We start from the raw sequence: 114,961 nt of genomic DNA on the forward strand, positions 1-114,961 counted from the left end.
AATCCAAAGTCAGAGAAAGCTCTGAGCCTGCTTTCTTCTTTTTAAAAAGTACCTCATAGACATAACGGCATCTTTCATTGTATTTTCCTGTGTGGAGTTGAAAAATTGAGTTATGCCAGGAAGCAGCAGCTGCTCCTGGTTCTCTGATAATCAGTTTCAGGAAGGGTCACCTAATGGTGCCCTTGAAGGGTTTGAGCTCTGCTGGGCGTCAGCGGGGCACGAAAGGCACGGCTGTCACCCGCGTTTGGTGACAAATGCTCCGTGACGGTAACGGGGCGCCAATGGCTGTGGGCCGGGCAGGGCCCCGGGAGCTCAGAGCCGGCCCCAGGCGGGGCTGGGCGAGCGGTAGGGCTGCCCTGGAGCAGCGCTCAGGGCCCGGCGCACTCCAATGCCGCGGCTCCTGCCCGTGCCACAGCTCAGCGCACACCCGGACGCGCTGGCCAGGCACGGGGCACACGGCACGGCTCCGTGTGGGCACCGCTCCGTGCGGGCACCGCGCGCGGCTCTCCCGCCGTAGCTCAGCCCCGGGCACGGCAGGGCGGGGCCGCGCCGCAGGTCACCTTGCCGAGCACCCCAACGCGCCTGCGCGGCGCACGCCTGCCCTCAGTAAAGATGGCTGCCCCCGCCTCCCTCACACGTGAGGCATCGGCGAGAGCCTCTTCCGCCCGCCTCCAGTCACGTGACGCGTGGCCCTTACGGACACCCGATGGGGACATGCAAGCCGCGTTTGGCGGCTGACGCGCGGAGCGCGGTGCGGTTCCGCGGTGCCTGACGCGCTCCCGGCCGGGCCGGGCTGGCAGCGCTCCCCGGCCTCCTTCCGCCGCACGGGTGAGTACGGACCGCCGGGGCCTGGCGGCAGCGGCCCCAGTTCCGCCCGGAGGGCTCGGCCTGCCCGCGGGGCCGCAGCCGGCCCTTCGCCGCGCTCGCAGCCGGAGCCCCTTTAGCCCGTGTGTCCCCCGCTCCCCGCGGCCGCGTGTCGCTCAGCCCCGGCTCCCTCAGGGCTCGTCCCGCCTGCCAGCACCCACTCCGGGCTGCCAGCACTGCCCCCGGCCCGGCCTGGCCCGGCCCCTCGGGCTGTGTCCCGCGGCCCGGTGCCGGGGTCGCGGCCGGGTCGTGTGGGAGCGTTCGGTAGCGGGACTGGAGCCTGTGCCGGGGCTCCGCCCGCCCGGGACGCCCGGGGGCGAAGCGCCGAGGTCGCGAACACCCCATTTCCCCCGAACGTTATCGGCTGAGCCGCCGTGACCACCCCCCATAAAGGGAAGGAAGCACCTACACCCCCTCTATTTCCGAATGCTTTCAATGCCGCCACAGCGCAGTGAATAGTTGGGTGTTCCAGAAAAATGGTTGTCAGAATGATGTTTTTCTTCTAAGGCTCTCCAGCATTTTTTTCTTATTAAAAAAAAAAAAAAAATATTAAAAGTATTTTGTGTTAAAGCATTCTGCTGGAGTAAAACAAACTTGAAAGAACACAGTCTTTAGTGGTTTGTGGTCATATAGCCTTGCTCGTGTGTCACAGGTGCATTTTGTTGGTGTCATGCCAGTGCTGAGGAGAGGGGCCAGTGCATTGTTTAAGTTCAGCACCTGTAACTGTGCTCTGCAGAGCAGCTTTGAGCGTTTAGCCTGGCCCTGGTGCTCCTCTCCCTCAGATTGTTCCATTCGTGCTTTGTTAGCTCACGACTCTCTGATCTGTATTCAGTTACAGGGGCCCAGAATAAGGTCTTTTGGGTCCTTAATTCGCATCGTCAGCTTTGCTCTGCGTCTTCCTCTTCCCCCTTTTCCTTGTCCAAGGGTAACTGGATGCTTGCCAAGGGAACACTTTGTAGCTTATGTGCACGTGAACAGAGAATCTGTGAAGTAGCCACATCAGGAACAAACAGTAATGGAGCTGGAGAAGCTACAGTTTGGTGTGGGTTGTAAAACCTCTCTGAGCTCAGTGCTGACAGAGCTATACTGTTACCAGAGCTCATCTTCTTGTATCTGCGGCTCCACACTGTACAGAACAGTTGCAGCACAGATATGGCCAATGTGTGATTATGGCCAAAACGCTGCCAAACAGTTGTCCCTCACATTTGTATGCATTGCTTCATCCTCATCTCTTCTTGTTTAGGAGAGGGAGGTACTCCTGTGTCTTTCTGAACATTCACTTTCTATAACCTTTTCTTTTTTCTCTCTTGCCTTATCATCCTCTGGATTTATCTTTTCTTTCTCTCTCTCTTTCTCTCTCTCTCTCTCTTTCTCTCTCTCTCTCTCTTTCTCTCTCTCTCTCTCTTTCTCTCTCTTTCTCTCTCTCTCTCTCTCTTTCTCTCTCTCTTTCTTTCTTTCTCTCTTTCTTTCTTTCTCTCTTTCTTTCCTGTTGATGCTCATTTGCACTTCAGCCATTTTCTATTTATCCTGTATTTGTGATTGGCTTTTTATTGTCTTATCATTCTCAGACTTCTATTATCATGCCTTTTTAAGAGGTACTTAGTTCTGTAAATATCAATTTTAAAATCCTCAGTCACCTGATTTATTATTAATGCTTTCTGTAAAATGCTTTGTATAACAAGGACATTGCAGAAAACAGAACTTTGTTTTGTTCAGAAGCTTCATTAAAATGTTTCATCTGTTGCTGAGATCTCACTGTTTTTTGTTTTGCTGTTCTCTTGTAAAAAGGAATGAAATTTGAAATCACTTTGACAGCAAATCCAGTTCTCAGTGACACAAAGTAGACAAGAGTAGGGAGATACTGAGGCTTTGCATCTGTAGGACCTTGACAAGCACTGCTAAACCTACACAGTGCTATTTAGCTTATAAATACTTTCTACTGCTGTCTGGCTTTGTGTAGGTTTTGCCTTGCAGCTGGAAAGCAGTTGTTGTGCAAACAGACTTGTGTCCAAAAGCCTCACCAAGCTGTGGTGGAAACACTGCTGCAGGGCAGGGATACTTGATCACTAAACTTGGAGCCAGCCAAGTGTTTCCAAATGAGAGTGAAGCAGGGAAACACCTTTTGTCACATGTGAGCAATAAGTATGCTTAAAGCTGCTGCCAGTCAATACTCTGGGTACTGTAAGTTCTTAAAATTTGGTCTCCCTGTTGACATAATTTTTATGGGATTGGGAAATGCTTTACTGATCACAGACAATGTTTGAAATGAAAGGCACCTTTTGGAATGTAGAACTTTCAGATGGCCGTGTATTTTGTTCATGTCACTGGCTGATCAAGCCAATGTCTTGCAAGAGGGGCAGATCTAGTCTGTAAAATCAGAGGGCAGGGCTGAAAAAAACTCCATGTGAAAAGGTTAACATTTTTGAAGTGACAGATGCTTAAGCACCTCTTGAACTCCTATGAAGTGTTTATGCATAATTAAATGGGTTACTTCACTTTCTTTCACTTGATACAAACAGTGATAATTAATACAGGTGGATTAAATGTGCAGCACTTCAAGTATTTCCTTTAGAAGTAATTTTTTTAAAGTTTACATAGACCTTTTTTAAGGTTACACAGTGATCTTTTAGCCTGCTCCTTGATCACCTGTTCTCCTACTGTGCTACAGTGACACTTGGAGATTATTGAGATGCTTTATTTGATCTTTGGTGATAGGGAGCCTTGCAGATAACACCAAGGCTGGATGGACCACCAGGTAATCACACTCAGTGTGTGTGCAGTCGTGTGTTACACAGTCCAGATCCTTCTCTGTACTTCTGTGCTTTGCCTGAGGGTTATTCAAGGTTTATTGGTAAATGTGGAAGTATTGCTTGTGTGGGATGGTGGGAGGGTTTGGGCTGGTTCACCTGCCTTGGGCTGCTCTGCACTGAGGCCTCTCTGCATTCTGCACGTTCAGCTCAGCAGAGTGCACACGCAGCGACAGACATGGCCTTGCTGCCAAAAATAGTAAAGGAATGTAGTTGCAATTTTAGTGGCAAACCCTGCCTTTTTGCCAGGATGGGTTACTTCGTTTAGGGACCTACTTAAGCAACACTAGTCATAGATTTTGTGCTGGACTAAGCCATGCTTTGCATAGGCAGGTTTGCCAGTGTAAGCTATATTTACATGCTGTGTAAATATATATGTGTCTAGAAACTTTGTTTTCCTATTCTGACCCTAAAAAAGCATCATTGCAGTCTGAGCTGTTGACAAGGCCCCCAGCTGTGGCCTGGATGACATTTCCCACAGCCAGTTCTTGCAGCTCAGTGTTTCATCTGGGAGCCCCTTTCCAGCCCCTCTCCAAATGCAGCTTCAGGGTGTCTCTTAACTGAGCCCATAGCCATTATCTGGGTCTGAGCCATCAGCAAGGTGGACTGGTCACTGCCCAGGTAATCAGCTCCTCCCAGCTGTCTGAGGTCTCTTTCCAGCACCCCCAGGCACAGCTCTAGGATTTCTTTTTCTCTTGACCCTAAATCTAACTTCAGACTCCCAGTTACCTTGGTCTTTAACACAACTCCCAGCAATTACAGTAGTAAGTTTCTAACAGCCCAGTTTCTAGGGCACTCGTCCCCTGCTTGATTTGAAATTCCACTGCTTTTCTAGGAAAACGTATATATAAAGCATTGGCAAATGATTTTAAGTTTAAATGAAGTCTTGTTCTCTCTCCTCCTCATCTTGTATCAGTTCCACAAAAGTAAGATGTTAATTTGCAGAAAAATATAGAAGTGACAAGTTTAAAGAATTGCTGCACTTGGGAAGGGTTATGAATATTCTCAGTTTTCAAGCTGATTTGACAGGCTGTTGAGAAGGAACTTTGTCCTTGTAAGATCTGGGTGACTGACAGTGAGCAGGAGCCTCCTGCCCAGCCTGTGTCTTTTCTTTCTTCCCATGCCTCAACATGCAGTTTCGTGAGACTTCAGCCATTTTCTCAACCATAAGTATACTGGATTTCTGTAAATGCAAATCAGTAATTTGGATTTCTCACCAATCCTGAATAGATTTCCTACCAATGCTGCTGATTCTTTGATGTGTTTGTTTATGTTTCTATTTCTGTCAGCCAGTGCAGGAATAGTACCTTACCTGCAGAAGGTTTTGATTTTTTTTTAACTTGTTGTGGCTCAGTTGGAGAACCCTCAATTTGAACATTGTCTACAACGGTTTGTTCTTCTTTCATTGCCTGCACCTCCCAGCACTTTGTGACTACACTTCCAATGAATTTTACTGTGCAGTTTGTTCCTTTAAATAAGACTCTTCAGTTATTATCTCCCACTTCCCTGGGAATCTGAGCAAAGCATCTCCTGTCCGTTCTTCTGCTGTGTCCCTGTCCCTGTCTGAGTGTTGGGTTGCCTTGGCAGGATGGGCGGGGCGGCGTTCCCGTCGCCGGCTGCCGAGATGGCTGAGATGAACCGGCTGCAGTACGAGATGGAATACACCGAGGGCATCAGCCAGCGCATGAGGGTCCCCGAGAAGCTCAAGGTGGCTCCTCACAACTCTGACCTGGACAAGAACAGCCAGGAAGGATTTCCAAATGCCAGTGTAACTATGCAGGTTCCAGAGCGGATTGTAGTGGCAGGTATGTCTGCATCGCAGTGCAGGTGAAAACTTAAATTAGTTACCCAGATTTCTGGATGGAAAAAATATATACTGATGTGTCATTTTTGAAAGAATAACCTGTAAAATGCTTTCTGGTGTTTAAATAGTTAAAGCTCTTTAACTTGGAAAGTTTTTAAAGGTCTGAAAATATTTCACGAATAGTTTTGGTATAGCTTATAATGGAGACAGATGATGAATTAATTATGAACAGAAGGTTTAATTGCTGATGTTTCATCTTACTATGCTATTTTTGGAGAAAAAATTACTGTTTATTGATTTACACCCGATTTTTAGTAATTAACTGTAAGCTAAAGTAGCTGTAACAAATGTTGGGGTTGGACTTTATATTTGTCATGAAAAACATGTTTGATTTTACTTAGAGTGCTGCTTTTGTTGATAATCTGTCTATTATGAGTTGACTCTATCAATATTAGTTTAGTATTTGTGGTCATGGGCTTTACAGTGACATATCCAGAACAGCTGAAAGTCTAACAAGTTTGCAAAATGTGTGACACGCATGTATTTTATGCTTTGATGTCCCCAGTCAAAGACACTGATAGGACTGTGTCTTGAGTGCTCTCACTTGCATTTACAGTTTATGTGGTTCAGGGTTACTCAGGATCATTGTCCTCAGAGGAACTGCTCAAATAAGTGTCAATGTGGTCCTTATGAGCCCTTCAACAGTAGTTTTTAACATACAAGAAGGTTATACTTCATCATTTGGCATAGGCAGGAGAAGTTACTGCTGCAATGTCCTTTTGAACTTTTAAGCACTGGCCTTCAGGCCTCAAAACAATTTGCTTTCTATTGACAATTGATGTTCTTGCAGGTAATAGTGAAGACATTCCATTTTCCAGACCAGCAGACCTTGACATTCTTCAGTCTACTCCATTCAAACCACTGGCATTGAAAACTCCTCCCCGTGTTATTTCTCTTAGTGAGCGACCGCTAGATTTTTTGGACCTAGAAAAACCTCCACAGCAGACACCTCAAAGTGAAGAGGCCAGTACTTATTTTACTTTTTCCTTAGATGAGAAGCATTCTGCTAAAGAAAGTGAAATGACCAAGGATTTCTCTATGTGGTGCAGATCAGCTTGGTGCTGACATATGTTGGGAAAATACAAAAATATTTTTATTAGCACTATAGTAGTTCTGTTTAGACTTTGAAGTGGCAGATGGCCTGGAATTGCCATGCTCAGCAAGCTTACTCACTACTTACAAAAATAAAGTCATAATTAGTACTACTGAAAATATTTCTAACAAAAAAGTCCTTGTGATGAAGAGAAAGCTGCAAATTTGTTTTTTTTTTTTTATTTACAGATTACCAGCAAAATATTAGATTCTTGTGCTGTCTATAGTTATACATTATAATGTATGTGGTTAACTTATGGAATTCATAGCCAGATGATATAACACCACACAGAATTAATGAGTTTTAATGAAACTCTGAAAAAAACAACTTCAAATAATGGTATAACATTGGCATCCAGGTGAATAATGGCAACTGACACTTTAAAAATGGAAAATTATTTATGAAACTGCGTATTCTATAGGCTTATAAAATATAATAGGAGTATATTTATCTCTGGTGGTGGGAAGTAATCCCAGAATGGGTAAGAGTGGAAGGGACCACTGGAGTTGATCTAGTCCAGCCTCCCTCGGCAGGGTCATCCTAGAGCATGTTACTCAGGATTGTGTCCAGAGAGCTTTGAGTATCTCCAGAGAATATTGAAAATTCTCTTGGTTCGTAATTTTGACATCAGGTCACATGAATTGCAACAGGGTAGCAGCAGGATAGCAGTAAGTTTGGAGCTTGTTTCCACACCTGCCAGCATCACATCTGTCATCAGCTGTTTTCCTCCTAACCACTGTGAAACCCCTGGAAATGTGCCTTTGTATCTGAGGGCAGGTCTGAGTGACAGTCCTGCAGAGCACAGAGCTGTGTCCTGGGACCCTCTGGCTTTGATGTCTCCTTTACTCCGTGCTGCAGGTGCGCGCGGTGGGAAGGCTGAAGAGAGAGCGCTCCATGAGCGAGAACGCCACGCGGCAGAACGGGCAGCTGGCCCGCAACGATTCCATGTGAGTGCAGCCCCTGCAGGGCCACTGCTGCACCTTTGGGACACCCTTCCTTCCTTCTTTCCTTCCTTACCTCTTCCTCGTTTGCTTTTCCCAGCTAATGTTTTGTATGTTGTGGCAAGAACATAATTTTAACTATTATAACACCAGCCTTTTTCTTCTTTTCTATGGGTTTTGTTTAGGGAGGTGACTTCTTGCAGGGGATAGGTGGAAGTGTTTGTGGGCTCACAATTGGTTTCACCAGTTACCAGGAATTGTTATTTCAGGAGATTTTTTCAGTTTCTGAGTCGGTACAATATTTTTCCCCCTGAATTTTCAGGAAATGGAATTCTTCGTGCATCAAAATGTTCCCAGTTCTTTCACTATTAATATTATAATTATTTTCATTCATTGGAGAAGAAATATTTTTATTTCCTCATAAATATTAGAATAAGTAATTTTTCTCTGGTGTCACTGTACTACATGTATTGGAATCTGTGAGTATATACATCTTAATCTTTTCTGACCAAAATGGCAAGGAGCACTTAGAACTGGAAACTTCATCTATTGTTACCATCCAAGGTTGCAGTTCTTAGGGTGCCTTCTGAAGACATACATGTCTGTAAATTTTTATTAGATATGATAGTCTTGGATTAATCATGGCTTATTCTGAGTGACAGCATCCTTCCACCTGGAAATAACTGGTTTTGCAATATAACACTTAGGAATCTTTGATGTATGAATTTTAATAGAGCTGCCATAAGGAATACTTGCCTGAGAAAAGGCTTTAAATTTAAGATTTGAAAGATGGGATTCATCTGTCCCAATGTAGACTGTATAACAATATTGCTAGATCACCATCAAACTTAATTTTCAGTAACTAGAGGGAAATAAGTGCATAGCCTACTTAAGGTCTACCTATTTTTAGTCTAAAGTAGATCAAATGAAGTATGCCCTAGAAATGCCTGTTTTCTTCTATTGACATCAGGGGCACCAGGAGGTACTGTGTGTACCACCTATCTGTCCACCTATTAATTTGGCTAAAATGAAATGTACTCTGTTGCATTCTCACACTTCAGACATGTTACACTTTTTCTCTTCCAGATATTTATGGAAATATTGTTTCATATCTTCCCCTTCTTATTTGATCAGACTTTGGGTTCATACAAGTTTATAGATTGCTCATGTCTAGGTGCTCAGGTCTGCAGAGTCACACACATTTACTGAGCTGGCAAAACTCAGATTCCCATCTTTAAGTGCCTGATCAGCTCAGTCTCTGGGTGTTCTATCAGCCTCCTCAGTGTCCAAGTTCCCTGTGGTGTCACTTACCCAATAATATCCTATGTGACTGGACACACTATAATGTCACTTCAGAGTGGCTTTCTCTTGCCCATCTGGCAGTTTGGACATGGTACATGCTGGAGTACCATGGTCTTCATGTGATGGGAGCTTGCTGTAGAAATATTTCTCCCTTTGATGCTGCCAGCTCTGCTTTGCCAGTCTTTGATGTATTGCACTTAAAAGGAAAAAACAATTGGTAAAGAAATTCTTGCAATTTCTTGAAATTGCTTTACTTGATCCCCATGTTAGTTTAGTCTTCCAAAAATCATGGGCCATGCCCATCTGAGAAAGCAGTAAGATCCGCTCTGCCTGTACTTGCTGTCAGAGTTCTCACATGTCTGGGCTTCTTGAATCTGAAAATCCTAAATCTATAAAATTCACCTGTGTGTTTTGCTGTCACTCAGTAGTTATATATAGAACTACTGGGTTTACATGGTCTGAATGTTATTTGCTGTCACAGTATTTTAATCTTCTATCAATCCTTCGGAGACTTAGCAATACAATAAGCACCTGGAATCTTGTAAATTTAAAAAGCCTGTGATGAAGGAACATGTGACTGACAGCTGGCATGACTCAGTTTATCATTTACAAAAGCCAGAAAATTATTACACACCAGAGATTAGTTTTCCTCTCTTGATACCCACGCTAGTGCTTGATAAAGTCTGTCAAATAAATCATATTTCCAATGCCAAGCACCCTCTATTGTATCTTTTTGATTGATCCAGGATCTCTTCTCTTGCTTGTAAGATAAGTAACGGCTAGATGATATTGAGCCTTCAAATCTGTATTCTCTATTGCCCATGTGGAAGACATCCTTCTTCATTGCAGTATTCTGCACTTCTGACCTGCAGATAATGTATTTTTGTAGAACTTCATTTTTCTCTTGTCCTCCCAGGTGCCTGTTTTCTTATGACAGAAGTTATGCTGTGTCTAGTGTTAGATCATCTGCTTTGAAATCATGCAGGTTCCTAGAAATGGCTTCTTTCTCTGTCATAATTGCTTCTTCTGATTCAATATGATCCAAAGAAAAAAATCACTTTGAACATGCTCTGGCACTCTGATGTTTAGTCTGACATTTCTCCCTCATCCAGGTTTTGTCACTCTCCAAGTGGAGAATGTGACTTTGTACCTGGCTTCCTCTCAGCAGAATGTTCTAGGAATTCAGATTGTAAAAACACCACAGTCACAGTGGAACCCGTGTAGCTCCCACAAATGCAGGAAGGCCAGGCCTTCTGTACTTAGTGGAAAAGCAACCTCTTGGCTTTTGTTTCCTCACAGTTTAAGCTCAGGACATACAGTGTAAACTGCAAAAAAAAATCACAAGTTTCATTCTTTGCACTACAGAAAATGTTATTGTGCAGCTGTTGCCTCATTTATATCACCTTGGAATTCCTTTACCATCTGGAAATACTAGTTTTCAGTTAATTAGAAGAATACAAGAAACTAGCTGCTGCTGAAGTTCTTATATCCAGTGTTGTTGGCTGAAAAAAGAGTTTTCTTCTGCACTAACAAATGATGTGGTGCTCTACCTTGACAAAAATCAGCTCTTTGTTTTTGTGCTTTGTTTGGTTCACATCTTCAAATAGAAAAGGAAGTCCACATGGGCTGCTCAGAGCTGTGATAAGGATTGAAGAGGTGCTTGGAGCACTGCCTTTTAAAACCTTTGCTTTCAAAATATGATTACAGTTCTCAAGTTTTAGTCTAGGACACTGTTGTGCTCCTTGGACAAAATAGTCAGATGTACTGTGTGAAATTCCAAGGCTTGACTTAAAAAGTGACAAAATCAAACATTCTGGAATAGATGGTGCAAGTGAGAGTTGGCTGGGCTCCCTATCACAGTGTTCTTGACATGCACAAATAGTGGTTTCTCTTCCATTGCCTTTCTCTTCTTGTCATCCAGATGCATGCAGAGACAGTTCTGAGGATTTTTTTGGCAGCTGAGCTTCATTAAAGTCAGTAATTCTCTAATGCTCTTAGAAATCCTGGGACTAACAAGTACCTGCTGGTACAATAACTGTCTGTGTAGCAATAATGACAACTCTAAATTACAATCCCTCTTTTTCTAAGGATGCTTACTTAAGAGATTACAATTATTATTCAAGGTGGCACAGATCAGATACTGTCCCAAGAAATAAAATGCCACGGGTCCAGTCACCTCTTTCGACTAAGGATTGCACGTAAGCCTGAACCTTCCCTGGTATATGAAAAGCAAGAGTGTGTATAATTCTGTAGCTCTCTGCAATACTAATATTCTGACTAAGTACCTCTAGCTTAGAATATAAAATTTGAAACAGCTACACTGAATGTGTTGTTTCTAATTTTGCTTCAGGGTTTCTCAAACTTGGCCAAATTGTTTCCCTCTGTAAAGAGCACAGGGAAAAACACCTGACAGCCAATGAAAGGGAAATTAAATTTCAAATTAGCTTTAATTTGTTTGACATTCTGTTCTTTGGCTAGTTTTGTATAGCTGGAGAAACAAAGCTTTTTGTTGGTCATTGCCAGCCAATGCTGAATGCAAGGATTCCACTTCTCTGCTGGAAATCACCAAACCACCAAGAGTGCATGGAAAAGTGGGCAGCACTTAATTTTCTTTTTGCTCCAGCCTTTTCCTTAGCATAACACATCTTTCTAGAGAGTTCAGTTTCACAGTTTGAGAAATTCTGTTCTTCTTGCAAGTCATGGAGGAAAAGGTGATGGTGTGCACATCTGTCTATGTGCTTGAATTCAAAGTAACCTTAATTAGTTAAGTCTGTTTACCTCTCATTTAATACTACCAGAACTGCAAGTCAGAGAAATACCTGAAATAAAGCCTGTGTACACCACAAATGCTTTGAGATGGTTTAGGGGAGATTGCTGCTAAGCTAAAAACTGCATATAGCAAAATGCTACTGTACTCTTTCATAGTAATGTCTGTAATTTCATCCTGTCTGTTTTGGTTCCAAGCTCTAGAATTGACTGGTGTCTGTAACCAGGGAAGTTACAGTGGCTGGAGCTGTTATATAAGTATTCTTTTCAGAGATGAGAAACAAAATTACACCTACAACTTGGACCATTTCACTGGAAGTGGAGGGGGGAAGGGGGGATAGCCACAATGTCTAATGATAAATGCTCATACTACATATTAGAGAACTGCCTTATGGCAGAGACTTTTTTCTTTTACGTTATCTGGGCTGATTTGTGTATCAGGTAATTGCTTCATAATATTTCTTCTCCATGGTCTCTGATATAGTCCAAAGGACTGCCAGATGCTTACAGGACAGCAATTTCAAATCCTGGAAAAGGAAAAAAATTTTGCTTCTCTCTCCACCTGACAGTCAAGGCCTTTGTGTCCTTCATAGAATTATTCTTGTTTTTTGATTTTGATTTTTTCCTTATTGTATAAATTTGACTTTAATCAGCACATGTACCTTAATTCTAGAGAATTCTGTACAGTTCTAGTTTAAACTGGGGTTTTTTTTTCCTGCTTTTTAATTTTTTAGAATCTTTTTAATATACAGAAATCTTTGCATTAAAAAATCATTACTGTAGTATTTATACTAATACCATTCTGGACAACAGGAATTTTTTTCTGTTTTGCAATATGTTTAAATATTATTTGCTACCTTTTTTCTTTTTTTTTTTTACTTGTCTTTTACCCTATTCTGCACGTCCCTGAAGAGATGCACAGGAGAAATTAGTTTTAATGTAAAATATACTGTGATTTCAGGCCTTAACTCTACCTTCATTTGCCTCAATCCAGCAAATTCATTTTAATGACAATATTTTGAACTTGCCCCTGCTGCTTGATATTTTTCTGTTGAACATGGGCATTTCTAGTGCAATTCCATAGTAAAATGTGTGACCACTACTATTGACTACAAAATAGAAGTCATCATAAATATAGAAGAAAGGTGAATTCTACAAGTGTGGGAGAACAATAAAAGCTGTAAGAAAGCAACCAGATATTTACTGCAGTGTAGTCTGTGGCAGCCTGAAAAGATCCCTGTCCTTGAGGTAACAATGACCAGTGTCAGCCAAGCCCCAGTTGCTGCAGTCTGTGGGTGTCCCTTGAAGCCCATGATGGCTGAGCTCTGCTGTGGGAGAGGTGACATTTGTGTAACATTGTTTGATTCAGTCTGCTCAGTGGAACTTTCTGTCCTACTCAGTTTTGTGATTTTACTGCCAGCCATGTGCAGAGCAGCTCTGTTCAAATTAAGAGTTGCCACAGAATTCTGACCCAGCTAGAGATTAGCCAGATATCAAACCAACTTCCAAGTACTCAGCATTAATGTTTTATTAAAATGCCAAGGTCAAAAAGATTGACATTTTAAATCCAAAGCTGTTGTAGCAAAGCACAAGTGGCAAGGAAATGTGTTGAATTATGGGTGCTAATCACAGAATAAAAAGTAACCCAAGATTTAAAGGGTGCAGTGGCTTGCACTTAGTTTGCATGTGTGTTAATATTTACATTAAGTTAACACTCATTAATTCTTACTAAAAAAGCGTCTTATCTCTAATAAAGTTTCTAGATTTAAAAAATAAAAGTCTTGCTGTGTGCAGGAAAAGTCACTTTGAATGTAAAGAAACATGAGCAAATTGTAGGCAGCTTACCAAAGCTATTTTCTCCCTGATAGACAAGTTTGGTATAATCCAAATGGCCATGTTTGAAGTACAGTCCTGCATATTTTAAATAATATTTTTTGCATCATAGTCAACATGTTAGATCATGTAATTCATTGTCACTGGGATGTGAATTTTGTACTATTTTTTGAATTTGTTGCATTTTGCTTTCAGACTTGGTCATGTGCAAATCAAAATACTGTCTTGATCACAGCTTCCAAAAATTTTGTTGAAGGGGTTCTGTGTGAGATTCTCCTTACTGAAAAAGGCTTGTGTTTGAAAAGAGATTGTGTAGGATTTTCTTAAAATGCCAGTGCTTGTAAAAATACTCCTCTCACTGATGTCAAGTGAGGACTTGAACACTGGCTTCAACAGGTACAGATTTAGCTGTAAAAGCACTTTCTAGGACTAACTTGTATAACAGATCAAAACTGTGTCCTTATTACTACCTGTGTGTGTTTCTGATGGACATATGTAAATGCAGCTCATAATCCCACACTACTGGAATTTGGGAGTGTTACCTTACAGTGGTGGGAGAAGGGTAAACCAAAAGCAAGCAATAAGCATTTTGGAATGGGGTGTATCTGAAAAGCTTTTATTCATTTAAAATCTGACTCTAGTGTTTCTCTCTTCATTTACTATGCTTGTACAAACAGTGTGACCCCATCACTGCAACAGGCTCGTGTCTGTCCTCCCAATATGTTACCTGAAGATGGAATTAATCTTTACTCTGCTCGTGGCATTTTGTCGTTTATCCAGTCTTCCACTCGTAGGGCTTACCAGCAGGTCTTGGATGTGCTGGATGAAAACCGCAGGTGATTGGTTGTCACTGGTTCTGCCGCCTTCTGCTGCTTTGTTTTTCTTTTCTCCTTTTCAGTGGAGTTTGGTTTCTGTTCACACAACAATGAGATGAAATTATTTGCTTTTGCTTTCCTTTGCTTTCACTATTCATAAGCAATTTAAATGTCCAAAATTCACATTTCAAAATGCTTCTGTTTCAAATATAGCATTATTTTGGTTTCCTTCCAAATAAAAATCTTTATAGGAAGGGTTAGCCTGTGGCTGCAAGGGGTTTTGCTGGTTCGAGATTATCAGTATATTCTGCAATTAATACTTGACCCTGAGCCTACAAATTTACAAGCCTTGTCTTCTGCTTTTCTGGTGGTGAGCAGTGGTGCAAATCAATAAGATTGGGTTGATGATGTCATGAAGCATTAAAAAAATGTGCAGAAACAGCGTAGAATATTAAAAGGCATTGTAGACTACTTTGATAATGTGTCAAGACTTGAAACTGTCATGGTTTATTTTGGGAATAATTCTCTCTGGTGGCCATGTGACTAATGGTGGCCACCCTGGATGCTGAGAGCAGGAAAGGCAGGGGACACTGGGGAGCTGGTTGTTCCTCTGGTTATTGCTGTCTCTGGTTTTATGGATAACCTGACACTTGGAGAGTAATGAGCCAGAACAAGCTTCATGGCAATTCCTGTGTAGTTATTTCCATTCTCTTCAGTGGAGTTTTACTCACTTGGTGTATCCTTAGACTGTCTGGATTGGAAGCATTCCAAGAACAGCCTGTTTAATACTACAGAAACATTCCTAAAGACTAATAATGGCAATATTCATTTACTAAAAGCGATTTCCAGGTTAGTTGTATGCCAGCACAGAAGTTCAGGTAACAATTGCACACAGTCTCCAGTGTAGGGCTAGCTCAGACCCCCAGGGCTTGCCAGGAGGTCGAATTAGTGGAAATAATTGGTAAGAACACTGGGAGGAACTGCTCATTTCTCCTGCAGCCCTTCAGTGTGGCCTGTGCTGGCAAGGTCTTTGAAATTTGCCGTGTGCCTCTGCTATCTTATCTTAGCACACTTACTGTCTGTAGTGTGAAGTTTAAATTATTTGCTTTCTATTTGTTTTGGTAATGAAATGTGACTATCAAGCCAATCTTACTGTGAATGTCTTTGTGTTTGCAGTCACTTTCCAAACTGGCACCTCCTGTAGCTCACCATGTTTGCTGACCTGACAATATATAAATGCCCATATTAACATTCCTGAATTGTAAAGAATTCCAGTATTTTTGGCCTTTGTGTTCTTAAACTGGGACTCAGAAAAACAAACAAAATCAGCTGCATAGAGTCCTTTGAAATACTATGGGTTGGGTGCTTAACTAATGAATTATTTAATCCTGTGAAATGCCAGGCTGTAGCTGTTAAAATTTTGATGCCTATCTATCAACAGTTGGGCATCGGTACTTTTTTTTTACCTTATCAATATTAAAATTAAACAATTAAAAATTTGTTTTGCCAAATTAAAGCTCCCAGATAAGAACAAATTGTACTGTCTATGAACAGTAGCACTTAAGGATCTTGTGCCATGAGTCCTTGTTAAAATATAGATTGGAACTGTTGCCCTTTTCCCTGTCTGCTGTGAAGCTAACAGGTTTTATTCCTGGCTTCTCTTATGCATGCTCTTGCTTGTGTTTTCTTGGATTCTGGAAAACAAATCCATATATATACACTTTCAACTTAGTTCAGTTATCAGAAAAAATCTAGGATTCTGAATACTTCAAAAGCTGCATTACTCATCCTGGTTTGAGATAATTTTCGAAGTGTTCTTACTTACCTTCCTAGAAGGAATGGGAAACCTTTTTCTAGTCACCTATGAATAAATAGGTGCTAAAATAATGAACTTTTCAATAAGGTGAAAGTGTATTCTTTGTGGCTGGGTGTTTAGACACCCACCATTACAGCTGGCGTGGGAATGTGAAATTTGGATGATCCACTTGCATGGTTGCAAAATATGATTCATTTTAAATTGCTCTAAACCTGCACTCTGTTCTTTTGCTCTGTGTAATGTGTTTTCTTTCTCAAAGCCTTACCTATTTTAACATTTTATGCTTAATACTTGAAGAGATCTTTTAAAACTAACAAGATCTGGCTGTGTGTTACTCACTGGAAATATTTTTAACTTGTTTTATAGCTTGTCTTTTTTTTTCCCCCACACATTTTCCAATCTACTAAAACTGCTAACGGTAGGTGCTGATGGTACTGCTGCAGATAATGAATTATGCCTAGCTCAGCCAGCACTGCTCACATAAAGGATTATTTAAATGAGCAACAGTTTAATGATCACTGTTTACTCTTGCATTTCCTTCAGCTTGGACAAGGACAGTAGGTCAGTTTTGGTTTCTAGTTCTAACCATTTTTCTGTTTCGATTTCTGTGGAATGACTATAGGACCTACCTCTAGTGTCCTTTAAAGACTGATCTCTTATGCTCTAGGCAGCAGAAGAAAATCTGAAAACAAACCAGCCAAACAAACATGCCCCCAAAAAACTCCATGCATTTAATGAGATCTTAGTGATGTCTTAAAAATGCAGGAAAAAGAGACAATTTCATATCTGCATAGACTTGTTTTGAAATCTGTATTTTATCTAAACTGACTTATCTCTTGAGTCCTTTTTAAAAAAACACTGTCCTTTTAAAATGCCAAACTTTACCCACATAGTCATATCCTGAGATTTTATAAGATCATTTTTTATATTGAGAAAGTTAATGATATTTTTCATTGTAGAAATAAAATGGGAAGGGAGTTAAGACCATCAAAGAGGGCTAAACTTGACTCTGGCCTGGGTCAGAAGGAAGTGAGATGGGTGTGCAGGTGTGGGAGAGGCTGGAAAAGGCAGCAGCTTTGCTGTGCTGGAGGAACTGCTGGCAGCACTGAGACAGGCAAGGGGAACAGCTGGAGCCAGCCAGTCCTGTTTGTACCTCAGGAGCTCACCCAGCTCATGTCTGGAGCACATCCCTTTATCCTACTGCCCATTCGTAGGGCCTTGCTGACCCTTGCAGAGGTTTTTTAAAGGACAGCCAGAGCTGAACACAGCTGCTGCCACTGCTGAGCAAGGAGTGTGTGCTGGCCACAGCCTCCTGTTCACAGGCACAGCAATGATGGAAACTGGACCCAGGTCCTTGAATTGTCCACCCCTTGTTGTGTTTAGGGTTGCATCCTCACTGTGGAAGCAGCAGGAGACAGACCAGGTTCAATTGCTCCTTGCCTTACTGCCTGTTTTCCCACTGGTATTAGACTGTTTTCCTGAGCATTCCTTCAAGTTTGAGGTTGCTGCTGTGTTTGCAGGGAGTACACATGACCTTGGTGTTATGGCTTCTTCTGATCATGCACTAATGTTTAGGATAGAATTGACAGAAGTAGCCAGAAAATTCAAAGTTCTAATGTACACTTATTTTTTTCAAGAAGGCCATGCATTTAAGGTCTTGCCTATATTATCCTTGTACATTCTGTATTTGCCAAAAAACTTACTGCTAATTTTGGAGTAAGGTTCTCAACTCAATTACGAGGCCACTGTGACCAAGGTAATCAGTTCTCTGTTGATATAAAAAAGCCAAGCAAGTAGAAGAGATGGGGCAATATTGTGGTATTCCTTTTGGGTCCATATGTAATGAATTAAAAAGTGAACTGTTAAGAAAAGGAAGAAATCACCTGCAGCATCTTAACAGCCTGGCTGTGTTGGGAAGCAGGATCAAAGACTTCAGTTTGAGTTCCTGCCTTGCACAGATCTCAGAGTGCTCTGGCTTTGTGCCTTGCTGTAGCCCTCAGCTGTCTCCAAGCCTGTGGCTTTCCTTGGGAAGGATAGTTGTGAATTAGGATTGATAAATTCTACAACAGCTGTAAAACTTTGTTTGCCAAAAGATAGCGCAGAAGCTGAATTTAGAGAGCACTTGAGACTTGTTCTCATTACACAGAATCCAAATGTTGTCCTGTGTCAGATGGTGTCGGCAGTGCCCTCTGGGTACTGGCACTGGCACTGGCATTCACACATCTGCCAGTTAGTTACAGGTGACTGAAGTTCTCAGAGAAATTCTGTGGCCTTCTCCATAGCTGCTGTTTGCTCAATTTCTCACACTGTCTCAGAGCATTTAGTTGTGGCATCTGTCAGAGAAGATTTTACACCAGCTGAATTATTTCTCTGGTTAGGAATAGCTATTTTTTGGTAACTTTCTGCAAGACCTTGTACATTTAGGTAAGAACATTCATATATTGCATGTATCAGAAACAGGGCTTTCTGTTTTGTAAAACAAATCATGCTGGCCTAAGTGCTAGAAAGGAGAACATTGTGGTGTGCACTTCTGGTGCTAACTAGACTAGGACCTGGTCCCAATAAATAGTTACCAGGTAGCAGAGTTTGCCAAGGCTCCTAGATCCTGATCTTTTGAAGTGAAGCTGGTGGCTTTGATATTTTTGCATGGTTCTGGCTGGTCTCAAGCCGCAGTGTTCTCCCAGCCACCTTGTCACCAAAGCTCTGCCTCCTACATGGACCTGCTGTAAAGATTTTCATACCTAGATTGTTTTCAGTTTTATAGCCTGCGGTATACGTGGGTTAAATGCAGGGTACAGGTATCTCCAGTTGGCATTGGGAAAATGAAGGAGATTGAGAAGAGATTTCAGGCTCCTGCAGAGTTTGTTGCACATCTGTGATGTGGAACCCTAATGCCTCATTACCAGAGGCACTGGAAACATGTAGTGCCAGCTTGTCAGAGGGTACTGCTGGTGAGCTGCAATACACCAACTTCTCCTTGCAAACTTCATGTATATTAGAAAGTTGCAGCAGTTAACAAAGCTCTACCGTTTTTTCCTCCCTGCCCAGAAAGAAAAGGGAGAAGAGCAACATGTGTAAGGATGTTCAAGAGATGTGCTTGAAGCCTGTAGTCACTTCCTGGAGAGATCTCCCTCTCTTCAGGTTATACATGGCCCTTAGGCTGCCAGCCCAGGTTTTCTGAATTACATCTAGCATAGATGAATACAGGAAAGACAAATCTCCCCTTTCCCTGCAGGGAGCAGAGGGTGATTAAAAGGGCTTTTATAAGTATTTGTAGTACATTTATTGATTTCCTGTTATTGTTGGGTGAGGTTTTGGGGTGTTTTTTTTTTGTTTTTTTTTTTTTTAACCTGAAGTTCCCCATATTTATTTTTTAAGGCTAAATTTCTATTCCACCTGTTTGTCTTCTGTAAATGAAACTTCTCCAAATCTGCTTCATCAAAAATTTGCTTACGCGTCTTAGCTGCAAAAACATTCAGTGTTGATTAAACTCGAATGAGAGAAATATGAAAGTGCAATTTACAACAAAATAAATTATAGAAGTTATATTGAAACATAGAGTATATCTGGAAGTATTTTGATGTTCCTTTGATCTTTGTGTTTCACGTCTTATCTCTTGTCATTTCCTGTTTCTGTCTTGTGCTTTCAATCTACAAAATCCTGCTGTAGGCCAATGTTACGTGGTGGGTCAGCTGCTACCACTTCCTCTAACCCTCATCATGACAACAACAGGTAAAGAGCATTTTTTTGTTAGTCATGACCCACTCATTCTAAAATTCAGATTTCTATTTCCCTCTTCCCAGCAATGTTACTTTAAAGCACAGTGCTCGTTTTTATGCTGCCTCTCAAGTCTTGAGGTATTTCAGGCCTTTATTCCTTCCCCATCCAAGCCGCCTGCAAGATCTCAGTTGTCTGGTAGATACAATGTGCTGCAGAACTATGCCTCATATTAATGCCTGAGGGTAGGCTCTTACATTACATGAGCTGTATAGTTCAAGTATTTGCTATTTAATAGGGAGCTTACTAGAAAATTTGGCCTTACCTCACCTAATTTGGAGGTGCTCTCAGCCTGTGATTGTTGGTTGTAGCTGGAGGCCTTTTCACTGCCATTGTCTTGGCAGATTGATACCATTTCAGTAGAACTGGATAAGAGACTGACACATAATCCCATGGTCAGGCTGATGGGGAAAAAACAGTCTTTTCACATCCATTTTTCCCACTTGCCTTTTAGACTTCAGTGTTTTCATGGAAATGGAGGTTAGATTTGTGTTTAAGTAGAAACAGGATTGAAACAGATGATTCTTCTCTAACTCAGGAATTCAGTTTCTGAAATGGTCTAAGAGGTATCTCAAGGGGGGTTTTGCTCTTGATTTAATACTTGGAATGGTTTGGAAATCGTGGAGCAGCAGTGATACACTTATGTGAGCTGGGAGGGAGACACGTGCATTTCACTGAAATGCTGACCCTCCCTGCCTTTCCCAGGAGACAATGAGGGACAGCTGTGCTGTAGATCTGGTGGAATTTTCTAATTTTTTTACCATGTACTACTAACAAAAAAATAGCTACAAAAAGACCCTTATCAGAAATCTCTCTGGTTTTCAGAGGGCATTCTAGAGAAGTGTCAGGAAAGTGATGGGAGAACCTGCAGTGCAAAAGTAGTTTCTGCACTTAATGGCATTCTGCAAACTCCAGGAATTCTACTCATATTCTTGTTAGTTCGAGATTAACTGTCATTAAATGCTTAATGTTCTTTTAGGTGTATTTGTTGGGAATTCAGTGACCTTGACGTTATTTTGCTCCATTTCAGCTGTCTGCAGCAGTTGTTCACAGGTCCTCATGAGGATGGAAGTCAGGAGAAGATGATATTGGAAACAGAGGTTTTAAGACACAAAGTGAGAAGCTCAGGAGTAGGTGGAGGTTCAGGAACTGCTTTACCTCTTTACTTGTTGGAAATGAATCTGGTTAAGAGCTAGCACTTATATGATCAAAATACAAACCTGTAAAGACTTTGTGTCTCATTTGAACTGATAATAAATGTTCTTTATCTATTTAACTTGTCCTGGAGTTGAAATAATGCTCTTTCTGAATTGCTGCATTTGGAAAACTGAGAGTGCTCTGGGAACAAACTTTCTAATGCACACAAAGTTCAGCAAGCAGTGAGTGACTGCACTGGGCTTTGTTTGCCAGATTCTCTGCCTAAAATATAGAGATTGATGTGACTGAGGTTCTTAATCTCAGTAAGTGTCCCCTTTGGATATTGAAGTAGGTACTGAGCATAAGACACTTTGCAAGTCTCTGGTTATTTCTACTCTGGCCAGGTCTCTTGCAACTTTGGCACTTTAGGGCAGGCAATGTTCAGGTTTCATGAATCAGTTAACTGGAAATGGTCTTTTGAGGAACTGTGTGTCAGAAGGAAGTTTGTCTGTGTAGAGAATTTTAAGTGTGGAGAGCAATCAACCCGAATTTAGTCAAGCACTTACCCACTTCATATCTGTTTGTGCTTTACTCAGTTAGGATCCTACTGAAATGCAACTCTGTAACAGCTGCAAAACAAAATTTTAATTCTTGTCTCCATCATCACCAAAATACACATCTGCTGGAATGTTGATAAAATATGGTACTTGCTGATCTGCATGGCTGACACAGCTGAGCCCTCTCCTTCATTTGCTAGATACAGTCTCTCCAGCTTCGAAACGACGCTTGAGGGAACACCAGATGACATGACAGTCGTAGATGCTGCCTCCCTAAGAAGACAGGTATGTAAAACACAGTAGTTGATAACATTAGGATAAAGCTGTAGTGGTAAAATGGGGGAGGAGGTTTTCTCTATGACTACAGAGGTACCCACAACAGGCAAGGCAAGGGCTCCTCTCAGTGCCCCTGCTGGACTGCCCTCATATACCATGTCCTGTTCTGGGAGTCTGTGGAATCTGACTCTGTTTCTGTTCCTAAATAATAGGGAGTGCAGGATCTGATCACTACTCATTGAAGAGAGAAGGTCAAATCATCAACTGTTTAACATCCATCTGTTTGAGATACTAATTACATGGTTATTCGGAAGCTTCTAGAAAGTGTGGCAACTTGTAATGAAATATTAAAAGCTTTTATTTGTTTTTAGATAATCAAACTTAATCGCCGTCTCCAGCTCCTGGAAGAAGAGAACAAAGAGCGGGCTAAGAGGGAAATGATCATGTATTCCATTACTGTAGCTTTCTGGCTACTCAATAGCTGGCTTTGGTTTCGGCGCTAGACACAGCTCTCAGAAAGATTTACAAGCTGAAAACACAAGCAATTTGCAAAATTCCTTGTTTGTTTCTGATTGTATGCTGTTTTATAATGAATTCACTGGAAACTTCCACCACAGATAAAGGCTCTAGAATTGCAGTGTTAAAGGGACACCTTGTTCATTTCTAACGTATTTAATAGATTTGCATTGCAAATGCTGCAGTATCCTCCTTTGCATGCTTCTGTGTAACATGGACCAGCCCATGGGGAGTCTGCTTCATGCAATGTGAGTGGTCTCCAGGACTAACCACTGGAGGTTTTGTTGTGGAGAGAACAAGTGGAATGGGTTTGGAAAAAAAGAACAAAAAACAAAGGAATACAAAGTCATTTTTATTGTTCTGTTGTTAGATGCAATTAAACAATTGCACTAGTTTTCCTTTAGTCCAAGTAGTTTGAGGTGTGCCATAATCAAGGAGTGTGTCCTGTTTCATGAGTATGTTCTTTGTTTAAGTATATGTTCAGGTTGAATAATAAAACGAATTCTTTGCTAACATGCAGATTGTCCGGAAGTGTGTAATATGTATTTATTTTTAGGTTTAATTTTGCAGATGTTTTTCTATAAATTACATTTTTAAGCAAGTTAGTTTGTGAGTGATCAAAATATTATGGAGTACAAGATTTTGGTGTAGTATCTTTAATAAAACTCTCAAAAAAAGTCCAACCACAAACCATTGTTTAATATAATTTGAAGAGAATTTATGTAAACTATTTGTCTTTGATGTAAGTAGTTAGCTCCAAAGCAGCAGGGGCCACAGGCCCTGTGGCTTGTGGCGCTGGTGTCAGGCTGTGTGGTGGGGATGGGGGCCCAGCCTGGGGGGCCCTGATCCCGTGGTCAGTTTAAACATCCCCTGCTCAGCCTCGGCCTTGTTTGGTCACAGGGGTGCTGAGGGAGCTCCCTGCAGGCTGGTGGCTCCATGGCCCTGGCACGGCTGCAGCAGCCGCAGCTCATTTGCGGGGAGTATAGAACAACTCACCGTGCCCCTGTGCCAGAGACCACAGCGCTGCTTCAGAGGGAGCCTTGCTCAGCACAGCTGGACACAGAGCCCTGTGCAGGACCCTTTTCGGGCTCCAGAGGGGCACAGCGGGGTGAAGAGATGCTGATGCACGGCGGCTGCAGAGGAGAAGGAGCCGGGGTCTGTTTCAGCGCTGTCCTCGCTCCCCCCGCAGCGCAGAGGCCTCACTCCAGTGCCAGGGCTGCCCCTGCACAGCGCGACCCAGGGCGGCGTCGGAGCTGCACACGGGTCCGGGGGCAGTGCCCTGGTAAGGACAGAGGATCCCGGGAGCAGCAGCATGAGAACGCTTGAGGATTTTGATCCAAGTGCTGCAAACGCCTGCAGGAATGCTGCAATGCTGCTCTCATCGTTCCCTGTGCTCTGGAGTCAGAGTGGGCTCAGTGTGTGGCTGTTGCACTGCTGTACAGGCTGCTGTACTGCTTCCTTGGCTTCCGCAGGGCTGTGCTGTACGTTCTTTCTGAGCTTTGTTTACTGTGTTCCGTGACTACATCGGGGCGTTTGCTGTGCATGTTTTCTTACCGTGAATGTTGAAGCGTGTGCCTTTGTCTTTTAGTAAAGACGATAAAAAGGGCCAGGCCTGCTTTGCACATTTTCTGCATTTTCATGAGTTTTATACCATGATCTTTGCACTGAAGGTGTACGGTATGAACTCTGATGGTGCAAATGAGGGCTGACAGATGTACAAAGAACTGTACCGGCGATAGTCAAAAATAAAGCTTCTTTTAAGTGCACAAACCCGGACTTTGTCTTGCACGTGGGAAAGGAACTCAAAAAAATATTTTAAAACGCCGCCACCTAAGCGGCCGCGCGTGGGGCACGTTCGGCGAGCGCCGCAGCCCTGGGACCCGCTGCGAGCTCCGCAGGGCTCACACCGCGGGGCGGCCGCGGCCTGAGGGGCGCCCAGCCTGAGGGTCTCAGCTGAAACACCCCGGCGGCCCAGGCCGAAGCCCCGGCGCTGCAGCTGCCCCGCTCCCGCCCTTGCCCGTGTCCCCGGGGCGGGAGTGCCCGGCGGCGGCCGCAGAGCCCGGGCCCGGTTCCGCCGCCCCGGCCGGGAGCGCTTCCGCCCGGAAGTAGCGGGGCGGAGCCGCTCCTGCCCGCACCCGCCATGGCCGCGCGGCTGCTCCTGCGGGCCGTGCGGCCGCTCCTGGCCGGGGCCGGGCGGGGCACCGCGTTCAGCACCGCGTTCAGCACCGCGCCGCCCCCCGAAAAGAAGCGGTGGCTCCGGGCCTACCTGGAGCTGCAGCGGCTGCAGGCGCCTCCGCAGCGGCGGTGAGCGGCGGGAGAGGCGGGCAGGGCTCGGAGAAGGGGTGCGACGGCCCCAAAAAGGGGGAAAATCGCAACGTTTAGGCCCCGTCTGCTCACGCTTTGGAGCAGAATGGGTTGAGCTCCGCAGGTTGGCATCTTTTGAACGGGGCAGGCAGACAGGGATGCGGAACCGACAGTGTCTGACCCCAGGGATTTTAATACTGGGTTTGGTATTCAAGCTCAATTTCATTTTTCGTGCCCTTTCAAAAGGCGCGGGGCGGGCAACGCCTTCTATTCCTGAGCTGGTTCCCTTTCCGCGTCCGCAGGTCCGAGAAGCCCAACTGGGATTACCACGCGGAGATCCAAGCCTTCAGCCACCGGGTGCAGGAAAACTTCGCCCTGGATCTTCTCAAGACTGCGTTTGTTAACCCCTGCTACATCGAAAGCGAAGAGGCGAGGCGCCGGCAGCTGGGGCTGGACAAGGACGCGGTCGCTCTTCAGCTCCAGGACAACAGCGGCCTTGCGGAGCGAGGGCTGCGCTTCGCCCGCGCTTACCTGGCGCAGTGCTTCGAACGCGCCTACCCAGAGCTACCTGCAAAGGGCATAGAAGCACTGGTTAATTTTCTGACCAGTCAGGAACTTGTCTCTTATGTGGCTCAAAACCTGTCCATACAGGACCTGGCGCTTTGCAGGGATTTTCCTGCCCCACCAGACGTGCTGCAGAGGACGTTCCTCGCTGTGATAGGAGCGCTGCTGGAAAGCAGCGGGCCCGAGAGAACCGGGATCTTTGTCAGGGTAGGTTCAATGAATGCTGGTTTGCACTTGGATGGGGAGAGATCCAGGGAGGATGGCAGAAGTTTGGCAATACCTGTAACAAGACAATTTAACAATGAGATTTGGTATGGTGGTGGTGGTCAGCTGGGGTTTTGGGGGCTGGGGATTTTGTTGGGGGCTTTTGGATTAAGAAGGCTGATCAAGTACATGATATCATACCCTTCTGGATTATGATGGTGATATTAATATTTTCTGAAAGTTGCTAAGGGAAAGCATTATATGCACTATATTATCAGATAATGAAATTATTCCATGTGAGATTTCATATATCTTCAATTTAAAAAAGCTCCGTTCTATATAAACAGGGATGAGTTCATAGGTTTTGCACATAGGAGTGCAAGCCCCTGAAGATATTTCATACGAAAATGGTTGATTGAAATTCAGTGTGACAAAGTAGTTTTAACAACTATCATTGTTTCAGTCATCCTTTTCACTTATTTTTAGTTTTGCAATGGAAAAATGTTTGTTGCAATGTTTTTCCTGATACAAGAGCACTGAGAGGTGTCTGTAAGAGCAAGGAGCTCTTACAGAACAAGAGAGTGATCCCAACAGGTGAACGACCCGTGGGTTTGCACATTCCCATGTATTGCCCCAGCTCCTCTGCTGCCACAGCTGGTCCCTCAGGCTGGAGCTGTCCCTTCTCTGGGTCTGGGGCTGACTTTGCCCCGGGCACAAGTCTGTCAGTGACTACACCACAATCAGAGACTCAGAGCACTGAGATGGGGCACTGAGCCAGCTTTATTATTCATTTCAGCAATTCATTGTCAGTTACTGTCTCTTCATACTGTATTTTCATTAGCAGACACCAGAATCTCAAGCCATTTATTATAACTTCTAAATTTTCTTGTTTAGGACTTTTTTATTCCCCAGCTGATTGGAAAAGACCTGTTTGAGATCTGGGAAGTTTTAAATCCTATGGGCTTACTGCTGGAAGAACTGACCAAGAGGAATATCTCTGCTCCAGAACCAAGAATTACCAGGCAGCTGGGAGTCAGCACAGTTCTGCCAGTCTACTTTGTTGGGTTGTACTGGTTAGTGCAATATTAATCTAAAGTTAAATGGCTTTAATTGGAGGAGTGGGAAGGAGGGAAGATGGTCTTTTACTTTTCTCTTATGCTTTTTGGTCAAGTTGTTCCAGAAAAGAAAAGTGATAGTAAGTTCCATATAAAATGAGCCATTTAAGCATTAGCCATAGCTTGCTGTGGTGATACATCAACAGTCTGACTAAGGGCTCCAGAGGCTAAATGGGGTGCACCAAAGAGCCTGGGTGTGTTCTGAGTGACCTGACACAGGAACTTTGGGAACAGCATAACTGCACGGCTTTGGAAGGACCACAGCTGTATCCAGGCCTTGAGCAAGCATAAAGAGACATCAAGGGAGTGAGATGGAAGAGAGACTAATTTTAAGTTCCAGAGAAGCTCTTAAGTTTGAAAATCAGCAGCACTGTAAACTGGGCCATAGGAGTATCTGTGTCCAGGCACGACTTGGGAAGTGCCATTTGTCCCTGGTGCAGTTGTGTCAGGTGTGGTCAGTGCCCAGCAGTGACAGTGCTCCTGTGGGGCAGGACAGAATCCACATCACTGCTGCTCTCCTGAAGGAGCTGCAGATGAACACATGCCTTAACTTGTTCTGCTTTACCCTGCTTTGTTTCTGTACCTTATAAAATGTGTCCTATAAAAAAGAAAGGAACTTTGATTGTTTCTCTTCAGGAATCCCTCTTCATGAACTGCTCCTTTTAGTGTGTGCCCATAGGTGTTTGTTAAACATACATGAGCACATAATTCATAACGGAGAGAGCTTCTCGGTCCTTTTGAAGCAGTTTGATATGCTTCTTTACCGGGGAGGAGAAAAGACAAAAGCACTTCAGTTCCTGTTTAAGCTAACCAGAGTAACAAATTTGCATATTTTTTATCAGGGCTGACAAATTGAATGCTGTTAAGAGTCAGTGCTGTGTTAGGAACCTAAATGAACAGAGTGGTGTTCTCCCAGGAAATGGACACATTTCTGATCTGAGTTTCCATTACTGAATATACAATTACTTACCTTTGCAGGAAAGACCAACAGAAAGGTTTCCATTGTGTGTATGTAAAAGTCAGTGTTCACAGACATTGGAGAAAAACCAGTCTGTTTTATTGACAGTACACAGCAGTGCTCAGGGTTTTATGATGGAAACTTTGGTTTTTCATGGTTGTAACTTTGGTTTTTTTTCCCCAAGTGATAAGAAGATGTTAGCTGAAGGCCCTGGTGAAACACTGCTGGCTGCAGAGGAGGAGGCTGCACGAGTGGCACTGCGGAAGCTCTATGGGTACACAGAGAACAGAAGACCTTGGGATTACTCGAAACCCAAACAAGAATTGGCAGCTGAAAAGGCAATCAGCAGTAACTAGAGGCTAAAAGACATTTCTAGTGTATCTTAAAAATCAATGGCTTCCATGGTGAATATAGGTGTATTTGGAAAGGCAAAATAGAGTTTGTTTTTCTGGTCTTCAGTGCTTGAAACTTCTGAAACATATATGGTGTTAAATAAAGTCTTTTCCTTTTGCACAATGTTTAATGTTTGCTTATTTTGCTAAATGTAAAATAAGTGCCCTTAATCTGAATTTTTGCCTTTTGGCTCAGAAGTTTTTCCCTGTATCACAGGAGACCATCTTTAGTGTTGTTTAATAACCTGTGACAAAGTCTCACTGTACAGAAACAGTTTTCATGAATGCTTCCTTGGAGATTGTTTGGAGAGGGTGGTTAATAAGCTGAGTTGAATTAACATACGTTACATCAGCCTTTGGATTGCATCTGGATCAATTTGTCCTTCACCTTGTAAAAACATCAGGTATGATGATGATCCTGACACTCTTGGGGATTCAGACTCTGAGGTCTCACTGCTTTTATCCAAGTTTTATTTGCCATGCACATTGGTTTCTATTGTTGGAGCAGACTCTGAAAGATTTTTAAAACTTGTAAAAATGCCTCTGCTGCAAAGTGAGAAATAGGTGAAAATTAGGATCATGAAGGCCTGAACCAAAAGAAATTGGAGAACATGATTTCATGATGGGCTATGAGATAAGATTTTTCTTTTTTTCTCTTTTTTTTTATTTTTGGTACTTTTCCTGTTTAGTCCATGTTCTTTCATTTAAGCAGTCCCATGACTGAAGTATGGGATTCAATGAAATCAGCGTTTGTCTTGTTTGCAACATCTGTAGCTGTTTTAGCTCCAAATGAATGGAAAGACACTTAGGAATAATTCAGGTACCTGCATGATATTTCTGTTAAGTGTCATAGAAACTCAGGATGTCTACCAGAGGGCAACAGATGTGTGAGAACTGCAGCTATTTCAGAATAATTTTCTTACAAAAGGAGTGAGTGTCTATTACAAACTTGTCTGAGCCCTCCAAGGAAGAAGCTGGACGTAGGACCAAGAGAAGCTAGATTTTCAAAAGTGTTTCCTGCTTTATCCCATTATGAGCATTGTTTGTATAGGAAGACACCAGGTAAATGAATGTGCCTTCACTAAGAGGAGGGGGGGAATCAGGCTGATGGCCATTGATCCATGTTTGATAGTGTTGTCCATTTGCAACACGTCCTTTGCCTTTGGCCTACAAGAAGGATTTAGGGAAGGACACTTGACAGCCAAAGGTCCTGGCTGCAGCTGCTGGGCAGGTCTGTGCTGTGACAGTGAGTGCTGGTTGTATCGACCCAGTGGAAACAGATTTATTGGTGTTCTGAGGCAGGAGTGTGTGTGTGACCCTCAGTGTCTCCAGCGCTCAGTGCCCTGCATCTCGCCCAGTGTCGAACGTGGCTGTGGCTGGAGAGCAGCGAGAGCTTCCTGCTGCCCCTGGCTGAGAGGGCACATCAGTGAGGGCTGGAATGCAAAAAGGAGGGCAGAAAGATTAGCCCAGCAGAAAATATGCACAAAATTGCTTGTGTTAAATGAAAAATTCCAGCTAGGCAATCTATTACCACTTATGTAAGCAAAGCCAATAAGGTCACTATATTCCAGGGGAATAAGAGCAAAATGTGAAAAGATGGTAAAATTACTCATGGTATTTTTAGTTTCTAGATGAGGTTATTGCTCTTTACCTATTTTAAAAGGACAATAGTGAAGGAGGATTTTTTTACAGCCCAAGTTACCTACTGCTTTTATATACATATTTATGTATTTTGAGATGGAGAAGAAAATTTCAGTCAGTTTACCTTTAAAAACAATTAAGATCTCCTTCCTTTGGCTTTATAGTTTGGAATGTGGGCATAAGTCGTAGGAGAAGTGGAATACTGTGCTGGTAAAAGATGAGTGATTCAAGATAAATCAGTTTACTGTGTGGCACGTGAATGGAATGTATTAAGACCAAATGAAAAGATAATTTGGGGACATGTAAAGAAAGGACTGGGTTTTTATAGAGGTGTTGACTGAAACAGGAGTTTTTATAAGAAAATGTGTCCCATTTTCAAGTTTCTGAAGGTCAGAAAAGCATTTTATGTGGTATGTGTGCCTTAATTTCTGACACTCAACATATATTTCAGGATCTACAGCTGTGCTAGTGGCATCATTTATATACTTCAAGTTACTAACCTTTTTCCTTGTTTTTTGAATCAGTAGCCATAAACCATAGCATAGTTAAAAGATCTGTCAGACCTACAGAAATCATGAGCTTTTATAAAGTGTGGTGAAAATGGCAGCTCAGAAACATTGTTCATGAAATTCCATGGCAGTTTTGTCTGAAAAGTGCTTTGTGAGCTGCTTGCATTGGTGCTGAGTACACGTGCATTTATGTCTCCCTGTGGTTGTTCCTTTTACAGTCACATTTTATTTATCTTTCAGAGACAACAGATTGAGCAGACTGTCCATAATGACTGACGGAGCGGAATCAGGGCATTTTATTCTTGCAACCCATTGAAGAACGAGATTATTGTTACAAAAATTACATTTGTAAACTCACTAAACAATAGGAAACACGAGTAACCTAGACTTGCTTTTTCTCCAGGTGTTAGATAAATGCAGTATGTGAATGGTCTTGGTTTACTCTGTTTCTGTCATCTACATCCTTTGTCTTTTTTTTTAAGTGTTGTAAAAGTAATTTTGTTTTGAGAAAGGTAAGAGAAATTCTATTGGTAGCAGCTAAGTAATCGGAGAAAAATTTCTTAATATGCTTTCATGCACTGTTACGTTGCTTCTGATCTCAGCAACAGAAGCTGCTCTGTTGCTTCTCTGTGCCCTTGCTCCTGTGTCTCAGCAGTTCAGTGATGTGACTGAGCACTCAATTCTAGCTCCTTGCTTTCAACTGTAGCTTCTGCTTACAATAACCAGATGTTTTGCTTCAATTTTCTCTTGACAAAAAAAAAAAAAAAAAGAAACTCCAGGAATAATTCTTGTGTGAATTGTTGCTGTGACATAAAGGCAGGAAATGAAAACACAATCATTTCACAGTTATCTCTGTTAATTCAGAGTTTGAAGTTGTTGGTGAAAAGTTAAAGCTTTTACTGGTTTATGACATTTATTTTTTACTTCTTATAACAATCTCTTGGGTTTTATGATAAATCAAAAATTTAAATGAGGTGCTCTGGTGTTATGCTGCTATACAAAGCCATGAAGAATTCAAAACATCAAAAGATGTGTTGTCATTGTGTTTTGCAGGGCAGAGGGAGGGGATGATGCAGCACAGGGACATAAGAAGAGCCCTACTTTTCCTTGTCCTTAACTTTACTGAGTGCTGTGGTAACTTTAAAGAGGCTCTGAACTATTTGGGTTCTGTTACATCAGAGCTTTGAAGTTTAATATTGAGAGATGCATTTAGTGTTGAGAAGCAAACACTTCTCAACAAGGACAGATTGGTTTTTTCTTTCTAAATCAATTCTGCAGATGTAGTGGCACTAGTTTTGCTTTTTTCCCTTTTCAGCTTGCCTAAGAAACTAAAGTTCCAGTGCTCACCAGTTGGTCAGTAAATAGCCCCTGCTGTAGTTTGAGGCTGCAGAGTGGGAACAGCTGCTCTGTTTGACAGAATCAGAACATTATTGAAGGCACTTGGTGATTCCTAAATCACAGGCACACTGCAATGCAGCTCTTCGTGGTGCACATAAAAACTGGGCTGCTCTTCTTTGAGAACAGGGTAGCTCTAGGGAGAAGGTAAACATCATCATCTCTGTCTATTTCTGTGTAATAAGTGTAATGTTTCTGGCAGTCTGTGGCAGCTGTGCTGGGGGCTGTGCTCTTGAACTTAGAGGTTTTTAATCTAACATGTTAATTTTGGACACATTAAATCTTTTGCTCCTGTTGCGCCAACTGGGAACAGTTACAGAACCTCACTTTTCTGATATGGAAATTAAAATGTATTCTTTACCTCTGGAACTGTTCATTGTCAGTTGTGCTCACTTATTCTTATACCAATGTTCTTTATCAGAAGAACTCTTGATTTCATCGATGTTGGAGGAATTTTGCAATTAATTTCATTGAGTTTGGAAGTTTAAAAATGTTCTGCTCTCACTTATTTGACCATTTCTAGAGAATAGTGCCACATAGCAGGTAGTCAGTGAGGAGAGACCCACTGCCATGGTGAGCAGATTTGTGGGAATGTACCCAGATTTGGGATGAATATCTCTGAGGTCATGTAGGGGATGTTGCCAGGTCAAACAATGAAGCCAAGTGGAATCAAAAATCAGTGTGCCTGAAGGCTGAAGGAAACACAGAGGTGGAGCACCACTGCCTACACTAGACCTAAACATATGAGAGAAAATTCAGAGTAGTTGGAGTTCAAAGATAGCATTCTGAAACCTGTTCTTGTGGAGTATCTCTTCCACAGAGGCAGTTCTGCAAAATTAAGAAAATACTGTTGAAATTAAGGAAGTGTCACAGAATTAGATTAGAAGAGGATTCACCAGGGGAAGCATTCCCACCACTAGAGGGCAAGGATTTGCCTAAAGTTCTGGTGGTTAAATAAAGAAATCCAGTTACTTTAGTGGTTATTTCAGTAGCACTAGGAGGCACAGCTTTATCCTCCAAGTTACTGGCAAAAAGGTATTTAGGATGACAACAGAACAAAGCAATTTGTGAAAATCAGTCCAACATCAGAGAATGTTTAAGAAGGAAAAGAGTCCAGAGAGAAGATGGCTTCAATAGTTGAGCTAGTTGAAAGTTAATGGAAACTATTCTCTTTAATTTCAAGTGATGGGAAGTGGAAATGTTTGTAATAGTCCATCGGGAAAAAAACACAGTTGCCTAATCTAAAAGTGAGTCTGAAGGTCTCCTATTCTATTACACAGACCTTCTGATTGAGCAACAACTGTGGCAATGAGCTTGGGAGAGCTACTTTTATAATTTGATTACTAGGGAGGTGATGGATTTAGATTTGAATTATTGCCCTGTCATTTTCTGTGTATAATATCAGAGCACAGTTCAGTTTTCTCTCATGTTTCTTTTGCAGTAAAAATATATGTTAAATATTTAATTCCTACCTCAAATATCACGTGATGCTATTTCAGCATGTTTTCAGTCAGGCAATTTTCAACAACCTGTGGCCATCAGGCAATGGGACAACAATTGGAGAAGAAGAAAAAAGGATGACATTAATATTGACACTTAGCAGATCCCCCTATGGCAATTCATTATTGCTTCTACTGCTGCTCTGATTACTTTAGAAGGAACTTAGATGCCCACACCCACCCAGTTTCACTTCAGACCCACAGCATTGCACTTTTTTTTCCCCAGCTGCTGGGAATCTGCTCTGACAGTGTCCTGTGACTGCAGGCACAATGTCCAAGTGAGCTTTGTGAGGGTTTCTTTGATGCAGGCTCTGTGCTGCATGACCAGCAGGCAGACTGCTGAAGTTCATGGAAATCTAGACCAGAAGCAAACTGTTGATTATTCCCAAGTTTCAGAATTAGTTAATTTCATAGTTTATTTCTTTGAAAGTTTCCTTTCAAAACAATTAGTTCCTAGTTGGTTATTTCAACTGCCCACTGCAAACTCAGCTGTAAGATCAAATGTTTAGGAGATGATCATGGATTAAGATGAATTTGGTTGATCTCATATGTAAAAACAGACTATTTAAAAGTAAGTTTGACCTTTTTTTTTCTTGATTGGAGTACTATACTCATCATTTCCTAGTAACCAAAACCGTCAGGGATTAAATGATAACAGCAATAATAATAAAGTTTGGTAAAATTTGGAATAAGCTTCCAAATTTTACTTAAGAGAAAAATTCCCCGTTGCAGAAAGGATTTGTTGCTAGTGACAGTTACACACTGCTGAGCTATCTGACTCTTACTAGTTAATTTTTGAAACCTGTAAGGAATAATTTTATGCTTCAAGATAATTTCCAGTTTTGAAGCATAAAAATTAATCATTTAACATGAAGGAGTTCCAAGGAGTTGTGGCAAATGATTATTTGGATTTCATTATTTGAGGGGATGACGCTACTTGTCTAGAGCACCAAGGGCAATTGTGGGCATTGCCTGGCAATGCTGAGAAGCTGCAGCAAAGAAACAAAACACAAGTACTCTGAACATTCACTGACTGTTTATAATGAGAAAATACAGAAAGTGCTAAGCCTTTTGGCAGGTGGGTTTGAACAGTGATCTCTGTCCAGGAATGTAAAATAAATTTACCTTGGCAAATGCCTAGGTCAGTATGAATGCAAACTTTTCAATAATTACTGTGAAACCTTTTTCTGTTAATTGTTGCTTTGCTTAAATTGGTTCTGTTTTGAGTGTTTACACTCCTAATCAGCAAAGTTGTAGTGCAGCAATGCACAAAGCTCCTCCATCCCCTCTATCTCCTGCCTGCAGGTGTCCCCCTGGCAGCTGGGCAGATATCTGTGGCACAGAGGCACGTGCAGGGGGGGACAAGGACCTGAAGGTTTCAGAGCAGTATTTATAAGCTGGCTATGAATACATCAAACTGGAACAATTGCAAAGCTGCACATTTATTAGTAAAGCACTGAGGTCTGAAACAACCACATGCAAAAAGGAGCAGGATGTAAAACCTCTATGTATTCATAAAGTGGATTTTGATAATTTAGAAAAGTCAGGGTAAACTGAGAAGAGAGATCTAAAAAGTTATACTAACAGGGTAAGAAACTCTAACAATTACAAGAGACTTGATTAAAAGTTCTGCTTTGTAAGGAATATTATGCTTCCCTAACAGTTTCTGTAATATTTTTGTTTCCATATTTGTGATGATTTAATAACTGTCAGGTTCCTTCTCCCCACCAATTTTCCTCATCCATGGTAGCCCAGAGGACCTTGCTGGTAGGGTTTTTTTGCACTTGTATAAAATCTCTTGGACATCAGGGGTGTATTCTCAAATGACTCTGTTTATGTCAGTAAGACACTGCTATTTCTTCTGCTGTTATCCCAAATTTTTCATTCACTGTCTTGTCTCAGAGTATTTATTAATTCTCTTGCTGCCCACAAATCAAACCAAAGTTTTGTTCTGTTCAGGCTGTGATAATGTTCTGAACACTTACTCTTTTCCCATTTCTGAAACCCAGTACATGGAATGTTACCGTGCACAACATGCCATTGACTATTCATTTCTTTCTGGTGGTTGTTTTATTGTTGGGGTTTTGTTCTGTTGTTTTTCAGATTTTTTAGAATTTATTTAAACATGTAACTAGTAAATTTTAAATATTCCTGTCACGTAATGAAAAATGCTTCTTTTTCATGTCAAGACATTTTGGTTAAGTCACATGAAGATAAGCATTTTTCTTTTTTATCTCCTGGTTAAAAGAGAGTTTTTCTAATTGACAAATGCTTTCAAAACCAACATTCTCAGTTGAAATTCCCACACATTGTTTCCAAGAGACATGTCTGTCATTGCCACTTCAGCAGAGAACGCATTTTTGAAAGAAATCATAATTTTTTCACAGCTGTTTGTAGCTACAAGTATGGCTTGCAGTGTTAAACAGAGTTCAAGGCAAGACACTGCAGGTGCTCTTGCTGTACAGGAGAAGGTACAGGAGGCCTAAGTGTCAGGGGATTAATTTTTCTTGTTAAGCCAGTTATTCAAAAAAACAATTTGAGGGTTTGTTTTTGTACTTCTGAAGAAAATGACATGGAGAGAAAAGTGCTAAGCCATTACTAGGTTTAGTATTATTTTTCCTATGTATGGATTGAGATTAGGCTTCTCCTGCAGAAAACCTCTCCTAAGAGGGTATTTGCAGCTACCAGGGATTATCCATATCCACTCAGTGCAGCTGCAGGAGCCTGTGCTACATTCTCTGGGGGATCTTTTTGTCTGTTGTCCATCTTGTTAGTGCTTTTACTTTTATCTGTTATTGCTACCAATCATAAAGCCCTTCTCTCTGCAGTTTGAATGAGACAAATTCTCAAGATTAATGGAAACAAATCTTGGTGACAGCATTTCAGATTTTAAAATTACTGTAGTGAGAAACATTACAATAAAGTTCAAAGAATTGGTTTTCTTTTTGTAGTTGTCCTCTAAAATATTTTCTTTCAGAAATGGGGTGACTGAAAAACTTAATTTTCCCATATTCACATGGCATAGATTATGTTCTGTATTCTTATAGTTGAATGTCTGACATCAAAAAGCTGTGTTTCCTGTATTTCCCTCTTTTGTTATGTCCATCTCCATTTTTTACTCAAAGATACTGTTCTTCTTCATCCCACTTTGAGTCCAAATGGATGTTTCCATGACGTTTAGCTATTCTGACACTTGTTATATTCATTGCTTTGTGCAGTGAAGTGTACAAAACTCTGTTTATCAGGCAAGACTCAAACATTACTCCATTGGAGTCACTGATTTACAATATCAGTGTTTCAGATCATGCAGTGCATGACAGGTATTTCGTGACTTGTCTTGGGAACTGTGACTCTGCACCTTGTTCTTTCTTTTTATCCTTTTTCTTTCTTTCTATAATCAGGTTGCTTAGAAAACTAGAAAGTTATGGACCTGTTTTCTAGATTCCAGTTTTAGACACTGCTTCAGGGTTACCATGAGCACCGAAAGATGTCTGCTCAGAACAGTTAATTCTATCTAGTGTTCCCCAAATCAGCCCTCAAGTAATGTTTATTAAAATAAATGCAATTCTAGGGAAGTATGAAAGAGAATATGTGAGTTTTGTAAAGTGTGGGCAAATAAAAGAACACTGGCTGAATATGCTGTTTCTCCTATCTATTTTAACAGCCTTTCCCTCACTGAAGATCTTTGTGAAATTACCTGTATTTCTTTTTGCCCAATCTAAGGCACTTTTAAGACAGCACTAACCAATAGCAGTTTCCACAAATTAGACTGACTAATCAATAATTTAGATTCATTAGTGGAAAGCAACAAAGGCCTCTCTTCACTCCCATGGGAGTTTTACAGAAAACAGGCAGGAAATGCTCATCATCAAGTGGAAAAGGTACTGAAGAACTGAACTTCAAAATACATTGGGCTTTAAATACAAATCTCATTTATAGGTCAAGAAATAACTTAAGTCTTTAAACTTTAATGTGAAAATTGAGTTGTTCCTGCTCAGAGAGCTGGGAGAGCATTTCCTGGTTCAGTACTTCATGTAGCCAAATACTACAGAAGCTGTGGGAGTTTAGATGTCTGTTTAAATTCTGTCTCCCTCTTCTAACTTAGTTCAACTCTTCAACTCTTTTGGTTCTATCTTACCACCATTGAGTTCTGTCTTTCACATTTGTGTCCTGAAGATGGGGTTTTTTGCATCCTTGTTGTTTTGTTCATATCAGTCCCACAACTTCTTTCTTCTGCCCATAGACTCTGGGCTGCCTTGTGCATTGCCAGCATTCCTGTGGGATATTCCAGCAAATGTAAAATATTATATGACTTACCATTGTATTTCTATTGCTGTAAGAGATCAAGTATGAATATACTCTGTGGTTTAAAGGGTTCCACTCTCCTCTGGCATGTTCCTCTGAAAGGATGCATGAAACAATCATTTTACCAAAACTTCTGTGACAGCTTATAAAGTGTCATTCAACTATAGGGTTTTATAGATTAATGATAAACCAATACAAAAAAAAAAAAACCAAACAAACCCAGTAATAGAAACATTGGCACATTCTCTAAAAATAAATGTACTGTAAAGATGAACTTAAAAATGAAATGCATTTGTCTTGCATACAAGATATGCATTCCTATGACAGCTATTTTGCCTTCACTGCAACTGTATATAGGCATGTTCTTTCCACTGCCTAGTCTGTGATTACAAACTGGAATAGGATCTTGTGCACTTAAGGCACGATGGAAATTCAAGAACTGTGTCAAATAAAGGGGCAAGGCTGAAATATTGATAACCTTTCAACATCACTGGTCAATCTAGAAAGCAGGAAGAGAATCATATGGTGACTGAAAACCATCTCCTACCATATATTACTCCAAATGAATTAGGTGTATTTCACACAAATAAAAAAAGACATTAAAAAAATACAGAGCACTAACTTGTTCATTACAAAAATCCCGAGCTGATGAGACTGTGCCTTTATTGTGAGGTCAGTTTCTTATTCCCAGCTGTTAAGGGTAAAGGCAGGGCTTTCCATCATTTTCATTTTCTTACTATGTTATTGTCATAGCAGTGGGTGGGAAATGTCCAAGGGAAATGGCATTGCAAGTAAAGATAATGTTGTAATTCAATCATATTTGTCTGACCATTTTCTTGCATTGAATTGTCCAGATTTAAAAAACTGTCAACAGGCAGTATGATTTATATAACCATTACTATGACTTTTTCCTGTTCTGATCTCTTACCAAAATGTATCTATTCATTAACAAAAAGCTTTTGCTTGAATAAGGCCAGGCACAGACACACTAATTTATGCTCAGTGGACTGAACCTTGAATAGAGCATATCAGTGAATGTTCTGGCTGTGTTCTTTCCTAGCATTCTCAGGAAACCCTTCATATACAAATATGAAGTGAGGTAGCAGTTTACCTCGATCCGATATACCTAATCCCAGGATTAATTCTGTATGCCCATCAGTGGTGAAGCAAGATGGATTTAATAGCCCATTAGCCTTTCAGCATGATAATTTTCACGTCACTTATCCTGCTGGGTTAATTGCTTTAAAGTGGATATTATTGACCTCAATCCTAGTGGCAAACAGAGAACGTCTTATTCATCTCCCAAATGTACATTCTTAGAGTCTTGTTTCTTTTGGTCCTGACAATAAATCCACTAGATTATGTGTTTGTACATTATAATTTATACCCTATTGGCCCATATTTAAGAGCTTACCGAAGCAACATCTTTCAGATATTATTACCCATGACTGGAATATTAAATTCTGTTTTTTATGTAAAGAGAAATGTTGCAAGCATAAAAAAAATAATTGTTTTACCTCTTGTTAAGAAATTAATTTTAATGCTAAAAGCTGTAGCAGGTGCAGCAGGGATTAAGCACTTTTGGAATAAACAGCTGGACAGTATATTTCCAACTGCAGAAGTCTGGTCATTAGAAGGAGAGAATGAAGAACAAATTTGGACAGGGAAGCTGCAGGAAAGGAAATTTGGGTTCTAGCATAGAGAAACAAAAAATATGTCATGAAAAAGAAAATCCAGGAGTAAAACTGAAAAGAAGTGGTTTTTTTTCATGTGTATTATTTGTGGATATTTTCCTTTAGTGATTTAGAGAAAACACAGACCAGCTGCTTTGAGGGAATTAATGCTAGCTGTGAGCAGCAAAAAATAGAAAAAGCAGGAGTGGAAGAGGAGCACAAGTAATGCTATTGCTTGTGGGGAGGTGAAGCAGAGCTGAAGTTTCCGTAGCCAGTTTTTAGCTCTGTATGTGTCAACAGTGCTACACACAGTTATACTTGGGGCCTTGTATTCCTTAGGTTCCTCCGGGAAACAGGAGGAAAGATTTAGAGACTTGATTGTAGGAACCCCAGGTGCACCCAGAGGCTCTGGAAGAACCTGAGTTCCACAGATCTCATTTGTAACACAGTGTATCCTCACACACCCCTGAAGCCTCATTCTGTAGTTTTCTGGGGTAAATCTGCTTTATAAGATATAGAATGGAGAAGCTTGATATTTACAAAAAGTGGTTTCTAAACCACATTAATGTTAACATAGGTAATTTATCCACTAGTGTAAGCCTATCTTGGCTCAATAGGCTTATCAAACACCAGAATAATGGCAGGACTGTTTCTTCACAAAGCAAACTGGAGCCACAGGATTCCTACTGAACTTTCTGACTGACTTAAACAGAGCTAGGATTTTCCCTGGGAGCTCAGTTCCACATTTTACTGACAATGACAATGTCAATGACAGTGATGCCGTTTTGATTAGCAGCTGTTCCTGTGTGACATTCACGTGAGTTCAGTCGTGACACGAGCAGTGGAAGCTGCTTGCTCCTGCTTCAGTTACAAACCACCTTTGACTCTGGTTGAAACTAAACCTGCCTGCATGTGGCAACTCTCTGCTGCAGCAGGTGTGTGGCCAATCACTGCTCTCCAAAGGATTTTCCAGGAAAAAACAACAACTTGTTTTTTAACCTTCGTTTTTTTTTTTTTCCTAAATTTAGGTCATCTGCTTTAGGTCATTTAGGTCATTGGAAAAGGTACAATGTTAGCATGTTTTGTAAAAGGCAAAATAAATGAAACCTTCTGAATAACAAGAATATCAGCATTTCATAGAGAAGTGAAAAATTAAAGGAAGCAGTGAGAATTTGGTCCTTATAAGTCTGGAAATATTTCCTGTTTACTCTTAGGAATGCTATCTAAGCATAGGTGATTATCTAGTGATGTTTATTTTTCACTTTGAATAGCTCCTGCCATCCATAATAGGAAAAAAAATTAAGAGCATTGCCTTCTGTGTTTAAAACTTAGAACTGGTTGATCAGCTCATGCAAATTAGCACATAGAACATCCAGAGGAATCAGAAGAGGAAGGACAGATTACTGATGCTGAACACCTAGTCCTAGATTTTTTTTTAACTTAAACTATGAGGAAAATACAGTGGATCATATTTTGCTCCTATGAGTACTGACGTCAGGGCCACAAAACTTGACCCTAAATATTGGGTCATTAAACCTTAAAAGATTTTAATCATACATAGCGTTGCTAGGGTGTTTTGTAAATGAAATCACTGAAATATAAAGTGCATTGGCTTTTTTTTTTTCTAACATTGATTTCGCACACTGTTAGGCACCTTTGTGCGGAACAAACACATATTTTGTGGACCAGGAGCTGACTGGGGTTTCCTCTCGGGTAGCAGAAGTACGTGACTGCTGGCTCTGCTCTCTCTCTGCTGGGCGAGCGGCCAGCCGGGCACCGAATTCCCGAAGGAAAACTGTGCCTTTCTCACCTCCGTCCCAGGAAAGCCAGACCCCCTGGGGGTGTTCTCCCCACAAATCCGCTGCCTGCTGCGATCCGCCCTGACGGTCCTCACGGAACCTGGGCCACCGGCCCGTCCCCCGCTCCATCCCCGCCGCCAGGACCCGCGGGCACCCGAGCTGGGACCGGGAGCGCCTCCGCTCTCGCCACGCTCCACGACTGAATTTCCAGACTTTGGTACACGGAGGGACACCGGCAGCGCTGGGTGGGGACGAGGCACGTGGTTATTCGTTCACGGAGCACCTCCCGCTCTCCCCAGCCAGCCTGAGGCCACTACCCACGAGGGGCTCACGGACGGCGGGGACTGCCTGGCGCTCATCCCGCGGTGTGAAGGGAACAGCCCGCCCCGAGCACCTCGCTGAGCGGGGAGGCGATCTCTTCCTCCCCGAGGAAAGTCTAACTGCACCCACTTTGTATTGATATTTTTCCATCGGGATTTTCCACAAGACTGACTCCGGGCCCTACCCCCGCCCTGCCGGGTCACGCGGGGTGATTCGGCCCCGCCGGAGGCGCCGCCCCGGGCCGGGGTCGCGGCGTGAGGGGACGGAGGGAATGTAGTGCGCCCTCCCAAGCGACAGGGGGCGCTGTAGCCGGCGGGCGCGCAGGGCTCCGCCGCCGCCGCCATCTCCTCGCTGAGCTCATAAAGGTGTCGCGCAGGTTCCGCCCGGGCTCGTCATTCCGCCGCCCCGGGCCCGGTGCCGCTGCTGCCGCCGCTGCTTCCCCTGAGCCGCGGCCCCCGCCCGCTCCCTCCCTCGTGGGGCTGCCGGTCCGCGTCAGGGGCCACCCCCCTCCCGCACCGGCCCGCCGGCAGGCGCCGGTTGTGCCCTCCCCGCCCCTTCCTCCCCTGTCTTCCCCTCACCCCCCCGCCCGCCCGGCCCCTCTCCCGCCGGCCGAGCCCCGAAGCGCCGCCGCCGCCGGGGTGTGAGCGGGGCCCGGCGCCGTGCCGGGCCGTCCCTCGCCGGCGGGGCCATGGCCGCGAGCGCCAAGCGGAAGCAGGAGGAGAAGCACCTGAAGCTGCTGCGGGAGATGAGCAGCCTCCCGCCCAACCGCAAGTGCTTCGACTGCGACCAGCGGGGCCCCACCTACACCGACATGACCGTGGGCAGCTTCGTGTGCACCTCCTGCTCCGGCATCCTGTGAGTGAGTGCGGGAGGGGACCGCCGGCTCCATCCCCCCGGCAGCGATGACCTCCGCCCCCGGCCGCCGGGGCACGCGTCCGCAGGGCGGCGGCGGCCGGGCGGTGCAGCCCCGCCGTGGGTCTCGCAGCGCCGCCGCTCCCCCTGCGCTCGCCCTTCCTGTTGCCGGCTTGGCCACGTCGGAGAGCAGCGGGCAGGGGGCTCTCCCGGGGAAGGGAGGGAGGCCGTCGGGAGGCTTTCCCTGGCGCGTTCGCTGGAAATCCCCATCGGAGCCCCCGGTGCGGAGGTGGCCGCCGCTGGCTGGGTGTGCGGCGCTGGGGCGCACGGCGGCCCCGCGGCCCGGAGATGATCCTGGGGAGGCTTCTCCGGCACGTAGGGGGAGCGCGCACGGGCAGCCGGAGCACCACCGCCCCACGGAAGTGTCTGAGGGGTGGTTAATTCAGCAAGTGTGCGACAATACTTGTGGAATAGGAAGAGGCACTTGGCTTAGCAGTTCACTGTCATGGTAGCCTTGAGGATGCGGGGATACTAACCCTGTCGTGAATGCGTTTACAGATATTACTTAAACATTAAGTTAAACCACTACCGTGGCTTTATGTGCATTGAGTTCTGCTTGGTGGTAGTTTGTAAGACAACCCTTTAAGCTCTGTCTCAGACTATAAACTCCAGGCCCAATGGTTTAAGAGACTTAATCAGAAAAGTAGAAGCTGTTTGGGATTTTTTGACTTTACATCGACTATTTCCTACAAACTATATATATAAACCTGGGAAAGGGATTGGCTCTGATAAAGTGATTGCATTTTTCCTGTTCCTCATTCCTGTGTGGGCCTTCCTACTACTCCTCCCTTTTCCACCCATCCTTCCCAGAGATAGTGTGTATGAAACTAAGAGTTGAGGTCAGTCAGTTGTGAATTTCAGTCACATATTCATAATTTGGGAGAAAGACCCCGCTGTCTTCAGTGCTGCTGTTTCCTTAGATATATCTGTTTGCTTTTATATGATTCTGTAGCATTGTGCCAATGGAATGGAGCAGAACCAGAGTAACCAAAGAAGTAATAAATAGTATGTCAGAGGATACAGATTGGTGTTTCTAAAAGGCATTCAGGAGCCTGAACTATTTTCTGTCCCCTTACTACCCCAAACATCCCTTCCAAGTAAGGTCTTGTGTTTTAGAACAAAGTTGGTAATTATGTTGAAATGCAAAGTAAATATATTAGTTTTTTGCTGAATTTACATGGAACAAACTGCCTTTTATACTAATAGACAGCTAATTAGACTTGGAGTTGTTCTACTTTTTGTAGGCTTCTGAACAGACTTGATGCAAATACAGAAAATACATTTAGGTTGTGAAATTGAAAAGAGACTCTAGATTTTTGCACAAACATGCCACTCAATCAGCCAGCTCTGGCTATTGTTTGCTCTCTTAGCAAACTGTTATTTGTGCTGGCATGTGAAACTATTTTAAGCTACTGCACTGAGCTTATTTAATGGTTGCACATGTTCTTACTGGGTTAAACTGAAAGTGTGGTGAAGCTGCACCATGAGAGTGTTTGTCTTTATTTTTCAGGCTTCTTAAGCTTAATAAACAAGTATATTGTGAATGCTGCTGAGATGCTTAGCATGGGTTCAGAAGAGTCTGTTCCTTTTATCTGTTGGCTGGGACTACTAACATAGTCCAATTTACAGCAACCGAAAGGATGTACAGGCAGTGAAACAGCTCATAAGCAGGGGACAGCTGCCACTTGGTGTTGGCCATCATTTGGATGATACCATGCTTAAAGGAGGAAGACTATCTGCAAAAACATGGTTAATTCCAATGAAACACAAATGGTTTTTTCATTCTAAATGTGCAGTGTTTTTGTCTTGCTGCAAAAAAGCAGCTATAAACTATGTTTGGTTCTTACAGCTAGTAACACCTACACTTACAGCTGGAGTAAATGACTATTAAGAAGACTTAGTTTCCCTCTAAAATAAATTTGGACTCATTCTTTCATGTCAACTTGGAAAAACTTACATAAGTTGTGTGTGCAGGATCAAATGCATTGGTTAACACCTTAGGACCCACCTAGTGGCATGTTTATTTGTTAGTGATGAGACTTGGTGTAGGTTATGTCTGTTTCACAACTAGAAATTTATTTTTAACGCTTCCATCAGAACAGTTCTTCAAACAACTTGTTTATTTCCAAATGCTTTTCACTGTAGATTTTCACGATGTACAGAAACGACTTGGGAACAAACAACATAATGGCAAATAGTTTGTAGTTCTTCATGACTGTTTGTGTTCTGCCTCATAGTACTTGCTTTACTGCAAGGTTTTAATAATCTTAGTACTTTATCTTGTTTATATGCTATGTGAATGACTTGCATTGCTTCTTGTTTTAATTATTTTTTTCTAATCTGGTACAGGAAGTATTCTTGAAGTCAAGTAGACCAGTTTTTTCAAGTATGAAGTACTCAATGCAAGATTTAAATACTTGTAGATTAAAAAGTCTCCTTCAGAAAAGTTTCTCAACTAAAAGTGATTGCTAACATCAGTATCATCTTAAATAAGCATGTTATTCTAGATACACTTACCTCTAAGCTCTTTAAAACTGTAGTATAACTTTTTTTACTAGTTTTGTGAAGTGTTTGTTCATTGTCCTAGCAAGAACTGTCTAGTCATATCCAAAATCTTAATTCTGGATCCATCCTGAATTTCCTTAAAGTATTTAATGTGTATTAAAAGAGTGATGCTATGTATTACTAGATTTAGCTTTAAAAACCTACTATTCCCTGTACTGTTTCCCAAAATAGTATGTCTAGCTTTTTCATATGCTGCTAAAAACTGTGACAAAACTAGTGGCTCTGCTAAAAAGATCTTTCTGACTTAGTGTTGAAGGTGAGTCTTGTCAAGTCAGAAGTGTGGATGACAGGAGGTTTTTTTCCATAGTACCTGGGGTTTAAGTGACTGGGTCAGATCAGGCTTACCAGAGCAGAAGTTTTGCTGTGCGAAATGGTGCGTGTAGGAGAAAGTTCATGCACAATGGTATGAATTTGCTTCCTCTTAAAATAGTTCCACTTGTCCCCTGTGTTTAAATTCTTCATGTGGGCAAAAAAAGTGTGCTAGCATCACACAAGGTAACTCAAGTTTTGGTGTTGTACAAGAATCTAGGCTATCTGGAATCATACACAATTTCTGCCCTGAGAGCAGGAGGAGGTGCTCTGGAGGAGCAGCGTGCTCAGGTCAAGATTACAGTCGTACACCACGGGAAGATTTCTCTTTATTACAGCAAACCTGCATCTTGGGAAATGTTGGCAGGGAGATTATTTTGGTTTGACAGAAGTCCTTTGATTCAAAGGATTGTGTTGCTAGCTATGACTATTGTTTTCCTGGATGCTCCCATGTGGCCTGCTGACAGTGACATCCTTCCCTTTGTCTTATCAAATGCCTCTCTGCCTTGTATCTCAGCTGTCTGTGCATCTCTGCTTTCAAGTACTTCTGTAGCACTCACAATCAGTCTGCTCCCAACTTTGATAAAAAGAACATGTTTTTCAGTTCACCAACGGAAAATATCCCTGTTTAAAAGTCTACTTGCCCATGTTTTGTATTATATATTTTTTTTATTTAATGTTGACTCTTTTTTGTATCTGCTGATGTGATAATTAAGGTACTCCTATTCTTTCTCTCACTGCCCTCTTAACTCCCTCCCAACTTATTTAGGAAGTCTCTTGTTCAGCAACAAGGAATGTTTAGAGCATAATAGGTACTTTGAGAAATGTTAGAGCCCTTTTATGCTAATTTTGTACAACTGTTGGCCTTCTTCTGGCTACTTGTAATGCTTCTAGTTGAAATTTTAAATTTAAAATTTTCATGGGTAGGGGACTTCTGTATCAGCCAGATAGAAGTATTTGATGGCTGATAGAATAGTAGCAAACGATAATATCTGTGCAGTGGTGATAAGTTATTGTTCTTTCTCTAGAGTAAGTTTAGCAGAAATTTAAAAAGTCTAAAAAACAGTGCTAGAGTGAAGGTGGTTGAGTTAGCATGACTTTTCAGTCCTTTTTTTCCTTTGGAGCATGTTTGGAAAATGACTCCATGTGTTCTGGATCTCTCTGTATGTGTATATATATTTTTTTAAGGATATTTTCTGTGTTACTATATTTCTTGTTTTCAGTTGCAAGGCAGGAGAGCAAAGGAAATGTGCCTATACCACATTGAACACTGTGCAGTTCAGAAAGAATGTTTGGTTAGTTTTTAAGAAAAAACCTAAATTAAGCTCAACTCTGCTTCAAAATGTGTGTATGAGTCGTCTGCTATTAAAAATAAATGAGCTTGTGAGATGGCGGAGGGTCTCCAGGGAGGTCTACAAGTATCAGGAATGGCCAGTGCTGCTTATATTCCTTTTTGCTAATTACAGTAGCACAGAAATAATCATGAATGCTCTCACACTGGGTTTTCTGGTGCTTGTTTTCTGGACATCTGGGTGTGTGGGGTGCTCTGTGATGGCTCAGTATTTGACTTGCCTCATTAACTTCCTGCATTTTAGGGGATCAGATTTTGCTGGCTTAGGTTCGAGATGGTGTTAAAATCTGATCCAGGGGACATGAGCAGTGTTGAGCAGCCGTCTGCCCACCATTCCTCCCACGAAAGGGACCCTCTGTTCTGCCAGAGCTCACTCTTCACATTTTTCTCCCCTCCCAGCCCTAGCCTTTGCAGTCGGCTGCTCTGCCAACAATCACAAGTTCAACTATAATTTGCCGCTAAATTATGTTTGAAGCAAATATCCACTGCTTGTTGACTGTGTTTTGAATGTTTAATGTTTCAACTGCCAGACTGCAGAATCCTGTGTCAGTGGCCTTAAAGCTTCCTTTGTTTGTGAGAGCACCAGTTTAACAATGCCCTCTGGAGAAATGAGGTCTCATGTTCTCTGAAGCTGCCCCTACGCTGAGCTGTGACTCAGTGAGGGTCAGTGGAGGAGACTCTCTGGGCTGGAATCTCTGGTCACAGTGCTCTTCCACAGAAATAATCGTTGCTGAGCGTGAAGAAGTTGGCAGTGATGAGTGGGATCTCTGTGTGGGATGTTCTAGCTCTGGTGTGCTGGATAAGTGCAGATGGCAGAATTGTCTTACTCTGTCATCCTTCCCCAGGGCCTCTTGGGAGGAGAGAGCTGCAGTCTGGTTTAAGTGCTGGGGTGGCGTTTGGTTGCTGCCTTCCACAGGAGCTCTGTTGTAGGGAAGGGAGTAACTAGTAGTGCTGCACAGGGGCAGGTTGCAAATACTTGTTCAGGGTCAATTTAAATTTAGGCATGGATGATTTGCACTAAGTGACTGTAATCCATTTGTCCCCTGTTAAATACGGAGTACTGTAAAGCAATAGAATTATGTGAAACACTTGTCAAATACAAGAAAAGAAACATTTTTCCTATGAAAAAGGAGATTTATTAATTCCTCATAAGGGATAATTGTACTTGGCTGTCTACCAATAAGCTTCCCCCATATGTAGATGAGGTGTTTGTGAATCATTTGGGTCATTAAATAGTCTCTGTAAGGTAAGGAAGGGTTGGTCCCAGAATCCTGTTTCAAAAATTGCACAACTGCTCTGTTTTAGGGAAATTCCAGGCAATTCATGGATGTTAGTAACAAATCATAAAAAAATAGTTTGTTGTTCTAATGGTAGAATCAAAGTAATTTATCTAAGGAAGATAATGCTTGGGCTGTGTTTGTGTGCAGCTTCTTGTCTTGAATTCCTTCTTTTGGGCTGACTTCTTAGGCTGCTTTAACATAAGAGGAAGCTTTACATAGGTTCCCTGCATTCTTTGACATATTCAATGGACATAAATACTTGAATGTACAGTATTGCAGCTTTATAGTTTACTTTAGATTATGGCTGTTAAAGGTTTGTTCAGAATTTCCAGTATTACCTGGACCACTGACGTAGTTCCATGCTCTCTTTCATCTTGCCAGACATCTGACACCTCTATGTGGTGATCTGATCTTTAGGGGGGATGTCTTCCTTCTTTTAGCAGGATGGTGTAAGAGAAATGTGAATTCCTCTTATCCCATGTGGATATAGTGTGTATACCAGGAAACCTTATATGTCTGAACTCTTCACTGGAGAGAGAGAGGCACGGAGGCCGTCTCTGGTGAGATTTAACAAAATCTTATCTAGGCCTCAACCACATTTAATGTTGCTGCTTAATAGAGCTGAAGATACTGAAGATGTCAGTGTTTGCTGCTGTAAATGTTCTAAAGAGCCCTGGTAGATCAGTGTAGAGTAGGTAAGTCTTAGAGAACTTCTGCAGTGCCTTGAAATTGCAAACATAGGTACAACAGAGCACTTCATCTGTACTTACTGCAAGAAGGAATTTCCAGCAGGAGCTAGTGGGAAAGTTGAGATATACTGCCTGTGCTGAGAAACATGTCAAAGTGTTAGTGAATAGCTCTGGCTTTTAAATAGCCATTAAATAGTTTACAACTACCTAACTGTGCTGCTATTGTAATTACTAGGAGGAGAGTAAATTGAACAGACTAAGGCAGACAGAACTGCTTTTATACTTACTGTGAAAGCAAGGGACAGTAATTGTAATATAACATTTGATGGAGCAGATAGACCTGCGTGAAGTGCCAAGTGGATGCCAACTTTGTTTCTATGCTGTCACTCAATATGTGATGCTACAAGTGCCATCTAGTGAAATGCAATTACCTGCATGCACAGACTGAGGTGTTTCTTTTAAAAGCCAAAAATAAGCAAAACCTAATCCTAGCACCAGCTCTGAAACAATGAATTTTAACTGCATAGAACTCCTACAGGTTTCTTTTAAATTCCATCATCTTAAAATGAGTACTTACTTTAAAAATAACTCAGATAATATTATAGTATTTTAATAAATGTAATTTATTTATGATGCAGATGATACAGGTAGATGAAAGATGTTAAATTAGTAACTTTAATTTACCAAGAAATTTAAATATTTTGAGAAGATAGTTAAATCAAGTATCGTAAAACCTCTCTCACCAACTTCAATGAAGCTTCTACCTTGTCAAGGTGCTGAACTGTGGAGTCTCATGTCAGCTGCTTTGATTTCAAAAGTTTGCTGAGGCAAATGGTATTCTGTAAAACAAATTTTCATATGCCTGTAGGTTTGTAAATTGCTTCTCTTTTAAGGTATCCAAACTGACTGCATTTCTTAGCAAAATACAATTAATTGTTTATCCAAGTGTTTCAAACAGTGATTATCTCAAATTTGTTTTCCCATAAAACTTAGGCTAAAATGTTACTGCTTAGTGTTCTAACCCATATTCAACTTCTGATTAAAAATGTGGAGTTCTTTAACACAGGATCAGAATTGTCGTACAGGTACACTTGAATTTAGGTGTGAAGGTGAATTTCCAACCTAAATCCACAACAGTATTTTTTCCATTAGACTTACTTGGAGAACTTGAAGTGCTAAAATTTTTCTGCTAAAGTTGAATTTAATGTTAATATTTGGAATGTCAGATTTTTGTCATAGGCTGTTCTGGTGGATAACAATTTAATTTATAGCTAATGTTCTTGGGATAATCATGGAGTTTAAAGAAATCTACTGGTTGTCCTAAATTAGACGTCAGTGTTGTTTTGTTTTGGGTTTTTTTTTCTTTTTTCTTAAAAGCAATCTGAACCTAATTTAGAATTAAAAGTGTAGGGACAAATACAAGCAATACAATTGATTTTCTTAGCAATTGTGTAGGGACAAATACAAGCAATACAATTGATTTTCTTAGCGATTTGTTAGGCCCGTATTGCATCCCTGGAAAGCTGTTTCTGTGCTTTGGTGTCTCATGGTTAATGTATGTGAATTGTTTTGTAAGATGGTATTTCAGAAATCCAGGCCTGATTAACCTGAGTGTTAAACTGGCCCCTAGTATTGCCTGGGTGAGTGTCTCCAGTGCTTGGCATATGTGGGATGGGATGTTCTTGCATCCACTGGGCAAAGCACAGCTTGGGTTTGATGGGAAGCAGTTGTGGGCAAAAGCAGTAGCTAGCATGTATTTAAAGGAGGAGCTGAAAAAGAAAGCAAGCTTTTTCTTACCCTGGTGCTGTTGCTCAGCATGTTTTCTCTCTGTGCTTGCAGGCTGTGACTGAACTGGGTTTGACAGTGTCAGGCTGTGGCAGCGCAAATGCCTGGTGTTCTGCTGGCCCTGCTGCAGGAGCCTGGCATGGATGTGAGAGTGGTGCCAGTATGGGCTTCAGGCAGAGCTGCTCACGTTTGGAGCTGTGGCATTAGCAATGGTATCTCTCATGTGAGGGCATGCTAAAACCAGTGTCTTTTTGCTTTTGTTGTGGTTAGTTCTCTAGTGTTCAGGAAGAGGAGTAAGCCCCTGTGAGTGCAGAGGCAAAAAGTAAACTATAAAAAGATGCTGTGAGGAAACAGGAAATGTAGGTTAAAGCAAGAGAAAAATACTGAGCTGGGCAGTTTAGCTTGAAGAAATCTAGTTACTGTGTAGAAGTTGTGATAAGAGATCAAAGTATGGAAAGAGTTGGAGGAAAAGGAAACTTCTACCAAGAAACCTAAGAGTGAGAGACAAAAGGTAGAGGCAAGGGTGAAGCAGATTAGGATTTAAAGTTTAATTTTGTTTTCCTAAATTTGCATAGAGGGTGCCTGAGTGACTTTGCACGAGCAATTGTGAATATTGGTCTCCCCTGAAGTTCTGTTTTTCAGCTTTGTATACTGAGTGTTACTTAAGAAGAGCTTACGCAGCCTTAAGTTGTATGGCAGTACCAAGAATGAGTGTGCTTTACAGAGATGGCTCCTGATTTTAAAATGTCTAGCTGTAGTGTTAAACATGATTGTATGATGACAAATTTCTCAAATGCTGAACACTTTTTTCTTCTTTCAGGCGGGGCTTGAATCCACCCCACAGAGTGAAGTCGATTTCAATGACTACGTTCACACAACAGGAAATAGAATTTCTGCAGAAACATGGAAATGAAGTAAGTATTATTTGGAAAACAAAGTGGGTTTGGCACTTTATTACTAAAGTTGAAAACACTACTTAAAGAACATGTAGGGGTTTTTGTTTGTTTGTTTGTTTTCTGGCAAAAGCTAGACAGAAGTCATTTGAAATGAGGCTTCTGAAGAGCTTGTTTCATTGGGTAGCTGATCATCATGTTATTGCCCAACCCAGACACTCCAGATTCACATGATCAGTATTTCTGAATTGGGTTTCTTTTGATTTTGCATAAGGCAATATGCAGCCACCTTTTTTTATTCCTGTAAGCTCAGAACTTGAAACTGACCACAGCAGTATTTCCTGAAAGAGTGTACTGTGCCAAAAATAAATACAAAAGTACAGCTTGTAGCTGTTTTCTTCACACTTGGTGTCAGAAAGTATTCTAGTAGTTTTAATTTTTAATAAAATGATAATAAATCATTATTTTATAATTAATAATAAATAATTTAAATACTTAATAAAAGTATATCCATATACTTACATATGTGTGTTAAAGTATATCCATATTGAATGTTCTTGGACAGAGGAAGGACAGGAGAAATTATCTAGTGAGTAGTTTGTGGCAGCTTTGAAGAGGACAAGCTCTAGCATACTGACTTTTTGTTCCTTTTAATAGAAGAAAAAAATCTGAGATAAACGTTGGATTGACTCTGTGGGAATACATGGAGCTGTTAGGCCCTGGTGTGGCTATTGCTGACTTCAGTTTGAGGGTGAAGTTTGTGTTTTAATAACATGCTGTAGCCTTGAGGATTTTAGAGGCAGATTTTGCCTCTGTTCAAACTAGATAAGGTTCTGCTTCACATTGATTGCATCTGTACCCTGTTTAGTAGAACTATTGATTGTAGGCTAGAATGTGTTTTATTAGTGTGCTTTTGTGAAGCTTTGTGAGGATAAATCCCATCATTCAGTAAAATGCTGATACATAACTTTCTTAAAGTTGGTCCGTTCATAACTGTCAGGTTGAAGAATGAAAACAGAAGTAGTAATTACTTTTTCTGCCCTGGTAAACGTGTTATTTGTTGAAACGACTGTTAGTAGCTGATTCCTCTAGACAGAGCTAGAACAAGGCCTGAACTTTCGCAGACTTAATAAAATACTCTTGATGGCTTAGGTTGGTTGGGCTTTTTAAAACTGTAGAGCATTGCATGTGTGTGGGTATATGTATAGAACATATATAAGTCAGTATTACTGACTTTTTGCATAGGGAAATTTAATAAAGAATCATCTCTGGATTCACATAGAGTGTATTGAAGGCTCTTTCCATAAGATTAGATTGTAAACTTCAGCTTTGCTTTAGGCTTCACAAAGTGTGAAGGAAAACATGTGTTTGTAGCTCTCTCCCTGTATTTTTTTTAATTTCATTTCTTACTAAACTTGCTATGTCTAGGGAGTGCTGTGAGTTTGTTTTCGCTGGTCTGGAACCTTAAGTGATCCCTTCTCAACTGATTAGTGTGGTTGTCCTTCTCATAGCCATGACTGGTCTGCTAATCATTATGATTTAGTTTTTACATAGTTTACTATTGACATAAAAAAAATCACAGACCTCTGCAGTGCTACTCTGTTTCAAAAGCAGAGGTCTTTGCACTTGTAGTACTCTAATTAGAGAATTGCAGTGATTTAAATGAGCTGCCCCCTAAATGAAGATGTCCTTCTGAGTTTAGTTTTAGGTTGTTGATTATTGCTTTAATTCTTAAGTAGAACTGAATAGACACTTGTAAGTGCCGACGGTATTTATGAGTGCTCAAATGTTGAAAAGAAATGATTATTGTTTTAAACACTGTTAGAAGTTTAAAACCTGGTTAAACATGTTGTTGTACTTCATATTGCAGTAGTTAAATAGGCATTTTGCTTTCTCTTGTTAGTATTGGACTTTGGAATACTTATCTTCAGATAAGATAATGTATTGGACTGAGGAAATTCATCTGACAAAAACCCCCATTATTTTTTTATTAGCTTACTGTTCAGCATAGGAGGCTCTTGTATGTATTGGAAGAAAGGAAATTGCCTAAAATAAGACTTTTCAAACATGGAATTGTCCAATGTTGTAATATCAAAGGTTATAACAATTTTACAGCGATACATATAAAAAGAAGCTCAATATTTTTGGTAATCTATCATGTTTAACTTACATTTTTCTGTAGCTTCTAAAATACTTTCATTCCAACTTTCTTGTTCAGGTCTCTGTTCAGGTCTTTGGCCAAGGCCTCTGTGATAACCTTCCTTGCTTCCAGATGAGTAGGTCATGGCTGTACAATAGGGATCTTGTTCTGAATACAAAGTAAAATAGCAAGAAAACTTCCATGCGATAAAGTAGTTAAGGTGCTGAATTGTTCTTAAATGAAGTAATTTTCCACTGTCATTCAAAGGGTATTTATAAGGTCAGTGTATTGTATGAGGTTGAAGTCCTCTAAAAAAACCCAACCATCCAAACCAAACAAAGAAAAAACACCAAAATGCTTCATAATATGTAAAGTATCAGTCTTTCCCCAGTTGTTGGAAATGACCCTCTTTGTGGCACACATGGGTGAAACATTCAGTTACTGAAAGGCTTCTGCAAAGCAGCTGCTTCAGGGAGAGATTATTCAGAGCAGCTCTTCCTTAGGTGAGACACCATCTTCTTCCCTGTATATACATATTCTAAGAAATTTCTGGCACAGGTAGCTTAAAAATTATTTTAAATGAGTTTTTACTGTGTCAAACAAAGTTTTAAATCCTTATACTGTATTAGATGACACCTTTATTTTGGTGTTGCTTACTCATCTGGAGGTATAAACAGCTGACCAGTCTCTAGTTTTGCTTATGTTGGGATTAGGTCACTGTAGCAAGAATGGAGGCATCTTCCAGCTGTCATTCCTCAAGTGCCTTCTGAAATCCTTTTGAAGGGTAAAGGCAGTTCTCACTCACTGAGTAGGGTTTTTCGTCTCCTTACTGTCTTCATGAAGAGCAGTGTGAGGTATTTGCACATTTTCTCGTTAGGAATAATGAGGAGAGAGTGATATGGAGATGTCTCTGAATACTCATCCTCAAATGATGCTAGTGCTGATTCGGCCTCTGATTCAGTTGAGCAGTGGTAGTAGGAAGTGAACTCGCTGTTTGAAGAAAGTGGAGGTGGTGCTAATCTCCTGTTGCCATTATAGCTGTGAATATTTATTCAGAAACTTTTCTCCTAAGATGAAGAATAGTATTATGAGGTAAACCAGCTACAGAGTTAATTTTTCTCCTACCCTTTTGAAAGATGACGGGTATTTTATAACCTTTCCAAATAACCCATTCTAATATGCATGTGGTTGAAGAAAAAGATCTTGATGGTCTTGGATTTAGAAAAGCTCTGTTACTCTGGGGCAAAGACCATGTTTACCTGAGCTAATGAGTAGAATACATGAAGGTATGCTCAGCTGCTTGGAGTTATTTTAATAGTGCTGAATTTTGGTGCTAATTTTCCTGACTCTCAGTAGCACCTGTGCAAGTCTCTGTTTCTTGCACTCTTGCAGAACTGGCAGCAGTCTGAGCCTGGTTCTCAGAGCTGGTGTTAGGCCAGGCAAGAATGCTTCCCTTGAATCTCCTTTGCTGTGGAATGTGGCCTGGAAACCCTGGAATGAAAGGAGCAGTCCTAAGCTGGAGCTGATGAGTGCTGACAGCACAAGCTTGGCAGTCAGGTGTCCTTGGAGTACATTGCTGGTTCTGCTAATACGATACAGAGATACATGAGCTGATTGTATGTAGAACAATGTCTTTGTTAGCTGGATTTACTGGCTTCACTCTGCTTATCACACCACTATAACTTCTGGACCCAAACTGCCTTTGAAATCAGTACTCTGGCAGTATAAAATTCTTTTAACCTACAGAGATTAATGAATAATATTGACATCAGAAGTGCAGGATTACTAAACAAAGCTATAACTTGCTTACATAAAGAAACTGTTTCCAAATCTTTCTTCCTCTAGGGTGTTATGTTTTGGAGCATAGTTTTGTTGTGTGGTACTATGCAGTTCTTTGCACTGCCAGCATTATATTTGGTGCATAACTGAGGATAATTTATTGGCAGGGATGGGGAGAAGAAGAAATCTAATTTGGCATTTGCCAGCCTCCTGAAAGGTATTATCTTGTTAGAGCTTTTTAAACTAGACTGGCCCGTGTAATCTTCCTATGCAGTGGTATGTCTGGATCTCCAGAAGTGTTGTAGGTCAAGTAGTGTGCTTTTTCCTAGGTTGAGGTGCAGCTTCTATCAACACAAGCATGTGTCCTGTGAGAGCTTTTCCTTGCCTTGCTGCCTTCACCACATACAGGAGCAGGAGGCTTCATGAGCAAGAACTTAACTTGCAGTCCTGACTGAATTTTTATTCCTCCTGACTAGCACAACTGTGCTAACAGGAGTTTCTGAAGTGTGGTGGCTCAATGTGTTGTGTAAGCAGAAGGCCTTTGTCTCTCCTATATCCGCCTTTCCCTGCACACTGGAGATCTCTATCAGTGAAATAGTTAGGACATGGCAAAGCTTTATTTGGTAGTTGAAATACAAAGCACTGGAATAAAAATAACTGAAGTCTCAGATTCTCAGTGTTTCTGCAAAATTTAGTGGATAGTGCTGATTGTTTTCTTAATTAGCAGTTTTTTAGTAGGCCTGTTCTTTCCTACTTGCCCAACTCTAAAAGCACACAGGCAAAACCCCCAAAACATGTGAAAAAATATAAAGCAAAACAAAAGCTAAACTTGTGGAAAACAGGTACATGTATTCTCCTTTTAGTCTTTGAGCCCTTGGAACTCCTGAAAGCATGAAATGTTAGTGGAGGCCGGGTTTTAAACCAGAAACTTTTCTGATTAACTTTGTGGTGTGCCAAATGTACACTGAATTGGATGTGTTCTTCCTTGCTTTCTGTCAAAGTTGAAAACAAAGGTAATTTCTCCAAGTGTAGGACTACAAATGTAAACAATGTATGGAAAACCAAATGTATGGTAAATATAATTACTCTGGGAAAAATAGTTCTCCCTCAGATGGAATAGCTGTGGAGTGCAGATTCAGGGAAACCAATGGTACGAAGAGAAATATAGGTAAAGGCTTTATTATAACATACAATATGCACTTGGCCCAATTTCTCCTGTCGATATATTTAAGTTACAGAAACTCACAGTTTCTGCCTTGCTACCTCCTGGGTTTTTATCTAGGTCAGGGTGAGTAGGTTGATGCTGGTTGTGATTCTCTTTACCTCTTTACTTCATGCTGTACTTGCTGATCTAATTCTGAACGTCCCAGTATCTGGTTGCCAAGTGTCTAATGACATCCCTTGCAGGACTGGAGCTTGTTGGCAGAGGACAGGTACTATCCTTCCCAAAGCAGTTGTAAAGGGATTCTCATGAACGTTTAAATTCCATGAAGACAACTGCTGAATCTTGGCATTTACTTATTGTTATCTGACAAGGTAAAACTTTGCTTTGTCTTGATTTTTGCAGCCCCCAGAGTGTAGTAGGGGCAAAACTTCAAAGTATTGCTTCTGTCAAGCCTTCAACAAAAGTAGACTTTAAAATGCTGCATACGCTTAGTCATTCTGACTTCAGTGCTCTCCTTTTTTTTTCCCCCTGCTCTGTTGGTGAACCAGTGGGACATGGACTAATTATACTTTTCAGGGACAGTGGACAATGATTATGGATTGTTGGATACGGTCCACTGTTTCTAGGGGCTTCCACATAACTTGAATGTTTACTCTTGGCTCCAGCTTGTCAGGCTCTTCTCTAAACAGAGCATTTTGTTAGATAGAGCTGTGGTTATCAAAAGGAGGAGTATAGCAAAGCTTTCAGCAAATAAACAGGGCTTTCGAGCACAGACTTATTGGTGCTGCAGTTGCAGAAAGAACAATATTAATATTAAATGGCTGAACCAGAGTATTCCCAAGGAGATGGTGCAATGTAGAAGGATTTCAGAAAGCCATAGAATTTTTAGGCCCAATACCTTAATAGTAGTGTTGTGTAATTGTGTGGTGAGTTGGGATGATGGTTCATATATTATCTGTAAAAGCAAAGGAGTGAGTAATTCTGTTAAAATGGGCTGAAGATGTGTCATCCAACTTCAGCAGCAGCATTTTCTGAATGAGCTCTGCAAGTGTGATTTATATATGGAGCTGTTAGAGGGGTGGTTTGAAATACATGCTCCTTGGGATATCAAATTCAAATTTTTCAAAACATACGTTTTCAAAATTACCTAAAATTGAGAACAATTACTTCCTTGGATGTTTTTTTTTTAGATAGTGAATTTGTATTAAATAAGAAGAAAACTGTGTTTAGTAGAGTAACAGCTTGCTTAAGGCTTGGGTTTGTGCAGGTTTACATTTCCTTTAATGCCATTTTGCAGTTTCTCCCTGCTCCCATGTCCTGCAAGTAATGCCCTGCAAGAGTCAGCACATGCTGTGGATAGCTTTGCTGAGTAACTGTGGGAGTAACTGTGCTGTTCAGATGTCCTGCCTGGGCAGCTGTTGGGCCAGACAGAGCATAGCACTGAAGCTTATGATGAGGTGTTGGCAACTAAAATTGCCAGTCTGATCTTTCTATAGTTGTGCTGGCTTTTTTTGTTGTTGTTGTAATGAATCTTTTGGTATCTGTCCAATTCAGATGGTGAATTACTGGGGAATAATCAGGGTACCAAAGGTATAAATGCTGAGTTATCTTCCCCCACTATAAACAACAAGTTGTATGGCATAAGTTTCCCTGATATTTATCACAAGAGTAACTTTTGAATAGCTTTGAAGCAAAAAATGTGATTATCTGATCAATAAAAATAAAGCAAAAATAAAAATTTCTCACAGCAAACTTCTTTCTTTGCACAAGTTTCAGGACTGTTGGTGACTTACTTTAAAATGACTATGGACAGATAACTGCTTCAAGATAACCCAATTACATGATGTGAGTTCTGTCTCTTGACAACAGTAGTTTTTAAATTTTATTTTTCAATTTTCATCCTGTGGTATTGCACAGCTCTCTGCCATTTGTGCTTTTTTAGATGGCTGAAAATTGTTTTGTGGTTCACTTGAAGCATAATCAATGCAGTGTTGTGGGTCCCTGTCAAGTCAGATGATGGTAGCAGAAGTATAGCTAGACAGAGCACACAGGTCACCAGCAAACAAGGGAAGACAACAAGCCCTTTATTGGCCTCTGAATGCCTGCTTGGAATGGCTGCTGATGTTCAAAGCATTGTGTGCTGCTTCAGACAGAAATATGTGCCTTTCCATGGTTTCTGGTGTGGTTCTAAAACTTCATAAAATACGGCTTTCTAAAGGACTTAAGTCAGAACTGTGTAGGTTGGAAAAAACCTTTAAGATCATCAAGCCCAACTGCAGTAGGAAGACAAAACAGCCTTTTTTTGGCATAAGCATGGTCTGAAATGCCCTTATGAGGATGTGATTTACCCTTTGTATTCCAGTCATGTTGTACACCCGCTTAAAATCTTACGGTTTCTTTCCATCATTCCCACTAATCCAAACTACTCTTATCTATTGTGGGTGTCTGGTTTTGGTTTAAGACTTGTCCATTTTAAAAACTTTTAAGAAATTGTACTTCCTCTGATAACTCTTTAGGTTAAGAAACCTAGGTGAAATTTAATTTGCATTGGCGTGGTAAATGTTTTACACTGTGTTTGTACAGCTCCTGCAGCCAGATTCTGGTACAGTGAGAATGTCTTGCTGAAGTGTGTGTGACTAAGTAGGTTCTTTGGCTTAGTGGATGTCCATTAGTAAAAGTGGTAGTAAAATTGGTTGCCCATTTAGTAAAACTGTTCTCTGTGCTACCAGCAACAGAAGAACACAGAGTGCCTGGCAGTTTTAAATTAATTACAGTAGTGACTTAAGGCATATTTCACTTGTTACTTCCTTTTGTGGTTAGGTATTTAGAAGGAATTAGTTGCTCCAGGAAACACGTTTGGAAGGCTGTTTTCTGAAGGTTTGCAGAATTTGCAGTGCAATGGCAAGAGCTGATGCCTTTAAGAAGCTTGCATCATTTTAAACGAACAGGTGTTTGTTCAGCACAGTCCTCCTCCGTTCCTGTTTGCATATTCATAGAACTGTATCTACTATGGCTCTGTAGCTGGTAATGATCTGAAGTCACACAGCACCTTGTTTTCTGAGTCCTCACAGAAATTGCCTGTAGTGGTCATGATGGCCTGAGACATTGTCATGGAGCTGTGGTGATTTTTTGGTTTGGATTGTTGTTGGGGGTTTCCATTTGTTTGTTTTGAGGGTTTTTTGTTTGGTTTCTTCCCCCCTTACTCCAAATGCTTAGGCCCTTCAAGGGGAAGATGTAGCAGAAAACTAGGAGGGGAGAAACATGAAAAACTGGGTTGTGGTTTGTTGCTGTGTGTTGATCTCCTCCAGGTTTCAATGGTAGCAGTGACATGGTAATTGTGATGAGTTTCTTTGATTCAACTTGTTTTGGATGGCAGGACAAGGAGAAGTAATTGGATGGTCCGGAATGGGTGGGGAAGAGGCCCTCCTCTGTCATTTGCCAGCACATCTCAGGCTGCATGCAAACTGATTATCATGGTAGAGCCCCAAGTGTTTCAGTGCTGGGTGCAGAATCACATAGGGGCTGTTGTAACATTTGTCTTTCTGCTTGTCTGAAATTAAGCACAATTTGTCTTTTCTTCAGTGTTTCCTGATGATCTTTCCAATATTGAAGTTGGTGTTGGGAAGGGACTGTGTAGATTTGAACACCACCAACTCCTGCTGCTAGAGATTCTGTAAATAGCCACAAGCAGGACTTCTCTTCCTCCTAGCAGTCATATGACTGCTGCTTGTATAGTTATACTCACAAATCTAAGTATGGAAATACTACTGCTGGCTCACTTCAGGCTAGTCACTGCAAGTTTAAAGCTACACACATAAATATTCTGACTTTATATGTTTTGTCACCAAAAAGTAGTGAAAGATTGATACTGCTAAAACAGTAATTCTTGATATTAGCTTTTACTTTAGAACAGACTTGTGACTTATTTGACTAAATTTGTCTTCTAATTTTGTATGAAGATGTATTAAACAAATACATTAAGCTTCATTTTATCTATTACTGTAATGTAAGTGACTGTTTAATTTGAGAACTCAAATCAGTGTGTTGGACTCGACCCTATTGTGGAGTACAGTTGCGGAATGAATGCAGAGTTGCTGAGTTTGAGGTAGTAACTACTGATCTTAGCTCTAAATTAGCTATATAAATACTCATTTAAAAATATATTTTGATCATTAGATCTGTTTCCTGTTGTTGTTTGTCTCTATCCAGTAGATGATGATAATGTTGGTAATAAGGACTGTTAGGTATTGAATATGCAGTTGGACTATTTAGAGCTGAAACATCAAATATGAAATACATAGTTAGGATGTCTGCCTAATCTCTCTAATACTGAGCAATCTTTGTAATGACCTATAAGATTTATCATGTTTGCCAAGTAGTTTGGGGAAGATGCTGAAGTGGCAGTATCACAGCTTCTACCTTGATTTTCCAGCTTTCAGAGCAATCCATTTTGCAGCTCTTGGTTGTTAGAGCCTGAAGGTCACTGGGGACAATGTTGAAAACCTGACACTTGCAGGGATGGAGGGCATGTTTGCAGTAGGCAGGTAGGAGGCATGGTCAGGGCTATTTCAGAAAGGGTGTGGGAAGAAAAGGTATGCATCATAAAAACAAAGCCTTTTTGACTCTGCTTCTCTGGAAGAAACCTGTTCTAAAAGGGCACTGTGATTTTGAGGGCAGCTAATGTTTTGTGTTATTGTTTGGGTGCATATTCAGGTTACTTGCAGAATAGTCTGAAGGGCTTAAAACATTTCAAGTTAAAACTCCTACATCTTCTTTAGTTTTGAGAACACCTTTCCTCTTGAATTAAAGCTTGAACATTCTGAGAATTTTGCAAGTGGTTAAACTTTTGCTCACTCACAACTACAATTAGAAATGAAATTGGAGCAAGAGTATTTTTACCCCTTATATCATCACTCAAATGTATATGGTATTGTAGAAACTGCATCATGGTAATGAAGGCTGTTGGAAAAATAGTTCTTGTACTCAAATAGTAATTAAAAGTATAAATACTGAATCTTGGATTCTTTAAAATCTACCATTTGAGGCTTAAGGCATATGGAATCTGTTAAAACAGTTTTAAGCCCTGAAGTATAGTGAGGGAATGTATAGAATTAGGTGAAGGAGAAGAATCTTAAAGATTGCAAGTAGAAATCAGGTGCTTTGCATTTCATGAGCACATTCTACAAATACTTTGTAAAAGGAGTCTTGAATGGTGAAATTTGATGCTGGGATCTGCTTTCCCTGCAACTTTAGGTATTTAGACCAGTACATGGTGCACCAGTTGGTTGTTACAGCAGCTCAGAATGGAATATAAATTATGCAGCCACACACTTTAATGGTTGAATGTATTAACAGTAGTAAACTTAAATAAGTTTTGAATTAGGGTATTTTCTCTGATTAATCTGTGTTGTTGTGGTTTTTTTATTAAGGTGTGCAAACAGATTTGGCTAGGCCTATTTGATGATAGATCATCAGCAATTCCAGACTTCAGGGACCCACAGAAAGTAAAGGAATTTCTACAGGAAAAATATGAAAAGAAAAGATGGTAAGATGCTTTTACTATTATAGAGATTGCCCCTGTGATGAGAAGTGAAGATGGATTGTTTGCTCTAATTTTGAATGTTCTTTCCTTCTTTGAATCTGCTCTTCAGACTAGATTACACAGCTCTGTAAAGTGAAATAATTTCTGAACTTTATGTAGAGCTCTTATAGGAAGCAGAGAAGACAAACTAAACAAGTTTCTCAGTGTTCATATTGACGGAACAGTAATGGCTTAAGAGGTTGTCAACAACAGTGTAAAGTAACAGTTTTGCAAACTGTTATTTCCCATCCGATTTTTTAGTCTGGGAAAGACATTTTGTATTGAATAAGTGCTAAAAATATTGATAACTTTAAATTTTAGTCCATTTAAAAAAGAAATCATATTTAAAGAATGGGTACTTTGCAAGCTATTTGATAGAGCCTATTGCAGGATTGAGGTTTCAGTAGCAAAACTGAGATCTGCCAGTTCTCAACTTCAGACTCAAGAACTTGTCATGTGAAACTTGTAAAAACCATTGCTCTTCTTGCATGTAGGTATGTTCCTCCAGAGCAAGCAAAGGTGGTGGCATCAGTCCATGCATCCATCTCGGGCTCTTCTGCCAGTAGTACAAGCAGCACACCTGAGGTGAAGCCACTCAAATCTCTCTTGGGAGAAGCTGCACCCGCACTGCACTTAAACAAGGGCACACCTAGCCAAGTGAGTAATGATTGCTGAGGGGCACAGAACTGTTGTGCAGTCCTTGTTACTCTTTCAGCACAAAAATTCTTGCAGTAACAGCTGCTGTGATCTGTAGGAACTAATATGATCACTCTGTCATGTGTTTTACTGAAGTATGTACATGTTTGCAGATTACGTATTAAATGAGGTTTGTTTCTATTGACCAAATTGATTTTTAGTGGTTATTTTCAGTAAATGGAGTTCTCCATTGTGATAAGATTAATTAATTGTCTTTTGCATAAATACGTCTGAAGTTTAGACCTAATGTGTTATATTTTCATTTTTGCATTTTCTCTCTGAAAATAAGAAAATGATTGATGTTGTTAACTGTGAGATTAGTAGTGAATATGTGGATGAAAGCATGTCATATTTATTATGGCTTCCTATGCATTCTGAAACTGTCTTATGCTGTAGTGTAAAGTCAAGCAACACTGTGTACTTAGATTTTTGGAGGGAAGACAGTTTTTTTGAAAACTGCCATCAGGATACAGGCAACTCTTAAATGGACCTCTTTTAACTCATCAGTAGAAAATTGCAACTTCAAGCCTTGCTATTAAATTAATTTTTTCTCTGCTTATACTGAATTCTAATGATTTTTTCCAAATGTAGTGAATAACTTATTTTCTGTCTTGTAAAATTAAGTTTCATTGCTTGTATTTGTACAGTATTTACAGTTTCAAATACAAAATCTGAAGTTGCTAGTAATGTATTGCTACTTTAGTCTTCTGGGTGCTATTAAACCATGTAAATCTGCAGCAGAGTTCCTTTAAGAGCCAGAGTAGTAGCCTAAATAGTCTTCCTCATACTATAGGAGGAGGGTGTGTACTACATACAGCATCTTAAACTTAGGAATAAATGTTAAAGAAATAAGCTTAGTCTAGCCTTCTAATATTTTATAAATGTCAGTTTGGTAAAATATCACCTTTTTGTACTAGCTAATTGAAATCTTGTGTTTGTAGTCTCCTGTTGTAGTTCGATCTCAAGGACAGCAGCAACAAGAAAAGAAACAATTTGACCTCCTCAGTGACCTTGGCTCAGATATCTTTGCTGCTGCCCCTCCTCAGTCAACTGCTACAGCAAATTTTGCTAATTTTGCACACTTCAACAGTCATACAGGTAGGTATTTGGACCACTGTACCCCTTTTAATTGTATAAAATGTAGTTTTAATTTTGATGGCTTTTGACTAAACTTCATGAGATGTATGTAATCTCTGTGCCTTAGGAATGTTGTATTGTTGAAAGTTTCTTTCAGGTCTTTATAAAGAAAGGTTGAAGACATAAAGACTGACAATTCTGCTTTTGGAAGTGGGGGTTGCTATAGCTATTCTCTAGGATATGTATGATTACACTGTTTCTGCCTACTACCAAACTTTAGGTTCTTTGAGGGAGAGAGTGCGAGGATGAGTAATAAAATGTTGGGAGAAGCTGATATTAGACCTTCAATTTTCTTTCTGAAAATTATTAGGAAGAGCATTCATGAAAAGCAAGCAGATACAGAGACTTTAAAGGAGTTCAAATGCATTGATAATAACTGCCAATTTGTCAAAGGAAGAACCAAGGCTTGCCCAGTTTAAAGAGTGATCTCATCTTTTGTGTGTGTGTCTGTTTGAAAGCTGAGTACTGCCCATGTGAGCAGTATTCTGTAGTTTCAGGAAGGATAAACAAGCCTTGAGCTTATGTATTGACTGAGGAAAGAGGATAGGCCTTGAATTCTTAGAGGGTGACTTCAGTAAAATATATTGAACCCTCAGGGTTTTTTTTTTTTTCTCAGTCAAAGACTAAGAGCCATAGAAATATATCCTAAAGACAAAGTCAATTCTGTGGTCACTGAAGTTTGTTGTTGCTAGCTTGCCTTGTAGTTGTGGGAAAGTACCTTTGCCTGCCTGGTCTGAATGGGCTTTTCATCTAGTTCTTCTGAGAAAAACTGTGATGCTGCTAAGCCACTCAGAATAAGAGAGATTTCTTGCAAATCAGTCCTGAAACTGTTAACAGCCAAGATAAAGTATCATAGGCTGGAGTTAAGGTTCACACCTGAGGAACTGAGCAAAATACCAAGATTTATCCAAATTAATGTGAAATAAATGGCTGAATTCAGTAACACTGCAACAGCAATTGTTACTTTGTGTGTTCTGTAAAATCCTTAAAATTAGATTTCATATCAGTCATAATTTTGGGGGTGTATTTAACTGGGAGAACTTGTGCTGGCCAATGCTGCATAGTGTTACTGAAAAGGCTGCAGATGGTTAATTCTTTCTAATAATTTCTTTCCAAACTTATTGCTGAGTGATTCTTTATTTATATACCCTTTATTATTCTTAGTGCTTTTTAGGAGGTGAAAATTCCATTAAAGCAGTATTTCAATACTGTGTTCCAAATCTAGGTAAAATTCCATTGCGTCTCTGCTGGGTAATTTTTACAAGGATAGAAAGCTATAGGAACACTCCAGAATAAATGAAATCTGAGGAGAGAGTCTGTTAATTTCTGGTCACAAACTAACCATTGTGGTCATTCCCATGACTTCTTACCATAAGTTTTAGAGCCCCAAGCAGTATCAGGGCTAGTAAATCAGTTTCTAAAAGGCAGAAACCTGATTCTGAGTGTGTGATAGCTGAACATGTATTGCAGACTTGTTACCTAGGGTGTTTTCTGACTTGCTGTAGTAAAGTGCTTGTAAGACATGTCTTGTGTGCAGTAAGTACAGGGTAGTGTTAGTGAGATGAATAACAAAATGTTACAGACTCTTCCTTTGGAACACAAGGAGGGTTGATCAGTCTGCCAGCTTTGGCAGAAATGAGTTTGAAATGCTCATTAAGAAGCTGTATAAACATGTAATTTTTGTTAGCAATTACACACTGCTAAGGAGCATGGGAGAATTTGCACTTAGTCCAGCGCTACTTTCTCGAAGTTTACGGTCTGGTCTTCTTGTTTTAGGGCTTGATTTAGCTGTGTGTGTATAAAGAATGGAGTTTTTTCTCTTCCTGTACCAACTAAATCACTGAAGAGACCAGCAAACTTAAGATCCTTCAGTATAAGTTACTGAGTGTGGCAGCTGATAGGAAAATATTAACAAACTTGTGCTGTAATCTGTGAAGTGTAGGTGTAAATCTTGAAAATTATGCAGGAACTGCAATTTGTGATATGTTTCTGCTTTCCAAGTTCTTAATTGTATTAAACTGGTTCAGGATGTTGTTGCTTATTGAAGGGGAAACATACTGACCTTATGTTTGCTGTTGGTATTTAATTTACAGAGTTCTGTAATTTCTGCAAAAACGAGATTTTTCAGTTGGTACATCACTGATTTGTCTGTAGTTTATAGGTTGGTAATCGCAACAAGGATTAAAATTTTTGGCCTGTAAATGTCTTAAAAACTGATGGAATAGATGACCTATGACCTGCACAAATATTTTACAAAGGTGTAGTGACACAGCACAACTCTTATTACAGACAGAGGAGGCTTTATCTAAGAGTAGTTTTTTGGTTTGGGTTTTTTTTTTTTTTTACTTTAAGTGTATGTAGATTTTATTTTAGTTTTTTTCTGTTTTGCAGTGTTTCATGCCTTTATTATGTACAAGGTAGTACAAACCTCACAGAAGAAACTGCAGAGATTGTAGGAGCAGCTGGCATTGCCATGACGGTGTTGGCATCCCTGACTGTAGCCAACTGGCTTTTGTACTGCCTTGTTGGTCTGCAGTGTCAATAGCAGCTGTAAATCCATGGCAATCTGCAACACCCTGCAGTTCCTGAGCTTACTTAGGATTGTTCTTGGGTTTTTGTGTGGAGAACTGAATTTTGGAATTGGCAATTTGCCTATTGTCCAGGTGTAGGAGAGTAAAAGTCTTACCTGGTCTTTACTTTTGTGTCCCATTCACAAAGGTTGAAATTTTACTCCATAAAATAAAAAAAGATTAATATCAGAATACTCTGCTGAAGAGGCTTTACAGCAGTACTGTTTGAACATAGGCTCACTCGAAGGTCATCCTTTCTGTGTCAGCTGATACAGTAAAATGAAGTGTTTTGTAATGTAATACACTCCAGTTTTTAATTTAAACCCAAAAGATATTTCATTTAAGATTCTTGACATAGTTTTCTGTTTGTGTGAGTGGTTAAAATGAATAACTTTGTCCTTATTCTAGAAGTGACATTTACATATTTAATCCTCTTTGGTCAACTAAACATCAGTCTCTTGCCTGTCTAGTTGATGCATTAGGACGAAAGTATTGCTTTCATTTTTAAAGTAAATCTATTCCTATTAAAAAACTACTGGTTTAAAAACCAGAACAGCTCAAACTTTGGGATTTGGAATCTGTAAAATGCTGTTTGAACCAATACAGAGGATATAATAGAAGTAATTTTTTGTCTGTTTGTGCCAACTTTTTGCAGACTTCAAAGTTGAAAATAACGTTCCCAACATCTTTCTTTCACTTTGATATTTTTTTTTTTCTTTGCTGACTCTCATGCTGTGGTGGGTTCCAGGTGCCCACGGGGCTGTGTGTTCACTCTCCCATCAGCAGGGTTGGGGAAGACATGAAAAAGCTGATAAGTCAAGAGAAAGTAACTGGGCAAACCACACTTGACTTAATTTGTTGACACTTAATAATAGAGTAGGATAGGAAATAAAACCAAACCCACCTTCATCCCTTCTTGTGAGGTGTAATTTCACTCCTGACCATTTTAGCTTCTCCTCATGAGGGGGCTGGGGAATGGGCATTGCATTTAAATTGTAAGATTTTGTCTCAGTTGCTACTTCTTCCTCAGGCTGTTCCCCTGCCCCAGTGTGGGGTCCCTCCCCTGCAGTAGGATATGGTCCTTCTCAAACTTCTTGGAATGTGAGCCCTTGCCATGGGTGTCAGTTCTTCTAGAACTGCTCCACCATGGGTCCTTTCCATGGTGCTGTCCTTCAGGCAGGGTCACAAATCCTGCCGGAAAACCTGCTCCAGCAGCAGCTTTCCATGAACTCCAGCCTCCTCATGCCTGCCCTACCTGCTCTGGCATGGCTCCTCCAAGGCTGCAGTGTGAATGTGTTACACCCTGGTCCTTCATGGGCTGCAGTGGGACAGCCTTCCTCACCATGGTCTTCTCCATGGGCCTGGAGCCTATCCTTCCCTCCCTCTTGGCTGACCTTGGTATCTGCAGTGTTTTCTCTTGCATTTTCCTCACTCCTCTCTGGCACAGCTGCTGCACACTGGTTTTTAACCTTTTTAAACACAGTGCCCCAGCCAGCACTGCTGGTAGCCTTAGCTTTGGGCGGTGGTGAGGCAGTCTTGGAGCTGCAGCAGTCATGCAGCTATGGGGGCAGCTTCTGTTCACTCCTCACAGGGACCACCCTGGCTGCTCCCTGCTGCCAAAACCATGCTCTGGAACGTAATGCTTATGCACATGGTTTATTAAATGTGGTATCGAGTCCAGCCAAACCTCACTCTCTCCCAGGGTACTCTGGGAAGGAAAGTGCAGGCACTTTCCTGCTAATTTATATTAGCAGCATTGTGGAGTACAGTAGTTTGTATTAAAATGTCCTTTCAGTTTATAAGTCTGTAGTACAGATGTTTTTGAATAGAAATTAATTGAAATAATTGAACTTTTAATTAGCACTATGAGATTATTAAGTTACAGTACTTCAGCAATCAGCATAATTTATTATCTTTGTATACACTTAATCTGAAAAATCTCTCAAGAATAAATAAATTCTAACCTAAAAATATAATGTATTACCATCTGTTATTCCAGAAGGTGTTGTGTGAGCTTTCTTTAGATAGTAATTTAAGTTATCTTTATAAAAAGGTTTGGTTTGCATTTGATTTAAAACATTTTTTCCTTTCTTGCTTATAATAGAGTTTAAGGGCTTCTGTGGAGCTTAGCAGTTAGGAGTGCAATTCCTGTTGAGTCTATAGATACTTGAATGTCCAGCTTGAATGTCTAATCAAAATTAGATTAGTGTTAACTTCTATTTTCTCCTATAGTTTGGCACGAAAGGAAGGCAAAAACTGAAATTTTATTTGAAATTTCTTTGGATTTAATTTTGTGGCTACACTGAGTGCTATCTTCTTGCCACTGGCATTGATTTTCCATATTTCTGTACTCTGATTTAGTTTTTTTAAAGACTGAATTTTCCAGTTAAATGAATTTATAAACCTAGACAAAACTATTTAAGCTGTGCCAACCAAAATTCACCTGAGGAAGAAGCACTTGCTGTATGAGGAGTTTGAATTGCCAATATGTTACAATAATACCTTCTGATTTTTATGCACAAGGAAATGTTCAGTTAGCCCACAAGTTCTAGTTTTGGAAATTAGGTGTTCTGTACTTTATGGCTGTTTTTCCTGAACAGCCAGCACTGCAAGCTGGTTATGCTGGAGTGGATTCCATTGGGTCATGCAGTTGTGAGCAGCAGCTTGTGTGGGGAGGACAGAAGTAGCATTAACTGATACAGCTCTGTGAAGGTGATTTGTGAGAGCTTGTTCAAAGACAACTTTCAATTGTAGAATAACATGTAATTTTCTTCATGTGAAAAGCAGCACATGGTACAACATAACCCTTGAAGGCTGTCATGACCATGAATTCAGTTAATACATCTGTTTTTGTGTTTATTTCCCATATCCATTAACATGTTTTGTTCCTTTGCGATTTACAGCGCAGAACTCTGCCAATGCAGGTTTTGCAAACTTTGATGCATTTGGACAGTCTAGTGGCTCGAGTAATTTTGGAGGTTTCCCCACAGCAAGTCAGTCTCCTTTTCAGCCCCAAAATACAGGTAGAAGTCCTAGCACTTTTGATTAATTCTTAATTGAAATAATCCTTACCTTTATGTTGAAAGGTACCGAAGTTGAGTTTTTCTTGCATCTGCCTGCTTTAATGTGATCAAGCCATCTGAAGCTCTGGGGAAACTCAAAATGAATTCCTTGTGTTTGGTGTTGATTTTTTTTTTCCCCCTAATGCTACTCAGAAGTCTGATTTATGGCACTGTGTTTGTTAGCTCTACACCTGAAATAACTATGAAAAGAATAAACTCTATTACTTTCGATAAGTATTGGATTGACTCTGTCTTCCAAGAGAAGCACTTCAGTAGATCCAAAAGGATGTCACAGTACCAATCAAGTGTGTGTCTATGCATACGTATAGCATATGCACACACTTCAGTATGTTTGACTTCATGTGTAGAGCCTATTGCTAAGATTTATTTTGCTTTCCTTTAATTTGATCATGCTTTACAACTTCTGCTTGAGTTTACACTTGCTGTTTGTCTAGATCTTTGGCTGACTGACTTTCTTTTCCTTTTTTTTTTTTCTTTTGAGTGTGGTGTTGTTTTAAACTTTTTTTTCAAATTTTCTTTCTCCCTTCTTATGTTAACTTTAACCCACACACAATTTCTGGCTGTCCAGCGTTCAGAACGCTTTCATCTAGCTGCAGTTTTGGTGAATTTACTTCAGCTTTTCCTCTCCAGGCTGTACACAGTAAGTTCCACGCAGTGGAAAACTCAGCTTGCTTCATTTTATGCCATTGTAGTATAGCACTTCCATTCCTACTGTTGCATATGTTTCAACTTGTTGCTTATGCTTTTAGAAAGTTGTGTTTCTGTTTTAGAAAGTTCTGTAGTATGAGTGGAATCATCAACCAACTGTTATAAAATGTGATGCACTTAAGGGAACAACTCATTTAAATTTAAGTATATGACCTGCCTAGGTTAAATTGTCTGGACAATGAAGAGATGGAAGCTCGTGGTGTCATACTTGATCTGAAGTTCAGTTGTATGGACTCATATCAAATTTCTAAAATTGATTTATGTATCTCTGACTTCAGTGGAGATTTGTTATAAAAGAGCTGAGTTGTGTCTTCCCCCTAACCTCTTTCCTGATTGGATGCAGTCTAAAGCTCTTGAGAACAGAGAACAAAACTCTTTAAACCTGGGCATGAAATCATACAACTTTAGGACTTCCAGGCATTTTTTTTTTTGCTTAGGATTATAGGTGACATCTGAAATGACTAAACATTGAACCACTAAGTAAATGTAAATAGTAGCTATTTGTTAGCCACATATAGTAGGGAAATTAAGCTTCTCTGTTTTGAGTATTAAAGATTAAGACAAATCTTTTTCCAGGAAGCTTTTATTCTTGAAATTACTTTTAACAGCTAAAAATAGCATATAGTTTTCAGGATCAAATTATGACTGTGATTTAAAGTGTTGAAGTTTGGGGTGTTTATCCCTGATAGGCAGTCAAAAAACTATATTACAATTTTTTTCTGATGGCCCACTGAACTTTGAAGGAAATGGGAAAGAGCCTTAAATGGGTAGGATGGGGCAGGCAAACACATTGCCTCACATAACCACAAAGGGAGGGTTATTGTGCCATCAGTTACAGTTGCAGAGACTTTCTAACTTTGGAGCATTGATCATGTTTAACTTAATTTGTTACAGGTGGAAGTGCTGGATCAGTGAATGCTAATTTTGCTCACTTTGATAACTTCCCCAAATCCTCCAGTGCTGATTTTGGATCCTTCAATGCTTCTCAGAGCAACGCCACAGCAACTGCAGCCAGTAAAGCTGCAGTGAATAAACTGAATCTTCAGTCAGCTGACAAATATGCAGCTCTTGCTAATTTAGATAATATCTTCAGTGCAGGGCAAGGTATTAAACTTTATTGTTTGCCATGGTTATTCTGTATGTGTATAGTTACCACAAGGATGGCTGTGCTTGTCAAAGTACTGTAACAATATTTCAAAATTTCCCTTCTCTAAGTGATCAACAGAATTTTGCATCAATTTACACAGAATTTTGTGTAAATGTGCAAGATATGAGTTTTAAGACATCATTCCAAAGGGATGTCATTAGAAGACTGCTTTTTGGGAACCTATTTCCCATTGAGATTAATAATTCAAAATTAAAATATCTAAATAATCATTACTTCAATAATGAAAACATACAAAAATACAAATACATATTTTATATTTGTACTACAACCTATAGTGGATGCTCTGGAATGGAGAGCTGCAGTTGTTGCAAAGAGCTACCGGAGCAGCTTTCCTACCTCTCTGCCACAAAAACAATTGGCTTTAGTTTTTAATAAAATAGTAAAAGTGATATTTGGATTTAGTTGATAATAAATTGAGGAGAAAAAGCTAGTTATTCTATTACTCAAATGTAGTTCTTCTCGAATGGTGTGTTAAAAATTATGTTCATTTGTACTCCAGAGGTTTGTTTGGAAATGGATTACTTGAGGTTAGATGTTCTGTTAATTTTCTAGTTGAAGATGAATAGATCATTTTTCTAGGAAAACAAAAGCTCTTTGGGGCTGCAGAGTACCTATAGAGGCAGGATATTTTGCTAGCAGCTAATAGCTTGTTAAATACTTTTTCCTCTATGCCCTAGTGCATATTTAATTTTTAAGTCTGCAACCGTCTGTGAACTTTCATTTAGTTCTCAATGTCAGCAGGGCAGAAAGTGAAACCATCTCCAGTATGCTTAATCTGCTTGCTTTCTTTCTAGGTGGGAGTGAGCAGGGAGGTGGCTTCAGCACAGCAGTGTCCTCAGCAGGCCCTGCCTTGTCAGCCCCCAACCAGTCAAGTGCATCTTCGGACAAGTACGCAGCGCTGGCGGAGCTGGACAGCGTGTTCAGCTCCACGGCCACCTCCAGCAACGCGTACACCGCCACCAGTAACGTCAGCAGGTACGCTGCTGGGGCTGCTCACTGCCCACCCTGCTGCAGCAGCACTGAACAGCTGCAAGTCATTGCTCAAATCTGATAGTTCTTATTTAAATGGGGAAGCAGTGAATGAGTTTAAGGTAGTGCTGAAACTGCATCTCTTGTTTTCAATAATGGCAGAACTGAGGGATGCCATACTCTAGGAATACTGTCAGGAGAATGTTCTCTGCACCTTTCTAGTCATGGCATGCTAAACCTGTTAGATGGTAGCACTTTGCAGAGCACTTGCATGCATACTCCAGAATCAGAGGATCATCCCTGAAAAAAGAATTCAAATATTTTTAATGTAAATAGTGCCACCCATTTCTTTTCTGGATCACTGAAGTAACAAATACCAGATGCCTGTTAGGGGCTTGGCATTGCAAGTGCCCCTAAGGCTTTTGCTTTGCAACCCTTATGCTGTTGGCCTTAGCTCTATATTCCTTCCTCTGCTGTTGGTGGAGATGACTTCCCATTGCTCAGCACTAGTGAGAATGTCTGACCCTGGCATCAGGAACACTGCAGTCTTCAAACTGCACATAAATGTTCATTCCTCTTCTTTTACATGCCAGCAGTAACTGTAAATTGTATTTAATTGTTAAACAAGCAATTCTGACTTCACTGAATGAATTGTATAAATTATTTCCAGCAATGCTTTTGGAACAGTCCCTGTAGCTGCTACAGCACAGACACAGCCTGCATCTTCAAGCGTGCCTGCTCCATTTGGAGGTATGGAAGTGTTACTAACACCCTTTGGGAACTGTAAGCAAGCAATCTTCTAAGTTTTACTTGATAATGGTCTGCTTTGATACCACTACTACTGAAGCTAATAAAGATACTATTAACAAAAAAGTATGTCTGTCAAAATAACTCTACTTTTAGTGTATCTCATATATTCCTGATTTTTGGCCTAATTTTAGGTATTTATGTGTCTTTGTATAAAGGCTGTATAGACTTCATGTGAGTGAGATTTGCTGTTAGAGAAACACTTACTTAGTAAAATGTCTTTAATCTTTCAGCAACACCTTCCACCAATCCGTTTGTAGCTGCCCCTGTTGCCCCAGTGGCACCTTCAACAAATCCATTCCAGACCAATAGCCGAGGAGCAACAGGTTAGGAAAAAATACACTGAGTGTTTGAGAAACTTTCTTTAATTAATTGTATTGATTCTTTTTTCCTGTATCTATGTAATATGTTTCTTAAAGATTTTCTGTATTATCTGTCCCTAGTCTGTTTAACATGTTGTGTGTTTGCTCAGTGTTGAGGTGCAATTCTAGGATTTCAAATGGTGGTGATGAAAAATGTCAAAATGATCTGTTTGAGCTCTACCTGTTTGTGGTGTATGAATCACCAGCTGGCTTCCTTCCAAGACTATAACCTTGGCTTTAGAGCATGCTTTATAGAAGGTAGCCCTGAAATCAGGGGTCTTAGAAGCCCTTCTTTGTAATTTCTTTCTTTATTTCAAAGTGTTGAAAGCTCTCAAAACGAAAGAGCTGGAGCCAAAGCCATCCCAAGGCTCTTGGGATGCTAGCTCCTCACCAGTCCACTTAATTAGTACATTAGTGTCTCCTTTTTAAAGCATATGTTTAATCTTTACACTCATTTTTTATATTAATTTTCTGCAGGATGATTCTGTAGAATCGTAATTCTATAGGCAAAATTTAATCACTTTTTCTACTTCGTTAAAACTATGAACTTGGATTAGATGGCTGCTAAGTTATGCTGATTTTCCTCTCCAGAGCAACTGCCAAATTTTGACACTTTTATCTGTTAGCTGGACTTCAACAGAAGTCTGCTGATGTGTGCATTTTGACATTTGAGATGTGGTTTGCTCAATTATTTAGGTAGGCTGAGTTAAACACTGATTTGATAGATTTTTATCCTCTGCTGAAATTACTTGTTTTCAGTCCCTTTTGAGATATTATGCAGCTGAATTTGTTCAGATATTTAATGTCCAAAATGCCCTTTATTTTAATCCCATCCTAAATGGGCTAGTTTGGATCATCATTAAGAATTTTTAGCCTCTTTGGATAAATTTCTCTGAGTATGGCACCTCTATCCTTCCACCTTCTATGCAGCTGTCCCTGGCTTGCTGAGGTTCCAACCCTTTGGCAGCATCCTGATGTTCCACACTAGGTGACAGAGATAATGTCTATAAGTAAAAGATCATGTTCAGCCCCTTTCAGTGTAAGGTGTAAACTTATGGCTTGTCCTTTTATGTGTCCTTCCTGCATGAACTTTGCTATTTAGTACATGGGAGATCTATTTTGTAGAGCTTATTTCTGATGGTTTTCTAATACTAATCTATTGCTGGTCATGCTATTGATGAACTGTTTGGTACATATATGTGTATCCATTTCTCTCTCTATATATATAAAACTAAGAAATGACTGTTCAAGGGTGTATAAATGATTTGACATTGTCTGGTCTCTTTGTGGCTTCCATAAGGCCTCTCGGGAGCAATGCACTCTCACATATTTCCTCAGGCTCATTTTGGTAGGTGGCCACATTTGGTATCAAGTTTCTTGTGGCTAGTTGTTCTTGCTTGTAAAAGCTTATTGACAGCTATCTGGTTCTCTGCACAAAGAATTGTGGAAGACTTCTTAAAAATGGAGTGGGTGTGGGTATTTGGCAACTGGGCAGAGGGAGAGAAGAGCATACATAGACATCCTGTTGAGCAACCGAAACAAAACCATTATTGGTATCATCCATGGTCACCATATAGTGCTTATGAATGACTGTTGAAGTTTGCCAACAGTAGCTTGATGCCTTTTGGGATATCCCAAGTCCCCTGCTGATTTTGTTGTGCTTCTTTTTGCTGTTTTAGCCAAGTTTGCTGTGGAGTAGCTGCTCTGCTCACTGTAATGTGAGAACAGTGTTAGTACATTAGTTTTGCGTGCACTTGTCTACACTTTGTCTGTACAATGTCTTGCCCTTGAACACTTTTGGGGTAAATACTTCAACTGATAACTAAGCTATATTCATTAAATTTATTTTGTTAGCTTTTTTAAGCAGTTGAGCTTGCATAAAATGTAGCTTGTAACATTTGAAAAGAGAAGTCCCATTTAACTAGCATAGAATACCTGGTGTCTGTATTTTTACCAAAAATCTTCCTACACACTTCTCTTTTCAAGAATAACTCCCAAAAGACTGAATAATGGTTTTGTTGCTATACTTTTGCACCTCATGTGCTCCTGTTCATTTGCTGAAGGCATGGGGAAATGCTTATGAGCTGTGTGTTCTTTACTTGAAATATTCAGCAGAGAATCAGATGAAAAGTTTTGGGCTCTTTTTGTTATAAGTTCTACCGCAACAGTAAGAGGGTTTGCAACAGAACTTTGTGTGCAAATAATGTGCATGGTGAGAATCTCCTTAAAGACATTAAAGATGGGATGATAAAAGGGGATGCATGTATCCCTTTGTTTTTTTGGTTTTTTTTTAATTTATAGCCTCCTTTAGTGCGGCTTATAATAGGAAAATCCTTTTGTGCTTTTCTCAGAAGGAGAAAACTAGAGGGGCTTAGGCTGCTTGAACCTGCTTGCTTCTTATGTGTACAGACGTCTACCAGAAAAACTGTGGGGGAAATATATGGTAACACTGTGGGGGTAATATATGGTAACACTGAGAACAAAAAAATAATTTCCTCTTCAGAAAGTATATCTGAATGTGCTGTATCTACTAAATTTTAAATAATGCCATTAATTTTTAAAGTGTAAAGGCAAATTATGCACACGGTGGTGATGGAAGGGAACAAATCAGTTCAGTGGCTCTGGAAGTTGAATCAAACTTTCATCCAGTCACAAAGAGCATTAGAAGACTTTTAACATGGTTTTATAGTAATTTGTTTCATTAAAAAAATGATTTCTTACAAATAATTGCATGTTATTTTTTGCCTACCAGCAGCAACATTTGGTACTGCATCCATGAGCATGCCGGCAGGATTTGGAACTCCTGCCTCCTACAGTCTTCCTACTAGTTATAGTGGCAACTTCCAGCAGCCCACGTTCCCAACCCAGGCAGCTTTCCCTCAACAGACTGCTTTTGCTCAGCAGCCAAATGGTAGGTCTGCATGTTTTAGATAACCTTGTCTAAATCAGAAACATGGAGAAAATGCTCTGTCTATAAGTTGGCAATAACAGGTGGATATTTATTTCTATATGAACTTGATAGTAATGTTGATGAAGGGTTCCCACACTGTTCTGGCTCTGTAGATGAGCTTTCTGACTTGGCTGTGTGCAATGCCTAATTACCAAACTGAAATTTTAACAAAATCTCATACTAAAATGGTAAGTATCCCCAGGCTTAAAGGGGTTGTAGGCAAGGAGGGCTGTTTGGGAATGTCTGTAACACACTATTACACTTTCTCTAACTTCATAGAACACAGGCAAGAGAATATTGGAAAGTATTTTCTCCCTGAATTTATGTGATATAACATTGAAAGAAGTGCATGTGTAGAAATTGGTGATTGATGAGTTGTGAACAGTTGAAAACAAACAAAAAGCTCAGCCACAGTGTTTTACACTTACATTCCTGATCACGTTTAAGTAGGATCAGTCCTGCTGATTCTGCAGTTCAAACTTACACTTTAATTTTGGCTGGGAGCTGCAGCAAAGAACTCTTTGAAGATTGTTTACTAGTATTAATAGTCTTTTGCTTTTCTTTCCAAGGAGCAGGTTTTGCTACATTTGGGCAAGCAAAGCCTGTAGTAACTCCTTTTGGACAAGTTGCAGCTGTTGGAGTATCTAGTAACCCTTTTATGGTGAGTTGTTGCATGTCAATGACTTCTGTATGTCCAAAGAAGAATAGTCTGTAACACTTAATTTAGAGATACACAAAGATTAGGGGCTTTTCTTGCTTTTAATAATGGAAGGAAGCATGTGACTCTCCTAACTGCAGCTCACTATTTGGATTATATGCCATTTGTAAGGATGTTCAGATCAAAGCAGAGGTACTTTCATACATGTTCCCAGAGTAGTGTAATTCCAGAGAAGCAGCAAAAAGCAGATTGCAATATAAAACAGAAGTACTCCCCAACAGGTTATTTTTTAAAAAGATATTCTGCATTTACTATTTACAATATGGAAAAAAAAATCTTAAAATACTTGCCTTATTTTTCTTTGTTCCTTTTCCCCCAGGCCGGTGCACCAACAGGACAATTTCCAACAGGAAGCTCATCAACCAATCCTTTCTTATAGCCTTATAGACACTTTACCCAAAAGAACTCTTATGTGGTCACATAACATCTCTGCGCCTCTTGCACTGTTGTCTTGTTTCACTGATATTAGCTTTAAACACAAAAGAAGTCTTTAAGAAGTAAAAATAAAAGCCTGCATTGTGTACCTTTAAAAAGTTTCAAAAAGGAAAAAAAAAAACCACCCGACACAAAAAACAAGAAACCAACCCCCCACCAGGTAATAACGTGCAAAACAGAGGGCTGTGGTAACATCCTTGAACCTGTGAAGTGGCAGGTAAAAAGTAGCGGTATCATGTGTATTAAAATTGGCTAATAAGTTATTGCAGATACCACACTCATTATGCTGCAGTACTGTACATATTTTTCTTAGAAAATAGCTATTTGTGCATATCAGTATTTGTAACTTTAACACATTGTTATGTGAAAAATGTTACTGGGGAATAGATCAGCCACTTTAAGGTGCTGTTGTATCTCGGAATGAATGAGCTGCATCATTTTAACCATTGGTATTGGAAGTCACGAAGTTAAATTGAAGGTTTGTTCATTTCTCAAAATGTTTTCCTTTCCTAAGAGCTCTTCTATTTATACATGCCTAAATCTCTAATGTTAGAGGGATACCTGTCTGCATAATAAAGCTGATCATGTTTTGCTACAGTTTGCAGGTGAAAAAATAAATATTAGAAAAAAAACCTGTGTAGCATTATTTCTGTGCAGTAACATTTACTGGATGAAAATGTACACACTGTGTCTTGTACACAGATGAGGTGTCCACAGCAGTGTGTTTAAAGGTGAGCTAAGCTTAAAATTTTCACATGCCTCACTTTTGTCCTTATGATGAAGCTGTTCTAGCTCAAGAGAAGTGACCTGCCACACAGGAGAGTGTTAGGTGAGGTTTGGATTGTTTGGATAGAGTATGTCATGAAGGACGCTGGAAGCACTGTGAAGGGTAGTTATTGGAGAGAAGGTTTGCAGCAAAAGACACTTTATTATGGGTAGTTAATGACAGGCCCTGAACAAGCCTTAGTTGTGGTCTGAACAGAGTGTGTAACAGCAGGCCAAGGGACCACAGATGTAATAGCCCTCTCTTTATTAAAAACTGATACATATCAGTAAGAGCTCCTGTGGAATATTAAATTTTTTTTTTAATTTACAGAAATATTTCCTGCCATACCGCAGTGAAGTTCGTAGAGGGAAAAATGTCTGGCTTGTCTTCCTCTGTAACACTGATAAGGTTCAAGAAAAATATAACTGCATCAAAGTAGTTGGTGTTTTAAACAGATAGTTTGGCTACAGTTCAAGTGTCATTCTGAAACTAAGCAAATAATGTAAGTATATTGTGAATACATAAACTGCAAGCTTAAAGGTTTCTGACCAGCTAGAGAATAAAATTCTAACAGCTTTCAGGATATCAGGAATAAATAACGTGAGATTGACTTCTTTTAAAAAGGACATGTGAGTCCATTTGAGATAAACACGAAAATTCTTCAAGGTAAGACATTTCACTTGTAATTGACTGCCTGAATGTCAGCTAGGTTTTTCTAGGGCATCTGAAAGATTTGACCTCTCCTTGTAAAAATATTTCTGCTAATGCTTTTGACTTTTTTACCTGCCTGTGGGGATGTAATTTCTCTTTGTTTGTTTTTGTTTTTTAAACTTTGGAGATACCAAGCAGGAGACAGGCAGCTCATAAAACATGCTGCAAGTTTTCTGTACTTAAATGTCCGGTTTTGTCCTGTTGTTATATTTAAAACAGGCTTGAAAGCTCTCTTTTGTTTCTGATGGAGACTGCTCACCAGTGTGGTGTTCAGTTCCCAACATTCTCTGTGGAATCACTGAAGAAATCTCCAGCAACTTGAGGTTTGCAGGGCTATTGGTGACAACCTTACTCTGACCACTGTATTTTAGCACAGTGTAAGTAGTTGTAACTCTTCCTGTTCACCAACCTTGGCTGTTTTGGATAGTGTGAGATAAATGCAGTAGAGAGTGGGGAACTGCAAGGGTTCAGTGGGGCTTGTGGAATACTTAAAAATGCTTAGTGCAGAGAACTGGACCAAACCAAAGAGATGTCTTGTCAATGAGATAAAAAGTGTTAGGAAAGGGCAGCAATTTTGTGCTCTCTTCACTTACAGTGGTGTAAATTAGGCTTTGGGCAAGGGCTAATGAGATCAGCATCTATAGAGATTGTTCTAATCCAAATATTACTGCTGAGGTACTGAAACTGATTGAAGTATTCAAGGCATGTAGTTTAGAATATGCTGTAGAAGTAGTGGAATACTTTATTTTTCATAACTGAATTATGACAGATAATAACTACACACAAGCACACCTCTTTAGTCTATGTTCATGGATTTTAGATTTGTCAAATTCCAGATAAGCTGAAGATCTTGTATTGTTTTCAGCCTTCTGTATATTGAGCGTAAACTGACACCACTGATGTTTTGTTGATTAGGTTTTTTAAAATAGCTTTATTTACAAAATGATTTTTTCACCCCTGATTTTAAATGTTTTTATCATGGAGATCTCTGCAGTTATTCCCTCAATTGTTCATTCAAGTAGCATAGTTGCCTAAAAGCTGTATTTTTATGCTTTAGCATCAAAGCACTTCACTTGATAACTTTAGGTCCCTTATAAAGAAATTAATTTGGAGACCTCCTAGATTAATGACTTCAGTCCTAAACATCAGCTGTTACAAGTGTAGGAAGATGCTACACTTGCAGGACCATCCTGAGCTTTGTAAGGCAGATGTGATGTCCAGTTGAAAAAGTGTTAAGTTTTCCAAAGGCCTTTGTGACAAATTTCCTGACAGGTCATTGTATAGTTCAACTGCTTTAGATTCCCTGGGCATGTCTGATGGTCTTCTGTCAGTAAATAAATTGCCTTAAATTGAAATACTCAGTTGAAGGGAAAGTCCCAAGGTTGTTCTATGAGTTCCTCTGGTTTGAGGTTCAGGCATTTATATGTCCTTGTGCTCACTGAGCCTTAATAGAAGTTTGTGTGTCAATCACTAAACTTGAATTAGAAGACTGTTTGAGGAATGTCTGTATTAAACTGCTGGTGAAGAAAATGGAGCAAATGCATCATCCTGTTGACAAAGTTCTCTGTGCAGTAGGCTCATAAACAGCTTGCTTCAACCTGGACCAGTTTTGCTTGATTGAACATTATATTTCTCTTGATTTCTTGATGGAGCGTTAGATTTCTCTTGATGATGGAGCCTTCTGCATTGTTGCTTGTAACCATTGCTTTTGTCTCAGTTGTTAAGGGGCAGTGCTTTCAGCAGCCACACTTGTATTTCTGCATTTGATGGAAATTATGGTGTACATGCTTCTGATCAGAAAAATTCCAGTTATGACTGTGAAGTAGCTGCCATAAATGAGAAACTGGGAAATGGAGGTGGGGAAGGAGAAAAGTAGTTATCTAACAGGAAAAACAGTTTTTGACTCTAAGGGGTATCTCTCCATTGCTGCCTTCCCTTCCCTGTCACCTGTCCCAGAATGACCCCATCTTGAGAGGATTCAAGAAGTCTGGACTGCTTGACTTTACACTATAGAAATTCTGTGATTGTAAAGGGGGAGATGATGTTCTGATACGTCCTTCCCCACCTCAGTAAGGGAGGACAGCTGTCTTGCACTTTGTCTCTTCTCTGGAAACATGAAACCTAGAGTCTTAGACTCATTCATTGTCTCAGGTTAAACTAATTTTAGAAATTTGATGTGGAATTGCAGTGAGCTAATTTTCAGAATTACAATAGTTTCAAACATGCATCCACTGGAACTATGTAACTTAGAATTAATTACCCTAGTAATAGACCCATAGATTGTCTTTCAGCTGGCTCCCTGCTCCTGGTTAGGGTATTTTGGCTATAAACTTGTGAATAGTAAGCCTTTAATTTAAAGAATACCCAGAGTAATAGGTGGTCACCTTTGCCCTCTGTTTTGTGGACACAGAATATTTTCCAGTCATCCCAGTATTGGGAGGCTTAGAGGACAAGCAGGTTGTAGTAGTTCAAGCCAGTTCATTTTAAATGAGTTTTTTCCAGGTGAGTGACTGTCCTGAGCTTGCACATTACCACAGGCTAATCTTGGAGTAGAACCTGCTTTTGAAGGAGAGTAGGGGAACTAAGCAGTGGGACTCAGTGGCTTACCTGAGTGCTGATATCCAGTCCCAGACCTCTTGAATCTACTACAACAACAGTTAAAATCGTCTGAATCACCAGTGCAACAAAGTTGTTGAAGCCAAACATCAAAGCATAACGCTCCATGCTGAGGTTGACAGCAATCTGAAACCTGACAATGAATGCACAGGTTCACAAAACCGTGGAGAGCAAGGACAGGAGAGCAAGCACTTATGGGAACAGCTTAATGGGCACAGTGCACTCTTCAAAGGACAAGATCTCTTCAATCTTGGCTATTAAGCTTTATCAGCTTCATTTTGACAGAAATTTTTTGGTTTTTTCTGGCTTTGTGACTTTCGTGCATCTTATTTACCCTCGAGTGAATATTTTTGCTAAATACTTGTGTATATTCATTGGATCATTTTGAGAATACTCATGTACTGGTCATTGAACAGCCAAGTGCAGAAGCTACCTTGTTCTGACTTGGAGTGTACTATGGTAAGGCTTAGGTCATATAATTTTACCCAGTTTTATACAGGCTAGAAACAATATATGCTGCTGTCATAACCTATTTGTATTTATATCTAGGAAAATGTCCAGTAAAATTTTGATAAATATAAAAATTTGACAGTGATTTAAATCAATTTGGTTAGAACAGTTGTGTGTTGTACTTACGTTGCTATTGTTATAAGGAGCATATAGCAAGCTTTAAATACAAGGTAACCAGCATAACATGCCCAGATGTTGTCAGTGAAGTGCATAAGAAGCAGAGAACCAGCATCCAGTGCAGAGAAAATTGCCAAAGCCAGTTCTCCAGAGAGATCCCAGTTTATTTTGACATATCCAACTGCCATGGATGTTGCTGAACCTAAAAATTGAAAAGTAGTAATTAAATCTTTGAAACATTATCATTGAGAGCCATTGCATAACTGTCATTGGATCATGCCAGGAGCTCTTTGGTCTTGCTCACAGTGGACTTTGGTAATGGTATGGATCATATTTCTTTTTAGGGGTGTGGGAGTCTTCTGTTAGTTTGGATGTTTTCCTCCTTGCTTAGCCTCTTCACTGCCTGAAGTGCTCTGGGAAAGTGCCTCATGCCTAAGGCTGGAGGCAGCAGTGCACTTTCTATTGTTGCTCCGTTTTTAGACAACTATGAACAAAGAGAAGAACAATCCCACCAAGCATTTTCTGCCAAAATATGTATCGTGAGTTTAGTTACTTCATGTGAAGTTCTTTATGGAAAGAAAATCTTAGCACTTCATGCCTTTTTTTTTTTACTGGAAGTGTATTTTCAGTTTCTGGTGTAAAGCCTTATGAAACTGCATTTGTCAATGTCTTATTGGCCATCACATGTGTTAAAACCCTTACTCCAGTCTCTTACAGTGTAGCAAACCCTATGTTCTCATATGGACTAGCACAAAAACTGGACTTTGTTTGCTGGTTGTATGTGTTCTTCATCAGAATTCCAAAATTTGGAGCAAACCAACCCCTTTGGTCCATCCCTGCCATGAGCAGTGGTTCCCAGTACTGTGAGTGCCTTCTGTACTCTGACATTGTGCCAAGTGCCAGAGGGTGTAAGTGCAAGAAAGACTTTGGGAATACTACTCAAAGCAGTAGTCAGAAGTTCTGGAGTAGCTTCAGTAAAATGGATTTTCATGCTGATTGCAGGGAGGAAAAGTAATGTGAAAATTCCCTGTAGCAGTGTGGGATACAGCTCCTGGAATGTAGGGGGAGACAGCTGTGTAAATGGGAGCTCCAAAAGGAGGCTGTATTGGTGCTGCCCAACTAAATAAATGAAGTTTCACTTTACCCATATCCTTTTGTGGCTAAAGAGAAATGGAATTTGGGGGGACCAGGTAACTAATGAGAAGCAGAATGGCTGAGGTTGGAAGAGAGATGGAGGTCACATGGCCCTGCTAAAAGCTGAGTCAGCTAAAGGAAGCTGCTCAGGATGGTGCCTAGGCTTTGACTCTAGGATGGAGAGTCCACATCTCTGGCCAACCTGTTCCTGTTTAAAATCACCCTTGGAGTAACAATGTTCCTCTGTGTTTAAGTGGAACTTTGCTTGATTTTGTGCCCCTTGACTCTTGTCCTGTCACTGGCCACCACTGGGAAGAGCATGATTCCATCCTCTTTGCTCCTTCCCTTCAAGTCTCTATGCACATTAATAAGATTTCTTGTTTTTCAAGGGTAAACAATTACAGTGCTCTCAGCCTTGTCACATCACAGAAATGGTTTCTCCAAAGAATGAGTCTCCTCTAAGAAGGAAAAGCTTATTTATATATGTTTTTAAAGACTAATTTTGAAGAACCCGCTGTAAAAAATCTTAGTAAAATCATGCTTTGCACACTGTTTATCTCTCAGTCTGCTTACTTAGTCCTCATAGGAGAAGGAAAGGCACCAAACACATTGCTGAAGAGTCCTTCAGTACAGGATGGGTTACAAGTACCTGCTAATGATTGCCTACCCAAAAAAGTTGCTATTGCTTCGACAGCTCCGTTGTACACGGCGGAGCTGTGCGAGGGGGCTCGGAAGTCCCACAGCACCTGGACATAATTCAGCACCTGGTTAAAGCCGGCCGTGGCCAGAGCCCACCACAGGGACCAGCAGAGGAGCTTGCGGGAGCCGTAGCAGTGCCTCAGGTCCCTGCCCAGCTGCAGCAGCACGCCGAGCCCGTGCCTGTGGGGCCCGGCATTGCCGGCCTGGGGCTGGGGGCTCGGGGCCCTGGCAGCAGGATCGGGGCTCCTTTCCTCCTGGCAGCTCGGGGGCCCGCGGGCAGCGCCCACGGCCAGCCCTTTGCCAGGCACAGGCTCAGGGGCTTCTTTGCTGTGGAAGAACATGCTCCTCTGGGGCATGGGCAGGAAGAAGGCGCACAGGAACGCCAGGGACACGGAAGCCAAGCTAATGGCGTTGAGGTAGAAGTAGGAGACGTCTGCTAAGGACACCAGCAGCTGTCCCAGCACGGCGGCCACGGTGGCTGCCACCAGAGTGACGCTCCTGCAGTAGCTGGTGACCCTCTGGTAGTGTTGGGTGCTGACCACGCTGTAGATGTAGGCGTAATAGGCCACCTCGGTGGCTGTGACCATGCCATAGAAGAATTCCACCAGCTGCATGGCCACCACTCCCTGTGCAAAGAGCAGCAGGAGCCACGTGACGATGAGGCTGATGCCCTGCAGGAGGAGGACGGGCTTGTAGCGCACATAGTCTGTGAGCAGGAACACTGGGAAAAGGAGAGCCAGGTAGGAGTATGTCCAGACTGGCAGAATCTGGTTGGTAACCTAGAACACAATGAAAGAGGAAACGTTAAAAAAAACAGCCCCAACCCCCCATATGTTTAAAATATCCTTTCAGATGATTTTTGATGGTGTTACTGCTGAAATGGCATAGTTGTGGTGATATGAAACATTGAAATGTGTGAACAGTGCAGACTTACACAGCTTTTAGTTACAAGACTGTGACTTCACTATGTAAGGACTAAAGACCGTGATGCTGTGCTCCACTAAAAAACCAGATTTGCTTAACAAGTAATTCCAGTAAAGGCCTATGAAGAAGGGAGGTTTTGATGGGCAGCTGTTTAAAGCAGTTGTAACTTTGTGTCTGATGTCTCTCTAGTTTCAAATCCTATTCTTTCCAGTGTCTGAAAATGAAGGCTTGTTTTAACTTAATGTGAGTCATTATATAACTTTGGTCACGTCTTTCCCTTGTTTGGTATAGATAAAAAAAAATCATGTGCCTCTTACAAAGGGGAACTGCAACTGCACAGAGTGTGTAGCTGCTACTAGGGTACTGCACCTTCTATGTTTTTTTCTGATTTAAAGTGTAAGAAATAAAGTCTTTCAGTAAGTTTAAGTTGGTCTTCAATACATAGACACCCTGTGAAGAAATTCTTTCTCTTTTTTCTAAACCTGTTCTGATTTTGGGTTGGAAGGTGCTGATTGAGGTTGCCACTAAAGCTCAGTTCTTGCCTGGGCAGTTTGGGCAGACCGGGGCAGGTATCCTTATGGATGCATATCACCTTCTGTGATTTGAAGTTGCCTGTTTTGGGCAGGTCTTGGCCAGTAATTGTGGGGCCTGCCAAGGTATCCATTCCTGATCTCTTGTTCTCTGCTTAAGCAATTAGACTAGAAGGGAACTGTATCAAATGCTGGAGGAATGCTTTTTACTTCTGAACAGGTACTGGAATGATTTTGCATAGTGAGCAGCAGGTTCACTGTATCCTTCTGTGTGACTTATTTTGTTTCTCTGAACTTAGAATTACCTCATTGAATTAACTCAATGGAGGTGAGTTTGGCTGAAAGAGACAATATCTGTACTGTGCTTGATTTTGAGTTAAGGATTCTTGCTGAAATCAGAATTAAGGCATTCTATGATGCTATCTGCATGATTTATATAAGAAATAATGCTTTCCCTTGTGGTTAAAAAAAAAAGGGGGGGGAGAAAAAACTCCCTGACAACCTAAACCACAAATACCTTTTTTCAGCAGAATCCTTGGGTTCACAGTGTGCTGGTAGATTCTGCCTTAACATTTGCTACTGCACATCAGGAATGACTGTTCTTCATATTAGCTGTATGTGGGTGTAGCAAGCCTGTGTTTTCTAATTATACTGTTAGCTCCATGACTCAGCCACGTGTTAACCATGTCCCCTTTTGCTGGGAGGTGTACTCCTGAAGCAGCCAGTGCTGAACACAGCACATAGCAAGGAAACTTGGAGTGCATGTTTTTGTCAAAAAACCCCAGTTTTTCTAAATGTGAACTTAACCTCCACAGGTTAATGAATGCATGAAATATAGGGAATATAGGAAATGAGCTTACAACTCATAAGAGGAGGGCTGCTTAGCTTTCTCATGTTTTGAAATCAATTCTGTCAGTGTAATCGATTCCATGGTAAGTATAAATAAATGTCTCCTCTGGGGTGAAGAGAGAAACTAGCTGACCTGATTTTGCCAAATATATCAACCACCAAAGGGGTTTCAAAGTCCTGAGAATGTAGGGACTTTAAAGTTTGGACCTCTTGCCAAAGAGGTGACTCCTGACTCTTTTCCAGAAGCATCTTAAAAATGAGTCTTTAGATAAAATATTCACACTTCATCTTCCTTTCAGTTACTGCTGCAAGGCCTAATGCTTTAAGCATTTTAGTTACTGCTTTAGAGAATAGTTACATACCTCTTCAGTTGTTAGGTTTTTGTCTGGTCCTGTTAGATAGGGGGTGAGAAAAGGTTCTGATGGCCTCATTGTGGTGAAAAATCCATTTGCACAGATGATCACCGTGGGATAAATCCAGCTGTGGCTTACGGCTCCCTTCCAGCAATCCATAATCTACCTAAAAAAAAAAAAAAAAAAAAAAAGCTGGCAAAGGAAGAATAGATGCTCTTCATAGTTGGTAAAAATTAATTTTCAAGTTTACTTTTTAACTAAACCTACACTCACTCCCTTGAAGCCATAACCACCAGTGAGGGCTGTGGTGGTGGCATCCATTGTAACTGGACTTAGGGGTACAGGTGGCAGTATGACAGCCAAGGACTGCCCACAGAGGTGACTCAGATGTCTGGCTGGTGTGCAGATGTAACCAAACCACTGATCTCAAGCTCTCCTGCACTGAGCTGCACTCGTGGATCTCCTCTTCGGCAGGGACACCTCTGGCAGTTACTCCTGAGGCTGAGATTCGTTGCTGCAACACATTCTTGGTAAGTGACTAACAGTGTGCTCAGCCTTGAAACCTTGGCTAAGTCATATAAAGAATTTATTGCATATATTGCATAATCTTTTAGATGGAAGCAGTTGACCAAATCTGGGACTAGGAGTGGGACTAAGCTGCACCCAGGCTCCTCTTTGAGGGGAGTTTAGAACCCAGTGACTTAGCAGAGGGTCTCTCTGACAGTTTTACCTGATCTTGGCATCTCTGCACTAAGTCAAGTGCACTTTCCTGTTGAGTATGGTTAAACCACTGTCACATTTACTACTGAACTTTGTTACATTGATAAAGGGCATTGTCGCTTCTGTCTTGTGAGTAAAGTTTATGGCTCCAGCTGTGCCACATGCCTAAGCCAATGTTCCCCTCACTGAACCTGCCTGGAATCACAGCTGCAGTTTGGAAATGAGCAACTGGGTCAAGGTGCATCAGCCCTGGTAAACTCTGTATTGTCTGTCAAAGGTTTGTAGTGACGTGCTTAGGGCTCAGTGGCTGTGCTGTAGCAGAAGAATAAAGTTCCATTATAGTCTCATTTCTGAATAAATGAGTGGGCAAAGTGTGAGATCACAGCTCATTCTGTGGGCTCAAGGAGGTTTTTTTCTGTTGGTTTCCTAATCTGTTTGATTTTTTTGTTGACTTTTTTGATTTGACACAATGACCATGCAAACGTTCTTGATGGCAATAAAAGCCATCGGGCAGCTTAACCCATTGTGACCTCAGCTTCTGTAAAATGCTTTAACACTCACCATGTTTGTTGCACTCCAGTCATTGGAAAGGGTATAGAAAGATCCAGAAACTATCTGCTCATGGTACCTGCTCAGACTTAGAGTAGAGCACTATTGACTTCACTTTTAAAAGTGATGACTAAAAGGAAAAGGACGCTTGTTTCTTCAGTGTAGCTGGCAGCAAAAGAAGTCTAGAAAGATTTGGTTTTTTAAGTTTATTTTACTTCTTTTGTGTTAAAAAGTCAATCTCACTCTTCCTGAAATAAGTGAAATAGTGTTTTCAATCATAAGCAAATGAAAGCAAAGCACTAGCTGATGTCTAATCATGCTGCTACAAGCTGTGTATCTTAAATTGCTGAATTCCATTCTATAGCAGGCACTTTTGAAAAAGGGCTTCTGCTTGCACTGTGAGATGATATACATTAAAACTTAGTATAAATCGTATGTTATAAAGACAATATTTCTGTGACCTCAGAGGAATGTTAGAAAAAGCAGCCCTAACCTTGTAACTTGATTTTTAAAAGTTGCCTGTCATCTTTCTCTTACAAATAACTGTAAATAAAATATAGTCTCTAGTATCTTTAACTCAAGACCTTATTTGAAATGTGATAAAAACATAAAAAATTAGGCCCTGGGCTCATCAGTAACATCTCCATAAATCTTGCATCACCTCCAAATGCACTGAGCAAGTGAGTAGCCAGCACACTCCCAAATAACTCCAATGGTGATGAATTACCTGTCAAGGCTCTGGCTGTGGAGAATTTCCTGTGGATTCAGGTGCAGTTCTTCCTAGAATGACCTTGTCTTGCAGAGAAGTGAGAAGCCACCCTTTTGAGCTGGTGGTAGTCAAAAATTTCTGCAACTTTTTCCCAAAAAGTTATTTCTAAACTTGAAAATGTTATCAGAATTTAAATAATAATAACAACAACTTGTCATAGCTGTTCTTTCTTGCAGAACTTGTCCATGAAGATTGTAGGGAAAGCGTTCTTTATGGGTTTTGGAAGCAAACTGAGTTCTATTTTTAAGATGAAACTATAAGACTTAGTGTAGCTAATGATTAATAAAACCTGTTGTGACAAGAATGCAATGATTGCATTCTTTCTGTTAATAAATACCATTAAAAGCTCTGGTCTCTGATATATGGAAAGACAGTCCAAACTGTAAAACTGGTTAACTGTCCCTGTCCCGTGCATAGCAGAGAGCCTCTGGGCTCGTGGGGCTGCTCTGACTGTCCTGGCTCTGCTGGGGCTATGGGAGGTAGGACAGCAAATGCTTCCTAACCTTAGTTGGCCTGGAATTACTTCTGTATAGGGACAGATGTGTCATTTAAGGACAAAGGGATGAAATTCAACTGCTAAATGAGGTTCTTAGCTAAAAAATTAACAGGCTTGTTTCAGACAAATGCTGCTGCTTTGCTTTCCTTTACCCGTTTTAATTTTTTTTAGACTGTACTGCCTGCATCTTCCAAGGTTGATCAGAGGCTGCAGTTCACCCTGAAGCCTGTTGGTAGGACGTGTGTTGACTCTGGGAGCAGAAGCTGAGGCCCTGCCAGGAGCGGCTCTTTGGGAGCTCAACAGAGCCTGGTCTGGTCCTGCAGGTATGGGGTTCCCTCAGGGCTGAAGTGTGTGGTGCAACCAGGCAGGAAGTGCTCAGGGGAGCTGGGCCTGCCTCTGCCCTTCATCCTCCTCCCTGGCCAAGGGCTTTGAGGCAGGGAAAGGACCTTGGAAGGGAAGGTGGCTCATGTTTCTCTGGTAGCCCACACAGTGCTTGGGCAGTACCTGCATGTTTTGAATACAAACACACCATTTGTTCCTTCCTTCTTTGCTCAAAGTAGCCTTACCAGCTTGTTGGGCTGTATCTTCATGGAAGGTTTGTGCCCAAACCCACTAAAGTTTCAAAGGTAATTAGTGGTGTATTTAGAGGGGGTTGCAGCTATGGGGAGGAATGTGCCCAGCTCTGGAGTTCCATGTTTGCATGGAAATCTTTAACACTCTGGAAGAAAGACAAGCAGTACTAAAAGCTGCTAGGAGAGGTGGACGTTGAGAATTTCCTTGTCCTGCAGAACTAGACTGCCTGTGGTTCCAGCCTGCCTTGTAACCTGCCAAGTCTCAGCTATCTCCTCTCCATAGTGTGTGCAGGTACACAAACGAACAGGTGCAAGTGTACCTCTTACTCTTTTAGAAACCTCTGACTGCTGGGTGAGTACTGATTTGCAGCTGAAAATCCAGGATAACATAAAGCCTTGTCTTTCTCCTCCTAACTCTCCTAAGAGCTGCCTTCTTCATCCCCTATTTCCCCCATAATGCTTCCTGCCAGCTTCCAACCTCAGAATCATTATTTTGGAGATTAGAGAGAATAGGAATGGATTCTTTTTTCTTTAAAGTCTTACGTGTTTCCTGAAGATGGTTTTCTCTAAAGCTGCAAGCCAAATACACTCTGTCTGCTCAGTTCCTTTGCTCCTCAGTGGCATTTTACAGACACAGAGAGCAGTTAGCTCTAGCCAGAACATAAGAATGGAGCTGAAAATATGAAGTTCCTCTTTTTAATTTAAACACAAGCTCTTGTTAACTTCTAGTCTGGGACTGACATCTAGTTCTAAACTGAATACCTCAAAATGAGATTGCTACTCACAAGGAAGCATGGAAAAATAGTCCCTACTCTTCTGGATTCTGTCCCTGTTTCTTCAGGAAGGAGCATCATGCCCTCAGTTCTGCAGTAAGAAAAGAATTCTCACTGGAGACTAAGTGCATCTCCTATTTTTATGACTGCAATGGTTAAACTGTTCTGCTTAGAGCCAGTTTACAACAGGCAATGTCCCCACAATGCACAGTAGTAAACAAAAGGCCTAAAACTTAGCCAGGTTCATTTTGTCAGATCCTACTGATTCTTCTTGTGACTTGGAACAAATTGCTTCTGTCCTGCCTGCCCTTGCCTCTGGGCACTTTGTCTAGTTGCAGTGTGTGACAGTGGTATGAAAAGCTGGTATGTCTGTACAAATGATAGCTTGTGTCTCTACAGGAAAAATATTCTGTAAATGCTAAGTGGTTTTTATTAGTTAGATGTAGATATTGGAAGCTAGAAGCAAACAGCAGTACAGAAATAACTTCAGCATATGGATATGGTTCATATTAAATTAGACATTCACTATGCAAACTCATTTCTAGTGTCTTTTTTCTTCTCCTGGACTGTCTTTTGGACAAAATTAGCTGTAGGACTTGGAGCTTCTTGACATGAGTTTGGCTGATACCGCCACATTCTTGGCCAAGATCAGTGGACCTCCCTCACTTGGCACTCAAAAGCACACATGATGCTCACTGTTTGTTTCAGTTATAAGTCTTGGATATTCCTGTTAATCTGGAATTTTCCTCTGGAAAATTTAGCTGGAATCAGCTAAAATTCTCCACAATGTCCTTCTCTGGTTTTAGTCTGTGCTACTTAAGCCCTTTCATATTATTTTTTTCCTGCTGAAAGAGGAAGATAGTCAGTCCTGAATTTAATTTTACTGGATGCACAAGCAAAGGAGTGGTGCTCTTGCCTTTTGCTTGGACTCTGGAGTTATTCCCTTCTCAGCAGAGGTTACTGTGAAGTCAGCACAGTGTTTGTAGCTCTCAAATGTGGGCCAAGCAACAATGGTGACATAGCAGTGTTGCAGTGAAGCTCCCAGGACAGGTTGGGCAAGCCCAGCTTTTTGCAGCCTGTGTGCACTGAGCTGTGGGATGAGACAGGAAGAGCCTGTCCCCCATCTGCCTGTAGTGGGTATGAAAGAATAGAATGATGCAAACATGATATTTTCTTCCTTGGTTCAGAACAAGGGCTGTGCAAAGGGGAGTCACACCCTCAGCCACTGCATCAGCAAATGTGACGGAAGCAGCTTTGCCAGCACAACATTCAGGAGCTACAATGAGCAAGGCAGGGTGAACTCTGCTCTCTGCCATCGTGCATGGGGGGATGCAAAGGTGGTTGTTCTGATTCTGTGTATAACTTACTGCCCTTAAGCTATTTATATGCATGTAAATAAGAATCTAAAGCAACTTATCTTTTATTCTTGGCACAGTGCCATTCTGGTGAGCTCTCTGCTGGCATATGTTGTGCTGAAGTGCTGGAATGATTCAGCGTAGCTTTTCAGGGCTGAGTTGAATCTTCTTCTTGCACTGCTGTTCCCTGCATGCTGCTCTTCTTCCCTGCTGGGAGCTCTTCTCCCAGGAGAAGCCCTTCTCCAGCCTGCCTGCCTCCTACAGCCGTGTCATGTAGCTTGTGACAATCTGCTCTCTTGACTCGTGCTCAGCCTGGTTCAGCTGCTCTGTGCAAGATCTCACTATTTTCCTTTGGCATTTGCATGAGACCAGCACACAAATGCTTCTGATCATGAAAATCCCATGTATGACTGCGAAGTAGCTGCCATAAATTAAAAACTGGGAGAGGAGGAGAAAAAGGCAGAACAATAAATGAAAAACACATTAGAGAAATGCTGCTTCTTCTGAAGATGACAGACTGTGCCTCATAGTCCTGAACTCCCATTCTGCATCTGACAAAACCAGTCTGAGCTTTTGATAAAAGAGGATGGTGTCCTATTAACTGCTAAAACTGGCAGGGCCAGTTAGTTATGTTCTGGTGTATCTCCCTTTGAAAAGTAACAGACCAGCATCTGTAATTCTAAATGCATTAAAAGGCAAAATGGGAAGAATGATGACAAAATGACAAATAGGGGTAAAGAATGACAAGGGAAGAATGAGATGTCTGGATTTCTGTAGAAGAAAAATAATTAAGTTGTCCTTTGGCATAGGAATTTTGAAGATGACTTGGCTGAGCAGTAAATAGGAAGTAAGGTAATTGCACTTACTTGAGTCACTATGTCCAGTCCCAGGCCTCTTGAATCTACAACAACTATTGTGAGAATGGTCTGGATCAGCAGGGCAATGAAGTTGTTGAATCCAAACATCAGGGCATAGCGCTCCATGCTCAGACTGACGGCGATCTGGAACCTAACGGGAAACTGGCAGGTCAGTCACTTCCCCCTGGGAAAGCTACTGCTGTCTAGCAGTCGCTGAAGGACAAGTGAATCATGGAGATGGTGCATCAAGGACACAGGAGATGGTGCTTCATTTGTTTGTTTGCTTCATTGCTTTCTCTAAAAAAAAAAGTCTGGGGTACCATAGTGTATTTTAATGTTTTTTTTTTAACTGCATGGGCTGCTTTTCTAACTCCTCCTTTCAGATGGTCAGGGAGAATGTCAGTTCTCTGTACCCTTCCCCTTTGCTCCTTCTCTGCCTGCACAAACTGTGCCAGACAGGCTGTAGAGAGTCTATGGTTGGAAGCTTTCAGAGACCTGGCCAGGCAAAGCTGTGACTTGCTCTGGCACTGGAAGCAGTTCTGCCCTGGCTGGGAGGTCACTGTGAGTATCTTCTAACCAAGCTTTCCATAGTAATGAGTCACGTTTTGCTTTGTGATTTGACAGTGGAGGTAACATGCTGCTTATTTCTGTCAAGAGCCTGTAGATTTTTACTTGCAATATCTTTTTTGGCAATAATCAAAGCATCTTTTTTTGCAATATATACCTGCAAAGTTTCTATACAAACAAAAGGGTGTTATTTCTTCAGGACTCATTTTCAATGATTTTAGTTTGGGAGTTTTTTGCAAGATTTTACTTCATTGGGGTTTTTAAAGACTATATTGAAATAGTCCAGATGTAATTAACTATAATGTAGTAACAATCTACCAAAATGACAATTAAGAGCTCACTTGGCTTCCTTCAAGACAGGCATAACCTTGCTGTGCACTATAATGTTAGCAATTTTTTAAAATGGTATCTGTTTAATTTTGGAGTCTGGCACAAAATGCCTCCAGTATTTTTGTAAATCAAATAGTGTGGGATGTCTAAAGACATTCCAAGCAAGAAAATGACTGGAGCAATAACATTTTATATTTATTACACAGGATGAAATATTTGTTGTTAATATTATTTATACATTTCTATTTCTGACAACAGAATAGCTTGGTCTCCTATAAGATCTTGTCTGAGTTTATATGTCCTATGTTCCCTTTTATTCCTTCTTTGCATCTTAATATCATTAATGATTATATGTATAAAATTATATTGGGGAACACTTTATGTGGAGTCTTTTGCTCCATTCATACTAAAAGGTTCATCTCTAGGGGGTCTAGGCATATGCTGATCCTAAAGGATGGCTGTCAAGGTATGCTTGTCCCTATTGTTCACTTTGCATCTTTCTTGCCAGGAAGGAGGAAAATGGCTTCTACATTTTGCAGTCACCATTGCCTTTAGTAATAATGTTACCTTGTGCCTTGTTTAATTTCTGCTTAGGTAAATGTTTGACGTCCTTTTGACAATTTTTCTTTCCTGGTTGTTTGGAAGAATGAAAACAACATAACCAGACATTTAAGTGTTCTTGTCCTTACCTAAACAGTTATGTCAAGCATTAGGTCAGCTACCTCTGAGGAAAAGGATGCCCAAAGCAAACTCAAAGTAGGGTGAGTATTCTGTGCATGATGGCAGCATTGTGATGTTTTGTACTTACGTTGCTATTGTCAGGAGGAGCACATAACATGCTTTGAAAATGAGATATCCAGCATAACATGCCCAGATGCTGGTAGAGAAGTGCATGAGAAACAGACAACCAGCATCTATTGCAGAGAAGATCCCTAAAGCCAGTTCTCCAAAATGGTCCCAGTTAATCTGCATATATTGTACTAGGAAAGACGTTATTGAGCCTAGAAAAAGGAAAAAAAACCCGTGTAAATATTGTATCTGCTCCACAGCCTGTATGAACAAATCCTGCTACACTCACATGCCGAAAGGCAATGCCGAATTATGAATCAGAGTAGTCTGAAGTTTGAAAGCATTTCTGATGACTTCTGCAGCTGTGCAGATGACTGGTCATTTTAAGACAACTGCATATATCAAGTCTCTGCCATTCCATTCTTAGTGTTTTATTCCACTTCACAGGATAAATTTACTGTAATGTAGGAGGATTCATTATTTAGGTGTCTACACAGCATGGCTCTCTGGAGAGAGAATTAGGAACATGGTTTGGAGTTCAAAAAGGAAATTCTTCCACCTTCTCCTAGTAAACCTTCTATTGAACAGTTGAGCTCTGTGCACCTCATAGAGGGGGTAAACTGTCAAAAAAGTGAGTTTTGAGGCATCAAGGAAGTATATCCAAGGGCTGAGAAAGGATAGGTTTGCTTTTTGTGGGCCTCCTAGACTCCTAGAAGATGCATCTGTTGCAAAGTTAAGCCACCTGACTGCCCATCTTAGGGGTCCCAGACCCTTTTAAAAACTTCTATACTTATACACTGAGAACTAGGCAAGTCCATGAGGGAGAGAAATTCATCAAGGAGTAGATACTACAGGAGGTCTTCAACTTCATGAGTCACGCGGTCTATTTAGTTGCCTGCTGCAAGAGGGGTACTTGTTTCTCCTTAAATACTTTAAGAGTGACCTGAATGACTAGGTGTGGTGCAGATGTGTTTATTTTTCCTGATAAAAGACACCCCCACATCTTGTGCAAGTTCTTTACAACAGCACAATGTGAGCCAAGGCAGGGTGGTATCCTCTGATGTTACCTTTTGATAACCTCACTTTGCATGTGTGATGCGAGCATCTCCCGGTACAAAAATGGAATGGTTCAGATCAGTATCGTAAGGATTCATAGGGGCTTTTTCCCCTGAAAATCTTTGTATCATGCAATGACTAAAACTTTTCTTTTTGTCTGGTTGCACAAGGGTATTTCACTAGGAAAAAAAAAACTAAATGAGAGGATTATGTTCTTTTTGGGTAAAATTTTTACAGAAAACTTCTCCCATCTGTGTAAGCTGATAGCATTTTTATGGGAACAGTGCAATATTTGTTTTGGGGAAAAAAACCCCAACATCCAATAGCCCCATCCAAAGAAACAGGGGTGATTTTAAATGGATTTACCGGCTAGATGCAATGACTGTGTGACTTGCACACTACATGCATACTAGTAAAATACAGTTATTTGTCTGCTACTAAAGAAAAACCAACATAACTCACGTTTGAACTGTTGTACATCAAAGACCTAGGTCTGGAATGCACAGGGTGTGCACTGGCTCCCTGGAGCGCCTGCAATGGAATGGCACTTTGAAAGTTTACTAAAGTGAAACTTCAGAGGCTGTCATTGTGATCAATGTTTAAACATTGACTTACTCAGAAACGTTGCTATTGCTTCGACAGCTCCGTTGTACACGGCGGAGCTGTGCGAGGGGGCTCGGAAGTCCCACAGCACCTGGACATAATTCAGCACCTGGTTAAAGCCGGCCGTGGCCAGAGCCCACCACAGGGACCAGCAGAGGAGCTTGCGGGAGCCGTAGCAGTGCCTCAGGTCCCTGCCCAGCTGCAGCAGCACGCCGAGCCTGTGCCTGTGGGGCCCGGCATTGCCGGCCTGGGGCTGGGGGCTCGGGGCCCTGGCAGCAGGATCGGGGCTCCTTTCCTCCCGGCAGCTCGGGGGCCCGCGGGCAGCGCCCACGGCCAGCCCTTTGCCAGGCACAGGCTCAGGGGCCTCTTTCCTGTGGAAGAACATGCTCCTCTGGGGCATGGGCAGGAAGAAGGCGCACAGGAACGCCAGGGACACGGAAGCCAAGCTAATGGCGTTGAGGTAGAAGTAGGAGACGTCTGCTAAGGACACCAGCAGCTGTCCCAGCACGGCGGCCACGGTGGCTGCCACCAGAGTGACGCTCCTGCAGTAGCTGGTGACCCTCTGGTAGTGTTGGGTGCTGACCACGCTGTAGATGTAGGCGTAATAGGCCACCTCGGTGGCTGTGACCGTGCCATAGAAGAATTCCACCAGCTGCATGGCCACCACTCCCTGTGCAAAGAGCAGCAGGAGCCACGTGACGATGAGGCTGATGCCCTGCAGGAGGAGGACGGGCTTGTAGCGCACATAGTCTGTGAGCAGGAACACTGGGAAAAGGAGAGCCAGGTAGGAGTATGTCCAGACTGGCAGAATCTGGTTGGTAACCTAGAGCAGAAGAGAAAATGTCAGTGTTCTTATTGCAGAGGATAGGAAGTTCATGTCTTTTAATGTTGTAGAGGGAAGTTTTTTTTCTGAAGGAATTCATAAAATATATAATCACATTGAATCAGCATGGGACTGCTGGGCAGGCAAATGGATCTTGGATCCGTTAAATGGATCTTTTATTTATGCAGTCTGCTGCAAATTGTAACCTGCCAGAGCTTGTTAAATTTTGCCTTTTTTTTTCTTTTCATCTTTTTAAAAAACTTTAAACAGTGTTTTCCCTTTCTATTTTCACTACTTCAGTTAAAAGAAATCATAGAATAAAACCATACCTCATCTGTGGTCAGGTTTTTATCTGGTCCTGTTAAATAGGGTGTTAGAAAAGGTTCTGATGGTTTCATCATGTAGAAGAATCCATAGAGGCAGAGGATCAGGGTGGGAAAAGCCCAGGTGCTGGTTTTCTCTTGCTTCCAGCAGCCCATGGCCTCTGCAGCAAAGCTGAGGATAAAATTTGTTAAAATAAGGATATTGCCCATGCAAGTGCAAAGAGATCTTGTAATGGATTTTTGGTTTGTGGTTTCTAATGCCAAGCTGTGCTCTTTAGAGGCTGACAGTTCAAAATAATTTTTATTTATAATGTTAAAGTGAATAGCTATTCCTTTACATTTGTCTGCTGCTCTCTTTGCAGCAAGTGCATAAAAAATGAATTGGAAGATCCTTAACTGGGAGACAAACTACCCTGTCGTTCTATCTGCACTGACCAAGATAAACACAGGAAAAGCCTTTCTAGATTAAAGTGGCTGAAGACAGCTGAGCACTGAGATTTCCCTCGACACCGTGACTGATCACAGCCAAGCACTTTGTTGAATGGCAAAGATAACTCTGGAGCCTAGCAGATGGAACTTCTAAGAAATACAGAAGGAATACCAAGCCAGACTCTCATCTGCAATTATCTGCATAAGAAGTCCATTTTGGATACAGACATCATATTTCCCATTTACAAAAGTGGTCACAGAAGGTTAACAGTTCATGCTGCAATGAAATGAAGCAGGTATTTTGCTCTTGTCACTAGGTGAGGTGATGGAATACATTAAAATTTGCAACTCTACTGGACAGAGCCAAACAAAAGTCAAAATGGCTGTAATGGCGACATGCAAAGGAAGTTAATATCCATATTCATGTTAGTATAGGCAATGTCAAGAACCTTAATGTGTGCAGTTTATTTTTTGGAGCCCTTTGGACTTTGCATATTAGCAGGTGGGATTTCTATCACTCTGCTTTTGACTTTTATCTACTTCCCTCCTGATAACTCTATTTTTTTTTTTTTTTGGGGGCAAAACATGAATCTTATAAAAGTCATAAAAGTTAAGTAGTGTTTTTTCACGAACTTTTTGTAAGAGCTGAAGGAAGGTGTATTCGGCCCAAAGCAGTCATGTCCTGATATCACTGCAGGTTGGATGGGCAGAGGATCATTTTTTATAGGATGTGATATGCACAAGGCAGTAGGTATTATGCATCTTTTCTAACTTCATGCTATGACAGCACATTTTACTGACAGCCTGACACACTAAGAAATGGGTGCAGATCCAAGGGAATTTGAATTACTTCCTTTGGTGCATAAAGGCCAAAAGCATGGGCATTACACGATTCCAGCAGAAAGGAACCCAGCTCTGTGTCAGCTCTGCAGTGTGAACCACTAGATGGCAAGGTGGCCCCAGCAAGGCAAACGAGCTGGGGAGGACTGAGACACCGAGTGCTCCAGGAAGGAAGCATTTCTGCCCCTCCTTCCTCCCCGGCTCTTGGAACATCAGCCTGCTGCAAACGTGGCTCTGGCAGGACCAGTTTGGGCCCTGCCCAGGACCGTGCTCACTGAGTCACCATAACATCCCCTGGCTCTCCTCCCACGTGGGAATCATTAAAGCCATACAGCACCCCAGTGCCGTGGGAATGCTTCATGTGATTCTGAGAGAATCACACGAGAAGAGTGGGGTGGAAAGCATCTCTAACACTGTAATGAGAAACATTTGTACAAGTCAGCTTTGGGACATAGCCAGGGCATATTTTTCCCTTTCCAGCCTAGATTCTCTGCTCTGGTCTGTTTCAGGTCTTGTCCTGTTTGCTCACCCCCAGCAGGCTGTGTCACACAAGGGCAGCAAGTCTCATGTAGCCTGTCAGAATGTCACACACACCTTGGGGGTGAGTGAGCAGCTGCTGCCCCTGCAGGGAGGGTGCTTGTGCTGCCCCTGGGTGCTGCCCACGGCTGGCAGGGCTTTGCCATCCTGTGCAGGAGTTCATGGTTTCTGCTGTAGGCAGAAGAACTTCAGATGTGTCCTGGTCACTGCATCCCTACAGTGCCAGCTGTGCACTGTCTAGGGTTTGGGGTTAGACCTGTACCTCTAATTTGCACTTTGCTCTTTGAGCTGCCAGTGTTAGGCTGGTAGGTGAAGTGAGAAGTTTCCCACCTGATACAAGGAGCAGTGCAGCAAAAACCTGTCACTGGTGCTGAGCTGGGAGGGCTGAGGGCTCTCAGGGGCAGCCCACTCTGCCCTTGGGGAGTGGGAGAGGGTGTCACCTCACCTGCCCTGGGATTTGTGTTCCACTCACACCCCAGCCCTTGGGGAAGCCCCTCCAGCTCTGCAGCTGCTGTACAAACTCTCTTTTCTGCATTCCTAACCACAAACCTCTGACAACCAGAGCTCTGCCTTGCTGCTTGAGGGGGGAGGATCCAATTTGTTCCTGGTTCAGTCATCCCATGTGGTCAATTTGTATTTTATAAATCTAGGTTTTGTTCAGTTTTGAAGATATTTTAGGACGCTTTGGTGGTGTTTTGCAACAAAAAAATCCTCTCTTTCTTTTTTCTTTCGGGAATTCTTGGTGCCAGAGCTGTCAGCTCTTCTACACACAGCCTCACGCAGCCCCCCAGCTCCCCATTGGATTGCTCTCTTCTTCCCTCCCACTTTCCCTTGTCATTGCAGGATTTAATATTTCTAAATTTTATATATAATCATACCTTCTGTGCTGGAGCTCTTCCTTTCTTACTTCCAAGGGAAAAGCCTCCTTTTAGTATTCCCAGTCTTACTTCTGGTTGTCCTGTGTGCATTGCAGCTACAGGATTCTGAGTTTTGTGCTTTTCCTGTTCTTCTGGTGTTGCAGCTTGCTCTGACACCTCCTTTGGAAAGGCCTCCAGCTGGCTTTCCTTCAGCATCCTTAAAGGAACAGCCAGATAATCCTGGCCTCTCTTCGCCCCAAGACAGCAGTGAATCAAGACCCCAACTACAGTTTAGTGCCTGACTGGCATAAAATCAATAGTGGAAGTTCTGTTCCCAAAGAATTTTGGGTCTATTTGACAGGATATGTGGCTTGGGAGCCATCTGTGCCTCAAACTGACCTATATTAAAGAGGGAGCAGTAGCTGTGTGTGGGTAGTTACAGAGGTGAGGGTGAGCAAATACCGCTGCTGTAAGATTGGAAGGTACCTACACCACTTACACGGGGTTTCAAACCATTCTAAAAATACAAAAGGTATAAAGTAAAACACCCTGTTTTGCTTCCTCTTGACTTATTTGCTGGCAAATTTGTCAGATTTTTTGCTTTGACAGGTTCTGATAGTGCTGCTGAAGATGGGGATAGCTGCCCTATAGCCACCTTCAGAAGATCCTGTGGGACTCACAACAGCAGAGTACACTTTGTGAAATGTACAGACTTTCACCAAAAGAATTTACACAAATTTAGATCCACTCCCACCCTGGTCTCACAGCATGTAGGTCTGGAATGAGTGATGTAATAATTATTTAGGAATATGACTGATACAGTAGGAAAATGTGTAAATATTTGTAAATGACAGTGAATTATCCAACCAGACGAAGGCAGCATCTTGGTTCACACACAGTAAAATGGAGCAGTAATTTTATGGACACATACATGAATATGAAAAAGGTATGACATTTGCTGGGTCAGAGAAGTGTCTCAGCTCAGCCACCTTTGCCTTCACTCTTGGCAAGATTTTGCAGCCTTTGCCTTCTACCCCTCAACAATCCAATATTACAGGATTAGTGATGTTAGAGGGGCCAACCCTGTGTCTTGCCTTTGTAACTCGTTTGTTGGCCTTTGTCCATCTCCTCCTGCCTGGGACAGTGCTGTGCACTTCTGGAGTCATGAAACACCTGGAGCTGGGAGGGAGCCATAGGGATCATCATGTTCCACTCCCTGCTCCTCACAGGACTATCTCCAGCTGAACATGTGACACTGCTCACCTGCTGGCAGCCTCTGTAATGTATGTGAAACTAACTCATGGAAGGAATGTCACAATTCCTTTGGGCTCTTTCCCAGCCATCAGTCACTGCTGACACTGATCCCAGAGTTATCTTGGTTCTCCCTGTTCTATTGACCCTGTGGCTATAGGAGGTGACAGCCCCTCTGAGAGAACACTGAGAATACCTCATTTGGTTTTATTCTCATGAACTCTTGCTAAAATTCAGGGAATTCTTGAGGGAAACAGTGTTACTTGGGGTTTGCATTGACTTACTGAAGAATCCAACTCAAATTTCTTGACACTCAGAAAAACTGCAAAATTCCGTTTGTCCTGTAATGCAATATTTAGAGAGAATGATTTAAGTAACTTCCATGTATTGATGATTGGTTTCTCTACTTTCAGATCCTCTTTTATCCTTTATTATCTCTTCTTTCCCATAGTCTTCAATCCATCTTGTTTGTAGTTAAAATTTCATGCTTTTTCACTGATTCACTTCTGAATGCCAAATGGAAGATTGAGCTTATGCAAGTTTTTGGTCAACCTGAGCCCTATGCCATAAGGTGCCTGCAGCAGAGCTTAGCTGCTGGATTTGAAGGGAACTCTTTTCACCAAGTGTGGTCAGATGCAGAAGTGTTGTTCCGCTTGGAGGGTGGGCTGGGCTATCTGTTTCTAGCTGACATCCCAATTCTGCTCATTTGGGAAAGGGAAGATTCTGTAAGAGTGGAGGAAAGCTGAGTTTTATGGTAGTGGTGTATCCTGAAGAGTTAATCTAATATGGTCTCTAATGAATCAAGGAGATGATAGGCAGTAGAAGAACAAGACTGCAAACCTTTGTCATCCTGATACTGCTTCCTGCCTCTGCTGCCCCTTGGACTCAATCCTGATATTATCTCTGCTGCTTCACAGAATGGCACCAAGGCTGAAAGGCTCATGCTGGCAGCGTGAGGTGTCTCTGTCTGCTTGGGCACTGAACATCAGCCCACAAATCACATCTGCTTCTTGACACCTGCCCAACTCAGACAAAGAAGCTTCTTCAATCTAAGTGATGGCTTATTTTCTTTGAAGAATGTGTACTTTGTTCTCTAAAGGAAGTGATAGCAAAGAAAATTTTCTGTGGCTAATACTGAAGATTTTTCTCCATTTGTGGCCAAATACAGCCTATGCACAGAAAGGTTTCAATGGCAGTTTTAAAGAATAAAGTGTATTCTTGTCAGATTTCTCAGACCCAGGAGTATTCACAGGACAAGTTCACGTTTTGACTTATGGATCAGCTGATCTTTATCTTTTCTCATGTACTGCCTGCTCACTTTGGGAACGAGCTGCTCTCTGCAGACTGGCCCTGAATCCCACAGTGTGTGGGTGGGTGAGTGTTTCCATGACTTGTGTCTCAGGTGAATCCTGCCCCAGGTTCCTAACGTAGCAAGACTTTCACATCCTGGGCTCAGGTGATTTTCATCTGAGACACAAAAATGAATATGCAAAGTTTAGGTTGGGATATTTAGATAGAAGGTACTAAGGGCATTACTCCAAGGGATAGGCTGGGAAATACATTCAGCCAAAGTAACGTTTCAGGTACTTGGTTTAAATGTACACTCACAGCTGCTTCCTTACTAAAAAGTAATGCTGTAAGGTTATTTTTTACAATGCTATACCTTACCTAAGGATAATGCCTACCTTTTTTATCTATTCACTCTTCTTAACTCTTGTCACTGGAGTGCCCATTGCCACTGGCACCATGCCAGGGTAGTGACTGCTGGTAGCAGTCCAGGAGCTGGAACAAACAGCTGTGCCATTAATCATCACCCTCAGATATTTCAAGGGGGTTTAATTCTTTTTCCTTACAGGCACCATTCTTGTGTTGGCACACTTGGGTAGAAACAAGACCTGGATCTCTTGTTATAATGTGCTACCAATTTGGTATGGAGCACATAGAAGTCCTGTGATGAGTTTATAAAGACTGGTTGAACCTACTTTGGCCATGCTTTATGTCCCTTTTGTAAACCATGAAGTCTGAGCAAGTGCTGGTTTGAAGGGATTTACCCTCTTATCTCCTCTTATTGACCAGGGAAAGTTAGGTTGCATTACCTTTCTGCAATATAGGTCACTGGCTGGTTTGTCTCCTTTTGATCACAGGTTAGTTGCTGAATTCACTCTAGGTGAGAGATCACTGATGTAGTTGAGAGGCTGGGCAAGGAGCATCTGATTACAGTGGGTGTCCCTTTGGAAGCATTGCCAATTATTTGCGTGGCAGTGCCCTGCATTGCAGCTCTGTGATTTGCTCTGTGCCTCTTGCAAAAATCTCTCACAGATCTTGGGAGGTTTCCAAATAAAGGTGTTTCCCACTCTCTGAGGACTGGGTTGATTGAACAAGCTTTTACTTTCTCCCTCTTACTGGCACAAAGCACACTCTGCTCTCCCAGCTGAGGCATGCAAAGCAGTGAGGTGTTGGAAGGTAGAGAAAACCTTACTGTTGCATTCAATGACAGGAGAACAGAAAGACCTACAGAAGAACAGGTTATACCTTAAGTAGGTCCTTTAGTTTTCCTTATATTTTTCTTCTGGATCATCAATGGAGGACAGGAACCACTTGTTTGTCAGTGGAACTCTCTGAGGATTTTATTTTCTAAAAAAATATTATGAGGCCACTGCTGTAGGTTTGCAGCTGACTTTTGTGCTAATGCTGAGTGCACTTGGCTCTGGTGTCCCTCTGTCCCCTACATGGTCTGTCACCTCTACTAATGGCATAGAAGCCATCAGGGTTTAAAGGAAGAACAGCAGTTTTTTGTTTCTCAATGAAGTGGGGAAAGATGATTCTGGTGAGATAAAAGTGACACATGGTAACAAAAAATGAGCAAAAAAGCATTGCTTTTAAGAGATGAGGAAGACTATGAAAGACTCTATTAAGTTTCATGTTTAGAATTTCTAGCTACAGTTAGAAATAGATGCATGTAAGACGCTTATCCCAGCACCAAAAAATCTCCCCTACCTCAATTTTGCTACTTGATGATTTGGCCTGGTGAATTTAACATCTTATTTGTAGTTTTTGTAACAATGCCATACAATCCAATTTAATACCTGTGCTTTGGTCTCTCTTGGATTGCATAAAGTCTCCAGTTAATTAACAAAAGGGAAGTGATATATACGTCAAAGAAACCTCATTTGAAATGGTTAGTACTTGTAGTGACTAATGCTAATGCTCACTCTCTGTGGTTTGCCAAAGAGAAATGAGAGGAAAAACCTGAAGGGAGTTCCAAGGCACTTTCCATGTTGAAAGAGCACTTTCCAGGGCGTGTTCCCCTGTAGACTTATTCCACAGGCCTCCCACTAGTGGCAGATATTGTCCTGCTGTCACAGACGGATATCTCACTCAGAGATGCAAATTCATGTTTGCACAACCTCTGCGTGTAGGAAGTTTCAGCTCAGCATATCCGCTCTACATTTTTTTATCCTCAAGGTTCATCTCATTACAGACACCATGGGAGAGTTTGAATCATTGCAACAGCCCAAGTAGTGTAAAGTCCTGCTGGAAGAGCATTTGTCACATTTTCATAAGTGGCCATAACAAACTGGCAGCTTCATTTAATGCTAAATCTCTATCAACAACTGAAACAGACTTAAAAATAAGTCCATTATGCTGCTAGTGTTTGCTTAAATGTAAGAATTCTTGCACTTAAAATGTCCTGAGTTCTTCTAATACCTTGATTTTTTGCCAGCTCCAAAGAGTTTTGATCATAGAGTTATTAAAGTGTTTAGGGGTTTTGTTTTTGTTTGTTTGGTTTTTTTCATCAACAGTGTGTTAGGTTTTATCCCTTCCATGAAGAGCTTTTTTTTTAATGTGGTCCAAATTTTTCTCCATGTGCCTTCACCTTCCTGTGAGTTCTTTCAAAGGCAAAGCTGTTACAGTGTATGTTGTACCCGGAGCTGTGGCGCTGGTTGCCATATGCCTCGATGTCCTAAGTCGGGTACAAACAAAAATAGAAAAAGGACCAATCTTTGATCTGAGGAAGGCTGAGCCTACTTGAGGAGATGTTCTTGTAAAACACAGGTCACTTTGGAATAGCAGATTTCTGTCAAAACATCTCTTCTGGCTTAAAACAGTTTTTCTGTCTCTTGCCTTCTTTACAGGAGCCCCGATGATTGTGAGCAGGCTTGAGTGGTTGGACACAGCATCCTCCTCAGAGCCCTAGCCAAGAGCCCAACCAACAGGGCACTTTTGGGGCTGGCTGCAGCTGTCTGGACTAGCAATAAGCAAGAAAGACTCTGAAAATGGGCACAAGCAAGAGAATGCTTGAAGCAGCCAAGAGAATCCTGCAGAAAGAGAGGAAAAAATCACCCTGGCAGATGGCTTCCTTCAGAGGAGCTAGGGCTAGGCTGCCATTTCTAGGGCCTCCAAATGCCTCTTGCAGAAATCAAGGGGCGATAACCAAGGCCCAGAAAAGGGGTATAGCAGGGTGAGAGAGTCAGTGATCTCAGTTGTGTTATGCAAAAGAACCTGTAAGAGTCAGGATGGAAGGGATGTGGTGGTGTGGTTTCCTTGGGAAAAGAGCAGTCTCTTGGAAAGAGGGACGTCCAAGGCAGTTGACTTGGGCAACAGTGGCTTAAAGCTCCTCTCAGGAAAGTCCCTGTAACGCAACCGCGTGGTGCTGAGAAGCTGCGGTGATTGCAGCACTTGCCTTGAGAGGGCCTGTGTCCACAGCTGCTCTGCCAGCCCTCATGACACAGCCACTCCACTGCTAACAGCTATTCAAAACAATCTTGATTGGTTTTTGTTTGGCAATCCCAAATAAGCAGGTATTGCTGGGTATTTTTAAGCTGGTCTTCCAGTAACACATGACGAAACTCTGGCTGTGTTAACAATGTACTGAGTAGTCCAAGTAATCACATATTCTATAGGTCAAGTATGACTTAGTAAAACCTTCATGAGTTCTCTTGGTCAACTTAAAACTTTACCACTTCATGTTGTTTAGTTCTTTATTCTCTTCTCTTTATAAGGTTTGGATTATTTGTCTTAGGTCTTCCTCAGGAAGCAAACAGAACACAAAAAAAGCAGCTTCCCATTTTCTTAATAGTTCTCTTCTAATTTTATAGAAAACCATGTTTCAACTGAATTAATGAACAGTTTCAGCCAAACTAAAACTGCATTTTAATGACAATTTTAAGTCACAGATTTTCTTCCTCCCTACTTCTATTCTTGTATTTTACTTTCAAGATTCAGAAAATGTCACATATTTCTCTTTCATATTTGCCAAGGCATAGTATCTTTTCCTCCTCTTTCTGAATTAAGCATTTTTAAAGAGCAAGCCCTTGTTTTATCAGTATTGGAAGGCATTTTCATGTTCAGGCTGTGGATTTTGGCTCCAGCAATTTTCCTTTTCCAAATCTTCTTTGGGATCTATGCATCTTGGGAAAATTCTCAGCCAAACTGAAGTAGTGGAGAAGCACTGACTTGTGTAGAAGTGGTGAGGGTCAGGCTCAGTCTCAGCATGGTTGTATGATCACTAGGTGGAGATTTTGGGATATTAAACACATTTGTGTCTAATGTGTATAGTATCCTTGCATTACATTAATTTAATTACATCACTTAATTAATCAATCACATTGCTACTTTTTGTAACCAGGTTTCTTTTTGTCTGCAAATGACACTTGGTGGTCTCAGTCCCTTGCAGGAGATAGGAAGGAATCACTTGAAAGGATTTTACACTTTCTTCCCACCTTTGTAGAAGTTATTCAGAATATCCACACTTCTGGACTACTTTAAGGATCAGAAACATATTAGTCAAAATGTTTCTGCTGTTGTGCCTAGAGGCATAAAATAAAAAATGAAATAAAAACAAATTTAAACTGGAAGAGAACTAGGGGTATAACAAAGCAAATATAATGTAACTTAGAGCTCAGCTTGGCAGACAGCTTTTAACTTTTTTAAAAGCTTCCTCTTTTGACTGGTGTGTTGACCCTGGCTGGATGCCAGGTGCCCACTCAAGCTGCTTTATCACTCAGCTGGGCAGAGGAGAGGTAAATAAGGAAAGGCTCAGAGACCAAAACAAGGGCATGGAGAGATTAATCACCAATTGCCAAAACAGGCAAAACAGATTCAATGTGAGGAAATTCATTAAATTTTTTTAGCAATCAATCAATCAAGGTAGGATAATGACATGTAAGATCAAATCTTGAAACATCTTCCCTCCACACCTCTCTTCTTCCTGGGCTTAACTTTAATCCTGATTTTCTGTACCTCCTTCCCCCAGCAGTTCAGGTGTATGAAAATGAAGGCTTTGGTCACTTCATCACATGTAGCCTCTGCTGCTCCCTCCTGCTCAGGGAGAGAACTCCTCACACTATCTCCCTCCTCCAGCATGGGCTCCTCTCTCCATGAGGCCACAGGTCCTGCTGCAGTGTGGGTTTCCCAAGGGGTCACAGCCTCCCTTGGGCATCCACCTGCTCTGACGTGGGGTCCTCCAGGGGCAGCAGGTGGATCTCTGCTCCTGCATGGGCTCAGCTGCCTCACCAAGCCTGCACTTTGGGCTGCAGGGGAATCTCTGCTCGGGCACCTGGAGTGGGTCCTGCCCCTCCTTCTGCACTGAACTTGGGGTCTGCAGAGTGGTTTCATAGATCCACCCTCCATATACTCCTTCTTCTCTCTGGCTGCAGTTGCACAGGGAGTTTTTCCCCTCCTAAATACATTATCCCAGAGATGGGATAATCACTGTCAGTGATGGGCTCAGCTTTGTCCACTGAGTCCTTCCTTGGAGCCAGCTGGCATTGGCTCTGCCAGACATGGGAGAAGATTCTAGCAGAGAATCCACCACCAATGCCTACCCAAAATGCTGCCACACAAATCCAATGAAGAGTTTTTTTCATTCTTCTGTCCAGTCACAGGCTTTGCTATTACATTTGAGAGGTCCATTTCTGTGAAAAAGTGGTTGGCTACCCCAAGGGACTGTAGACAGAGTAGAGAGAAATCTTCCATCAGCACACTAGATCTTTAGCTTCTGCATGTAGGTAGCAGGAAGCAACCAGCACTGCTGGGGTGCTGCAGGATGCTCATGGCAGGTGCACCAGGTCTTCTCGTAACCTGCACTTTCGATAGATGGGAAGTTAATTTCTCCCAACAGGCACATATCGTGTCCATAATTGCATCAAAGCCATGTCATTCAATGGTATTTCTAGATCTGTAACGTATGAAATGCAACCTCTAATTAGTGAAAATTGGCTTCTTAGATAACAACTTTTGTCAGTCATGCAAGTACTGAATTGCCTGAAATCACTGGATTGCATCACACCCTCTAAAGCTCCAGAGATATTGAGCAAGTTACCTCTGGAACTTTTGTGCTCGGTACTTATTATGCATTTACTCGTCAGAGATTTTGCAATGATTAAATCCCTGTATTTGGCCACGCTCCTTCCGGCTACGGCCTTCTCATGCACTTTGCTTTATCAAAGGAGTCCTAAAACTCTGGAAATCACAGGAGGGAATTTCCCCCATCCGGTTCCATGTTTCCTGGATGATCAGCAGTATTGCTGTATTGATGTAAATAAAGCATCCATTCAGAAAAGGTACTAATAAGCAATAAAACAATATCTCTTTGTGAGGATGAAAAACATGGAAACTTGTTATCTGCTAGTTCATTAACAACTGGCAGTATGTTTCTCATCTTATTGTAGGGCACAGGTAAAGATACTAACAGTGGCTGACATTCAAGTTCTTTATTTTAGTCTTTCATCTTTAATGTTATACCTAAGCCCATAAAGTGACAATAATCAAATGGTTAATGATTATAAAATTCCTTCTCTGTCTTTCTCTTCAAAAGTCTATGAAGTATTTTAACCCTTGCATGGAAACCAGGTAGACTGCTCCTATGCTTTTCTGTGATGGGGAGAATGATGTGGTAAGCCCATCCCCTCCCCCCTGAATTTTTTGCCCTGTATGGAGGTGTTTATTAAGGTTGAACTATTAAGTCCTCTTCAGCACTTCAGACTTTCAGCAGGTATTTCTGTGAGGAAAAGTCCTTTGGGATATAAGAGAGGAAGCATATTATCAGGATGCAGCAGCTTGGTGACCAGAGAACGTTGCCTCTGGCTGTAGCTTTTCAGATGCTGTCTGAGAGCAGTTTGACTCCCCAGCTCTCCTCTTTAACATCCCCAAGCTGCTCAGAACTGAAAGTACTTTGTATACACCAAGTACAAACAAAGTGACAGTGCTCCTAAAGTTGGGGCCCTCCTTGTGGCTGTTGTTCTAAATTTAAATCTTAACCTAATTTCCTAAATCAAACAAAAAATGAGATAAAAGGAACACTTTTTAAAATGAGCACGTGTCCAGCTGTGACAAGGCACATGGCCAGCCACGGTCAGCTGTGGGAACCACTGGTGTGATGGAACTGCCTGAGGGCAGGACTGGTCAGCTGTGGGAACCACTGGTGTGATGGAACTGCCTGAGGGCAGGACTGGTCAGCTGTGGGAACCACTGGTGTGATGGAAACTTCCTGAGGGCAGGACTGGTCAGCTGTGGGAACCACTGGTGTGATGGAACTGCCTGAGGGCAGGACTGGTCAGCTGTGGGAACCACTGGTGTGATGGAACTGCCTGAGGGCAGGACTGGTCAGCTGTGGGAACCACTGGTGTGATGGAACTGCCTGAGGGCAGGACTGGTCAGCTGTGGGAACCACTGGTGTGATGGAACTGCCTGAGGGCAGGACTGGTCAGCTGTGGGAACCACTGGTGTGATGGAACTGCCTGAGGGCAGGACTATGGGGTGAGCGCTGCCCAAGGAGTGTCATCACCCTGGTATCCAAACTGCTGGGGCTTAGGTAGAAGTGTCAAAGCTCAGATGAGAAGATTATGTCCAAGAAGCACTCAGTGGAGAAGAAATAGAGCTGTAGAGTCACAAGGATGCCATGAGGTACAAGGCCACCCTCCATCTGGATAACAGCATGGACTAGGAAATGGCAAAGCTGGGTATAGGTATAATAGATTTGGGATCCATGAAACATGTATGTAAAAGAAAAAACTACCATTCTAGTCAGCTAGTTTCAGGTACTGCCTAATGCTGACAGTCATTAAAGCAGTGCAGAGATAGCTGCATACTGAGAGCATTGATCTTGTTTAACTTTTGTGGCATTTCACTATGATCCATAAAACAGTTACGAAAGGCTGCATTCATTAGAGCATGGGTTCTTTTTTGCCTCCTCCCCATCATTTGGCCAGTTGCTCTGGCTCTGCAGAGAACCATGTCCAGTGTATGTGATGCCATGCACACTGCAAGGCTACTCATGTATACCTCAGCCATGTGAAATTCCCTCAATTCTCACTATTACATAGAGAAATTAATTTCTCTGCATAACAGTCTGTTCTAGAGTTCAAGCTGTTTCCATTTCTACAAATCACCCTTTGAGAGAGGTACTGGCACCCTGTGAAGCATAGAAGACATGTAATTATGCACTGCCTATGACTGTCCATGAGCTCTACCTTAAGAGAGAGCTTAAATACCTAAAGCTCAGGTTACTCTAAAAGCACCTGGAGCTGGCAGCAGCTCCTGTGAGCACGGGCTGGCCAGGACATGGCCTGCAGCCATCACAGTAGTTTCACACAGATCCCTAAACAGCATGGGAAAGTTCCATCCTTGAGTAGCAGCTCAAACAACGTACTTGGAGTGGTGACAGAGCCTCTCCCTGGTGGTTTCTCTAGAGCTGTGCGAGGTAATTTTGAGATTGTATTTTTGTTGAATGTTCAGGAGTCACAATACTCTGGTACGGTTTGGGAAAGCAACAAACTACAGCTATTGTTTATGAAGCACATTAATGCATTCTAGAAAGCACAGATTTGAAGAATATAGGCCCCATTTCAAGTTTCTTTTAAGCTCACTCTGTTGCAGATGAAATAGTTCAAACATGTAACAAGCTGGCAGGAAGTCATGGCAAGGAATATACGGTTAAGGAAATGAAATAAACATATTTCCATGAATACTCAATGTTGCTCATGTGTGCCTGCCAATACTGCAGCCCTGAGCTCAGAAAGCAGTAATCTGGAAAGTCCGATGTTACGGTGTTGGCCAACCAGGAAATATTAACATAGAACTTTGGTGTTGGTGCAGCTGGTGACCCAGCTCCTGTAAGCTTGCCATACTGAAATGAATCTGGCTGGCTCAGCCCACCTACCTCTGCTCCCAGGCTGGGTTTATTAAACTAGAGCACAGCAGACACACGGTTTCTGTAGGTAATATTTAAAGTTACCTACATTCGACTTTCATCATTTCACAACCCACACTCCTACCCCTAAAAGTACACACACTTCACCCACAGAACCATTACCTCATAACATTTTATTTCCTTTTCTTTCTGAAAAAAAAATTAAGCAACTTTAAAAACATTAGACTATTCCCCAGCACGCTGTTATCTCCGTTTGTAGTACCCGGAAGGAGAGCCGGGGCCAAATCAGGCGAGATGGAATTCGCTGTGGGGAAACCCGCTGATGACAGTGGAACCCGCCCGTGTGTGAATTCCCGGGCTCCTGCCACCCCTTTATAAGCAGGTGGAGGTGCGGCAGGGCTGGCAGGAGCAGCAGGCACAGCCAGGCACTCGCTGGAGCACAGCTGTGTGTGGAGAGGGAATGACTGGCTGCAGCAGCAAGAGCATGGTCCTGGTTTCCCTGCTGGGGCTCCTGGCTCTGCTCCTGTGGGGCACCTCGGAAGGTGAGTGACCTCGGGTGTTCTGCTCTGGGAAGGGCTCCTGCTGCTGCTGCTCACAGCTGGCAGCAGGACAGGGCTGAGCTGGAAGGGAATGGTTTCAGCAAAATGTGCTGTCTCCTGTCTCATCCCCCTCTTCTGTCATGAGTGAGCTGGATGGCTGGGGTTGAGCAGAGAGTGCCCTTGACAGCAGGGCTAAATGGAGATTATTTACTTTGTTGTTGTCCTTCATTCCAGCACAAAGCAACCAGGATTGCTGCCTGTCCTACACCAAAGTGCGTCTGCCTCGGTGGGCCCTGAAGGGTTACACTGAACAGCTCCCCAGTGAGGTCTGCGACATCCCTGCCATCATGTAAGTCACTTTTTGAATCTCTGCAGTTTTTTCTGACTTTGGGATGTCTGTTTGGGCTAAACCAAAGATTGGAATGCTCTAAGAGTGATTTTTCCTGCCTTTTCAAAAAGTTAAATTAACTGAAGAAATTGTATATCACACCTGTAAACAAAAACCTCTAAACACACAACCTCTAGCTGATGGGGACCGCTACCCCAAGGGACAGTCATACAATGTAAATAATAAATCTGACTCTTTGGGAATCAGCTGTGCAAACAAGGACAGGTTTTGTCTCCAGCTAAGGGCTGTTCTGGCCAACACAGAATGCTCCCTTGTCAAAACCTGTGAACAGATACATAAGTGACAAGACGACTTCTGATTCACAGGGATTGGATGTTTTTCTTACAAGGTTTTAGACTAGATGTTGATCTGTCACCTTAGCTTGACAGCAGCTATTCTCAATTTTACAAATTGTTTCTGGAATCCAGCAAAGGTCTTTGCCTAAACAGATCAAATAAATTGAGCAACATTTTATGGTGCAGAAAAATGATCCCTGAGATTAGCTATTACATTTAACTTTCTTTTTCTTCATATCATATTGGAGGGATTTGGAGCATCCATGTCTAGCTGGCGTGTACAAAAGCAGCTTCTATTGGTCATTATATAGAGTAACTGTACTCCACACAGCAATTATTGGCAGGGATTTCTGATTTCTTTATCATTATTTCTTTTCCAGTTTCCACACTGCCAGTGGGCTGAATGCCTGTGTAAATCCTAAGGAAGGCTGGGTGAAGAAACATCTCCTTTTCCTGAGGTAGGAATCCATCTCTTTCCATCTCCTGTCAGACGCAGCTACTCCTTTCTGGAGTGTTCTCAGAGACAGTCATCTCACATGCCCCCTGAGCTATTCTTCCACCTGAGCTATTCTCTCAGGAAAGAAGAGAAAACTGTAATTGAGGTCATTATTTATGTGTGTTCTCTCTTCCTTTTAACAGCCACAGGCTGAGGAAGATGTCAGCCTGACACAGTTTCCAGCAAGGAGCTAAACACAGACATGGCTGAAGAAGCACTGGGTTGAGGCTCCTGGCTGAGGTGGTTTGTACACTGCTGTGTGCTCACTCACCTCCAACTCTGGCTTCTTTGGAACCATGAACTTCTTGAGTTGATTCATATTGCATCACTGTTTTGCTTGAGTTAAGCATGTTGTTAAAATTTCTATTTTTGCTAAATATTTATGTTACTAATAGAACATGAGTACTGTTTAGTAAGGTCTACCTTGAGCTGTTGTACAGAGTATGAATTTTATTAAGTTTATTGCATGTTGGTTTTGTTTTCTTCAGCATATGTAAAGCAGGTTATTTATTATGTTTATTTTGTTATTGTCTTGTGCCAAAATGTTTCCTTTAAGCTGTTGTTAGCATTATAATACCTCTTGAACTATTGTTAAACAAGATCTGTAGAAAAAAAATGGTAACTGGAGATTTAAAAAAATTAAATGTTAAAATCAGCCCTCTCTGTGATATGTTTTTCTTTTTAATTGAAAACATGACTTGCCTTTGAAATTAATTCCTTTGTTAAGAGCCTCAGCTGAAACAGTTGCACAGGTGTGTTGACACCTGTTACAACCACTTTCCACCTTACTCATTTTGCTTGCCCTAGGGGTAGCTATGACCTCCACAGGATGTAATTCCTCCCTCACCCTGGGCCAGCTGCTATATATCAAGTTTTGTTTACCATGAAGACTTAGCTTCATCTTAATCAGACTTGAGAGAACTCCTTTTGCCAGTTTATTTATTCAGGAGGAGTTGTTACTGGGCAAGCTGCTCTAGCTTATCCACCGAGGAGGATTCATTGTGGTAACAGAGACTGCTCTCAGCCTAAAGGGCTTTCTCTAGAGGAGAAACTTACAGTGCTTTCCTCTGCTTTTTGTGTCTGCCTATGGCATCCTATGGCTTCCAGCATAATGAGGTTTTCGTGATGCAGGAGCTTTTGATGGAGGTCAGGGATGCCTGATAAAATAATGAGACCTCGTGGAAGATCTGGGTGCAGGTGGGCTGGGGGAGACTGCTCAGCTTTTTATCCTCTATTACATGGCCCATGTGGCCTTCAGGGATGTGACCATGTAGGGTATGCAAGTGAAGTTCTCCCACTGTCAGCACCAGTCTTATGGATAAATTTACAACGTACCTTTTAGTCATAGAAATACAAGCACCAATTTTAATTTAATCTTTAAACTTAAAGGCAAAGTATTTTTGGTGTCCTTGAGAGAGGAGCTGAGAGAGGTACTGGGTTTTTAAAATGGTGTTCATTTTAAAAATGAGTGTGAGCCTGTTATTTTCTGGTTTCAACACCTGCGAGAATTTAAAAAATCTGCTTGTGTCTCTACAAATCTGGGTCTTGTCAGTTCCCTGTGGGCGAAGCTCTCAAGAAGCAAGGTATCAAAAGGAGCAAAATTAATTAGCTTTAATTTCCTTTAGGTGGATCCCTGATATTGAGAACATAAGGTATTCTCCAGGGAGAAGTTATTACCCAACTTGTTCCCTGGGCATTCCCCTAATTTCTGGGCAGAAGTGTGGAGCTCTGTCTCATACCTGCTAGTACTGGTATGGGCTGTTTGGGCTCAAAGAGTCCACAGGCTACATCAGGTACCAATAAATGGTACAGACATCATGACTGGGTTGTGTTAAAAGTGCTGGAAGGTGAAGTTCCCCAAGCCTACCATTGGAATTGGTGTTAGAAACCAGAGCTGTAAAGAAAAGCCTGGGGTCCAAGGGCTGAATTTAAAGCAGAGGAGCAAAATAAGGAAGTGAGACCAGTGTGTGGGATTCTGTGGGTGGCTCTTAATTCCCAGTTCAGGCCTCTGTAAAGTTTTGCAGTGCTTCTGTAACTCACGCTTCCTCTACTCATCCATGGTACCATTGCTACAAAACCCCACATGCTCCATCCACAGAGCTATGACTTGAGGGATTTCTTTTTAGTTCCTCTTATTTTGGGTGAATTTTTTTAGAACCAGCCTCTTGGGAAGTGGAAAGATATTGAAAATATTGGTTTCCATGCTCAATATCAGAAATTGCTAAGGTTGTTATGTTACTGGTAGGAAAGTCTGTGTAGAAATAGCATGTCCCTCCATGCCTTCCTGAG

At 41.4% G+C, this 114,961-nt stretch overlaps 6 protein-coding genes across 16 annotated transcripts; 4 read left to right on the top strand and 2 right to left on the bottom strand.

Moving 5' to 3' along the window:
* Nucleotides 1-691: 691 nt before the first annotated feature.
* Nucleotides 692-24,062, top strand: MFF (mitochondrial fission factor; the record flags this gene model as incomplete). 7 transcript variants are annotated; one of them, XM_084212218.1, is made up of 9 exons in its annotated part: nt 692-828; nt 5,259-5,476; nt 6,326-6,498; nt 7,487-7,575; nt 10,995-11,069; nt 14,148-14,306; nt 19,771-19,833; nt 21,773-21,857; nt 22,220-24,059. In XM_084212218.1, the coding sequence occupies 8 exons, from the start codon at nt 5,260-5,262 to the stop codon at nt 22,349-22,351; spliced, it is 993 nt and encodes a 330-aa protein (XP_084068344.1). In that variant the 3' UTR covers nt 22,352-24,059. The 7 variants fall into 7 exon arrangements, with proteins under 7 accessions (XP_084068344.1, XP_084068345.1, XP_084068346.1 ...); XM_084212219.1 differs by lacking the exon at nt 10,995-11,069 and having other exon boundaries at nt 22,220-24,061; XM_084212220.1 differs by lacking the exon at nt 14,148-14,306 and having other exon boundaries at nt 22,220-24,060.
* A 428-nt stretch (nt 24,063-24,490) lies between these two features.
* Nucleotides 24,491-28,015, top strand: MRPL44 (mitochondrial ribosomal protein L44). Its single transcript, XM_084211950.1, has 4 exons — nt 24,491-24,668; nt 24,971-25,439; nt 26,331-26,509; nt 27,694-28,015. The coding sequence occupies exons 1-4, from the start codon at nt 24,505-24,507 to the stop codon at nt 27,863-27,865; spliced, it is 984 nt and encodes a 327-aa protein (XP_084068076.1). The 5' UTR covers nt 24,491-24,504; the 3' UTR covers nt 27,866-28,015.
* Nucleotides 28,016-41,453: 13,438 nt separating this feature from the next.
* AGFG1 (ArfGAP with FG repeats 1) lies at nt 41,454-77,736 on the top strand. Of its 5 annotated transcripts, none has more exons than XM_084212249.1 (14): nt 41,454-41,898; nt 50,755-50,848; nt 61,341-61,456; nt 61,987-62,149; nt 63,130-63,286; nt 68,799-68,918; nt 69,547-69,618; nt 70,581-70,790; nt 71,649-71,829; nt 72,494-72,573; nt 72,864-72,956; nt 75,748-75,903; nt 76,512-76,603; nt 76,980-77,736. In XM_084212249.1, the coding sequence occupies exons 1-14, from the start codon at nt 41,732-41,734 to the stop codon at nt 77,037-77,039; spliced, it is 1,761 nt and encodes a 586-aa protein (XP_084068375.1). In that variant the 5' UTR covers nt 41,454-41,731; the 3' UTR covers nt 77,040-77,736. The 5 variants fall into 5 exon arrangements, with proteins under 5 accessions (XP_084068375.1, XP_084068374.1, XP_084068376.1 ...); XM_084212248.1 differs by having other exon boundaries at nt 75,745-75,903; nt 76,980-77,735; XM_084212250.1 differs by lacking the exon at nt 69,547-69,618 and having other exon boundaries at nt 75,745-75,903; nt 76,980-77,735.
* Nucleotides 77,737-80,292: 2,556 nt separating this feature from the next.
* LOC311157376 (thiamine transporter 2-like) lies at nt 80,293-86,724 on the bottom strand (the record flags this gene model as incomplete). The annotated part of the gene is made up of 5 exons (XM_084212064.1): nt 86,314-86,724; nt 83,617-84,427; nt 81,825-82,017; nt 81,180-81,321; nt 80,293-80,415 (listed from the first exon to the last, which is right to left on the bottom strand). The coding sequence occupies exons 1-5, from the start codon at nt 86,461-86,463 to the stop codon at nt 80,293-80,295; spliced, it is 1,419 nt and encodes a 472-aa protein (XP_084068190.1). The 5' UTR covers nt 86,464-86,724.
* Nucleotides 86,725-91,796: 5,072 nt separating this feature from the next.
* On the bottom strand, nt 91,797-97,042 carry LOC311157375 (thiamine transporter 2-like; the record flags this gene model as incomplete). The annotated part of the gene is made up of 5 exons (XM_084212063.1): nt 91,797-91,976; nt 92,405-92,546; nt 94,101-94,293; nt 95,753-96,563; nt 96,893-97,042. 5 exons carry the CDS (start codon nt 97,040-97,042, stop codon nt 91,797-91,799), a joined length of 1,476 nt encoding a protein of 491 aa, XP_084068189.1.
* A 14,205-nt stretch (nt 97,043-111,247) lies between these two features.
* Nucleotides 111,248-112,843, top strand: CCL20 (C-C motif chemokine ligand 20; the record flags this gene model as incomplete). The annotated part of the gene is given in 5 exon segments (XM_084212207.1): nt 111,248-111,310; nt 111,312-111,495; nt 111,727-111,841; nt 112,557-112,634; nt 112,816-112,843. Coding segments are annotated over 5 exon segments (468 nt in total).
* Nucleotides 112,844-114,961: the final 2,118 nt, after the last annotated feature.

This window comes from Fringilla coelebs (genome assembly GCF_963513975.1).
Source record: "Fringilla coelebs genome assembly, chromosome: 10".
Classification (NCBI taxonomy): domain Eukaryota; kingdom Metazoa; phylum Chordata; class Aves; order Passeriformes; family Fringillidae; genus Fringilla; species Fringilla coelebs.

What these genes read in the sequence shown, in the direction of transcription:
- MRPL44 (XM_084211950.1), top strand. Translation starts at nt 24,505, where the DNA reads ATGGCCGCGCGGCTGCTCCTGCGGGCCGTGCGGCCGCTCCTGGCCGGG. An exon ending in CAGGCGCCTCCGCAGCGGCG is followed by an intron (nt 24,669 to 24,970) that starts GTGAGCGGCGGG and finishes CCGCGTCCGCAG; the next exon opens with GTCCGAGAAGCCCAACTGGG. An exon ending in GAACCGGGATCTTTGTCAGG is followed by an intron (nt 25,440 to 26,330) that starts GTAGGTTCAATG and finishes TTTCTTGTTTAG; the next exon opens with GACTTTTTTATTCCCCAGCT.
- AGFG1 (XM_084212248.1), top strand. Translation starts at nt 41,732, where the DNA reads ATGGCCGCGAGCGCCAAGCGGAAGCAGGAGGAGAAGCACCTGAAGCTG. An exon ending in ACACTTCAACAGTCATACAG is followed by an intron (nt 63,287 to 68,798) that starts GTAGGTATTTGG and finishes TGCGATTTACAG; the next exon opens with CGCAGAACTCTGCCAATGCA. An exon ending in GCCACCAGTAACGTCAGCAG is followed by an intron (nt 71,830 to 72,493) that starts GTACGCTGCTGG and finishes AATTATTTCCAG; the next exon opens with CAATGCTTTTGGAACAGTCC.